Here is a 114,892-nt window from a genome sequence, read left to right as displayed (position 1 = left end):
GTGAAACGGCGATGTCTCTAGGTATGCTCTTGTACACGCACAAGCCTGCAAGTCCCCCGGTGTTCTATGTGGTGTTTTGTGGCCTTCCTGTAAGATGCAAATTCCCTTGAACTTGCTCTGCGGTAAAGACTCTGCATAAAGCTGTGCTAACCTTGCCAGACAAGCCTTACTGAAAGAATTTGGCTTGGCTCGAAAATGACCGAAGCATAAAAGACAGTGCAATAGAAAATACATTGCCAAAATAAATCTTATTTTTGAAAGCATCAGCCACATGATGACGGCCTTGATTAAAGAAAAGATGAATTGCTTCCAACTGGTGCCACACATGCTGACGGGTTCTCTCCCATGGTGGCGTAGAATTGCTGTCACGCTTAGTTATAGCCATTTCCAGCACAAAGCTGCTCATTGCGACTACAGACGGAAGCAAAAGTTTCTATTGTTTTCTGCATAACTACTTTAGGACTGGGAACCCTATACAGCATGCTTTGCATTGCAATAAAAAAAAAATATGTAAACAGGTACCTTAATCAGTTGTCGGCACCCTTAATGTCCGCACAGTTCTTGCACGGCTCATGTACAGTTATTCACTTAATCGCACAAGAGGAAACACAAGAATTAATGCGATCTAGTATGTTGTCCATGTGTTACTCTTTCTTAGCTCAAGTCTACATCGTTTTCTCCATGCAGTAGCTTCCTATTCCTTCACAATCTTTGTTCTCTTGAAATGACATGTAGAATGGTGTTTCCGACTATTGTCATCTTTCCCTTCTAATGTTTACCTCAGAATTTTATGTTGCATATTACTGTGAGCTGAGCGAGAAATTGTGCCTCTTTGAAGTAGCTTCATGTGTGTAGCATTTCATTTTCAATCGTTTTACCTTTAATTTCCTTTTCTCACTAAGACTTATCACTAATACTTTTGATTAGCTAAGAAATGCTGCCAACTTCTTGGGCGACAAGCACCAAGACCTTCTAATACGATCAGCATATTTAAGACACTTTTAAGATACTCAGTAGCCGTGTTCCGCAGGAGATGTGCCACAGGGTACGTCCCGCTCTTCAATGAACCTCTGACGCCAAAACTTTGTATCTGCTCCTCTATCAAAAAAAAAAAAAAAAGATACTAAAATTTCTGTGGTGCTGCGCAGAATCGAACACGTCACATATATTATAGAGACACTCTTGTCTGAACAAATGTTCAGACATGTGCCGCTACAGGATGCACAAAGGAGCCCAGCTGCGTTACATGCCTCATACATGACACATTTCGGCAGAGGAAATAGGCCGTGTTGCTATACTGCTTCAATTCTAATCGCGTCAATGTCAACAACACTTTTAATATGCACTTCAATATGTAGAATACTTCACACAGACAAAGAAAGACACAGAAGCCTGAAATGATGGAGGTGGTACTTCAAATAAATCCTGCCATTGCATCACAAGGACACACAAGATAAAAACAAGCAAAGGTAGACATTGGTGACATGCAGGGCAACACCTACATGAACATAGAAGTGTGACAAACAGTTTCGGTGCAAGAGTGACCCGAAACACTTCACAAAGACGATATGGGAATAGGAACTGTGGCCTGACAAATAAAGTCAGTTTCAAGCTCATTGAAATAAATTTTTACAGTTTATCTGTGGTACATATTAGAACAAACCTCTGGTATCTCCGAGTGATTGCTCTAATCCCCACAAGTCAAAGCCAGCAGATCTTTTCTCAATCCCAAATCTGAGCTGAAGGAGGCACATGCGAAACATTCCTGTCATGCTCACATTGATAATGGAGCTGCACGAGGACCCTAATCTTTGCTGCTCAGTTTATTCACACCATGCCCTACCTTTTCGTCACTGAGGAGATACCTGTACTTTAAACTGAAAGAAGTTTCTACCATTTAGAACTTCTTGCCAGCAATTTTGTACCATGTTCAGCTTTCACAATGTGCTTTCATCATTGCTACCTGTCACAGATACATTAGAAGCATTCAATGAACTCAGAAATATTGTTTATACTTTTTTTAAGATGGATAAAATATGTTATGAAAACACTGCAAAGACAAATGCACGATAGCACTTGCCATCAGCAGTCAATTTGAAACCATGGCATCACATCTAGCTAGGCCTGTGTGTATTTGTCAATGCTGTCGCCACAGCCACAGGCATTAAAAACAATTAAATTCTGCTGTCTGAAGAGCCAATACCAGAACCTGATTATGAGGCATGCCATAGTCAGGGACTCAATTAATTTTGACCACCTGGGGCCCTTTGACGTGCGCATAAATTTAAGAGCAAGAGTGTTCTCGCATTTTGCCTCTATCGATGTGTGGCCATAGTAGCCGGGATCAAACCCATGACCGCAAGCTCAGTAGCGCAACGCCACAGTCCCTGGGCTACCCTAGCAGGTAATCAACATTAACACCACTAATTCACTTCTAAAGTGCAAAGTCAGCCTGGGTCACATCTGCAGGAATTAGTTGAAGGTGTGCGTGAAAACTGAAAGCTTGACCACATCAACTTCAGCTCAGATTCAAACAGCTGCTTGTTTGCGTGAAACCTCACCACTTTACATTGCCACTGGCACACTAAGCCTGATGGGAAACATTTACGTGACTACCAAACTAGCCGAGGGCTATGGGTCCACTCAGCGAGTGCAAACTGTGTTACGAAATGAATAAATAAAAGTCAATCAAGCAATACTTGCTCTCAACCACTTGGATATAAAAGCTAACAGCGCTAAAAGTTGGGCACAGCTACATGTAAAGAACTAGCATTACATAAGTGGAGCCCTCCATCTTGAAAAAAAATTTGACTGCCCTAAAATGGCCAGTTGAAGTTGAGAATATATAAGCCTAGTGGACATTCCTGCTGCTAGAAATATTTAAACACATTCCATTATAACTGTTGGTTCTAATACATGCGAGTTGCAATAAAAGGAATATGCAGTAGACTTCCATTATTTCGATCCAACTGAAAGTCCTGGTTGGCGCCCACACAGTTCTATGAGCCCAAATCTCCGTTATTTTGATCTCAAAATTGGCCTTCGTCTAATAATATCGTCAATGGCGATAAATTCGTCTCCTTGCGCCACATGCCGTGTTGCGAGTGAAAGCGTGCGAGAGTGAGCGGCAATCACAGGTCAATCTGGCGCACACGAAGGAAGAAAGAGGGCAAACACGCAGTCTTCCGTCGCGCGAAAGGCCATGAGAGGATAAGAGGGGACTTGGTGTACTGGAATACAGCACTGTGTCGTCCAGCGGTGAAAACGTGCCTTTTTGCGATGACAGCCGGAGGTGCTGGAGCACGTCTGTCTACTGCAGCGCCATCTGTCGCTGCAGCCTGGAGTCACTGATGGCAAGAGGAAAAATAATGGTGCAACACAGGGCCTCCAGGATTATCAGTTATGGTTGTTGCGGAGGTCATGCATGTACGTACGGAGCTTGCCGATTGCTTGCTGTGGTTTTTCCTACCGCATTAGCACATCCTTTATGTGCATGGCAAGTGCTGGGTTTGTAAATGTCTGTGTGTGTGCGTGCACTGAGGTTCCTGCATAACGATCAGAACTCCAGACTGCTTCAGATTGGGCACATTGAGAACATCGGCTGCATTCTTTTCCTTCGGTGCCCTTTTACAGAGCTAAATATCCAAACGTTGGCAGCTGCATTCGTCAAAAAGCAATATTTGTTTTTCTTCAGTGAAACCTGGCGACCGCTTTTCTGGCTGATGTAACATGAAAGGAATCCTGTGCAACCCACCAGGCACAGTGAGTTACACTGTGCCTGGTGGTTGCTTTGTGTTTCCTTCTGGGCTTATCGTGTGTTTCGAGATACTAGAAGCCTATGGACGATAGCAAATGGACGAGCAGACGAGCGTTTATTTGTCTTCTGCAACCGAAATGCTGACCAGACAATCTGGAACACTGAATGATCTGCGGTTGGAAACATGCAAGCTTAGGTGGTGTTACTGATGTATCCTAACAGTTTGTATTATGTATTTTTCGCAAACCATAATAATTTCAATTGTGTTTAGAAAGGGTTCTAGTTTATAAATGCAGAAAGTTTTGCACATGTTTAAATTTCGCACTTTACCCACTTGCAGCACCTGTCTGGTGGCATCAATGCAGAAGCATCCTCGGTTATCCCATTGTTTAGCTGTGCGGACAACACACTGCCCCATTCCAGTACACCATAGAGGGGAGAGGGTGGTGGGTGCATTGTGCTCCGGCAGCAACTGCGTATTTCATGGCCGGGTGCAAGGGGAACTGACAATCGAGGCTCAATCTCGCGCGCCATACATGAGGGAAAGCGGGAGGAGCGGCGGCGGTTTCGACTCTGCCAACAAGGGCATACTTTGCATGGTCGCGCACGCCATATCTTGAAAGGGATCTGCAGACAGCTCATACCTTTGTGCACATTGTTATCTTGCCACTCTTGCGTTGAAGCATACGAAGGTTACTTTGCTTACTCCTGCTGTCATGCTTGCTCACACCAGCATTTTGACAGCGAGAGGCTGCACTCATAGCGTGTGATGTGCTCAGGTTTGCTTGTGTGCGCTGACGCCATCAATGTTAATTCAGTCAGTACGCCAATGTTTCGAAGCTTATACAGCCGATAAAGCTAGTACCCTTACTTCATACAGCTGTCTGCTTAATTGCTATCGCAATCAATGCTTCACTTTTCGGGTGAAATCGCAACCTTTCTTTGATGTTTGTTAAATTTGATCCACCGGTCAGTTGACCAGTTGAATCGACCCCATCATGATCGAATTCATGAAAGTTGACTGTATATAGCATAGGAAATGTTTTAGGTAAACACAGCAGAACCCAACACAAACTTCTTTCTTGTGTAATCTTGCCAAAAACTGCTTGCAAGAGACGGGAGAGTGTATAAACAAAACAACAATAAGATAGGCTCACCTTACGGGAACCATGCACTGCAACATATAACTAGGAAATTATTATGAAATGGACAGTGGCTACAGGGTTCTACTATATCTGTCACAAAACGTCTGATCATTGTTAGGGTCGCTACTTAGACATAATTAGTACACAGGAACAACAAGAATGCCCCAAGTAAATGAAGCATTCAAAAAGTAGTTTCATCTGAGGTGTGCGCATCGAAATTTAGCAACACTACAGGTGTTCTTGAAAAGAGGTTCAACTAGCTTGATTTCGAATTCCAACAGGGGACGCTGCCAACCATTGGCAGTGTCTTCTAGTGGACACATCAACCGTAAGGGGGGGGGGGGGGGGGGCATGTTTTTTCCCCTGCACTTTTATTCTAACAACTTCAGAGCAACGTTTTGCACTCACCATTGTTTTGTTCTCGCTCTCAAATGTTTGAGATTTCATGGCTACCAGTGTTCGATAAAATACTTGGACTGGTTGTCTGCCTGGTTAGAAAAAATTTAACCTCGCCACAGCAGAATCAAGCTGCCGCAGACAGATATACCAGATTCGCTGCCTGTTGGGAACAAAGTGCAGTGAAACCAGGCAAACAATGATGCCGTGTGTCCTACCAAATGATGTGAAAAAAAAAAAGAAACTGCACTCGTGTTGCAAAATTTAAGTGAAAGCAAAGCAGCAGAAAGCATAAACTTTTCTTGTGAATTTGTTGGAATAGAAATATCGGTAACTGCATGCATATTGATACCATGGCAGTACAGTGATGACAAAAGGACAAAGCTTATTTCTCCGGCGCTTTGTGTACGTAAATATGAATGATGTATGACACACCAAGAAGTAAATAGTACTGTGCTAGAGAAAATTTCTTTGGGTGCCGTATTTACCAGATTCTAATGCACCCCCGAATCTCGCAGTTGGGGACGTGCACCTAACTTTTGCAGGTGTAACATGACAAAATAAAAGTGCACCTAAATGTAACGCAGGCCTGGCTGTTAAAAAGGTGATCTAAGATGCCCGCCACGTATGCAATAAAGGAAAGACGTGCTAAATAGGCTTTCACTGAATAAACTATTTTTTTAATGAACTTTCATAACAAAAGCGGCACACTGTCGTTGCCATTTCTGCTTCATTGGCAACGAATAGCAAGCACACGTTAGCAGTATTCTCTATTGATCACTACGAGATTCTACGTTACTCTGCACCAGATTTGTCGAACCACATAGCTGACAGCATTCCTAGCAATGTGTGCACATAGCAAACAGACAGACACACACACGCAGAAAAAAATGTTGACGGGCTCCCTGCAATAACCACAAGAGAAATCACCCCTCCCCCATATCGGTGGTTCTCAAAGAAAGCATTCGCCTACATTCCCTACAGCACAGAAGACAGACTATGCAAGAGCATCAAGCATGAAATTAGGAGGCTTATCTGCTGAGGCAACAAGTAACAATGCGCTATGCATTTTCAATGTGAATCGCTGTCAGGCCTTGCTTTTAACGCTGATGCACATAACCACAGATGGTGTTAGTACAGTCGCAGCGATCAAAGCAGCGCTTGGTCTTTTGGAGCAGCTTTCGGAGCAGCGAAAATAACAGTTTGGAGGAGAAATTATGCTTTTGGAGGAGTAACCTACTGCTCAGGTGCAAAGAGGAAGCTCTGTATAAGTGTTTCCTGAAACATCGCATTTAACATGTATTATACTAAGATGCAAGTATTTTTTTCTTTAACTTGCTGTTCCATTTCATTGTTATTATAAAAGAAAATGAACATAAGTGCAAACTTAATCCTAATTCATAGTTCTGTATTTCAATAACAGCCCCCCACTAAGCGACTGCGAGAAAGGTACATCTAGCAGCTGTGCCCTCACAATCGTGCATCAACATAATTACATAATTATTATTGTCATTATTATTGGACACTGCAGGCGAATTTCCGCTGTTGTCGTCATGCCAGCATCGCCATGAGGTTCCGTATAACGTCCAAGTGCAATAAGATGGCGGCTGCACGCTGTATATGCTGTAGCTGTGATGGAAGGCGCACGAGGGTGAGTCGCGAAGGATGGTTGCTGATGCACGTTTACTCACATGCACCAAATATTCTGAATTCAGAGCAGATACGTGTCAGCGCAGGCCTGGCACAATACCTGCAATAAACTACCATTTAGTGCAACATGCAGCAGGACTTCCTTCACGGCGCAGTTTGGCATAATTGGCACACCCCTTCCATCACTGGTTGGAATTGCACTTGTCTAGAGTGGTCGAGTGGCTGGCTACAAGGTTCAAGCTACAAGGTTCCACTTGTGTGTCTTGTAGCGCATAGACCTAGCATGCGGCTGAACCATGCATGGTCTCATTGTAGCATCGACCTGTGCCCCTTTTTGTGTGAAAAAGAGTGGAGCCAAATCAGCCGACTGACCAATCTAGACAAGTGTGATTCACACTGAACATTTTTTTCACTACATGCCATGGTGCATAAGGCTCTTTCCTTTCGTTCTCTCATTTCTGGATATCATCAATGGCCAATGTGTTGCAAACACTACGAGGCTACAACATGCTAAAGGACTTAGAAATGGCATATAAAGAAATCTGAACTCTGCAACTCATCTCAAAACAAATCATCTGATCAGCTCTGGTATGCACTATATTCTCACTTCAGGAAAAACATGGGTCTAGGTAAAAACATCAGATGCAAAGCCATGACCCTCCATTTCATTATCTGCTCTTCTAGAACAGTTTTATTCTAGAAAAAGCTATGCAAGACAAGCCCCAGTCATTGTTTACCATTGAAAAAATTAATTTGTACAGTTTATTAGGCAGAGAACTGCCTTACATAGATCCAAATCTCATACACATGAGCCACTAAATGTGAAAGCAGAAGCTGGCATCTGCCTGAAAGTAGCATGGAACTACAAATAAAACCTATGAGGGCTCCTCAGAAAAAAAGGAGTCACTTGAAGTATGATTAGTCCTGCTTTCGAGATGAACTCCAGAACCACCGCCTTTCCCTAGGCAGGAGATTTACCAACAGGGCTAAGCAGGAGGCTAGTGGACTGTAGGGGGCAAGAGCTACATTGCTGACACTTCTTTCTAGCTTTGTGCTGATATTACTTTAAGGAAAATTCGCCAGTATTGTAATTTCATTGAAATAGCTAGCTGTTCAATGCTGCTGTGCTTCAGGTCTTGCAAGTTATGTTTAGCTTATACTTAACGAATTTATTCGAATCTAGGCCGATAGTTTCTTTCAAATAATCATACACCAAACTCTAGGGTCAACTTAGATCTGATAATTTTAAAAAAATGCGCCAGTTTGTAATTGAAAATGATAAATTTGGTCCATAGCTAGCGTCGCCTAGAAAAGTCAGTATCACAGCCGCTATTAGCCATGCCATTAGCCAAATGAAGTACATGAGCGGCACCGCTATTTTGACGTCTGTCATATTGGCGTGCAGCGTGACCCATAGCGTGACTTTATCATAATGGCATCAAACAGGCGATGCCGCTTTCAAACAAAAAGTTGTGCTAGCCGTAGAGGCATTGTCAAATGTTCAAGCCGGGCGGGCCTTTGGCATCGATGAGAAAAACATCTGTCGTTTGAGGGGTAACCGGGAGGGAGGGAGGGATCCGTGTGCCCCAGCAATGAGATGATAGCGATGAAGAAAATAAGCGCGCGATAACAGAGAGGAGCTGTTCACCGAGATCATGCCGCATTACGATGCATGCGAGCAGTGCCACATGATCTGCGCATGCACCAGCACGCTGATGCCTACAAGCTCGATAACAGAGCGAGCTTGGCATGTTCATATTAAATAAGTACCGTTTTCATCTTGTGAATGCTGTCCTCACATTTTTGTTCGGCCTATATTCAAGGTAAGCTTTCTATTTTTTCGGGCTTCAGACATTTGGGGGTCGGCTTAGAACCAGGGCCGGCCTAGATTAGACTAAATATGGTAGTTTTCTTTGCCACTGCGCCTGTCAACATTCGATGCACTCCTAAATAAATTATGCCACTAGCTGCTTTTCAAGTGAAGCTTGTATTGCCTCGCAAATTTCAGTGGCATTATGGTTATGCTTAGTAACTCAGCGGACCAATTGCAAAGTATGCTCACTGACCTGGAGAGGCAAAGCAGAAGGGCGCATCTAAATATTAATCTGCAGAAAACTAAAGTAATGTTTAACAGACTCGGAAGAGAACAGCAGTTTACGATAGGTAGCGAGGCACTGGAAGTGGTAAGAGAATACATCTACTTAGGGCAGGTAGTGACCGCGGATCCGGATCATGAGACTGAAATAATCAGAAGAATAAGAATGGGCTGGGGTGCATTTGGCAGGCATTCTCAGATCATGAACAGCAGGTTTCCATTATTCCTCAAGAGAAAAGTGTATAACAGCTGTGTCTTACCAGTATTCACGTACGGGGCAGAAACCTGAAGGCTTACGAAAAGGGTTCTACTTAAATTGAGGACGACGCAATGAGCTGTGGAAAGAAAAATGATTGGTGTAACCTTAAGGGATAAGACAAGAGCGAATTGGGTGAGGGAACAAACATGAGTTCATGACGTCTTAGTTGAAATCCAGAAAAAGAAATGGGCATGGGTAGGACATGTAATCACGAGGGAAAATAACTGATGGTCATTAAGGGTTACGGACTGGATTCCAAGGGAAGGGAAGCATAGCAGGGGGCGGCATAAAGTTAGGTGGGCGGATGAGATTAAGAAGTTTGCAGGGACAACATGGCCACAATTAGTACATGACCGGGGTAGTTGGAGAAGTATGGGGGAGGCCTTTGCCCTGCAGTGGGCGCAACCAGGCTGATGATGATGACGATGATGATGATGTGGCTATGCAAAAAAGAAAAAAAAGAACAGTTGCTCCTAGAGCAGAGAAGCTGCGGGAAAGGGTGGTTTGACGAGCTGACAGCTTCACCGGAACGTGAATCACGCCATGCGCGCAACTCATCAAAACACCCTCGTCAGAGCTGTTTTGCTTCCGCTGGGGAGGAAAATGGTAAGAAAGGGTTTCGCATGCACTGCATCGGCTTTGTTTCCATTCCGTTCAGTTCGGTCTCGGAAAATAGATGGGACGGCCATACGTTGCGTGTTCCCCCAAGGAACACGCAGGCTTCTACGAGCAGCGACGAGAACTCGCTCGTGAAAGGGCTCGCCGTTGGTGTGCCTTCCCAGCCATTAGTGCCGCCCAAGCCTAGGCAATCTGATAGCAACAATAAAAAGATCCCAAACTGAGGGAGCGGGAGGCCGAAGCAATCTGGCACTGTTACCTGTGGGTTACTTAACCATAATGAAGGTCAGCTCCACGCAGGACAAGCTTCGCTTACTCCTATTTTCCGGTAGAGGAAGGGTTGGTTATTTTCTCATTCGAATTTGCTTTCTTTGATAGACCCATAATTTGGAAAATTTTACGCCTCCTTTCCACGTAAGAAAAAAACCGATTGGCGACTGTACTTATTTCATTCAACAATGCAAATCTGTCTGTTTCCCTCACTCAACCTTTGTTTCCCCAAGAATAAAAAAGTTTACTTTTTTTCGTGAGGCATGCGAACCTCAATGGTGTACAAGACAAGACAGAAGGAAAACCATCGGCATTTTGTATAGCTTGAAGTGTTCTGTCTGTTCCACTATGATCCATGTACACACCATGGTGCAATATGCACACAGCAAGAACATCGGTGTTTGTTTGCACCATGCTCATAGCAAAAGGCAGAACACTGCCCTGGCTCCAATGCAGAGCAGACTGAGTTGATTGTGAGGGTGTGTCCACTTGGCTCATTTTCGCATGCAAATTCACTGTGTCTATCACATCTCTGCAGACAACCTTTCACATGAGGGCCATTTGTGCACCATTGATACTGAGACAGCACAGTGACAGCTGCGCCAGTGCTAAGGGCATGGATACCCCCCCCCCCCCCCACCCAACCCCGAGTGTAGAGAGAGAAATAAAAAGCCTTTGAAACCATAAATAGCAATGGCAGCAGTCTTGAGCTGATAACATGATGCTTTTGGTTTATCGTCAAAGCATCACCACATGCTACCAAATAGGGAGCATATCTGTATGCACCCTGTCAGGAAGTGCAATATGCTCCCTATTTGGAAGCATACCGTAATGGTAGAAGTGTGGCAGGCACAGAGTCATGGCAGTGCCATGAATTCGTACTTAAACAGCTTTGACTGATTAAAAGTTAAGACATTCTACACTGTTCCCACTGCATGCATACACTAAGGGTGCGAATCTTCAGAGGGTTCGCTAAATGCCAAAATACACCATTGAATTATGTTTCGATACCGCTGACACGCTCAGCTCTGGTTCAATCATGAAATGTCTGCCAGGTGCAAGAGGTTCCCCATCTTATTGCCTTTAATTCTTTAAGAAATTGCACTTTGTGCACACCGGTGTAACGCTTACATCACTGGTCGGAAAAGCCCTGGCCAACAGATTCATTGCCAATGACAGCGATGTTCAGACAAAGATCAAAATTGGAATAAACAATAGTTAGCTGGAGGTCTAATAGAAGTGCACTGCATTGAAGAGCAAAATTATGCCACTGAATATCCCACATAAAAGTTACGAAGCAGTGTGCTTGTGCTCGTCTGCAACCGCGAACACATCCACTGTAACTAGGGTAGCATCCTCAATTTAATATCCAGAAAATCAGCTTGCTTCATGTTTTTATTTACTCCTTAACGTTGCTAGGCAAGTATTTAGAGGTTTGCCTGCCTTTTTGGTGGTGCCTTTATTTCAAGCTTGCAATACAGATGTTAGTTTTGGAAAACTGTCCAACAGCTGAGATGTACTTAAAACACAGCTCACTCAGCAGATTATTGGTCTTCATAATATGCTGTAACAGAATGAATATGGCAACTGCATGCCCAGTGCACACACAAAAACTTGCAAAAGTGCTAAACAAAGATGAGATCAGAAGCCCAAGACCAAAATATATTTATCAATCAACTATTATGCAGAGCTCATTGAAAGCAATGGACATTGCTCAACACAAAATTAAAAACTATGTTAAGTCTAATTTTGTAAACTAAATAAATGAAAAGAACATTTTAAATTAAGGGGAGACGCTCCTCGAAGCAACTTTTCTTTATTAGTTGTATTAGAGGTTTCAAAATTCAGTCAAGTATAGAGTTTTCTATGCAAATTTCAAATATGGCACTACTTCTTGTGTAGCTGTTATAGCTTTAGAGTTATGTGATGCACAATGCCAAAATATAGTCACCTTTGTGGGCACTTCATTATGTAATAAATTTTCACAAGAAGCATCGTGCTGTAGCTTGTTTAGCTCTTTGTAGATTGCAAAGTGCCGATATCTAGCCCAACAGTGTGTACAATTACTGAAACTATGCAAAAATATTTGAACATTTCAACTAATTTTTTTTCTCCATTCTCTGAAATGTAACCATGTACTTTTGCAACTTACTGCTTCGAGATATTGCAATTTCAAGTACATATTAGCACTGTGCATACCTTCAAAAGTATGTATGCCACATTTCATTACTATAAAGCAATTGTAAGTGTACAAGGTTATTTTCATGCGATTGTGAAAAAAATTAGTTGAAGTGTCCTACTTCATTTTTCGTAGTTCCAGTAGTTGTACATGCTGTTTGAATAGATGTTGGCAGTTTGTGGTCTACAAAGAGCTAAATGAGCTACAGCACAAAGCGTTTTGCAAAAATTTATTACAAAATACAGTGCCCACAAAATCACTATTTTGCCATTGTGAAGGATTTACATTGTACGACTGACATTCTGTAGAACTGTAGCAGCTACGTAGAAATTAATTACATATTTGAAATCTGCTTGAAATGCTCTATAAGTTGGTGGATTTTCAAATCTGTAGTACGTTTATTAAAGAAATGTTTTTTTCGAGGAGCATGTCCCCTTAACCACTAATGTGGAGCATCTCCCCCTAACCACTAATGTCAGCTAATCACGCGGGAGACAAAGCCACTAAATGCAATGCAGACTTACAGCAAGTTTCCGCATGCACTTTTGCATAATTTATGCAGGCTGATTGCTGCTACATACAAAGCAAAGTACACTAAAATATTCCCCACATGCGCAAGTCTTTCCATATGATACCTGTGTCAAAAGCCCTGCACTGTAGCTATGCCAGCTTTGCTACACTGCCCACTAAATCGGCTTCACATATTATTCTGGAGTAATTTGTAGTACCTTACATTCGCACGAATAGAAACTATCACATCAAAAAAATCAGTTCATTACGATCAACAACTAAACACTGTATAAAGTGCAGCACAATACGGCAAGCATTCACTGACAAGTTGCAGACACCAATAAGTGCCATGGCTTTCCAAGCATTTGGTATTCACCAGCACAAACATCAGCCAATGTCCCAACAAAGACATTCTCAGCTCATCATGATATGCACTGGTCTCTAAACAAGGCTAAATAAATTCATTCTACTCACCCCTCACTGTCACACTGATATGTACTGCTACAAATGAGACTAAACAAAAATATGTACTCTTGTATTCATTCTAGCAGCAGGAATCTTGTTATGCAACAAGCTTATCCAAACTGTTCCCCTCACATCCTCACTCAAAGCAACTATGTTTTGACATCGCTGAGTTTGAGGTACTGTACTATGGCACGCCAGCAATCAACGTTGAGTGCATCTAGCTGCGTACTCCCATCAACAGCTTCACAAACAACTGCTGCCTGCACGACGCCTGCATAGACCATGTAATTCTCCTGCATGTAGCACCTGGCCCTCGTAATGCTTTGCAACACGTGGGGCTCGCACTTTCCAGACAGCATCACCAGATGCTCCAGGAGCGACGCTGTGCCACACAGCTCGTCAAAAGCAGCGGCGCAGCTGTGCTCGTTGGTCAGTACCCCTGGCCCTCCTCCGCCGTCCATGCTCATTACAAACCGTGCCGCCTTGTTGAGCAGGCCCAGGTTGCGTTCCAAGGCGTCGTCCAAGGCTGCATTCGCCCGCACCACATCATCCCACGCAGTGCATCTGTGCAACAAACGTAGCAGCAGTGAATGATGACTTCACTTGATTCACTTGATGACTTCACAAGATTCACAGTGTCAACAAAGCTACTGGCCCACTGGAGAGCAAGGACTTTAGCAATGTTTTTTAACAACAGTGTATAGCTGGGTGTACCATGAACAAGACAACTAGGACAACAGAAGGAAGCGAGAGACAACTTTTGTCATCCTTGTCTTCTCGTTTTCACTACATCCAGCTTCAGCTTCATACCCGCTAGTCCACTGGAACAAGCTGGTAACAGTACCAGCCAGTTAGCAGCTAGTAACTCAAGCACTGGTTGCTTTGCTACAGCTCTTGTGGACAAATATGTGGGGTGCTGGAGTTCTTGCAGGCTGTGCAAGAACCTCCATGTTGCCTCAAAACCTGATGCATTGTCGCCTCCAGAATAGAAAAAAAAAGGAAGAAAAAAAGGGAAAGAGGAAAGAGGAAAAAAATCCTCTCCCCCATTTTTCTCCTTGTGTGATGTCTCAGGTTTTCCAAACCCATGCGCTGCAGAGTCTGCTTTGTGCACCTTTTCGTCTGCTAGTTTACTGCTCCAGCTGCCATGAAAGATACACGGAAATCTAAGCATCAACCGATTCCAGAAAATGAATTCGTGGTTCTGAGGCATTCTTAACATAACACGGCAACTGATTATGTTTGTTACTCTGAAAAGTTCAGTATTGCGAAGTCCATGGTAATGAAATAATTTTACACTTAAACTAGAGGAAGACAGCAGGGATCTCTGAAAAGTTTGTTAAAGCGGTGTTTGTCGTAACGAGGTTTCACTGCATATTGATGTGGGGCAGGGTTCCCCCAGAAATTATTGAAACCGAGGTGGAGGGGGCTAAACATGCAACTAAGGCCATTTTTTATTTCCAATACAACCATGGATTGCAAGTTCACCAATTTTACATTTTGGATGCATTAATGATGCCATGTAAGCAAGTGGTGTATCCTACTGCGATCGCCAAACTTTGCCAAGACAATTAATGCACAGCTTGTCACTGTCAAAATGCGCATGAAATATGTGCCGGCGATCCAAATCCGTGTCAGCCAGTAGGAGCACTTCCTGTGTCCACGTGGCAGTAGTAACAAATCGCAACACTAGTTTTATTCACTTTCGTTCACTTTTTTCGTTTTTATTTCTGGATGGCGAAATATGACGCTGTGGCTGTCTGATGCTCAGATCTCTCCTCTTTACGATGTTTCCGAAATAGCAGTGTTGCGTCAACGGAAAGTTGTGGTAGTCGCGTAGTGCGATGGCACCTCCCGACGCCCGATTTTCTGCCCAATTTTTGTCAACAGCGCACCAGAAAAGGGGTATTTTCTCAACTTCTACGTCACTTTTCTTTCCAATATTTCCTCACGTGATAAAGGAACACCCAAGGATCACGAAAAGGAAAATAATAGAGAGTTTTGACCCGTCAACTCAAGCTTGTGAAGCGGACTCAGGGAACTGGGGTTAATCTCACGAACCTACTCGAATCAGTTCAAAATAAAGCTACACGGTTCATCTTAACTTCATACTCTCGATATCAAAGTGTGTCCGCCTTAAAGAAATTACTTAATCTCCCTTCACTTGACATGCGCAGGAAATTATCACGGTTGACCTTCTTCCATAGCCTTTACCACAGCAACATTGCATTCGCTCGAGCCCATATTCTTCCCGCTCCCCACATCTCTACTCGCACAGACCATGTTCATAAAGTAAAACCTATATTTGCCAGGACTAACGCTTATCAAAATTCGCCTCTAGTTTTATCTATCGCCGAATGGAACTCGCTACCTGCAAACATTGTCTCGCTTGTGGAATCATCATTTCATGCAGCACTGCTAATCTTTTTAGAGTGTGTCATCCTGTCCGAACCCACATTTCCTTGAATATTTACTTAAACAGTGTTTTCAAGTGCTTGGCATTGTAGAAAATTCATTCCGTTTCATCTGATATGTATGTGTGTAGGCTGTTTACCTAAATCATTATTCGATTGTATCCTTAAACTCGTGTTCTGATGGGTACTGGTTGTTTGCATCGCATTTTAGGTTCTTATGTGTGTTTCACACTACTAAACATTGTATAAACTTCGTTACCCTTTTCTTTCTTTCTTTCTTTCTTTTTTTGTTGTTTGCTTCTGCTACATGTTTTTTATGGTTCCTAATGCCTTCATATATTTACATTGTACAGATTTCACTCATGCTTGAACTTTTCCGTCCCCCCCCCCCCTATGTAATGCCCTAACGGGCCCTTAGGGTACTCAAATAAATAAATAAATAAATAAAACAGAGTGGTGGGCGGTAAACCTGAGCTGTGGGCAGCATTTCCGCTGCTGCCCACCATAGACAGAACCCTGCTGTTGAGGCAAGAGATGACAATAAGGCAAGAAGATGAAGCCGCACAAAGTGAAACATGAAGCAACAGAAGGAAGACATAAGGTGATAACTTAAATCAACCAATTCACTAATTAGTCAAACACTCGGGCAACACAGTTCACTCGGACTTCAGCATACGTAACCATATGCAAGCGACAGCCTCGCTTCACCTATACAAGTGAAGCAACACACGAAATCCCAATTACAGCTAATGCCGGGTCAAGAATGCATAGGTGAATGCGCTGTAACAGGAGTACATGCGTTCTGGCCTATTGTCACTGCTCAGCTGAGTACACGAAGCGTGCGGTGGATTAACTTGGCTTCGTTACTTTTGCAGGCAAATGCACTATGCATCTCTGGAGCACTAATGCTCCACACGTGGGCCACACATGCACATCACTACTGTGACAGCACGACTGCACAAACAGCGACAGCACGAGTGCACCTTGAGCATCTGTACATAACTTGCGCAATAACACATGTGAAAAATAGAAATGCTGAACTTTATACTGTAGTTCAACACATGTTACAGTAGTTGCTCCGTACTTGTTACCTCAGATACACAAGTCTCGCCAAACTTTCGTAGAATATCAGCTTAGTGAAGTACATAAAGCCAAATTTTTAGCATATTGCATAACAGATGAAGACTGCCATTTAAATTCCATTTTTTGCAATTCTTCCCATTCCTTATCAAGTATTCAAGACAGCCTTAGAGATTGTATGACCATCAGTCACTAGCTTAAGAATTTTAGAACCATTAGTTCATTTTCATGAATGTTGAGCACAAGCTGAAGCTTTTCCACAATTCAAAATGATTGCACAATTTCTGCAATTAGTTGTTAAATACTACTAGCTCAACAAGTGTTGTCAGTAAGTTGTCTACAATGTTCACCACCATGGTCTGATAGATCGAAATAGTCCTGCGAAATATTACTGCATATGCCTTGTCTGCAGGTGTGATCAGACACCCAAGTTAAGGGCTCCATATTCTGGAACAGAAGTAATGTTTGGTATTTTGCAAACAGTGACAAACAGCAATCGTATTCACGCATAGCATTTGTACACATGTGTTCCATCGTTAGATACACTCAACCAACCAGGCAAGTTATTCTCGTCAATGCCAGCCATGCGCAAGGGGGCTCGCACTGCTGCAATCTGCACCGGAAGCTCTCGGATAACTACACCAGGAGAACAATGGGAATGGGAGACACACTGGTGGGCAGGAGATGTGAGGCAAGACGACTAGCGTCGCCTTGCATATGTCCTGTGCTTAGCAGGTTCTCTTGGGTGCTTAGATCCTACAGTAGACCCAGGTGAAAACAAATCAACAGAATGAAAAGAAAAGACTGGCCACAAATGTCAACCTTGACAAGATGCCAAAACTACCATACATTACAAGAATGCCAATATAATCTCCTGAATATACACCAAGCGCAAGGTGTCGCAAACAGCAGCTATCACTGAGATTATCGAGCTCTGTTGTGTAGCAGTACCCTCTTCTAGACAGTTATGCTGCTATTTAAGTACTACACCACTGCAGGCAAAACATGAGCATGGCTAACTAAAGCAAATTTGGCAACCAGACACTATCACTGTGGTGTCATATCACACTCAATTTATTGCTCCTAAGAGGCACTTTGCCATTTGGATTTCATCTGTCTGGGATAGAACAGCTGCCTACAACCTTTCAGAATGCAAATATGTAATGCAGTTACTGTGACAATGACACTGTACATTAAGAATGCCTTTGTCCTGATTAAATTCCTGACCATAAGTTCCAACATTGTCCCTGACAAACAAATACTTTCTCACAATAAGAAATTGATAATACTTCAAAGTGTCTTGCAAGTGATTAGATGACCACAGAAGTGGGCATAAACACAGATAGCTACACAGCTAGCCAGGCTTCGCTGGAAAAGAGCTTCAGTGACCAGTTTCTAAACACTAGCACTTCTTTATGTCGTGGCAATGGCAACTCACCTGAGGGTCAGCTTTGACAGGAACGTGTTCTTTGTAACCATAGCATAAAGTGCACCAAAGGCAGCTTCTGGAATGGCATCACAGCTCTTGATACGAAGCTCGACCAAACTCCTTTTGCACTGGGATACGAAGAGGGATAGCAACTGCGCAGCTTTGTAGTCCAGCCGAGGAACAGTCAGCGATAACTTCCTGGATAGGTTGGAAGGTTAAATTTCACTGTAATGAGCTAAATGAACTTTGTGCAGTTGACTCCCCCAATAACCTGAGAAGACACATGCACAGCTTCAACAGGGAAGCAAGTGACACGCACACACACGCACACACACAAGCCTGCGATGGCTAACTATATCTTTTAACATGGTAGTAGTTACAGCAGCAGTGCAGTCGAATGTCAATACAACGAATGCGCAATATAAAAATATATTGAATACAATAATGTAAATCTTAAACGTTCTTTTGACAGTCTCTGCATATTATGAATATATGCTTACAATAATATCACATGTAATGAATATCTTTTTGTGTAAGAAACAACTTCGTTGCAATGAGGTCTGACTGAAGTGTAGCAGTAGTAGTATAGGAACGAGGAAAAGATCCATGTTTACATAGCACGTATTGCCGGGTGATTCCACGAGAGATCAAACATGCATGTCCCCTTCATATTTTTCTTTTGTCCCTTCTTTAATGTCATAATAATATTTTAACTGCACAGAACTTAAAACTTTATTCATGAAAAGTGCTTTCAACAAGCCAAACAAATATTTGAAGATGGCAGCGCAAGCGTCTTCCCATTGCTTACCACAATATTTTCCTATTTCAAGCCCAAATTAAATGCAAACCAGAAACGTTGTGTCGAATACTCACAGTAAACTACCTACACGCATTTTTATGCTGTCCACAAACTAAAAAGGTAGAAAAATTCCAAACATGCCAGAAATCAGAAAAATTTTGCAACTCCGATGCGCCTTTGGCACGTTTTCTATTTCCACAAACTTGAAAGTGTCAAACAAAGAATGTTCTCTTTGCAACATTTATGCAAAATATTATCTTCCTACATGAAACACGACAAGAAAAAGTAGTTATTAAACGAGCTTTTTTTTAATGTGTTTTCAAAAAATAAAAAACATCGGTTCCAATTTCTGAAAAAAATTTTGGATTGAAGTTCACTTGTGTGACGCAAAACTTAAGCACAATAATATGTTCCCGCATTTGCTTTATTCACAAAATATAATAGGCCAAAGTGACCCAAGTTGAGCGTGCAGGTTTTAGTGCCCTATGACTTGTTCCGGTTTGTCAACCCTTTGAGGGTCAATGACGTAAATTTACGGCACCGCGAACAAGTCCCAAATGGTCTATGCCCTATATTTACGGCGCCATCTGTACATTTAAAAAGCGCATCAATTTCCTAATTTTTTTCTTTCCTGGCATGTGCTGCCACTATGTGGGAATACAGGGAATCTTTTTCTCCTGCCTCCCTCTCTTGGTTTTCGTTGCATGGTTTGTTTTAGAGCTAGTTTGCTCCAGCGTGTCTATATACTACCGCTCGTGCATTGGTGCCTGCACGGGTGGGCGGTGGTTTTGGCTTCTTGCACTTGCAAAACTGATGGCTATCTTGTTACTAATCGCTCAAAGGGCAGCCGCCTGTTTTTCGCTCGTTTAGTGTTCACAGGGGCAAGCATAGGAAGGATGCCACCGTGTATGTGCTTCCTTTTTTCTTTTTTTTTTGGGGGGGGGAGGGGGGGAGACTCTCGATATCTAATTGCCTCTGGTTGGAGATAAGATGAAGATCAGCGGAAGTTTGTCACACGTTTTGCTTTTTTGACGGGCACACAACCACGCAGTTTTCTTGAGTGCGCTCACCTACGCAATTCAATTATGCTATGGACGTAAATATTAGTGTAAGAGCAGGAACATTTGAGACCTGCGAAATAGTCTGGTGTGTGCATATTCTAAGCCTTGAACTATAATAATGTATCAAACTTTTTATTCTCCCTATTGTTATTCATGAACAAAGAGTACATATATACCAACGCAAAATATTTTTTTCTCTTCACAGTCACCCTAGAAAAGTTACGGTAAATTTTTTTTCAAATAGGTTCCTCAGAAGAATTGGAATCTGCAACAAAAAAAAAATCGACCCTGGGCAGTCGCATATGGCGAAAAAATAGACAGAGAAAGAGTTAAAGGGACATGAAAGGCAAATACTAAGTCGACGTGGACTGTTTAAATACCATCCTAGGAACCTCGCAACACTTGTGCAGTGTCAAGAAAAAGCTTGGTTCATGAGAAAATTGCATCTGAAGGGTCTGAATGCCTTTTTCTAAAATTCATATCTCTTGCAACCCAACCGGGGAAGTTATGACGTTGCATACGCATCACCGTCGTTTGTTGCCTGCCATTGGCGAGTAAAACGGCGCCACACAGACGGCGGTACAGAGACAAGACAGAGCAGTGGATTCGCCGCTACAGCTGCCTTTTGGTCAAGTGGCATGGACCATTCGGACTTCCCACAACATTAGATGGAAGTTGAATTCTCTGCTACTTCCAGATTGTGCGAGTTTCGCGAGCCAGCAAAACCAGCACAGCACTACGTGATCAGGAAAGTACCGAAACGCAAAAACGTGGGCGGCACAGTGTCGAGAGCAAATGAAACCATTTGACTGCCCACGTCGTTGTCAATGGCAATTTCAATGAATTCTCTTTTTCTGAAGATGAAATAGAAATGGACAAGTAGCATTTTCTTTCATCTCATAATACAACACAAGGATGTTTTTTGCAGCAAGTAGTTGAGCACTAGTGACAGAATTCAACTGAGGAGTGCTTTAGTCATCGGGCAAGTGCTTGAATGTCCTGAGGAAGTCTCCAATCATGTCCTGCATTTACTTAAATTTTTCGGTTATTAACGCTCTGTTTGCGATAATACTGACGCCTTAGAGATTCTCGAGCACTAATGTATCACTTAAGCTTGACTTAGTATTTGCCTTTAGCGTCCCTTTAACATTTACTCTCTTTCAAAAAAAAGAAAAGAAAATGGTTACCACAACTGAAGGAAAGTTTACTTGGGTTTCTTATTGCGGCAAGTACAGAGAATGTGTTTTCTGCTCTGTTTTCTGGGATGCAAGATAGAACAAACTTGACACTACTTGTGGTGCTCAAATAAATTTATTGCACGTCTTTTGCAGGTAGTATTTAAATGGTTTTAATCATTGTCAGCTGGCTAGCAGCAGTTCTTACAATGGACAGTGCATATGCGCTTGACTGATCGCAGACACACATCCACACATGCCATGACTGAATTCCTGGCATGCGCGGCACTGGCTTTCCCTCCACTGACTTCTGCAGACAATGCTCCTCGATGGCTGCACCAGGTGCATGAAGCAGGGCTACATTCTTGATGTTGCCGCTAAGTTGGGAGACCATCTCACGTGCCGACTGAATGGAGGTGGCGCCTCCAGACCTCAGGTTGTGCAGGGAAGCTTGGTGCTTAATGAGTCCACTCACACTGTCAAAGGTATTCTTCCCATGCCCGGTAGCAAAAAACGTCCACCTAGCAGATGTATACTTGGAGTCGCACAACTCGTAGATTTGGTACCTATTTTAAAAATGGCTCGCTGCACCATCGCTGACGTGTGTTACATGACAGTAGATGGATTCTTTTTCATCTAACACCTCATGCACTCTACCTAGGACATAGCAGGTATGCACTGCGTCGTGATGCATGTCGTTGCTTATTACAGCAAAGCTGTGTGTTACTTTCCTTGTCACAGTGACACAGGTGAAAATGGAGACTTGTTTCTTATGCCAATGGTACGATCGTGTTTCATCTGAGAGAAGGACAGTCCAGTTTTCCACAAAATCAAAATGCAGAACAATGCTTCCCTGCTGCTCGCACTTTTTTGCTTCATGAATAGCCACAGCTTGAGTGCAGCGCATGTATTAGTGAGGAATCCATTTGATCAGCCATTTGCCAGGCTCTTTCACAAAAAGGGTTGGAGACGACGTGTTCTTGATCAAGTCGCTGCTTTCCCAAACAGTAAGTGTTACCTAGTCCTCATCGACCAATCCCCGACTGGCCAAAGTGAGGCTTTCATTCCATGGGCAACGCTCGAATTCACCTAACACACAATCTGCATTTGGGGAACCACAAAGGCACAATGTTTTCATGCCTTCCAATTAGATTTCCATGCCGGCTACATTCTAAAGCGTGGAGACACAAAGGTTGGCATTAGAGCAATAAATGCAAACACAAACCTCTTGCTGTGGTGTGAGCAGCACACATTTTTGACGCAGGCTGTAAAAGTGACAGGGCGATGGCACTTTCGGGGTGAGCTGTTTTGAACATCTGCAACGTCTCACAGATAGAACGTGTCATAAACCGCTTTGAGACATACTCTCTCTGGCCGTTCGTGATGACTGAAAACCTCCTCCTTGTTCGGGCTCTGACGAGAGCACCCAAGTTCGTCACAGTAGTTGAGCGCAGCTTGTACATTCGATGGGCTTAACCTTGACCTTATGTATGAATCAAAATCTGACCACATTCCGTGCTTCTTGCGTCAATTTCGGGCTTTTCTGAGCATGTAGATTGCGGTAGCTGAGTCTGCCTCTTAAATGCATTTGTTTTCAACTTCTGGTGGCACTATGGCAATGAGACGGAGGCACTCTCGATAGGACCTTGAAGCCTTGTACACTTGCTTCAAGCTATTTAACCAGCCATCGCATGCAGGACATTCTGTCATGGATGGTTAAGGTGTACTGACACTTCCGTATATAGCGTTAAAGTTGAACGTCTCTTCGTCACCACGACACTGTCAATCTTAGCCCACTTCCTCTTTCCGCGAGATCATCTGCTGCATTTGTGAATGGAAGACGGTGGCTTCAGTGGTGAAACATCAGAAGAAAGGTGGACCTATCTGTTCAAGTCGTCAATCGCTTGTTCCTGAAGGAATGCCTCATCTGCTTCATTGTGGGTGTCACCAAATGAAGACTGGATTTCCTTGAGGCGCATAAAGCAGTGCTGGCAGACCTCGTCGGTGTCAGAAATATCCTCAGCCTCTGGCAGTAGCTTTCGCAGGGAGGCAAGACCCAAACCTTTACACAATGACAAATTTTTTTCTTGACAATTTTCTTTTTTCGCATGCGTAAATAATCGGCAATGAATATACTCAGATTGAGCTTTGAACCGCGTGCATCGTGTGTAGTGAACAGCTAGACCAAGTTGAAACGTTTATCCTGAACAGCACTGCACTCTTTCTGTTGCTTTTTCTGTGCTGCTGTCATGACTGAGCCTCCAGAATGTCTCACAATTTTATGTTCTAGAACAAGGCCATCTAAAGCTTCTCACTGAGAAAATGTGTAGGCCACGTTCATTATCAAAGGACATTGCAGATCTGGTGCCACCAGTGACCTCTGCTGGTCGCGGTGTGGGAAAGTGCGTCAGCAAGGTGGTGACAAAATATCATAAATTAGGCAACTTCAGCAGCCTTTCGTTCAGTCATGCCACACTGCACTTTTTCGGACAGCTGAAACGCAGAGGTGAATGTCGAGGTAAAACAGGAAGACATCTGTGAACGACGCAGAAAACACATGATAACAGGACATTAAATGAACGCTTTGGGAAAGACTCCGACAAGTTTTTTAGAAAGGCCCAGTGAGAGTTGCAGGTGGAGGTGCCGAAGAAGGTTTCAGTATCCATTGTACCTGGGGGATGGGGAGCAGGCAGTGAAGTAGCACCTCCATGATCGCACACCTGCTGATTATGGAAGTGCTCTGTCGCTACAGATTAGCCTGCCTTGACACCTCTCGCAGATGAATTACTGTGTGCACCAGACAGATTTTGGCAAAGTAAGCCACAACTTGCACTCGCGGTGTCTCGCATGGTGTTGACAAGTGAATAACAGAGGTGCAATTGCGATGCACACAGACGTTGTGGGCTGCGAACTCAGTATGCACTAGCACTGTAGGGGGCAGCAGCCCCCCCCCCCCCCCCCCACTTCCCACCCCATGCACATGCTAGACACAAATAAAATCTGGCAATGCATTTTTGTTGAAAACATGGTGCTAGAGTGAAGTTCTGAAGCAGCAACCAAATTAAAACTAGCTTTGCATGCAATGCAAACAAACAACCAGCTAAGGTACTGAAGCCAGCCCGCTCAACATGCGCCACTTTGGCCATTTTGTGAATAAAGCAAATGAAGAAACATTACTGCACCTACATTTTGCCCGACATAAGCGGGCTTCATCAAAAAATTTTTCAGCAATTGGAACCAGTTTTCTTTTGATAGAGTTTGTTTATTTAACTACTCTTTTCTGCTTCACTTGTGTTTCACTTAGGAAGACAATATTTTGCATAAATGATGGAAAGAGAACATTCTATATTTGGCACTTCTTTCAAGATTCTGTGTGAAATAGAAACGCACCAAGACAAATTAGAGTTGCGAAATTTTTCTGATTTCGGCCATGTATGAAATTTTTTTACGTTCTATTAGTTTGTGAACAGCATAAAAGAATGCATGGAAGTTGTTTACTGCGAAGCATATTAAAATGAGCAGAGAAGTTTTTTGAAACCATTTTAGTTTGCATTTCACTCGCTCATGAAATCTGAAAGTATTGTGGTAAGCAATAGGAGGATGCTCACGCTGCCATCTTCAAATATTTTTCTGACTTGCTGGGAACGCTTTTGGGGAATAAAATTTTTTTATTCCACGCAGTTTGAATATTCTTATATTCATTATAAAATGCCTGACAAAACAAAAATATCAGGCGGACATGCATGTTTGATCTCCCGTGGAATCACCTTACTGATGCTACGTGATGTGTGCCTGGTACCACGAGTTGGAACGTCAGCTACCAGACGACAGCACAAAAAGAAGTTACAGCAGAAGCTGAACCTTCAAAATCAAAATAACATTTTGGGGTCTTACATGACAAAACCACTATCTAATTATGAGGCATGCCATAGTGGAGGACTGCGAACAGTCTTTGACCAGCTGGGATTCTTTAATGTACACCTAAATCTAAGTACACGAGTGTTTCTGCATTTTGCCTCCATGGAAATGCGGCCACCGTAGCTGGGATCAAACTCAAGACCTAAAAAGCTCAGCAGCACAATCACATAGCAACTAAGGTACAGCGGGGGTAAAAAAAAAAAAACTTTGAAGCTGAGAAAAAAAAGCACACAAGCAGACACCCTCATACAAGAAGCATAGGAGAAGTAGAATAATGAGTGAAAGGTAAAATCTAGCATTGGAGAAGCTCATTTTTGAACTTGATGTTGATGGAATGGACGGCAACCTTGGCATGATGTGTTAAGGTTAATCTGAGCAGCAAACGAAACCCAAGACGATCCATCAAAGGATCTGCCTTATTGCAATTTACCAAATCCAGCAGGTGGTCAGCAGCGATAGTTGGGACACATCGCCAGATGCAGTGTACCTAGGTCACATGCGCAGTAATTGACAAAAACATCCCGGCTAGTGAGCGATTCCCTTAACTTAATTACTGCAAATATCAGCTTTCAGGAATTTTCTTCGGGCAGTTTTTTTTTTTTTTTCCTTGTAAACCTTTATGACTGCTGCACTTGGTATTTTCAAAGAGCACTGGTGTGCTTCTTTAGTTTCTGCCTTTTCGGCTTATTCGGTCAATGAGAAGGCACTAAGAGGGGCAGTCCATATTTCAGCCCAAAGGAAGCATCCTTTTTCATAACAGCATATTGCACTTATTGATAAAGCCAGTGCAATGTCACTTTTTTTCTTCTATTTTTATAAAACTTTTTTATCCACACTGTGGCCACACTCCATAACGTCAGAAAACTTCTGGTTGCACATTTTCAGCCACTAAATTTGCCAAGAAATAGAGAAGTACTTTGTTCCACAGGTACATATTCTTGATGTGTTAAGCATCACCAATCGTGTGTCAAGCTCATGCAGAAGTTCCTGAGCATTTCAAACTTACATTACATGTATTAAAAAAAGCATAGCAATATTGCTGTCAGCTGGACAGTCCTATATATTTGCAGGCTATTAAAAAAAAACCATTACCCAGAAAATTTAGTGCCCTCTTGCACATTAATAGAGTCTACTCATCTCCGGCCTCACAGCCACCACACTGAAGCCCTTTCCTTCCCACTGTGCAACATTCAGCATAGCCAAAGGAATCTTTTCAGCCAGGTATGGATACTTTCAGCCCATTTCCTCATAACAGTCGAATACAGTAGAAGACCAACGTGCAGACCAACGTGGTTAGAGCCCTAAGCTTGAAAATGTATAAGCAATGGTTCAATTCCTCCCTCCAGAGTGCAGGTTTTCTTAAGCTGTATGAGAATCTTTCAAAATTCTTGCTAACAAACAAACACATTCAGTTCCTTCCCTAGGCTCTCATAACTGCTGTTCACAATAAAATTGTGTTGTTTCTCAGGTCTGCCACAGAAAAATAGAATCAAAGAAAACAAATACATAAGACAGAGCACTGTGCAGGTCATGAAGCCGAAGCATTTGTAACACCAAACACATCAGGAATGGATAAATCATAAGCCTATTTGATTCAGTGAGTGAAGCAAACGTAGACCCATTCCTTTGGTCGCTGCAGATTGACTGAAAACCACACTCATTATAGCTACCTTTTTTAATGTTCAGTCTAAAAATCTGTATGCTTATAAAATTTTTCTCATGTACAGTGCTCACGGAATGAAACACGACAGGGAGCATTTAGTAGAACCCTGCATATGTGCAAAGTACTCAAGACTACCATGTCATGTCGCTAGGAATCTGGTCTTCAAAGGTGACGCAGACTCCAATCTAAGTGTACGTGCCAAAATTGCGTCAGTGTGTAACGAACTGCAGCCGGTGGAAATGAAATTATGCGCATTGGTTAGGCCTAAATTGACGTGTTTCATTCCGTGAGCACTGTACTTCTATGTCTACAGGAATGTTACACTTGTATATGGTATTGCAGCACCACCAAGGTGAATTATATAAAAAATAAAATTTTCTCTTTCTACAACTGTTCTGCAAGCTATTGTAACATATTGGGAGTTCAGGTCTTTTTTTGTGATTAGATCTTTGCATCCCCTTTCAACGAAACCAAATGTGGTAGAGGTGATGGCAATACTGCTACATGCGGCCTTAGCCTGGCAGACATAGCTGGCGATTGCACAGTTTCAGAAGATGCATGTATTCTTCTGAAACTCTGCAATCGCCAGCTATGTTTGGGAAATGCTTGAGCAATAAAATGCAAGTCCTAATAGACAGTTATAGTGTACCAAACTATAGCGTACGCTACACGCTATAGTATAATGCACACTAAGCAGCACACGTTTGTTTCAGTTTTATTTGTCCTACAAGATCTTCAGATTTCAGAGGCCATATGCTGCCATCGCGGCTATCTCCTGGCTTCACCGATAGGTGGCGTTGACATCTCGAATGTTTCTTTTGTTGGGCTTCGACTCGTTCGAAAACAGAAGCGATCTTAAAAACTCCACAAGGTTAACCGTAATAATCTGCCGTCGAAGAGGCCTGAGAATAAGGGAAAGCCGTTTGCACAGTCCTTTGCTATGAACGAAGTGAATTTTACAAAAGCAACACTAAATTCAATACGAATGTGGCAGCCGGGACCACCATGTTTTACGTAAACTACGCAAAGACGCTAATGCTAAATCTGAGAAATAGCGTGTGTACGGTATACACTATGGGTCGTTTAGCGTTCTGCACATACACAGTGACGACCCAAACTAGTATAGCATACGCAATGATATACTGTATGCTAAACTAAAACTAAATTCAGGCACATCCACAAACTTAAGAAAATCAAGTTTCTTGAAGCTAACAGGCTGTCTACCAAGTTGACATTTCCAAATTCTCAGAGGTTCCCAGGTTTTTCCCGAGTGCCTTTACGAAATTCCCCGAGTGACGCAGAAGGCTGTTTTACGTCAAGAAGGGATGACATCATGCCGCCCGATGCTTTCTCTCCAGTAAACATGCTAAAAAATAAAATAAGAAAAAATGACTTAATTCAGTTTGAATAGTAAGGAGTAGCATATATTGTCACGTGGTGGTGACGTTAAGAACACAGTAGCGATACTGTGAAAGGCAAAAACTAACTTTTATTGGGCGAACCTGTGCCCACAAGAACAGGCTACACTTATAGCACAACGATAGCGGCGAACAAGGTCGGCGATCGTCGGAAATCTGATCAGTGGGTCAAGCGCGTCGGCTTTTATAGAGCAGTCGTCAAATGTTCCAGACTAATCGTTTGGACCCGCGTGCCTTCCACAAAGTTCTACACCATTCGCGTTACGCGATGAAATCAGATAACACAAGGTTCGGCGACAACAGACAGCCGGGTAGAAGCATCGATAACTTTCCAGAAACGTCGGATACATGCAGGCGCGTCCCTCGCTGTGCGATTACAGTTGTTAAGCGGCGAAACGTGGTCGCCCAATAAAGATAAGTACACGTGTCAATACCCCCCTCTTAAAAAGCTTCGACCCGATGCTGCAAACAAACGAAGGTAATAAACAAAAGCACTCGTAGCAAAGAAAAGAACAAAAATGACGAAGTTCGTCAGCGTCCGTAAAAGGGTTTAAGGCGCACCACGTGGACCAATTCAGATCGTGCGCGGCGCCGCTGTGAATGCGAAATGCCGTCTGGCACGACCTCATAGTCCAGAGCGCCAATACGTCGGATGACCTTGTAGGGTCCGAAATAGCGTCGGAGTAGTTTCTCACCGAGTCCTCGTCGGCGTATCGGGGTCCAGACCCAAACACGGTCGCCAGGCTGGTACTCGACGAAGCGTCGTCGGAGGTTGTAGTGTCTGCTGTCGGTCCTCTGCTGGCTCTTGATTCGCAGGCGGGCGAGCTGTCGGGCTTCTTCGGCGCGCTGGAGATAGCTAGCGACGTCAACATTCTCTTCGTCAGTTACGTGCGGCAGCATGGCGTCAAGCGTCGTCGTCGGGTTCCTGCCGTAAACCAGCTTAAACGGCGTGATCTGTGTTGTTTCTTGCACCGCCGTGTTGTACGCAAAGGTTACGTACGGCAGGACCGCGTCCCACGTCTTGTGTTCGACGTCGACGTACATTGCTAGCATGTCGGCGAGGGTCTTGTTCAGGCGCTCCGTGAGACCATTCGTCTGCGGATGGTAGGCAGTTGTCCTCCTGTGGCTTGTCTGACTGTACTGCAGAATGGATTGGGTGAGCTCTGCTGTAAAAGCCGTTCCTCTGTCGGTGATGAGGACTTCTGGGGCACCATGTCGCAGCAGGATGTTCTCGACGAAAAATTTCGCCACTTCGGCTGCGCTGCCTTTTGGTAGAGCTTTAGTTTCAGCAAAACGGGTGAGATAGTCCGTCACCACGACGATCCACTTATTCCCGGATGTTGATATCGGAAACGGCCCCAACAAATCCATCCCAATCTGCTGGAATGGTCGGCGAGGAGGTTCGATCGGCTGTAGTAATCCTGCTGGCCTTGTCGGTGGTGTCTTGCGTCGTTGACAGTCCGGCATGTCTTGACGTAACGGGCGACGTCCGCGGTCAGACGCGGCCAATAATACCTTTCCTGTATTCTCGACAGCGTCCGGGAGAATCCGAGGTGCCCAGCGGTTGGATCGTCGCGAGAGGTACTGGGATCGATACCCAGCACCTCCACCAGATGTCACGTGGTGGTGACATTAAGAACACAGTAGCGATACTGTGAAAGGCAAAAACTATCTTTTATTGGGCGAACCTGTGCCCACAAGAACAGGCTACACTTATAGCACAACGATAGCGGCGAACAAGGTCGGCGATCGTCGGAAATCTGATCAGTGGGTCAAGCGCGTCGGCTTTTATAGAGCAGTCGTCGAATGTTCCAGACTAATCGTTTGGACCCGCGTGCCTTCCACAAAGTTCTACACCATTCGCGTTACGCGATGAAATCAGATAACACAAGGTTCGGCGACAACAGACAGCCGGGTAGAAGCATCGATAACTTTCCAGAAACGTCGGATACATGCAGGCGCGTCCCTCGCTGTGCGATTACAGTTGTTAAGCGGCGAAACGTGGTCGCCCGATAAAGATAAGTACACGTGTCAATATGTTATTAAAAAAAAATCGGAAGGGAGGGTTAGAAAAGTGCACAGCGAATAAAGTATTTTTGAAAAAAAAAAGGAAAAGGTAAAACTCATTGCAATTTCAGTCGAACATTCTCAAATACAAATAAAAAGAAGATGCATAAGAAAAAAAATATTTTCAAATATTCCCTTGAGTCACGAATTATTACCGACTGTAGATACCTGTGTGAAACAGACGGTGCTTGAGACTCCACTGAAAGCAAATCAAAGTGGTAGAATGACTAAGCATTTTATGATGAGTCATCATAATTAGAGTAACTAAATATTTAAAGTAATAGTTCTGCGGAAACTCGTAAGATGGAGGGAAGTAAGCTATCCGTGTGGTTAACTCAGATGGTAGAGCGGCTGCCCCGGAAAGGCGGTGGTCCCAGGTTCGAGTCCCGGACCAGGACGAATCTTCCTTCAACTGTGAAGCTTTTCTTTTGAGGAACCCATATAGGTTTCCTTTGTAGCATTTGCTACGATTGGGTGGATGTCTCATTTTCCTTTAATTAAAAATTTAAATATTGTAAAGTCAGCCATGCTACATTTTTTCATAAAAAGGATTATATCCCCTGCTCAAATTACATGCACAAGTTCTTCATTGGCCTCAAGCATTTCAAGAAAACAAATATTTCAAGGTTGCTACCAACATGTTCCACATCAAACATCATATAAAGCACTGTAGTGCCTTCACCAAAGCGGTAGTCTAACAATACAGATCACTGAGGAGTAAAATGGAATTTAGGTTATCAGAACGTTCACTTTACACTAAGTTTAATGTTCGTGCTTTATTCCTTACCACTGCACAGAAATGGCAAAAATAGGTCGCCTCCACAAATGTGGACGCCGTGACTGAAGGGGATACAAGCTATTTCTACCAACTGATAGCAAGCTCCTTGGTATGAGGCCTGAACTTTGTCACAAGTGAGGTTCTTTCTCAACAGCTAGTGTGTCAACTTCAACTGTCCTGACTTATTCTCAGCCCGTGCACAATGCCTCAGTGAGGGACGCCTGCAGCTTGGCTTCAGCCAACACTTGTTTTTTGAGCCCAAGCCCTACAAAGAAGCGGCGGCACGCTTCCTTTCCCGTGCATTCCTCGATGCGTAGGTGCTTTCTGTTCTCATCCTCCTTCCACCGCGCGTTTCCCCACGGACCATTTGAAGCATCCTCTTGGTCAATTGTACAGTCTACGTGCGATTTTTCGGACTTGCTAAGGGCCGCAATAACGTCAGAAAAATCTGGCAGTTTGAAAAAATGAATGCATGTCTTTTACTGCTCTTAAGGGCTGAAACCGCCACAGGCACATCTGAAAAGACCTGCCTGTACACTTATTAGGCATATCAGTTCTCGTACTGTGACAGGAGATGGCGGGTGGACTTGTGTATAATTAAGGAATACACACTGTCCCGTGACAAATGCCCCTTCCCACACTTAAGCTTCACCGTAATAATTTTGTGTATGCTTCGCCGCGTAACATTGCCGTATCAAGCTGAAGCTGACTTTTGGGAACCAGCATTATGCAATGCACCATGCTTTCCGAGCTTCAAAGCCAATGGCAAGGACCACAAAGTCGGTGTAGGTGCCTTTGCCGACAGTGGCGAATTCTTTAAATAAAGAACGCGGCGCCGAACAGCAAGAACCTTAACAGCGAATGTGGACAAGCCTAGGCTTAGCGTTTGCCGCGGTGGTGGCTACAGCTGCCAGCGGATCTGTATGCGAGAGCACCGGTTTGAGGCAGTGTGGTAATGAAAACAGCAGCAGTGGTGGCTTTGATTAATGCCGTTTCGGCCCTGTAGTCACGGCAAAAAGACCAGAAAATCGGACGGCGAATGGTTCTTGCATCTGAAATTTCAGACGTTCTTATACATTGACTCTATGGGGTACGTGGTGGTACCCTGAGCCAAACTTCCTGATTTTCCCCCCGAGTATTTTTAGAATATTCAAAATCCCTGAAAATTCCTAGTTTTCCCAATTGGTACACACCCTGTGCAGCTAACTTCTATTTCCAAACTTCTGCTCGAGATGGTACCTTTGTGCCAGAAGGTGAGACATTTCAACATTCCATTGTGTTCGTTCACAAGTACACTTTTCTCCAAGCGACTTAACTAAAAATGCTGTTCGGTTGCCAAGTTTCACAAGTTCAACCATTACCCACCACGGTGGCTTAGCAGCCATGATGTTGCACTGCTAAGCACAAGGTCACAGGATCAAATCCCTGTCGCGGCAGCTGCATTCTGTTGGGGGCAAAATGCGAAAACGCTCGTGTCCTGTGCATTGGGGGCACATTAATGATTCCCTGGTGGCTAGAATTAATCTGAAGTCCTCCACCACGGCGTGCGTCATAACCAAATCGTGGTTTTGGCATATGAAACCCCAGAATTCAATTCGAAACAAGTTCAATGATCGTGTCTGAAACTTTAGAGACAAAAACTTTTTTTACAGTGTAATCTTAGGAGAACAGGTGTGACGTACCTTAGGCGTGGATTGTTTTCTAGAGCAGTGAAGATTTCAGCCAGTGGAATCGCCTCCTCAAAGTCGTTGAAGGACCTGTGCAGGTCCAGGTGGAAAGTGTGGAAATGTGCACAAGTTGTGAGAGCAGTGCACAAGGAGCTGAGGAGAGATTCCGATGCAACACCGCTGTCTGCGCTGCCGCCGCCCATATAGTCGATGTGGAGGCAGCGCAGTGAATTGTTCAGGGACAGCGAGGCATACATGGAGCACAGCACATCACCTACGATACCCCAGTGGCATATCTTCAGCTTGGAAGCACACGAAAGGCCCTCAGCCAGGGCCGGAGACACGAACGATGGAAGAGGCACAGATAGAGGAAAGTAGACGCGACCGGGGCACCGTTGCTTCAGCATCTCGAATGTAGGGCCCCCTTCTCTGTAAACAAAAAGGAAGTATACACACTTTTATGCCAGCACACTAGCTTTCCAAAACTGGCTAACCTTTTACCTCCTGTTGACGACTATAGTCGTCATGAAATTTCGTACCAATGCAACCAATGACGACAGCAGTCGTCATAAACAATAATTTGTCGCACAGTGACCCTACGACAACTAGACTCGTCCTATTGCATCTAGTGTTTCCCAAGACTAGATGGCCACACTTATCTATGTGCCATTTGTGTCTCGCCATTCATTATATTGCTGCCTCTAACACTCCTGCATAAAACACAGCCGACTACTCAAAACGAGCCAGTGAAAGTGTGTGTAAGAGAAAGTATTTTTAAGACTCCTCATCAGACAACAGCTCTGACGAATTTTACACGGACACAGAAAGTGATATGTTCTCACCTGAGGAGTCTGAATAGTGCGGAGTTGGCTGCTGTGCCATGGCTTGCTTCTAAGTCTACCATGTAAAGACGGCCTACTAACTGCTTTAGGAGCTGCTGAAAAGTAGCCACTATTCATATGCACGTTTTTGCAATGTTTGGGTTATTTTTTCTTCGTATTCTCTTTTTTTCATAGTGTATCGAGCCCTGCAAAATGCTTTCTTGCAACACACAAGGCCTATAAAGAAACTCCATGGAATTAAAAGAACAAATGGTGCCATTTTATTAAGAAAGAGAAAACTACAAATTGAGCGGAAGGAAATTGCGGTACATTTGGTAGTTTTTCATTTTTTTTTTTTAGTAGGGAAAGGGTTAATAAATTCTACTAGAACTACTGTGTCGCATAAAAAAATGGGCCACATCAACAAGAGTAAAGAAAGCCATGCAATACATGAGCTACCTTGCAGAATCACAAACCTGTCCATGCAATGGTCCTTGCCCGTGGCACCTATGCCACTAACTCAGCTTGGGCTAGCCACGAGGCACTCACTGTAGCCTCAGAAAGAATTTTCCGAAAGAGGCATTTCAGTTACTACACTTCTAGTTTCAGGCCTTCGTGGCTCTCTTTGAATGAATTTCCAAGGTTATTTGCAGTGGACAGTTCTAGATTGGAACCAGAATGACATCTTGCATGTTCCACTGCATCTGCAGTTGCACTAATAACTATGGGTATAAGATGAGCCATACCTTGTCTACTACACTATTGTGGGCATTTTCACAAATCTAGATCCTACCTATGAGGGATGTTCATAATGAAAGCTCTAGATGACTGACCACCTGAAATGTTCTAAACTGCACTAAAATCACAGTCATTCTTGCACAAAACCTCCATCGGAATGACACAGCTGCAGCCAGAAAATTAACTCACAACTAATTTTCAGCCACAAAATACCAGTTATTCAGCCACTGATGAAAAAAAAAAAAATGCCTTTAGAGTTCAAACCAAGAAAGAACAGGTACATTACATGGTGCTGCTGCATCTTTTTTCAACAGCTATGAGTATTTAGTCTTCCACAAAGTGTGTATTGGTATACTTAATGCCACATGCTATTCTTATATGGAAAACACTCATTGATTCTTCATCCGACTTGTTCAGTGTTATGCCACTCGTTCTCTCAGCTCCCTGGACTTTACGCTTGCCACTGTTCATTAACCAAAATAAAAGCAAAGTTACACCAAAAGTGCAAATGTTGCTTCTACTGCAAGCACTAAAGGAAAAGTAAGAGAATAAAAACTGAGCGCATTAATCCATGTGAAAGGTGAACCCGATCTTTGCACCAGTTAGAGCCTATGTCAGGGTGACCGATAATCTTGGATCAGCGAACTAATAGCCCTCTCAAAACAAGCTTGAATGAGCAGTGCTGCTGGTCAAAAAAAGAAATAAGACCACTACAGTACAAGATAAATATGCAACACAAAAGTTCCCATAATATTGCCACTCATTTGAGTAACATCATAAGCGGCTGATTATACCATGCGTCTCACGTAACTTGCACCAAAATTTAAAAATACGAGTGCCATGTAGCTGTACAGAACCAAGGTAACATTGCCTGCTGTCCTTTGGAGCAAATTGCTATATATTTCACTTAATTACGTAATTAATTATCAAACTGCCTAAATATTATATTCAAAGAAAAAATGATTAGATTGTAGAACATCCTAGAAAACTATAAGTGGCAGGCAGAAAATGGACAACTGACTGTTCTAAACAACTGTAGTTTTAAGAATTTATACGGTATGCACTTTCTGTTAAGCAAATGTGCCCCTAGCAGCAGATAGTTTCCAAGTCAGCTTAGGTGGAGGCTTCACGGCTGGCTGCAGCACTCAAGGTCTCTGGCCATACCACAGTTCATGCCAATACACTTGTGTGCTGAAGGGCCCCTCAACAGGTTTGGGCAATGAAAACAGGCAAGCATAGTATGTTGATAATGTGGAGACTATTGTCTCTGCAAAGTATTACATCAATGTATGCAGTAAAAGCCACTGAAAGTTCAAATGAAAGTCCATGTGCCCTTTCCAAAGGACCCACTCTACCCGCCCGCAGTGATGACATCACAACCAGTTTCCTCCACATCACATACTACCTGCAGTACAACTCAACACTTATAGAACCAAGGTCAATTGCCAAAGTGAGCAATGTTACATGGCGCCGCCACCGTCGGCAACATTTGTGGTGCAGCTGTCACAGCAGGCTCCACGCACGTCTACGCCTTGCTAGTCAGCCGACATGGAATATTGCCACATGCAGGCTTGGCAGTCCGTAAAAAGTTGTCGCGCTCTTTGTACACCAATGCAGTAAATGTCAACGTGTTGTACCTGGCTGCATGAGTGATTATAGGGCATCGGCTCCACGTGACCTGGATGTTCATGCAGCGCGGAATAGCGCAATTTCCCTCCTTGAAAAAAAACTGTCAGACAAATTGGGCACATGTAATGTATGTTGCAATTATGTGTAATGTGTAGACAAGATAAACTGCAATTTACATACATCTTTGAGTACATAAAATTAATACAAGTGTGAAAATTAAGTCCCATAACTTTATTAGAATAACATTAGTATAACGTTAACGTTACTAGAATGACGTTTTTTGTAGAATTATGCAGCCATTCTTTTTATTGTGTTGGACTGAAAAATAAACATGTAGGTTGAGAACAAGGTATTGTGCTTGTCTTTGTATTAAAAATAGCAGAATATTCCAAGTCAACTGGTTTCTTTAGGTCCTAAATACATGTGACATTAACACACATTTGAAAAATTACATTCCTTGCAGAAGTAAAAGTAGACGGCCATTATCTTTCTGTTAAGGAATGTTGGAATATAATTATTGGGAATAATGAGAGCCAGCAGTGCCTGCAGAATCTTTATAGAATGAAATAAATACTAATGGTTCTACATGCCAAAACCACATGATTAAATAGCAGGCTGTAGAGGGGCACCCCTTATTAATTTCGACCAGCTGGGGTACTAATGTGCACCTAATTTAAGTACACTAGTGTTTGAGCATTTTACTTTCTTCAAGATGTGGCTGCCGTGGCCAGGATTGAACCACAATCTCAAGCACAGCATCTCTACCCCACAGCCACTTTGCCACCACAGCAATTAGAAGTGTTGTTGATGATTCTTACCTTCAGCTGAGATCTAGAAGTGGTTCATGATGCCATGAGATTAAGCTCTACAGTTAAAGCATTAACTAATAGCACCACGCCTAAATACCAAAATTTTCCTCTTTTGCCACTGGTCATCCTCATGTATCGCAAGCACTATGAAAAATCATTTCAGTGATGATGCCTTGCCCCCATATCCAGTTCTTGCAGCTAAATTGCTATACAGTTTATGTAGTGACGGCAGCTTAAAATGCCAATACCATAACAATACGGGCAAAATATGAACAACCTTGCATTTCTTGAACACGTACTTGCGATTGCACTGATGCTACCATGACGTCAAGGGAATAAGCTGTAAACTACGAGCACTAATAGTTCCATGCAGAAACTTTAAAAATTTTCTCTTTTGCTATTTCTTGCGCACACTGTGGAAAGCCATCATTTCAGTGCTCAGGCCTTGCTACATTCAGCCCTTGCTCCTAAATCGCTAAATATTATTCAAATTTATCTTGTGACAGTAGCTCAAAGAGAAGCCCCTGTAGCATTACAGTTCATGAAGTAAGCAATCCCGCATTTTCCTGAATATCTGCTTGCAACAGCGCTGGAGCTGCAAGTATTGCTCATGCTGTGTCGTCTACTAGCGGGAGCCCATTGTAGCACCAGCGCATTCTGACCGGAAGTGGTCCGCGTGCTGTATGAGAAGGTAGACGGGGTTGGGGAGTTTCGAAAGTGACCTTGATTCTATAAATGTTAGTACAACTAGCCAGCAGCAGCAGCAGCACAAAACTTGGAGATCACCACGAATGGAACATGTAAGAAACATTTCTGGAAATGCACTGTGCAGCAACAAAAGAAGGGAGCGTAAAAATAAAGAGGAGATCATGGGTCATGACCTACGACTCATTTTCACATCATGTAGGTTGGGGGCCACAGTGATGTAAATGTCACACGACCCCATAGCTTCAATGTGGGAGAAGGCAAAGGCAGAATGCCCGTTACAAGTGTTGGTAGAGGCAGCCCCTGCTGTGTGGAAAGCAGCTCACAACTTGGCACCAGTGTGTTAACGTTTGCCTTGCTTCTGCATTTTTCCAAGCCCTTTCCGTACATTCTTTGTCTACAGTGCTCCTTGAACACACATTAAAGTGTCCTGTGTATAAAAAAAATTACTGATAGCACGAGGAGCCTTTTAGTAGGGCTGAAAAGGGTAAATATTTGAACATGTTGGTATGCTGTACTGCTATATTAAAAGAACAGCAAACAAAAATACAAGAACGTGAGCTAACATTGCATCCTTCCCCACTCCTGCACTTGTATTCTTTACACACGTAGCTGGCATAGATGCCCAATTACGAATTATGTGACAGTGTCAAGAGACATAGCAGTACCTTTGTTTTTTGGCAGGTTGGGCATAGTTGCTGATGACCAGAAACCTTTCTTAAATACCTCTGAGCACGTGCGTACCGGAGTATGAAGAGCAGGTCAATTACAAAATCCACTCACTCTACCACATGGCAACAATGCTTCCCATATAACACTTCGTTCATCCTAAGCTTTTTTGCATATCTTTTCAACAATAATGTTGGAACAGAGGGACAATGTCAGAATGCTGCTGACAGAAGACCTAGGATAATTTATGTATTTAACCCATTAAGGCCCGAGAAAAGTCTACCAGTTACATTTTGTTGATTTTGTTGTGTCAGACGATCTTTTCGCACTGCAAATACATTGTGCAAGTTTTGCGAGTGGCGCTTTATTCTTTGAAATGCTATGATAGTGTACTTCATAAAGTGTGCTGGGCCTTTATGGGAGCAAAACCTGATGTAGGTCACAAAATGTACACACTATATCTTGGAGTTTCCAAAAACAAAAAGGCTTGCAGCGAAGAGTCAAACGAAATTTTACGTAAGCCCACATAAACTTCTGGTAGCAAAATTTGCATTTTAGTGGGAAATATTGTTGGTTATGGAGGTGTATTTACTTATCAAGTGTGTAACACGACTTCATCAAGTAACATGGGAGGCCTTTGCTGTTGCTTTCAGTTGCGCACGCGACGCAAATATTATTGACACAGATGTAGACCCGATAATTGGCGATAAATACAGGTATTCAAAACTAAAGCATTCAGCATTTGGTTCAGCGGTAACTGAAACATTCAACAGACTGGTGACATCTCCTCCAATGACAGCCTGTTCTTGCATTACAATCCTGTTGATGAACGATTGCTAGGTGTCATTTTCGTTATAATTTTCTGTCATTTCAAGAGATGGGATCTACGTCTGGTTCACCAATCTGAGTTGCCCTAATATTATTGCATAACTCATGTCGACTGGCATAGGAATATACATAGTCTTGTTTTCTGTTCCCCCCCACTAATTTTCCAATTTATAATAAAGGATGCAAGAATCGTCGTTCTTTTTAAAGATTCTTCATATGATATCTAAATAGTTTCTATTTATCTAAATTTACTCTAACACTTCTCACTATTTTATTCACTGAGAAGACAATATCATTGTCATCTTTGTCGGCTGCAAGAAAGGAACAAGGAGGAATAATAACAATGTTGGTGTAATTCTAAATACATTTCTTTCCTGCAACAATCTCTGAAGTTCCTGTAGCCAGCAAAATATATTTTGACAAAATACAGGTAAAAAACACCATCATGCATGCTTCGAGATCAGGCACACCCCTTTAGCATACACATAGGCCCAGCGTACTTTACAAATACACCTGGATTCATTTTCTTGTGATGGTATAAATATGTATGGTATATGGAATGTGATGCATTTATTGTTTACACCCTTTTATAAAACTTACCCAAAAACTTTAGTTTTGCGAAGTACTTAATATGCTTAAAAAAAAGTGAAGAAGCTGCATGTAAAGCAGCACCTGCTATGTTCAGCACTTTTCCAAGTTTAGCAATGAATAGATCAAACGTCATGCAGCTGACAAAAAACTACAATGCGGTCATCTGCCCAGAACCCTTCTTAGAAAAATGTTAGTTCATTGGAGTTTAATGGAGCAAATGCAACTAAGGCCATGCTGCGCCAGTCACTGGACAGTACAAAATCCAATGTTAAGGCAGCAAAAGCTGCGGTAATTTAAAATTGATGTAAATAACCAGTTTCATCTAAAAACTCAAACAAGTCAACGAATGGCACAAGTGGCTTATCTCCCAATATCAAGGAAGGGTGTAAAGGTATATGCAAGTAATACAAATTGTTTATAAATGTTTCCGCCTTTGTGTTTCAGCATATGGACATCACATAATATTGTGGTTTACTGTAAGCAATTCATGGCATTTCTCACAAGTTGGTGTGTTTTCTTTTCGCAGTAGAAAATTATGTGTTAGATGCATGTGTCCAACTCGAAGCAGACATAAAATCACCTCACAGAACTTCTTAGCAAAATGGCATACCAAGGAACACTGTTTTGTCTGTAATTATTTACAAATAAATATGGTACTGTACTTTTAAAAGTATGCTGGGTGCTAATGGGTTAAAAATGGCACACTCCTGCTTTGATAAGCAGCCTGTTAATATGTGATGTACACGCCAATCTTCGAGATTGTTGGTAATGGCACGAGACAAGTATGCGGGGCAAATGCAGTCTAATAGATAAAGCATTGGGCTGTTGTACTGGGATACTGAGGGTTGATCTGATCATCAAATTCGTATTACAATTTTATTAAAGAAGCCTAAAATGATGCAAGACAGGAACCTACCTACCTACTGCAAAGTGCCTGGAATGAGGCCACTAATGTTTCATTAAAAAAAGTTCACAAGGTGACTTCTAGGAACATTCAGTGTTTTACATCCTGATTTGAAACACATTGTCATCTAGACATCATATACGGGGACAAAATGGCAAACTTCTGAGGCAATCACGAGTCACCACACAAAGGAGAGCTGTTCAAAGTGTTAGGAGAAATGAATTGGGCTCATACTTGAAATTGCACTGTATTCATTGTGTTCACTGGTTGTAATACTCTTGTACAAACAACTGCGGCACATTATCTATGCACCCGACTTTGTTTGCAGGGTCCAGATGGGACGAGGTGCACTTAGGTACAAAGGCAAATGAAGATAAGCCATTGTTGAAGCCTATCCTGTAGTGAAATGCACCCTGCAGGCTCTTTAAATGCAGTTTAAACTTTGAGAAACTATAAAAAAACAGCACTGCTGTAGAGCGATATGTTAAGAGCTCAGATTCAGATTTGCACACCTTGGCATGAATGACCCATATATACCATAGGGAAGGCAAGACAATATGCATCAAAAGTGGGTGCAACTTCTCATCCAGTAGCATGCAAATTCTTTTATTCTGAACTGTCACTGAAGTGTTTTCGCTTGACCTTCACCACTAAGGACGGAGCAGACAAGAACAGCAGTTTTCATGGCCACGTCTAGTTATGCCATATTCAACCATAAGGTGCTAACAGACAATGAAGCCAAAGAAAGCACTAGGGAAATTAAATGTATTTAATTAGAGTGTATAAACGAGCAAAAGAGGAATTAAAGCAGATAAAAATACAACTTCCTGCCAGTGGGAGCTGAATTCACATCTTTCACTTTAAGTATGCATTTGGCTCTCTGCTTTTCCAGTTTCTTGGTTATCCGTGTACATGTACTAGATCTAGCCCTATGTTTGACACGTAGCTGAAGGGATGTTGTACATGCCACCATGGCTACAGGCGACACTGGTTAAGATTTCCAGGGCTAGACCTAGTATATGTACACACATACCTAAGGAAGTCGATGATGGGATAAGTGTAGCCATAGCTCAATTGGTAGAACATCACAGTCTAGTCTAAGGTCTAGTCATCCTATGAGGAATCGGGCAGCTGTTCTTTTGCAGTCGCATATGTCCACAAGCACATGCAATGCCAGATTCCCTCCGCATATGTAGTGATCCTTGCTTGAGCTGAGCTGCATCATATGCTCCTACTATTCACCCAAGTCAACGGAGCAGATGTGATGGAGTGGTTAAATGCATCTGACTCTGAAATGCGAGGTAGCAAGTTCAAATTGTGCAGTAGAGAGATCTGTTCTTTTTTTTTTTCAGCCCAATGTATTACCGTATGATCGCCCAGTTATGGTCATATAAATGGCTATTCTCAATAGTTCAGATATAAATTATTTGCGATTATTGATGCCAAATTTACTTGCAAGCAGAGATAAAGGTCCAGACAAGTTCCCAAATACTTCAAGTTTTTTTAGGCTTCTAATAGCGTGGCATTAGGACAGTTAAAGGTGGCTAACAAGAAGTGTACATCCAAACAACGTTTAAAAGGATACGTCCTTTAGACGTTTCACTTATACTTTAAAGAAGTATGTTAGACGTTCATTAGCTCTTTATGTGTTTCGTGGGTTGCCACCCCTATGCACACAAAGCTAAAGCCTATGCTAACATCTTGAAGCCTGTAGATAAGCTGCAGTAGCTCCTTCTCGCAATGAGAATTTAGTGCACTTTGAACAAATATACATATTATGCAGATCCTTGGATCCACAGATCATCCACACACACCAGGCTACAGTGCAGCAAATTCCAGTGTCAGGCTAGGCAAGGTTGAAATAATGAGTATAAAAATTAAGTATTTTCACACCTGAAGCAAGGTCATGGCAGTATAAAGTAACTCTTAAAGTTCTCATTTACACACACAAAAACAAATCCGTAAATTACAATGGGCATGTCTATGAAAAAAGCATGCCAAGGTTCCTGCAATAGAAGCATAGCAAATTACATCTATGGACTATAAACAAAGGTTATGTGCAAACACCACTTTTCTCCATTAGTGACAAGTGCATGACCTCTGTAATGATGGGCCTCAGGGAAGAGTGCAATGAAGCCCTTTAACTGTGACTCAAGGGTTTCATTCTTCCTACCTAGATGTCTGACCCGACCCAATGAGACCTAGCATACTCACTCTATGGTACGGGTGGAAGTGAAGACCTCGGGCAGCACGAGACTCCTCAGGGTTGTGTTGGCGGCCACAGTCGAGCACAACTTGGTGACCACGTCACCTTCAAGAGTACAGTCTGGCAAGCTGAGTTGCTCCAGTGTGCAGTTGGCAGACAGTGCTTTGGCAATTTGCGCTGCCCCTTCAGAATCAACAGTACAGCTTTCTAGTGACAACGTGACGAGTGAGTGATGCCTCTTTAAAAAGTGTGCTAGTGCCCTTCCCATTAAGGCTTTGATCGAGGTCGATACCAATGTCAGGTCCTTAAAGCACAGAATGCCCTCCAGCGCAGCAAACAGGTCTTTTAGACAGTTCACACAAGCCCTGCGTCTGTCCAGGGATCCGAGGTGCTTGCAGGTCATGCCAGCTTTGCCGAGTCCCACCAGCGTAAGTTTCTGAATAGCCCTGTTGCTCCTGAACAGCTCTGCCAAAGCGTCACAGGCTGAGGAGTCCATGCTATCTTGAAGGCTCAAGTCTCTGAGCCGCGCGCACGCGACAAGTGCAAGAAGCAGGGTGCCGGCGGCTTCTGGGGACAGCTGGTTTCCCACGAGGGTGACACTGTTCAGGGTTGACGAATTTCCGCGCAAAACTTCGGCCACTTTGGGAGCGATGGAGTCACTGATGTGAACGTTCGAGAGGTCCAAGTCTCTGAGACATTGGGGCGGGCCAAACGCTTCGAGGAACCCGCTCTCGGGCTCGAGTCTGTAGCGCGGTCGCAACACCACACGGTGCAGGTTGGGGGCTGGCCCAACGATGAAAGAAGCCACGAAGGAGAGCCGTTCCACATGCATACGGTCATGCACGCGGACCTCGTGGATGCAGAAGTGTTGTCTGGGCAGCCATGCCATGAGGAAAGCACCGTCATTTTCGTTACCGCTGCCGCCACGGTACCTTGCGCCGAAACCGTCTCGGTCGTCGTAGGAACGCAGGCATAGCTTGCCCGGCTCGAACTCTGTCAATACAAGCCTCGCCGGCCGCAGAGCCTGGTTCCATGAGGCTATGTGTTCGATGAGCCAGCATTCCGCGAACGCGTCTGCTGAGCAGGCGCGCTCTGTGCTGAGGCCACGTAGCAAACGTTCAAGACTCCAGCGCCAAGGGTAACGGCCCTGGTCACCCGATCCCATTCTTTGCTGTAGAGACCGTAACGCGCCGTCCATGCCGGTACCTAAAGCGCAGTTTGTAGCCTATGAAGTCCGTCAGTGCCACAGTCTCAATGGGATGCAGGTAAATGACAGGCTTCGTTCAATCTCCCGAGTAGCACTGAAGCTGCTGAAGCTGCCAGGCACCCAAGGAAAGCAGCCAGTCAAACAGCATGGCGTTACCCAGCATAACTGTCTAGCATCGCGCACGCATTTTCGACGTTATAGGTGCGCGTGCGCAAATCCTACTGATACCCCGATATCTGATCAACCGACGGAGTATCTCGGGGGCACGGCGCACTATGTTGTTACCAATCAAACAAAGTTTAACGCGGGACTGCGGCGGGTTCGAACATGAGACTCACCACCGCCAGTGCCGCCAGCGCGTTGCAGCTTCATCTTGGCTCGTCTGGCGGTCTGGCTGGCAGTGGCTTAATTGCTTATTTTTTTATCTGTGTCATTCCGGTTTCGGTAAAATTTTTGTACACGCTACATAGTGACGATGACGTTTCTTATTGCTTCTTGTTGGCATTCAAACACGTAGGAAGTGTTTTTTCCCGCATTCTTTATTATGCTTTCAGCGCCAACAGTACAACGAAGCATAATCTTCAGCTTATGTTATACTCTTATATTCTAAACATGACTGCCATCATGAGGTGCTTTGGCTCATATAATCGTTTTTGGCGCTTGCAGCACATCGCAGCACAGTCTGAGATTTCCAAGGGAGCCGTCGGGGGCGATCCGATTTGGAAACAAGAAAACAATATTGACGGTATTTGAAGTATGCCAAAAGCATAGCCTTCAAGATTGCGGCATGCCATGCTCGGAGGCCGTACAAATTTACCAGATTTTCTTTTTTTTCCTCCCTTAATTTGAAGGAAAACAACCTCAATATGGAATTACATATAAGCATGTAGGTCTGTTTCATGCAGAAACTGCAACACCAAAGCTACAGAAATCTGTCGTTGCTGTCAGTTGGACAGCGCTTAATAAAAGTACAATTTCTGAATGCCACTAGCGGACCTGTTTTACAGCGTTGACCAAACTATGGAACAACATAGAATCCCTCCAACATATATCCGCCCTCACTATCTTTTATATTTATTTTCTTTCGAAGCTACATGTCCTACCTTGCGAGAGGGGGTGAAATGGGGAGATTACCTATTCAAACGCCTGCATCTACGTAAGTTAGACTAGGAGAGTCCGTGAATAGTATAGTTGAAGTGGTAACATGTGAAAACAAGAAAGAAAGAAAGAAAGAAAGAAAGTGGTTCGCTCTTGCCTGAAGGGCAAAAGCGAACCATACGTTTGTGACGGTGTTGTTCGCTCAGGCAAGAGCGAACAACAGAAATCTCCCTGACAAATCTCCCCCAGCGAGTAGGCACAGTACGAACGCGCGAAGAAGGACATTGGCAGGTGACACTTTCTGATATCCTCGTGTCACTTAATAGGGCGTGGCAGAACTGAAGATACATGTGAAGATACCGATAACGTTCACGGGCATCACACCTGTATCTGTACCAAACGCAGACATATAATCGATGTCAGTATTTGTGTCAACATATGATTTTTTAGATAGTATCCTGTATCTCAAGAGACCTGATAAAGCTGCATGGTAAGCCAACAAGAACATGTGGGTTTAACGGGGGAAAAGCGTTGATTATCCTTTGTCGTATCACAATTAAACTGGCTTCACGCTGTCAACGCTTGCCTGCCCTTTTGCCAGTCACGAGCGGCCGTTTAGGAAGACCTCCTACATTATTGCTGTCTTATCTATCTGGCCGGCCACAATTTTCATAATTAGTCACCGCATTACGAGCGTATAAAAGTCAAGTGTTCTATACTTGTATGCTATGAAAGAACCTAGAATTAATATATTTTCGTTTACATTAAACCTATCAGAAGACTGCGCGCCTCAATGCTCGCCGCGAAACTGCGTCGGGTCGCTGGGGCCGGTCGCACACGATGAAACATATTCGAGTAATCATTCTATTAATTCATCTGATTTGTATATATGATAGCCTATTATCACCCAGGAAGTAAGGGAGGGGCGGACGAGTCAACAAAACCGTAGCAGGCAAATGGACAGAAGCGATGACAGAAGGGGGGATTGCAGGCGCTACCACTTCCTGCGTTGGGAAGGGAATTATTGTCCGCGAGTAAGGCTTCTCGTGACGTGAAAATGAAAACAAATGTGAATAGTGTAAGAAATGTACTCGTATGTGTCCCTGTATGGCGTCAGCCACACGCTGTTAGATACGGACCATTAATCAGCATCGGTCAAGTTCTTCGAGCGCAATCCCTTGCCGACGCATTCCAATTATGGTACGCCGTTGCGCGTCGACCGATCTACGGGACCCGCCAGACAGGCTGGCTATCCCGCCCTCGGTTGTCGCGCGTGGAGCTTTTGTCTCCGCCCTCCCCCCGTGTGACGCTTCCGGAAAGCGTGCATGGAGGTCGACAGGTATCGAGGTAGTTGACCTTAGTGTCGAGAAAAGTTGTAGCACAGGAAGGTCGTTCAAGGACGACCAGGCGAGGAGGCAACGCAGGATGGATGCGGCCATCGGAGGGTAGAGTTCAGAGAGGGTCCACATTGGCCGAGCGTGACGCCACTTGCACGGGCCCTACGATTGGATGAAAATGACGACGCCTGTGCGGGCTCGCCTTACGGACGAAAATGACACCATCTGCACGGGCTCGACGATTGGCTGAAAGGGACGTGACCCCGATGGACTGAAGGAATTACAAGCCAGAGGGCCATCGGAAAGGGAGAGACGTGCCACAGGCCGTAGCGTACCGTTCGCTGCCGGCCGTCGATGACTTTTCACTGAAATTTTACTTGTTTCTAAGTCCTGTACATGATGTAAATAAACCTTCCGTTCTCAAAGTCCATCTCAAGGTCGGCCAACTCCCGCACTTAATGGCGCAAGATCAAATAACGTCCAGCTGAAGTCTGCTCGAACTGTGCCTTGTCCTTGCCGCTATCCACAAGATTCGCAAGAGGACTTAAAGTGCATACAGAAGCCAGGAGACCAAGCGATCACTTTCGCGGAAACAGCTTGGGACGCCCTGAAGCGATTAGCTGGCACCCAGAGACTCGGGACCACACTCAGGGACTGCAAGATCCGTGGCAGCAGGCTCCACAGGAACCATAATTTGTAAGTGTGGGTGGACTGGGTGCTGGTTTACGCGGGCAGCATCGATAACAAGGGGGCGCACGTGCTGGAGAGGGAGAATGAGGCAATAGATAGCTCCTGAATTCCCGGCCATCGATACATCTCCATCCCACACCGAACGGCCCAGATGCGGCCGAAAGCGTCAGCGAGGCCAAACAGAAGAGGAGGAGTGCTATGGCGGTGCAGACTCCGACGAATGACCATGTACCAGCTTCCGAAAAACCTACCACGCGGCGCTCAAGCGCTAGTGCATAAGGCGCGCACTCTGGCTATGCTCTGACAGCACATATATTGTTGCGACTGGGGTCCGAAGACGTGGAATGTACTTTGCTCCTGGAGGAGTAAAGGAACGTGGGGCTGGACTCGATATTTAGCACGTTTTAAAAACACGTTTATATTTACGTATTTACAGGGAAATTCAAAGTACTACAAAAAAGTGCATGATGAAGTTGTAGCAGCCCATCACTGCAGGCGTCCGTCACTCCTTTCATGTCCTGCGTGATAATTGTTGGGTCAATTCCCCCAATCCGGCGTCAGGAGACCGATGTCATCAGGCTCCACCAATCCGGAAGTCTGTTGCCTTTTCCCTCCGTGAGGTGCTTTGTCGGAAATGCACGCTCATCACTGGGCACAAACAAGGGAAGTGGGTTCGATCGTACACTGGCTCCGCTTGTCCATTGACTTGAACTATTTGCTCAAACCTCTCCTGACTGAGGTGCTCCCGTGCTGGCTATAAGTGATCCGTATTGAGAACTATTTTGACAAGGCCGTCGGCCCGTTCCCCATAATTGAGCTAGCCGTGACCGGACGTTGTCGTGGGGTGAACGGTCGATCACAATAGTGAGCTCTCAACCGCGAGCATTCCTGATTGGATGGACAAACGTACAGCCAAGCTACGCCTCTCTGAAGGCCCCTCGCGAGGCTAAATATAGCTCCGGTTGGGTCATGCGTGGCGCTACACCAGCGACATCTGCGCATGAGACACATGCAAGATCGAGTAATGGCTTCTATCCTATACACAGTGATACCAAAGTAATCTTTGAGTACTGTTGTCGAGCATACAGACGAGGACGCAAGAAGGTACATAAAAGACCCAGACACGGGGCTATGAAATAAACACATGACGCCGTGTCTGTGTCTTTCATGCGCCCTCTTACGTCCTGCTCATATATATGAGCTACAGTAGTACTCAGAGGTGCGATACCAACGAGCCTGTATTGCAACACTAATTGATACCACAGTAAAGCGCATGGCATCTACTGACGCAATAGAAAGCTTACATGCTACAGCTAGCGGAAGTCCTGCGGTATAACTTCGCACGCATGCTCGCTCACAATTCGTAATGAGTCCGCCTGGGTCAAATGTGTTGGGCGCGAATAGGCATCCCTCTGTCTTACTGCCCGGGTCTCTTCTCTCAATTTCTGCACCCTACGTGTAGAACGGGTGGGTGGGGGAGGCATAACCGAACAAGCGGGAAATTTCTGTAAAAAGGCTGCGCACTTACAGGCCTCATAACTACTGATGAGCGCAAGCGTCATAGATTTCATCTACTATGGCCGAGTCTGCTCTCTCGAACACCACCACTCTCGTTCGGATCGACAAGCGTACTGCCGAGCTGTACCTCTCTGAATGCCGAGAGAGAAGCTAAATTTAGCTCCGATTGTGTCATGCGTGGCCCGATAATGTCACCATCTGTGCACGCGTCACATGTATGATCGAGAAATGGTTCCTTTCCTCTCACAACGACACCAAAGCAAGGCATGTGTTTAGTATGGTTGCAAAGATATAGGCGATAATACCATAACGTTTTTTAGTTACATGGTGTTTTAGCAAGCGACAACCTCTGACCGATTTTAAAGGCGTTTCACGTAGAAACCGATAAACTTGACAACGAAAGAACACCAGACAAGCACAATTTAGAACATTTCTCAATTCTTGTTAAATACCGGCATCTTCAGTATCTACTTACAGGTGACTACCTCGTCCACGGTAATCATAAACAACACGGTATTTTACACACACACACACATTCAATACTTCTGAACACCCGGAAGCGTTTCTGCATAGCGAGGTTGAAGTGCATTTAAATATAACATCTTTTAGTTGTTAAAGATGATTCGGCTTAACGAGAGCATGCTTCACCTACAACACAAAATTGGAGCCCAAAAAATGACATGAGTGACGTTTGCACCCTGCGCGAGTCCACGATGATTTGGAGATCTTGAAGGGGCAAAGCAATAAGGCTAAGACAAAAAAGCAGAAAAGACGCAGGACAGCGCTGAACTCGCAACTAACTTCATTAGAAAGCATACACACATTTGAGTACCACTACTTATACCCACATGCTCTCCCATCGACGGCGTCATTATCAGTGCACAGTAAAACAGCAAAACCCTGTAATCTAATGTTATACGGTGAAGCTGTGTAAAAACGCAAATTCACTATCATCTAAAGTTAACGAAGGCATGTTTACACGACGCGTTCCTTTATTTTTTCATGATATGGTAGACCTCAATAATTTGCGTCGTAGTTTGGCTGCTATGCGCAGAAATAATTGTGGTATCTTCAGAGATTGGAGCACACCCACGTTCAGTGAAACGCCGCGCGACATGAGAGTAGGCATTACCCACTATGCGAGCGCATATGCTGTGACAATGTAATGTGCAGGCAGGGACCAGTTTAGCCCATATAGACGGGACCACTGGGAAAAGGAAGCTCGTGAACAACTGCCCTTCTACAAAACACAAGCAGGGACGCGTGCTTAGTAGTGCAGCCTTGCTTAGTAAAAGTGGAAACAGCCTGTGCCAACTTCCTATCAATCTTACCACAAATATTGATTTGGAGCGGGCACCATGTTTTTTCTATACAGTCGAATATCCAGAAGGTGCGATAGCAGATGGTCAGAGAAGTGTGGGACCGCACGAGAGGATGTCACCACGAATTGATATGTTTTAAAGATATTTTGTTCGCAAAAACTTAATATGTATTTTGAAATCTGGTCCTATGTTCTTGACTTTAGCCACGCAGCTATGTTTGTTGACACTATTTGACGAGCCAGGCAACAAAATTTTCAAGTCTAATTAAGATACTTGTACACATCTCGCATAGCAAACGCTCCATGAAAAAGTAAACTACTCTTCTTGCATATGTGTTGGTGAAATGAAGTTTCAAATGTATGGGCATTGTATTCACCAGGCATGGGCTTTACCAGGAACATACGTGCCCGTACTTTACCATCCGAGTGTTCGCGCAGTGATTCTTTCATGGGTTAATGCTAAAGTTTTCACCGCACATAAGCAGATTTTTCCGCAACCAAGACTGAGAAAAAGGTTCTTCAAAAAAATACAGCAGATGTTAGAAAGATTAACGGCAACAACGCAATGCAGCGGTAACAGGCCACAAAGCGTGTTTGTTCGTGTGCGATAAAACAGTACCTAACATTATTTGTAAGTTATTGACACTTCTAAAATATGTTTTCGTCAGGCTAGGCACGTAAACGCAAGTAGTAAACAGTTAAAAGAAAAGTGCTTAATTTGCTGAAATTCGAGGAGTGGAATGGATCGGCTCATCCACTCCCGATCGAAGTGGGTATGGCCCAACTTTCACCATTTAGATGAATGAAAATGAGGAGGATTACACGGATGTCCACTTTCCGGAATGAAGTGGGAATAGAGTACTCCACAACTCCGCTGGCCAGTGGTGGAGATCAGCAAGGGAAAGGGAAGGGATGGGGCGTGATCATCACAGACATAAATTACAATGTAGTAAGCCACAGTTAGCTCAGACAATGGGCAGATTCAAGTAAAGGGGCGAAGCAAGCGCCCACCCACCCCAGAAGTGCCCAACCTTTCCCCTAAAGGGAAGAGAAACCACTATAATCTTCCAGTGAAGTGCGGAATATTTTTTTAATTAGCCATGAATGAGACTACATGTAAAACTACACGACAACTGCTTTCGTATAGGGAAAAAGAGCAGCTTACCACGATAATATGATTTCGCTGCTGGTAGGCCAGGTATCCCGCGTCTCACGAATTTCCCTACGACATGATGAGTACCTCGATATGTCCCATGAAAGTGCTGGCGCAAAAAAAAATAGCTAGAGCCGGGCCTGGACGCGTTCGTGAAAAAACTACCCTATGTTGTATCCGCTGACCACGCCGATAGACGACAAAGAAGACACAAAACGAAATCAGCTGCCCCATACACAAGTTTCAGCTGTCGTGTGTTGAAATGATTTGCTCGTATCCCCAGTTTCCGGGCCGGCTGGTGAGCACGTGACGCCCACCCACCTCAACTGCTTTCCCGAAACCCTAACCAGCAGCGACTTGCAGAGTACTCGCATGGTCAGGCTGTCCCAGCTGCAGCGGAGGCACAGGAGCGCTGATGCTCCGCGGGGCCCGTGTCGAACGGAGCCGCTTCCGCGGTGGAACAGCGGTGTCGGGCGACATCGAGGAACACGCGTGTTAAGTGCTGCGGCGGTGGTGGGCGCTTTCGTGTGTAGCACACACTTAACAAGAAGTACAGAAATCCCCGGATAAGGGAGGATATAGGGGATAAAACCGCAAAAAAAAAAATGGACCACTGTTTCGTTGACTGTTTAGACTCTTGCTGCACGCTGCTCTTCGGTGCAGACTTGGGTGGTGGTGTCGTATACGGACGGTGTCCCCAGGCCTTGTGTTGCGGCGTACTGGTCAAGAATCTGGAGGTTTATTTTTCCTTAATTTTCTTAGTGTTTTTCTCTTATTGTCGGTTAGATCTCATTGTGAATTCCCAATGTCTATTTCTCCTCCCGGCAAGAGGTACTTCATGTGGACGGCTTCCCTTCGCAGTAGTGATATTCCCATAGAGGATTTATTGCGCAGTGGCATTCACAGCATTCTAGTTGCCCTAGTGCCGACCAATGGGAGATTCATCCACCTGAAGAATGCAAAGGTAATTCAAGAGCTTCGGAAAGCAACCCCGCAGTTCCAGTTCCTGATGTCTGACAATTTGGCGGAGGGGGCATTCTTCGCTATTCGCCGGACCAGATCTTTGTCTCCGACGTTCCAAAGTGTGAAATATTCGCGAATCACCCGGTGATTTCTTTTATTCCTGCTCGTCTAACTTGCGCCAAGGGGCTAGTTCATGTATTCGACGCGAGTCTATGTGCTTCCGAGGTCCTGCAGAAGTTTTCCACAACAGGTGGAAAAACGTCTGCATCTACCGATATTCACGAGTTTCTGAGAATCAAAGAGTCCCTACAGAGTCGGTCATCGTCACCTTTGCAGTCACAACTAGGCCATCAGAGATCAAGGCGTGGTCCTTAATAGTACAAAGAGTTGAAGCACTTTCTCCCCGCCCGTTGCAATGCATTCAGTATTGGCCATATGGCCATAGCATTAAGGGATGTTGATCAGACCTTTAGTGCCGCATTTGCGGAGAAGGCCAAGATGCAAATACGTGTCCCTCTCGAACGATGCTGTTTCTGTGAAGGTTCCCAACCTGCGGACTGCACGAAAGGCCCCGCAAGAGACCGAGAGCTTCAAATTATACAAATTATAGAAAGAAAACGATGTTCGGGTCGTGGAGCTAGGGCTATTGTATTAGAGAAATCATGTGGGTACGCTGAAGCTGCTGCTTGCCAGTTAAAAGCTATGGATGCATCTCTTGGTGATGCATCCGATTTCTCGTGCTAGTAATGTCCGCCTCTTCGAATAATCCAGCTGAACGACAAGAATTATACCATCTGCCATAGGCGATTTTTTAAAAATTACATAACACTTAAAAAGGATCGCCCTGTATAAAACATAGCAGTCGTGTTTGAATCAGGATGAAATGGTGGCTTAAAGGAATACAAATGTCGCTAAATGTCACTAAAAATGCAATCATTGTTTTCTTCTTAACTTTTCCAATCAGAATAACACTGACGTATGGTCAGGAGGTAATTCCACAGGTACAATCATTAAAATATTCGGGAATGATTTATACAGGAAAGGTAAATCAGTGGACACACATATAATACGTCGCATCTAACGGAACACGTGCTGTTGGTTTATTACGAAGAGTCAGCAGCAACCATTTCGGAAAGTGCGGGGAAACTCTGCTGATGGTTTATTGTAAGCATGTCCGTCCCATTTTAGAGTTTGGCTGCGCGTTATTTTCTGGAGGTCCTACTTGTAAATTATACCCTCTCGTTCTCAGAACGTGAGTCGTTACGTCTATGTCTTGACCTAGCTTCCAAAATTTCTAGCGAATAATATTCTTTATCGTAAACTCACATGCCTTCTCTTCAAACTCGATTTCGAATATTGAGAGTCCACGCATTACCGAACATCTGTGCTTCTCCTCAGAGACGCTCCTACTGTGTGTTTATATGAGAGCCGACTGCATTCTTTGAGAATCAATGGTCTCGACTGCAGTATCCCTAAGTGTAATTTTTGTGCAAAAGCTTTTAGAATCATCACATTAATTAATCCATGATGTGGTTTCCCTAAATTTACCTACTACGACAGTAACCGTTGAATTAGATGATTTTGTAAAAACGCTAAGCTTCTGCCTATTAGCTACCTAGAAGGTTTGTTAGATGACCATCTCGAGAACCTCCACATAAATGCAGCAACAGCCACAGATGCTTCTGTCGATGAAGAGTAGGCACGAGTAGGTATTTTTTCGCAATCATTAAATTTATTTTTATTTACTTATTTATATATGTACTGCAGCCCAATCGGACTATCGCAGGAGTGGGTTTGTCCATTGCATACACCATCAAAGCATTTTTCTGCACAAATCAACTTCAACACCGCAGAATTCATGATTGTTTCAAAATCAAAGATACAACAGGTAATAGTAAACACAGCACAAATCAGTTTAACTGATACAAAAATTACTATAAAGTCAACGACCTAAAAAAATTAGATTATGGAGTTTTACGTGCCAAAACCACTTTCTGATTATGAGGGACGCCGTAATGGAGGACTCCGGAAATTTTGACCACCTGGGGTTCTTGAACGTGCACCTAAATCCAAGTACCCGGGTGTTTTCGCCTCCATCGAAATGCGGCCGCCATGGCCGGTATTCGATCCCGCGACCTCGTGCTCAGCAGCCCAACACCATAGCCATTGAGCAACCACGGCGGGTAGTCAACGACCTAGTTTCACCTGGTAGTAAGTTACATTTTTCAATTGTACGAGGAAAGACGCTGTGCTTAAATAGTGTAATCGGCGGTTGAAATGGTACAAGGGTAAGTTTGTGGATATTCCTAGCAGGTTTCAGTTTAGCAGAGGACAAATAGTTATTCGTTAATAAGCAGCGTGGGGTGTTATAAGTGAGATTATGCAACAATTTAAGGCATTCGCGATCGCGCCGCACGGACAGAGGTTGTAGACCTAGTGTAACAAGGTGAGATGAGCGTGAGAAGTTCCAGTCATAACGGCGGTAAATGAAACGGATTGCTTTCTTCTTAACTGATCCGAAGGTGCTAATGTTATATACTCTGTAAGGATTCCAGATGGGGCAGCCATCTTCGAGAATGGGTTGGATGAGCGATTTTGTTTCACGCTGAGTTTTTGGCAATGTGCAATTTAGACAGCCTATATTTTTGGTGCTTTGTTGCATGTGTATTCAATATGCCTTGACCACGACATGTTAGTGTGAAGATGAGGCCATGGTAACTATGTTTGGGCACCCGTTCAAGGAAAGAGCCATTAAACGAATAATTAAATAAAAAAATAGAAGTGCGCACTGAAAGATAAATTTACTGTTTTTGTAAAGCGTATATTAATTTACCATTTCTCGCACCACATGCAAAATTGTGTAAAAAAATCATTAAGTGAAATGTGGTCAACATTCGTGTTGATTACGTTATGCAGCCCACAGACGTCAGCATAACGGTGGATTTTTGGGGACACAAGATTCGACAAATCATTTATACACAATAAGAACAAAAAAGGGCCAAGCACTGAATCCTGGGGAACACCGGACAACACACTGAGGAAAAACGAAACATGCTGAGAACGATTATATAAAAAGCTTGCGATCCATTCAACTAAGGAAGAGTTATTAAGTATAGCGCGAAGTTTACGGAGAAGTTTTAAATCTGTAACCGTGTCGCATGGCTTGGAAAAATCGATCAAAATGGCATCAATTTGACTTCCAGTGTGGAGAGTGTGTGAAATGTCATGCGAGAATACTACGAGCTCAGTTATTGTACCAAATCCGCGAAGTAAACCACGCTGGGCATCATTCACAATGTTATTCTTGAAAGAAAACTCATGTAATATTTTATTCCTAAATTACAATACTCTATTTAAGTGATCTTCCCTTTTTACCTACTGCCGCCCGATTAATGGTTGATATCCCGTAGTGGATCGAGCAAAACACAAAGCCACCAAACCAAACCAAAACGAACCAAACCAAATCAGGGCTATATTATGTTAAATGGTTGTAAAAAGTGCAGAAATAAACTGAATAATGAATTAAATGCTGCAAAAACGAATGATTTTATTGAGCGCCTTACGATTATTTGAAAGCGACCGTGGTAAAGTCCGGCGCGAACTTTCTATTAAAGGAAAAGAGAATAACAGCCTGACTGAAATCATTGTGCCTGATGGAAAATTGTCTGGTAGGCCGCGCTTTAAATTAGTAATTCTTTTATATGAGTAGACCATCAAGTGAAGTACCTGGTACTGATCTCGTGTTTGATAACCTCGTTACTTCTTTGTCAAAGTCTATACCTTCCTCTCGCCTAGCTTTCTCAATAAACAACCATGTTATTTAACAACTTAAAGGATTATGCGCCTCCGGGCCATGAAGACATAAGGCTTTTTTATGCGTCAAATGTGTCGCGCCTTCTTTGTGCTATGTTCTTTCTGACATTTCTAACCTGATGCTTACAACTGGAGTGATTCCGGACGAACGAGAAACAGCTAAAGTATGTCAAATATATAAAGGGGGCATGATCGAAACGAAATGGCAAATTGCCGACCTCTTTCCCTATTGCCAATATTTTCTAAAGTGCTTGAAGGAGTCACTAATTGTAGGCTTGAAACCTCTTCCCTTTTTTTTTTTCTTTACTGGATGCTACCTCACATCTGCTGCAAATCTGGACTTCTTTGCTAAGAAGTCCATATAGAAAGCGCTACCGGCCTGCTATTAAGGTTAAGATTATTTAAAATACTGAGCACAAATAACACACTCCTTGCTTATTCTTAGATTTTGGTAACGCGTTCATCTGCGTACTGCGTGATATCCTTTCATAAAAGGTAAATTACTGACACACACACACACACACACGCACACACACACACACACACACACACGCACGCACGCACAAACACACACACACACACACGCACACGCACGCACACGCACGCACGCACACGCACGCACGTTGAATCATAATAATGCGAAAGTAACTAAAACAGTTCAGTGCAAAAAGTATTACAAAACTGAAATGCAATTCAGCGACAAAATGGGTAAAAACAATGCCGTATGGGTATAGTTTTACATTGCTATGGTATGGTAGAGCATTCAGGAATTCCGACAATGGCAATTACAGAGTTGTACCAGGTAATAAATGCCAATGATTGAATGGTGCATGAAAAAAAGGAAACAACTGTACTTAAATATGTCGGCATGTGTGAAGAAAGGTGCAATGTTTATGGCATGGTGGCTTCGAGTAAAAGATTCGTCGGCGTAAGTTAGGAGGCTGTTATTGGAGAGGTAGCACAATGAAATTATGAAAAGATACAATCGCTTTAGTGACTCATTCTACCGTCGATCTGAAAGTCTTTGTAGGGTAGATACGCGACTAGCTGATGAGAGTAAGAAACGTCATATATACGATAAATGAAGCGTATAGCGTGTTTCTTTATTTCCTCGATCGCATCGCATTGTTTATGCGGACTCGAGACACAAGTTGCGTTGCGCTTGAGCTATATGTTGCGTGAGCAACATATATCATGGTCATCGGAACATCCTCGCCACGTTAATCAAAAAGCAATAAGGATTGTTGTTTAGAAAGTGTCATTTGTGCAGTTTTTTAAAGTTAATGTCCATTTGCCTAATGGTGCACCATTTGTCGGTGCCCCATTTGCCAAGTGATTGATGCACTAGTGCTTTTAGAGGGACAAATACCGGTCATGGTCGAGAGGTTGTGGTTGTTGGAAAATACGTACCCTTGAAGAGCAGCCGACTAATACAGTTTCGCAAATGGTCTACTTGTTACATGGGTGCATTGCCTTGTGTGGGAACTATCCGACAAAACAGCCAGCTGCACCCAGCAGCCAAGCTCATCAAAGTCCGGGAGGATTACAGGCGTAGTAATATTGTACAAGCAAAGCGCTAGACTGCGGTAGATATACAGTAAAACCGAATCCGCATGCATGCTAGGGGCGCTATAGACCGTTTTTTTATGGGCGCCACCATATTGCTACGCAGTGGCGCCATCTGTGGGCAGTAGGCAGTTTCTGGCGTTTCTTTTCGTGCTCGTGCGGTCCATTTAGTATGGCGTGCGTCTTATACGTGGTAAACGGTTCTGTGAGACGTGCTCAAGGGGTGGAAGTCGGTATGGCCAAAGTTTCTGCTGGCGTTGAGGCGGACGGAGCATGTAGCGCGATGTGTACGTGCGCGAATGTTTGAGCCTACAATCAGCATCGCAGATCAATTCGGCATTTCGCAGTGTTCCATTCACTAATGTGACCATATTGCAGCATTATCCTCTAGTTCTAAGCTGCGGTTTAGGAGCAATGAAACATACGCGACGATCGTAACAGCGTGGGTACCGTTCTGCTGCGATAGGAGCTGTGCTGTTATACTTTGACACACGTTCAAATTGTTAGCTGCAGGTTACATTGCGTTACTACTTGGTTCGGTGGATGAGGTTTCCACACATGAATAAAATAGTTTTGGTTAGTAAAAAGAGCATACATTAGAGTGTGAACTATACGTGTCTAGCAAAGCGACCATTTACGAACTGCGCGAGCGTCCTAAGCAGTGGTAGGTTCTCGATTACAGATATCCTTGTTCTATATAGCGCATGGCCCAAGCATGCGAAATCAACATCTATAGATCTATAAACGTTGTGCGGCATGTCTATGCGAGCTCTTATTGCGGCGTTAGCCCGTTTTCTCTTTCTTTTTTGCGAAAGAGGATGATAACCGATTTTTTTTTTCTGTTGTGTTCGTTTTGTTCTTTACTAAGCACTCACATGTATTACAGAAATCTTGTCCTCAAACATAGTCATCGCATTCTTTTTATGCGATCCCTCTCATATATTATAGCTTTACAGGACAAAAAGGCAATGCTGATATGTATCGTGCTGGTTCACCAACCGCAGTGATCGCTGACTTGAGCAGCGCCATCGGTCTCATGCAGGCTAGCGTAGACATATAATGATTTCAGACCTACTGGACTTGAAATGCGTGAGAACGATGCCGGTGCATCACAAATATTTGATAGCGCCTGCCGCTTAGATATTTCGTAGTTGCCTTAGGTTGGCCGTCCACGAGCATGCGCTCTTATGTTTCATGTTTTTATTCCCCACGCCAAGCAATCAGATAGTGAGCAGATTTACCATTTCATGCTGGTAATACAGAGACACCGGTTCTCTTGGTTGAATTAAAACCGATATACGCTGAATGGTTCACAACACATACACACACCACGGCTGATAATGCGGATAATGTACGTCACATGTTTGCGCCCCCAAGAGATATTTCCGCGCACTGTAGTTACCGATGTATAGAAAGGCTTCCCTGACGATCTTATATGAACGGACATGGCGTAAATTTCACAGAGTACGATCTAAAACATCTCGAAATCGTTCCGCAGCGCCGCGCTGGATCGCCCAAGCCAGAGAGGAGGAAAGGATCGCCGCGCGCCCTTTCCTCCTCGCCCGATGAAAAGGACTACAACGTAAAGCTCTTCCGCACTTTTCTATTCCGATTCTTTAATAAGCCATCCAGGACTGGCAAACATTTTGGGGCCATCCCCCACTTTCCCTGTCTGTCGAGCGACGTCACGAAAATCGCGAAAACGCCCCATCTGATATGATATGTGGACACTAATTATGCATGATTAGACCGAGCGAAACGAAAACAATTATTTCTGATTCGCCGCCTCTTTCGCAATTAGCCATCTGCTGTTGGTCAAACGTTTTCGGCCTGGGCCCACTTCGTCTGTCTGTCACGCGACGTCATTAAACCGCGAAAATCTCATCACGCCAAAGTGACGTGCACGCGTTCAAGACGCATTGATATGCCGAACAAAACTGAATATTTCTTAATAGCTGGAGACTGCACCGTTCCGAAAGGAATAGAAGGTGGCTGCTCGCCATTCGCTCTGGCAGTGGCTACTCGGAGCTGCCGGACAGCATAGATTTATTTGCGTATAATAAAAATTTTTGAGTGGCAATATTACGTCATCGAACCCTTTCCGCACGCATACGAGATTACTCTGCCAACTTTTCTCTGCTGAGGATCCGTTCTGGCGGCATCTTTACCTTCCGTAGCACGCCGCCGCGATTTTCGACTAGCCATCGCGAGCTAAGTAACGGGAAGTAGACCAATTGCAGACGCCGGTACCACCCTCCTCATCCAGTTATATAATTTCATGGTGCTGACTCGACCCAATCGAAACCCTCCATACTTGAGCATGCTCCTCGCCTCTTGTCAGCCAATTAGATAAGAAAAACTGCTCAATGTAGGCAATGCTACTGGCTTTGAAAGCGAAAAAAAGTGACCTCCTATAAACGAGGAGCGCGTTTGATTGGGCTTTTCGAATGGGTTACCGCCAGACCTTTTCGTTGGTGGTTACATAAATTTGACGTCAGGAGACTGCAATAAAAACAGATTGCATAGTCTTACATTAGAGGGCCCTAGGTCAGTATTTCCCGCCTCCCGGCTTCCAAAGAGAATGCCATTAGAAATAATCATTACCGGGTGGTTTATAGTGTCTGTAAATGGAGCAGAAACCACTGAGCATGCCCCGATGCATTCAACGATAAATATGGAATCGATTGGCTTAACCGAGGCGCTATTTTTTTAAGGACAGACAGATGAACGATTCGCGTTGCAAAGGAAGCCTAATATGCAAAGAAAGGAACTTTCTACTATGAACAATACAGCTTAATTTACAAAGATATATGAAGATTTCAATGTAATAGAGGATATTTAAAGAACTAATTGGCTGGTATATGCCACCGCCCCGTTTGGAATATCATGCTCATATCGCCACCACAACACAACCACAGTCAATCTGCTCCATCACGCAGTGAAGCTTAAATCTAACTTATTGCTACAATGAAGTCAGACGATCAGGAGGTGAGATTATCGCGCTATACGGCATCGCATTAGCCTATGGAAACATCTCTATGGAAAGCCTGACATCCATGCTCCTTAGCGATTTCTTTAAACCGTGTTACAAAGGCGATGCAAACCACAACGAGATGGCGTCATAGGGACCCCCTTTCCGCATTACGGCCGCGTTCGCATAATTACGGCATGTATAAACGTATAAGGAGCATGTATTTGTTTAGTCTGATTAGGGAGCTTGACGGTAATTATTGTACCGCTGCGCTGGTGTAGTGTGGGAGCAATAACTTGAAGCTGTAGCTACACGGCATTTCACCCCCTTCTCCCAGAATATGTACATGTTTCGAACAATACACTTCAACTTGGGTGTATGCATGCTCGACTTGCTTCCTTCCATGCGGCCTACTAAACCTGCATGAAGCTTCATGTCGAATTAAGCCTTCTTTAAGACGCAATTAATGCAGTGTTATATTTATAGACAAGGTTGTCGTTGTGACCACAACTGTAGCTCTGTCGGTTTTACAGAGCCTCATGTTCACACATTGACTTCAGTCACCTTGGATTCTCCCTATGGCCCGTGGAGATGGCCAACGGAGTAACATGTCGCTGGACTTTCCATTCTCCAAACGGCCTCCAGGAGCGACCTGCGCTCTTCTTCGCAGAGAAGTGTCTCGGTCTCCAGAGTTGAAACGGCGTTCTCCGGTTTCTCCGGTGGAGTACACCGGGCTAACAAGCCGAGCGGAAAGGCCGTTAGGCGCTGCAGAACCAAGGAAAACAACGCCGAGGTTATTCTCTTCCGGCATCCGCCGGTTGTTTCCTCCCGGAAACAGGGGACCTGCAGCGCCGGGCGACGACGTTGGAGCCGGTGTTGCGGCGCTACCTGCCTTAACGCCGAAGTGCGTGGGTGGGTGGTCCCGCATCGGCGAAAGCGTCGGCTCGGTCGAGTTGTCCCACGCGCGTTCGTCGACCAATTCTCTCGACCGAAGGCGACCTCCCGCGCTGACCATGATGGCGGTGCAGCAGGACAGAACGGCCAGCCCGAATACCAACCCGGTCACCTTGCGGAAGAACGACTGGTCGGAGCTGATGCCCAGCCACTGAGGAGTCACCGCCTCGTCGTCCAGGAGCAGGTCCGGGCAGTCTCCTCCTCTCCCGCCGCGGGGAGGCGGCGCGTGGGCTTGGTCGTAGCCCCACATGTGGAGAAGCAGCGAGGTCGTGGGCGAGGACGACCCCGAGTGCGGGGCGCCCGATGACTCGACGGGGGTCTTGGTGTACCACACTCGAAGCGGAAGCGCAGGGTAGGCTGAACCCAGAGCCGGGGCCGACAGACTGCTGCGTAGGAGTGCGGCTACCTCGCGTTGGCCGTACATGGTGGGAGTCTTTGGCCTCAGTAGTGACGGTGGTAAGGAAAAGACGGCCTCGTCTTCTTATTTCTTGTTCTTGTTTGCCATCGATGGATCATACCCACTAAGGTGATTTCCTCCTTTCACGTTCTTAGTCGTCATCTTCGTCACCTTCTTTTGCTCCGACGGCACGTGCGCGCAGTGCCCAGTGGGTCATGTAAGGTGAAGACTATTTAACGCTCTCCTTGTCACTGTGAGGAGTAGGAGGGTAGATACACGCTCTCCAGGCCAACCTCTCGTCATTTCTCGTAATGAGAACCTCCTCCTCCCTCTCTCATAGCGCTCATGTTAGCTAGGAGTGCGCGAATATTCAAAATATCGCGCAATCTTTACTAATCGATTCGAGAACCCACTATTCGAAATTGTCGAATATTCGTTTCTGCTAAAATATAAGGGATAACAGCGCTTGAGTTCAAGGCGCTCAAGACAGTCATTCCATGCTAAGTGTCCCAGACGTGTTGCTCGACCATCGCTGATTTTTCTTTAAAAAATCATGGATATTTACTACTTTACTGAGCGTGATTTTCCAAGATATTCCTGAAAAAAAATCTTTTGGCGAAGCCGGTGGACGCAATGCACTGCAATGCTTGCACTCACTGACATGAAAAGACAATTCACAAAGCCGTGTGTTATGTTCAATGTGTGATTCACTGAACCACACCCGTTAGACATACATACATACATGCATACATACATACATACTGCTGAGAGATTTATTAGATTGTAACGAAGAGTAGCCTACCCCGCACCTCCACCACTTGCTGAGAGATTTATTAGCAACAGGCGCGAACGGGTAGCCGTCACAAGCGTTCGGAGAAAGACAGCAACCACGAGCTCATGCCGGTAGCGATGGTGCTGTGGCGCAGGCAGGCTACTCTTCTTCGTTACAATACATACATACATACATACATACATACATACATACATACATACATACATACATACATACATACATACATACATACATACATACATACATACATACATACATACATACATAACATAAGAAGCCAACAATGACACGAAACAGAGCATAGGGGAAATTACTTGTAATTCTTTATTGAATTGAAGAAATTATAAATAAAAGAAAATGAAAGTGGAGAGAAAACAACTGGCCGCTGGTGGGATACGAACCCACTGCGCCATTATACCATGGAATTTCTAGGGTATTTGTGTTTATCTAGTAGAACTAACCTTGGGTGTGTTAGTCAGCGCCACCACTTGCGGCATTGGCGGCGGATGTGGAACATCCTTTCTGCCGCAGGCGTCACGAACACTAGAACTGCTTGGGTGAAGACAACTGGCCAAGAAACCCACGCATGCTACCTGAAGTCATCAAAGCTGCTAGATTCGAGACTTTCGCTATTTAATGAACGAGAGGAAAGGAAACCGATGGGCCCAATTTTTATTTGCCATATCTTAAGAAGCCGGCAAACAATGACACCAAAGACAGCACGACAGCATTTGGGGAAATTATTTGTAGTTTTTAATTGAATTAAAGAAATGATAACTAAATGGAAATGAAAGTGGATGAAAAAACAACTGGCTGCAGGTGGGATACAATGACAATGAAGGGCTTATACCCACTTAAGCAATGGCTCATACCCCCGTAGACGCGGCCTCCCCATTACGACGACAGAAGAGAAGTGAAATTCTACGCTGGAATGATGAGTGGCAAGGGAACCAGCTGTGGGAAGAAGACGACGACGACGAACGCGGGAGCAGTCTCAGGAGCGCGTTTGTTCCAACGAGTTAGCTGCGGAAGCAGAGGACGATGCTCGAGCCATTGCTGATGATGATAGTTTTCTGTTAACAGGTGCGGATAGACGAATTTTCGTTTAGCCTAGCTATACAAGGCTTCGCTTTAAAAACAGCCGTCAAACCACATGACTGATGACGAAACGCGCGCACTTTCGCGTTGATCAACGTACGTTCCCGCCAGTCCTTGGCCGGTGGTCGTTGTCGGTAAATACTTTTAACGCAGGCATCTCAAAACCGGAAACGAAGCAGTGGTTCACCCAGTTCGTGGAGGAGCTTGGCCTCAGTTACTTCAACGATTCGATTCAACCAACTACCCTGCACGGGCCATGCACCGATTTAACTTTGGCCAGAAACATTTCTCAAATAACAACGGAAAGCAAGTGCGTGTATCATAGCGACCCCAAAGCAGTTATAGCAGTAATTTCAATGTATTAAATGAAATCAAGGATTTGTAAACTGCATTGAAACGTATGTTTGTGTCATATATCACTTTGAAGGGCAATGTGTGTGATGGGCGCGCTTCATGGGATCAGTGTTTGATAAGTTGCCCAGCACTAGGCGCATCATATCAGCAGCTTCGCTGATATGATAGGAGGATAGGAGTGGATTAGCGGGAATTATTTAACGAATTTTAAGGTTCACAGGTTGGCAATTTCGTACCTACTAGAGTCGTCACGCGATCCTCCGATGAACGTACACAATATTAGCTCTACAACACCCCCCCCCCCCAAGTAAGGAAGGTAAATAAAATAAAATAAAGCAGAAATAAAAATAACTATACATATTCTTCATTTGTTTCCGCTGATCAATCTGAATTAAGAATCGGCAATACGTATTAAACGACGAACCTAAAAGGGAAACAGCAGGCCAGTAGGCATAGTGCCATTATTTTTCTGTGAGCCACGAGTAGGCCTCGCGCTCAAGAAAAAAAATAAATAAAGACGCTGCGTACAGGACGGGTATTAGAGCATTTAATCGCCTTCGAGCACGCGAGTGTATTGGAATTGAAAATGCCCGAGGCAAATATAGAGGCGAACACACGGAATGGTAATTCACCCCTGATTGGAAAGGTTTCGAAGAGCCGAGACTCGTTCGAGTACGTCGTGACGAACGAACCGCGGTTCGACAGCGACGCCAGCCCACGGGGCGTCGTCCGTCTCCGTAATCGCGGTCGTGCCGCGATCGTGGCGCTCCGAATCGTTGGCGTTAACTGTTGCCGACGCCGCCGGCCTCACCGAATGTTCGTCGTCTCCCGCGCTCGCGGTTGTGACCAGAAACGCGTCCGCGCGCAGCGGTCGGGTGGCGACCCGGGGCAGCTGGGTGGTGTTCTGGCCACTCAACGGCGATTGCGCGGCGCCGCCGCCGGCTTGGGCCACGTCGGGCCAGTCTTTCTGTTGGCTCGACTTGTACAGATAGGCGACCAGGAGGACGCCTATGCCGACGAACAGCCCGATGCAGCTGCACAAGAACCACGGCGTCGGCGAGCGGCTCAGGCTACTCTGCTCCATCAGCGTGCTCTCCGAAAGGAAGGCCGTTCCGGACGAGCTGCCCACCGCCTGGCCCACAGTGGCTGGTGCGGCGCCGACGCCGCCGCCATGTTGCGGGCGCCATGTTGCGGACGTCCCCGGCTGAAGAGGCCGGTCGAAAGGAGACGCGAGCTGATGTGGTCGCTCCATTGTCAGAACTAGCGATGCTGCGGCTGATGATGATAGTAATGTGCCTTTAAAAACGCATGGCAACGTGCCCACGATGGCGGTGAAGCCAAGAATCGGGTGGTTGTCGTAGTGAGCCCCATTTCCTTCTTCAGGAAAACCTGAGATGCTGGAATTGTTTCAGCGATGTTATTGACGGTTCGATGGAATATCTACGTATTGAAAATTTTTGGTACCTAATCACCTTAGTGTACGCAGATAGTGGGAGCGAGTGAATAACATTTATTTGAGAGACCAATATTTTGGTGCCCGGAAGTGGGCGGCCACCCTATTCAAAGTATCCGTGGTAGCCGTGCTGTTAGTAGCCGTGCTGAAGTAGCCGTGCTGATAGCTATAGCCCTGTTCGCCAGGCGTATAGCTGGTCCTCAGGACTTGGGCTTGTCAACTGAGCTTTTCGCTGGTCTTCTGTTGGAGCTCGAATGGGTGTCGTCTGTGTGTTCTTGTTGTATTACTAGACAGGGTGCCCGGCGTACAGTAAAATTTGAGAGTCCCTTGCGTAGGTTTAGGGATACATCGCGTGTTGAAGAGCGCGCCGGCGTCGGTGTCATACGACGGCTTATTGTCTGCAAAGCTTGCTGTGTGGTGCTGGGTATTCCCTCCTCTTCTTCTTATAATGTTCCAGAATGTCAGAATATTTGCTTTGTACCCTTTTGTCTGGTTCTGGCGGTAGACGACGACCTGGTGAGAGAGTAGAAATTATTCGTTCATTGAAAGGATGCTCGCGTTAACGATTTGGTGGCCTCATCTTATTCCATCTATTTCTTCGGGACATCAAAAGTGGCGCGTATATCTGCGACGAGTGTGGATATATATGCATGCATTAAGCAATGAAAAAAAAATGGTTCCATGGTATAGAGAGGGTGTTTTTCTATGTGAACGTAATAGGAAGGTTGCTAAGCCTGTACCGATTGCTTTGTATCCAAGGTATGTTTACAGAACTGCGACATTGATGCCTTGAATTGCCTCGTGCATTGCCCGTTGTGCGCTTCGAAAGAACGCACCCGTACAAGTGAAACGCTGCAGGCGCGGATAATAACGCTCGCGTAGATTTTACGTGTAACGTCTAACTGGACGTAGCTGGGGGGCCTTGTAGGACAGAGAAATATTGAGAAGAATGCCTTCCAGCTTCCCGTCCGGGTCGTCGACACTGGCGAAAAAGAACTCACATAATAACCACTGCTTAGCGGCTATGAAAAGGTCTATTTTTTTTTCTCGAGACAATCCAACAGCCATCAAAATACTTGCCGGACAAAAAAGATATTGTGCAGATCCAACGCATACAGGATGGAATGTAAGTGAAGCGAAGCTTTTGCTTAAGCGGTTAAAGAAATGCTATAAATTTGCCGATTCCATTCCTGCGTCTTTGGCGTAAAGAAAACTGGCGCGCGCATGCGCGTTCGCGTACCCGTTGCTACGCAACGGGATAAATCTTATATTGGCTTGATTCCCGATTTATTATAGATGTACCGGCCGCTATCTTGGCCAATACCCCGTTGTGGGTACGGGCCATAATAAGGAAATCATGATCGTAATCAAAACGTGCACGCGCTTCTCGACCGAATCCCCCGTTGTGGGTAACGTGCCATAGTATCGTAATCACAAGTACCATCAACACGCGGCTATAATCTCGAAGAGCTATAGCTGGCGTTGGCACGAAACGTGCCACTCGCTTCTTGGACAATCTCCCGTACCGTGTACGTGCTGTATAGTATGGAAATCATCATCATAATCACCACGTGGAGGCCATCTGACAAAGGTAGTTAGTGCTGGCGATTGTAGAGGTGTGATCCTTCTCGCAGTTAATCTAGCACGTCTTGCGTCACATCTCCCTTTTCTTTTTGTCACGACAAACTTTGCTCAAGAACTACCATTATGGGGCTTCCTAAAGGAACTTGTCGACACTGTTTCATTCTTAAAAGCCAGATTCACCCTTGAATATTTGTGTACCATTAATCGCACGTCGCTAAATGCAGCACTTATAGATAATCTTTTCCCTGAACCTGTGTACCGAAAGCCGTATCTGTCTCTATTTGGGTAAGATGTTCTTTGCCGTGTCCGTAGAATGTGCATTACGCCAGCAGCGAAAACATTTTTCTTTAAGCTGCACACCTCCACCCTGCCAGTTAAAACGTGGCTTCAGGAAAAAGGACTGTTCGTACCCTGGAATACAAATTGTAGACTTTGCAATCAACCGGAGACAATATAACATTGCTTTATACTTTGTCGTGACGCATTTAATTTTTGGGACACTTTACAAAGAACTGTCAAAAAAGACTTTCCTCTCACATATTATGGTATCCGGTTCCTTCCTTTCAAAAAGACAACCAGTAATACACCATACGATTTGCTTATGTCATTAGGAATTTATTCATTATGGAGAAGTCGAATGGTCGACAGACATGCCGAGCCACCTCGCTCGACAAGATCTATCTTCCGAGAAGAGACTGCTCAAGTGCGTAGTGTGGTTGCTACCTTTGATCCCGTGCCTGAATAGCGTCTGGACACTTGTGTTTGTTTGCCAGAATTTTGAACTTTCATTGGACTGCATACCATGTGTGCATTTGTTTCTCATGTATGTTGAGATGTAATATAACAACGTTGGTTTGACATTGCTGATAATTCCATGCAATAAAAAAATCGATCGTGGCCTAACTGCAACAATGTTATAGAGTGTGGAGAAATAGGCATTTACAGTCTCATGCCGGAATGCCGTGTCCAGGTAAGCCGATCTATAGTGAGCTGTATAACGGAGGGGGAAAAAGCATAAATACTAGATTTTTCTACGATTTTTTTTTTTTCCGTGCGAGAGCATTAGTATTCATTTGAGAAGCTAACTGCCAGAAAACGCTCTGCGAGGTACCCTTCACGCACGAATTTCTGCAGATATGGACATGAAGCAACATTTGTCGAAATGACTAAATTTGGAAACAAAGTGCATACGAAGCGCTACCTGTTAAAGTTTGGTTAAGTAGAAAAAAACAAACAGTTTTGTATCTTCAATTAACCGTCGTCTCTGTGATGCACCGCAAACTATAGAAGGCGGCTTTATTAACTGCATGGACGCCATATTATCTTCAGACGTTCTCCAAAACACTTTTAAAAAGGATCTTGATGTAAAACCTCATACAATACGATATCCTACGCCCACTAAATGTGAAGATATTGCCTGGTATATTAGATATTGAAGATGTGCGATTTAACCGACAGTAATGGGTCCGCATGTTAGATCGGAATGCGCAAAGAATTGTACCTTCGGAGTCACATTTCATTCAGATGATTTCACAGCTGAAAGACTTTTGCGATCAAAGCGATTTCCAACCGGACTGGTAGCCATTGTTGATGCAGTGTATCCTTTTGACTCATGTTTTGAGAACTGTTTACAGTAATAATTGTACTGTAAAGTGTTTATGTTGTGCTTGTAGACGCCTCTATGGCTATGTTGGCCGCTAGGTATATAACTTATGTACGTATGTTTTATATTTCTCAAAAATATTACGAAAAAGAAAAGCGATTGTGACCTAATAGTTAGAGCATCGGGCTACCACGCCAAGGGTTCGAATCCCGCCGACAGATGCTCTTCCTCTATTTTTTTCTAAAGTGAGATGGAATATATTCGGCGAACAAGAACTCGGCCAGTGAGCGACCCAACGTCCAACAGACGGACAGACCGACACAGGCGAAGCCATGGAATGGTAGACAATGAAAGCTTCGCCTTGAAAAATGGGCTCCCATCCACGCTGTAAAGGTGGCTGGCCAGAGAACATGGAGGAATGAGATAGCATCGCGCAACACGATTGAATCCAAACCTGTCGGCCCAACACGTGGTCGCACGTCAAAGTGCGCGGTGAGTTTTAGTATCCCCGCTCTGCAGGCAGAGGGACGGAAGGGCAGCTGAACAAGCGCGTACTGAATAAAAACTAGTGGCATAGCTACTGGGAACCAAATTTCTCTGCAAATCTCGATTCTTGCTGCGTGATCTCGACGCAAGAGGTCACATGTTGGGCCACCCCTGAGCAAATGTATGTGGCGCGGAGCATTCGCTTGCTAAGGCTGGCTGCGTGACGTAATGCCCCCTCCCATGTTCTTCCTTCCTCCATGACAGCGAAGCTGGGGTATCACCACAGAACACCTATATGTATTACCTAATACGATAGACCAATGTGACGTAGCCTTGAATTGGGTCCTACCGAGCCTTAGCCCGACGCCATTGTGCATGTTAACGTCGCTGTTCCTTTCGTCACTCACCGTATTCGCGCTGCTTTTCAGGCGTACTAACTGTGCGTGGCTTGCTTTGGGCAGCAACCGCTGCGCCCTACCTAGCCTGACCATGACGCTGTTGTGCATATTGACGTTGCTATTCCCGTCGCCGCTCATTCTGTTCACGTTTCTCTTCGGGAGCCCTAACTATGCGTGGTCTTTCCATAGCGCTATCAGGACACAAGTGAAATCAGTTGCTAGGCAGGTTCTTTAGCATTTGAAGGTGTAGTTACGTCACTCCCAGCTTCGTATGCTACAGTTTCTGTTCCCGGCAACTGCGGCGAACGCTATGCGCGAAGACGAACTTTCTGGTTCTTTTTTTTCCCTGCATGGCCAGCGCCGCGGATGCGTGGAGGCGGGCGCCATCTGCTGGGGCTGCAAAGAACTCAGCGGCGCGCGTGGTGCTCGCCTCCCGCTGTGATTGGTTGAATTTTCGCCCACGAACACAACAAAAGCATTGGGGGGGAGGGGGGGGGCGTACAGGTATACGGCTTCGCTGTAAAAAAAACTCACATCTACGTAATGCTTCGCATTACCGAGATGCCAGTTGGAGTTCAGTCTGTTTATTCTCTAACAAACCGAAAATGCTTTGAAAAATTTACTTTGGTTTTAATGCGAAAGGATCAAGTGGCTCATTAGGTGGAAATTCCGGCATTGGCGGTCTGACCGTACGATGGCAGAAAAAGACCACGAGCCCTCGACGGTGGGTGTCGAACCCACGACTTTTGGTGTTAATTGAGCCGAATATAATTAGTGCGCAGTTAATTAAGATATAATTAATTAAGACACTTGAACATTCGACCTTTGGTCAGAGCCGAACCCACGACCCTTGGTGTTAATTAAGGCGAAATTAATGAACGCACATGTAAATAAAATTGAATTAATTAAGGCACTTGAGCCCAGGACCTTTGGTGCTAAGGCGAAGTTAATTAAAGCACGGTAAATTAAGATAAAGTTCATTAAAAGGCACTAGAGCCCCCGAACTTTGGTAGGAGTCGAACCCACGACCTTGCGTTGAGGCGTAATGTCAAAGCATCGCGCGGTGGTCGCAATGCTTTCGCATTCATCCACGTAGTGATAACTAAGTGCCCCTTGAATTTTTATGAATCAAATATTCGTTCTGCCACGAACAGTTAATGCTTTTGCGGCGTGTTGCAAATTGATGCGGAGTGCAGCACGTGATGTCTGTCGTTGTGGCATCAAATAGGTTCACGGAAAAGTGGCACATACATCTAGCGGCACATACCCACTGAACTCTGGGCGGGCACAAACCTAGTGCTTTTCGGGATCAGCCCACATATTTAGACTGCACTGTTCTCGGGATCGGCCAAAATTTTTAGACTGCGCAATCTTCGGTATCGGCCCACCTCTTTGAACCACTATCTTCGTGATCGGCCTGCATTTTTCGACTGCACGTCTTCGGGCTGCGTAATCCGGAGAGGAAAGGATGGTGTGTCGCGCCGACAGCCGTTAGTCGTCCGGAGGAACTGCAACATGCTCGGCTACTGCGCGGCGTACACTCCCGCGTTGCTTCGAAGCCATACACTGAATGCCGGGTCAGTGTCCAGTTTGAGCAGAGAGAGTAATAAGTGTGTGGCAGCTGCTGCTCTTTCCCAGTCACCAGAAAGACACACCGGTTCGCTGCGATAGCTTCGAGGTGAGATGGACAACGCATGAAGCAGCGGAACTTGTGCAGACTTTATTTAGCAGCCTGGTTGTGCCAGGCGGGAAGTTGACGTCAGAGAGCTTAATTGAAGAGCGGCACGTATCCACGAGAACGACCCACACTAATATGACTGGATGCGTACTGAACGAGAAGAAAGAGGGTTAACCAAGGGGATAACACTCCCAGGTTTACTTCTAGTAGCAACGCATAAGTACTCCGGAAAGTGGATGGGAAAACGGCGCCGCGGTAATGCGAAGACGTGGGATCGTTCTCCACCTGCGGCAAGCTGTTTTTTCATCCACTTTCAATTCCATTAATTAATGATTTCCTTACTTCAATTTTAAGTACAAGTAATTTCCTCTGTGTTGTCCTTGGTGTCTTTGTTGGTTTTTTATCATACGTGCCCAGTGGTCCATGCCCAGTTGCGCATACACACGGGAGCGGCGCATGTTGACCAGTGACCCAAGTTGGCGTCAAATAAGTTCACTGACGAGCCGCACATTCATAGTGATACATACCCGGTGGTCCCAGAAGTACATACCCAATGCCCTTCATGAGTGGCTGATATTGTTAGACCGCACTATATTCGGTATCGGCCCGCATGTTTAGAATTCACTATATCGACACACAGAAACGGTCAGGTTGTCTCCAAATGGTCGTTACGTGGCCGTTACAGAAAACTAGGTTGAACTCGCCAAAAAACATTCGCATTAAAAAACAAAAACAAAACAACGGTGATATACCGAGATACCGCGACACAACACAAATGCTGGCGTGAGACGGAGAAGAATGCTTCTCATTAAATATGTTATCCTGAGAAATTGCGCCAATTGACGCATACGCATAAGAGCGCAATAGATAGTCAACCGGCGGCGAGAAAGAAAGACTTTAGTGAGCAAAATAAAATAAATGAATTGTGGGATGGCTTCCTAGTCTGGTGGTCCATCGGTGGTCCTGGCACAGGCTGATCGGTCGATTAAGGTGGCCCGGTCGACGAGGCGTGCGCTGGACAACACACTCCCCTACTGCCCTCGGGAATGTTTGGGGATGGGTGCTGGTCGGGGTTCTGATTACACCGGCATAGGATGTGGTAGAGTGCTCCTGATTTACCGCAGAGTCTACACTCCGGGGAGTATTGCGTAGCGAGGAATAACTTTAATCGTACAGGGTGAGGAAACGCGTTCGCTTGAAGTCTTCCTAAAAGGGTGTTTTCCTGTCGTCTGGGCAAATCGGGCTGGGTAAGTGGGAAGGTTCTCTCATAATATTGCGTCTATAATATCGCGTGTTTCCAGGTAACGCACAAACGGGTTTGGGATAGTGCCCCCCCCCTCGACTGGTGAGAGCGCGGGCCAGGGAAACAGGCGGAAAGGCTGGTGGCAGCGCAGCCGCGAAGTCGGATTCTCTGTGCGAAGGAATGATATCAACGCACGTGATCACATTTCATCGAAGCAGCATGAGTTGCACAGGCGAGGGAGCGCGCGACTCCGCACCTTTCTGGCAGGATACGGACACGCTTCGCCATCTATCGGCACGGAGCCTTTCGGAGGTGAGAGAAAATAGTCGGATACCTGCAACATGGGCGATTCAGACGAATAATGCTTCGCATTTAAGAAAGAAAGAAAGACAGAAACATTACCGCTTAGTTTGTCACAAAACCAGCTTACCGCCACTATTTGCCATGGTGAGCGCGTGCGCGAGATACGGAAAATCTGCAGAAAAGAGAAGAAAATGTGTGCAAGCACGAAACGGGAGAAAAGCAAGCCGGAGGCGACGTTGCCCCATCGGTACAGACAACGGCACATGCGCAGTGTGTGCGACGTGGTGGGAAGTTAAAGTCACGGAGGAAATTAAAAACTTATTTCCTTTATAGGGAAAGCAATGATCTTCCATTTCTCCTTCGCCACCGTCCACTACGAGAGCTACGTCGGAGCCGAACGTCACGTCTGGCGCTTTCTCTCTTCTTCTTTTTTTTTTTGTTGCTCGAAGACACCCTATATTTCCGGTTGTCTCCGCTGCGCTTTTCTTGTCTGCCCGCAGACTTCGCCTTGCTGCTGCGAAGTTGGCGCTGTGGCGCGATGGACCCTGCGCTGCGCTCCCGTCTCGAAAGGCTCGCAAGGGTGGTGGACCCGTACGGCGACACGCCACGTCGATTTACCACCGCGGGAGATGACGCCCCCGCGTCGCCGCCCTCGCCGGACCGTGGCGATGACATACGTTGGTAAGGTTACGTGACGAGCGCTTCTGATCTACTAATTGCGTTGGGATGCGCTGCGCGTAGTTCGGTTGTTGGCAGTCATTAAACTCAACTCCAGTTATCGTACTTGATTTCGTTTTTCTTTTTTTAATTTACGGGCTGTGAGTACGTTTCTAACAGTTACAAAAGGATGAAAATGCAGATAAAAGGTATCGGCTTCTCCGCCATTAACGGAAGCTACCGGAAGCTCTGCCGTAGTAGTAGTGGCAGCAGTGTATGTGCGTAACGGCGGGATGGGTAATTTGTTCATCCGTGTGAATGCAGGTGTGCCTGTTGGCTGTGCGTGGCGAGTTCAAGTGCGGAGGAAAACGTTTGCTGCCGAGATGTGGCCGAAGTCGTTGCCAAAGGCACCGACGACTGCATCACCCGTCACTCGTATTTCCCCAGCATCTGCCTCAATCCCGGCGTCCTCGAGGCGGCGTTCTACGCGTTCCAGGAGCTCGGCGTGCGAGTGCAGGGAGAGCTGCACGAGTAAGCGAGATACGTGTTTACTTTTTCTTTTTTTTTGAAGCAACGGGTTTAACGTTGATTACTTCTTTTTGCAGAAAGTACCGCGTCGTTGCCTATCGCCTCTTCACAAAGTGGATATGGAAACGACTGGGCAGGTGGGATCAAGTCGTGCTGCCTGCATGTGTCGTGGAACGCATCCGACAAGAGTTTCCGTCGGCCGCGTACGTCGGGTTCTTGCACCCTCGTCTGGAAGACTGAAGCTTCGCCATAACGACAGCTTCGTCGTTGATATTTTCAATACCGCCACGTGCACGGCCAACTTGTTTTATGCCTTTCCCCTGCGCGCAGTGCAGCATTGAGAGGTTAAATTTGCCTCGGGCAGCCACTGAAGATGATTACGATTTGCCAATCCAGTCAATGTCCAATCACACAACGTTATCAATCCATTCCAATCATGGAAACTATTCAGCTACTATTAAACCTTTTTTTTTTTTGCAGAGTTTGGTGGGAGAACACCCCCTGGATGGGAAGGTACAACTTTGAGTGACTAACGTAAACTTTCGACGAGGTGAGGGGCTCTCTGAAATTATTGACGCGAAATTGTTAAGGAAACATTTTATGGGACCTCCTGGTAATCGGGGGCTGCAGCCCCATTAGTCCATAGGTTAATCCGGCCCTGCCTGCGCGCCCTTATCGCAGTTTGCAAAATTATATCGTACACTAAATATGAATTTGTTTTGAATAAAGGTATGCTAAACTTTATTTGTGGACCTCGTAAAATATAAGGAATTGCTTTCCGGACTACTAAAGTTGCACTCCAGACTGTGCTGGCCCTTACAATGTTCACTTTTCTACTTGATCTGAACAGCAAATGATTCTACTTGATCTGAACAGCAACAGTGTTGAAGGTCATATGCATGACCTTCAACACATTTATGGTCTGGGAGGATCCACAATGCCTCACTCGCCAGGTTCATTACTTGTATGACAACACATTAAATGTATAGCACGCAAGACCTTGAAACCAGGTTAAGCACTTTGCTGCCCCGAATGACAGTATGAGTAGCGTTTGCAGGCCCAATAAGTGCACTGGTGTGACACACTCGTATTTTGCTGAAATCCCCTACCAGTGGCCCCAGTTTCTCGACGACTTTCATTACACCACTGCTACCGCGAAAAGAAGCCGCTAGCAGTAGTCCTTAGCAGTCTGAGGTGCAGCTGTCGGCAGCTATACGGACACGACGTCATGTTCACGCCAGCGCGGATCTGTCTTGTGTACGGTGTTGTGTTCGCAGTACACTCGCGGGCCAGCGCCGAGGTGTGTAGTATTACGTTGGGTACATATTCTCACGGCAGGAAGGTAGGCGTACAAAAACGCAGACACAGGAAGAACGAACAGGAGAACAGCGACGTCGACTCTCAAGTCGCACGGCGACGGAAAAGAAAGAAGGCGCAAAACCCACCTGCGCATGCTCTGCTATGGGTGGCTCTATGGAGGGCAGTCCCAACCCGTCAATCATGGACGCGTGTGGGCACTCGCGAAAGACAACGGTTTAGACCAGGGGTCCCCAAACTTGTTGGCCAGAGGGCTGGATTGGCAACCAGTGGCGGCGTGGAGGGCCGGACGATAAAGAATTAAATAAATATTGCGAGAACTGAAATTTGGACGAGTTTGTATGTCTTCCTTTTACTGTTAAATCAATCATAAATATATATTAGTTAAGATAAATTAGTAAATGAAGTAATTGTGTAGGGCGTTGTCCCCCCAAATATTCCACATAATCGACGTCATTTATACCAGCATTTAAAAAAAATATTTAATGGCACCTTATATTCTGGCACAACACCCACCAGAGGAGCAAAATAACTATATTTCGGGATCAGAATTTCCCTTTTAGCGCGATGTCTCAGTGGGTATATCGAGCTGAAATAATATTAAACGTTCGTGGTAGCAAACGAGCTTGTTCCTATTTCCCGGTAGCACGCATTTTTTTGGGTGTTCGCAGTCATTTTGCCTGCACCAAGCAGATATATACAGGACGTTGAGGAGACTTGGGAAGTCTGAACACACCATACAAAGGACACTTTCTCTTGCTACCATGTCGTCGCCAAAACTTCGGTGTTTCTACAAATCAGTGTTGAATTTTGCGTATATAGTGTTTACGTTTCAGTAGTGGGCGCTGAAGTTTGGGCTAGTTGGTGTATAGTGTCAACAAAAAAATTTCGCAATGCACAGGACTGAGCGTGTACGAGTTCTTTCGTATTGTTCTGCATGTGACGCTGGTTTATCCTTTAAAGTGTTTACGTTTAAAAGTTGATAGAGAACACGACTCGTGCAAGTCAGAGTATAAGCTTATTTTAGTAAAATGAGACATAGAAGTGCTACACGACTGCGCGTTTGAGAAACCACCCATTTTTCTCCCGTTCTGTTCTCTGTGATCGCATCATGCAGCCTTAATTGATATATCTTGTGGTATACTATTTATGAGCAATAATCATTGTCATACTGGATAGCTTTCTCTTTAAACAGACTAGATACTTCAAGACATATCTTGAGGGGCTCATGAGCATTTTCGGAAGACATGCTAAGCTAAATTTCTTGTGCGTTTGAATCGATTAACGTGGCTGAAAAATTAACCGCGACTGAGCGGCTAATAATTTAGTCGATAGTTAATTCACCAAATCAAGCATTAAAACGTAAGCCTTTTAAGACGTAAGGCGAGTCGTTCCAGCGAAAGTAATAATGTCGGATTCTGTGGGGATGTGTTTGTTCTCAGATAAGCGAGAGCAACGAAATACAGACACGGCTTTGGCCACAGAAAATATTTATAAAATGTCTGAAGTGGTAACGCTAGAGTCGATCTCACGAACTTGTCCTTTAAGCAAAGTGTTAAGGAATGAAGTAGCTTACCGGATGTGAGGCAAATTCTGTACATTTGAGGTCAGTGACACAGTTCTGGCCTGCCGAAAAGCAGCGGACGTCCCCGCGACCAAACTGGAGTGCTTCGATGATCAACTGGTAGTGAGGTGTCGCCTTCTGAACCTCTTCCTGTACGAATTTGGGGTGTTTTCATTCGAAATTATTTTCCATTGGTCGGTACCAGGGTCGCAGGAACGTTGGCCAGCCCGTTGCGCAAGAAAAGTTCAACTGGAAAATCATCGGGTGCAAGAGGAGCCGAGGAGGCAGCGTTTGCCTGGCCGAGTGAAGAAACAGATATCAGTCTGGTGTGCCTCGGTCAGTCACCGCCCGATATCCAGCCGTATTTCCGTGAGGGTACACCAAGAGGGGTCTCTCCACTCGAGCGGTACAGTTCGACGACGAGAAATCTGAGCGTTCCGACGGCGAAGACGTCTCTAAGGAAGTTTCCGCGTTATCCAATGGTGTAAATGCCCACACACTTTGAACTTCGTCTACACAATACCCATTACCTACTCCTCGTTTTAAACAAACATAAACACGGTTCATTTTTGAGTTCGCCGAGTACGCTGGAGAAACCTACGCTACAAACCTCGTATAAAGGATCACAAAAGAGAAGTAAAGAAGGATTCAGTGATTATTTGTAACGCTCTTGATTAAAAAAATGTCATAAGTTCGCGACACGCTGCATTTAAGATGCCCCCCCCCCCCCCTCCCGCATTTACTAAATTATGAGTGTTTTGTTACGCAGAGTTACTTCGGGACATTGGGAAAAGTAGGTGATGACTGCAGCATGGCAGTGTACAGCGCTTTCTTAATTTCTTTTGCAATAGCTGTGCTTAATACACGCATATTTTTGTTACACACTGACTTTCCCCAGTAGTCGGGCCATTTTTGCTAAATTTGACTTTGGTAGTGTATGTAGTTATGCCAGAGCGGCGTGCCAAATTTTGTGCCGCTCATTATTTGCAACGCCCTTAACTCAGATACACAATATGGACATCGCCTGTGGGAAATCTACAACAGGCCAGTTATTTGCGCTAACTGTAAACTTTGTGTAAGGAAGAGTTTCCTCCAGATTCTGAAAAAAAAAGCGCAAAAGGGCTATAACACTTTCAACCACTTGAAAAACGACCGCTTTACAAAAGCTTTATTTTATCCTCATATATTTAGTTTCCCGCACGAATTCTCGGTGTCGTTGCCCCTACGCTTGCTTAATTTGGTCGTGGCGGCATTTGTATTTAAGCCAAGGCAGCAGGATAAATTTTGCGCCGCATGTAAGACACATTCATAAAGCTCCGTAGCACTGACATACGTAATATTCTGCAAAACCACAATTAACTCCCACACTTCCAACTTTGTATAAATATTACGCATGACGTACTCTTTAAGTTCAACAAATATAAACAAGGTGAGTAATTTTGTTCACAAGGGTACGTAAGAGAAAACAACTCGGAACCTTGTATGACGCATGAAAAATAACGAAAAAGACTAGGCTTAAGTAATCGTTTGCAAGGCTTTTAATTAAGCCAGGAGCGTGAAAGTTTCACGACGCATTACACTTATCATTCTAATTACATTCACTGAACTTGCAGTTCGTGACTTGTGCAGTTATTTCGATGTACATAGCAGGCAAATTCTCGTTTTCAAACGCTTGGGCTCTCATTGGTCTACCCTCCCCACACGTTCTGCCAACGTTCGTATGCAGCATAAGTGCCGCAACTTTTATACCTAGATAATTGAGCATCATGCGCTATTTCATTAACTTTTCTGTGTGCTCAGAGATACCTATGAGCCGGCTGTAGGTACATCTACTTGTACATTATAATACACATTCCCTCCAATCGCTTCCCAAGTTAGCTCGAAAGCGTTTGAGTAAAATATTCGTCCAGGAGGTGATATCGGATGCATGCGCAACTGTATGGGAGTGGCTCAAGCACATTCTTCCCGTCAGCTTTCGTGAAGACCGTTCTGTCGTCGCCGACGACGAGAAGCACCGGTGAGCTGAGTCTCGAATACCGCGAATGGACATAATAATTCAGAATGTTGCGTATGTCCACTTACCTCAGGATATTACACCTTCATCTCACTGTTTGAGCAAGGAAAAGTGATATTATTGCGATTATCTTTCGTAGGATACTTCGCACACTTTCCGGTATCTGTGTATCTAACCGTTTTCCTTTCATGCCAGCCTGGGTCACTAGGTATGTGTGAACTCGGGTCACCGCTCTTCAAGGAATCTCTTTGACACCAACTTGCGCCACCACTGGATATGTGCCACTGAGCATGCGCCGATGGGCCTAATAACGATCTTCGCATAAAAAACATAACGTAACGCCTTTGGTGGGAGTAATGTCCTGCAGTTCACGACGCTGGTTAGTGTTGAGCGACTTGTTGATCATAGCTAGAATGGACTCCGTAGCAGGGCACCAATGTACTAATTGACATTCATTCGCAGAATCAGGGGCCCCTATGAGAATGGCGAGTGACATCAATTAGTCTTTGCGGTATGCGGCAATTGGTTCAGACCTTGTGGCAGTATTGCACGTTGACTGTAACAGTTCTTGCTGTCCGTAAGCTAGAGCGCCTGTGAGCAACTGACCAAGTGCAATAAGGTATAGGCACATTCCTCTTGATGCAGCTCCCCATGCCTCTTGATGCAGCTCAGATGAACGGGTTCTATGCGTTAGCGTCAAACTTTCCGTCGATGGCAGGGAAACACACGACTGAAACCCACTTAGCAGATAACGGAGGCACAACTGTATCCCCGGACACACAAAGCACACTTTCGGAAAAAAGGCGTGCATTTCATAAACGCAGCGACCTTATCCCAACGGCTGCGCGGATTATTTTCCGGAGATGGTGACTGGTGGCGACGCCGCGGAGACGGCGACCCGCTTACTTGAGGAACGGGTGGTGGTGCTGTCAAGCAACGATCGGATGCTCGAGAATAGGGACGGCTTGCGCAAACATTTAATAAAGAAAATAACAACAAATTTGAGAACGCGGTCTAGTGCGGAGTAGCACTTGTCTATGGCTCATTTAAAAACGCGTTCCTAAATTCATTATTATTTGCTTTACTAAATGTTCCTGCAAGCCCCCCAGTTGCGCCGCGTCTCCGTCTGCTGATGAGGAATGCTTCCCGAATGTGCGTACGATGACGAGTACGTTTTGTGGGGATGCGCGACTCTCACGCGTCCCCTGATATCTTATGTTCCCGCATAGCTCCCGTCCCCTGCAATGAGGCTTCGCCGCGTGGCTTGGGGCCCGCGGCGGTCGGTGTGGTTGGAGCGCAGTACGAGAGATGGCGCGAGTGTAGCGCTGCTAACGCCGCCTCACGGCGGGGTTACTTGGGTGCGGGTAAGACAAGGGGCTTCCTCTTAGGTTGCGAGTCGGCGAGCGCCGCGGACGGCCCGCGCGTGCGCCGATCCATGGTTCTGCGAGACCGTTCGCGTGACCGTACGCGCGAACGACCAGGCGTTGGGAACCAGCATGGGGCGAACATATTCGCTCGTTATCCGGTCGCGATGAGTCGGACTTCTAAATTTGTCGCGCGCCCATCGGCATGTTTTGTGGATAGCAACTCGGCTAACAGGCATTGATCTATGAAAGGTGCAATAAATGCCCTTGTGATTGTTTGCACTACTGTGTTGTCGTTCCTTTGTCCCAAGAGCACACGGGTGAGAACCCCATAGTTTCTACAAGTGGAACGCGGGTAGCGCCCAGACGTCGTCGATGGGTCGAACCTCGGTGGTTGGCGGCGACTGCAGTGCCGGGCAATGTGGCCCAAGTCGCCGCAGCTATAGCACACAGGTAAACGACGATCGACGAACCGCTGCTCGAAGCGCTCAGCCGTGAGAGTTCGCGTAGCAAAGTAAAGTGGCTGAGCCTGCCGCGCAGGAGGAACTGCATGGCGGCCTGTGTGCAAGCCTGCCGGGGCGAGGGCGTAAATATGCCCACACGTGGCTATGTGTATGGCAAATAAAGAAAACATGAAAAAGGTGTGACGAGCACGAGCAGCCGCCACGGGTGCTTCTCGCTCATTTGCTGCCAGATGACGAAGGAGTGAGACGTCCGGTTCCGGGCGTAATACCTGTCGTTTTTTTTTTTTTTTTTTGATACATGGGGCTCCGCTGTGAATGATGCCCGTGGTACCGAGACACCGGAGGTGCTCACGGGGCTGCTGGCGCCGTGTAATGCGGGGAACAGGCAGCAGGTTGTTGCACGACGTTGCACGCTAGTACTTCGTGTGGCAACAGTTCTTCGCGCACTGTCTGCCGTGTATCGTAGACGAAAGGTCGTTTTCACACACATACACACGCACACTAACACACCGGTGGCTAATGGTAACCGATTTGTAAAGCGATTATGTACCTCGGCTGTCTGCAGGTCTGGGGAGGTTACATACCGGTACTATGCCATGATACTATTTGAATATACGAAGAACTGAGACGCGCTTACCGGCTCTATTGTGTGGTTCGAAAGTGCCGTGCTAGATATATAGTATAAGGCGTTCCGCTGAGGTTTTGGTTGTCTGCAGAGCGGCCAATCAAGTTGAGATGGCGGACAATTGTTTTTCTTCACCCAATGAAGCAAATCAGAGCTAATTGCATTTCGATGAGCGAAACGAGGAAAACTAAAGAAAACTAAAGTAATGTTTAACAGTCTCGGAAGAGAACAGCAGTTTACGATAGGTAGCGAGGCACTGGAAGTCGTAAGGGAATACATCTACTTAGGACAGGTAGTGACTGCGGATCTGTATCCTGAGACTGAAATAATAAGAAGAATACGAATGGGCTGGGGAGCGTTTGGCAGGCATTCCCAGATCATGAACAGCAGGTTGCCATTATCCCTGAAGAGAAAAGTGTATAACAGCTGTGTCTTACCAGTACTCACGTACGGGGCAGAAACCTGGAGGCTTACGAAAAGGGTTCTACTTAAATTGAGGACGACGCAACGAGCTGTGTAAAGAAGAATGATAGGTATAACGTTAAGGGATAAGAAAAGAGCAGCTTGGGTAAGGGAACAAACGCGAGTTAATGACATCCTAGTTGAAATCAAGAAAAAGAAATGGGCATGGAGGACATGTAATGAGGAGGGAAGATAACCGATGGTCATTAAGGGTTACGGACTGGATTCCAAGGGAAGGGAAGTGTAGCAGGGGGCGGCAGAAAGTTAGGTTGGCGGATGAGATTAAGAAGTTTTCAGGGACAACATGGCCACATTTAGTACATGACCGGGGTAGTTGGAGAAGTATGGAAGAGGCCTTTGCCCTACAGTGGGCGTAACCAGGCTGATGATGATGATGAGCGAAACGAGAACGTTGGACTGGTGCCGTAGTGGGAATGCGCCAGCATTAACTGGTGTTTATCTAGATTCGGGAGCAGAGTGGGCTGAGTAAAAGCTGCGACGTAGGCCAAACTACTAAAATCTTCTCTTGGGACTATAACAGCGTTTATTTCACAACTAGATGCGTGCACGTGGCCGCGTTGTTTAATTACGTAAAACACATCGCACCGGCGTAAAGAAATTAAGGTCCTCTAAAAATAGCGATGTAGTGACACTGAAAAAAAAAAAATACTTCAAGCTTTTTCATTAATATGCTTGTCCTGCTTATTAAAGTTCTCCGTAATAAAAAAGAATAATAGGAAAACAAATCTGCAATTCCTTAGAGACAAATCGGCTGCAGCTTCTGTCGAGGGCACCCAAACGCTTCGAGAAAGTCACCGATGCCATAAAGGAACTCGGCCACCTCGGACCGTACGCGCTTAGTGTCCTGCCCGGGTTCACGGCAATAGAAGTAAATGACCGCCAGGTGGTAGAATATCTGGCTGAAGGAAGTGCTCCACTGACCCCAGATGATGTTGTTCTTGTGCCAGTCGGAAACGCCGAGAGCGCGAACGCACGACACCAGCGCTCGCCACGGCCACTTGAGGCTTCGCTGGAAAGCGCCCGCCCGATTCTCGCGGCGGTTGCAGCGAAGTCTGCTCACGACTTTCTCCGCTCCGCCCGTCCAGTTTGCCTCAAAAAGCGAGGACCAGATGTTGTCCGCCATCACCAAGCCGATCAGTGCCATAGGTAGCAGGGCCACGGACGGCTTCAGTTTGATGGCCGTGTACAGTCCAAGCGGAATGCTCACGTACCCTGACATCTGTGCGGGATACGACATCGCGATCGATTCCGCCGCACTCTGCGGGATTCCGGACGGAGTCCTGTACCGCGAGGGAGTGAGTCGGTACTCGCGTACGTAGAGGAGGTTGGCAAAGTGATTGTCGCCGAGCCTTGGTATCTCGAGCTCCAGGGGGTAAACGTGGTACGGCAGCAGCGGTTTAATTCTTCGCAGCTCCTGCTTGGCGTGCAAGGCGTCCTCGGGTTCTAGAATTTCTCGGACCTCTTCGTATATACTTTGCACCAGGGAGTCGAATGTGCTGACGATGACTTGGTTGTGCTCCGTCTTCGCGGAGAACGAGAGAAGAACACTGAGGGCCCAGAGAGGAAGTAGCTGCGACGCCGTTTCTTCGCAATATTCGTGAAATCGTCGTGCTGGCGTGTTCTCAAACTCAAGTATTAGCTCAACTGCCGCCCGTGCTAAAACGAAGGCAAGCGCAACGGGTTGCGAATTCCGGTCTGTCAAGACTGTGAAGCGATGTCGCAGGACGTCGACGGGCGAGTGGTTGACCGAACCGCCTAACTTTCTTCCGGTGAACTCCTCAATGACGCCCGCCCACAGCCTTGATGACACACCTGGGATAAGGCGATTTAAAATGGTGCTGCTGGATTCGATGTAGTCACCTGTGTTGCTAACTACGCTACAGAGAATCGTTGACAAATGGATGAAATCGGAGAAGGTGACGTTCACTCCCATCGTTGATATCACTTCCTCGAGGACGTCACTATACAGAGTTTTGGTTTTCTCCGAAAAGGAGTACAGCGCACATGATTCGTGGGGATCGGCGACCAAGAAGAAAGTGGATGGGTGGTCGAGGCCGTACGCTCGATTGGCGTTACGCGAAATAGTGGTATACTGAAGCACTGCGCCACCCGGCCGACCAAGGTGTACCGAAGGGTCAGTATGAACGCCGTACACAAGATTAAGCTTCACCATCAGCACGAACATACGTAGCGGCGTCACTGAGTCTGGTTCCACGTAGAGCATCTCGAAAACTGCCCGAGCAGCACTCTTTACGGCACCTCCGGAGTCCCAGCGAACTGTGAGACAGGCCTTGTGGTAGTTCAACAAGGCACGGCCCGCGTCGCTCTGCGACAGGCCAGGAATTATTCTGTCCGCTAGCGGACGCTCGAAGTCTTCCTTCAAGGACGGGCGGTAGTTGTAGCAGGCGTACTGATAGAAGTCTGCGCATGGATTGAGGGTCATGTTTGCCATGGTCCAGATCATCTGCAGCAGGGTTCTCATGACTCCCACCTTGTCATGGTCTTTGCGGACGGCGCCCATGCAGGAGGCGCTTGAATAGCAAAGTGCGAGGCTCACTCCCAAGCCGGCGACTGCCGCAGCGAACGCAGCGCTGAACAAAAGCGCGGCGCCCCACTTGTCGTCGGTCAGCCTGCTCGGTGTGCCGAGCGATTGGACGGCTGTCCTCTCCGACGATCGCCGCCAACTGCTACGGATGCTCGATGAACGACCGCTCCGAGGTGCAAAGTGCCGCAGTCCGAGCCAAGGAGAGCGCGGCATCCTTGAGCGAAAGAAAGCGTTCTGTTCGCTTGGACTGTAAAGCTGGCGAAGCGATCTGAAAACGCAGCTGGTTACTTCTTTTTCAATCTTCTCCCTCTTCTTCTTCGGATGATGATAATGATAATATATTTTAGCACCGGCCCACTCTTAGCCAATCCGCTTGAGTGGGCAGATGCCACTACGTACCCACAACAGGGAATGGCCAAGAAAAACGGGGGCAGCAGAGCGAGAAATTAAACGGGAAAATCATCATAGTATATAGAGAATTGGAACGTTGCACAAATATTTATTTAAAATAAATAGGTAGATAAATAAATAAATAAGAAATTAAATAAATAATTTAGTAAATAAATAAATAAATAAATAAATAAATAACCACAGCAGTGAGTTTACCATAGAAAAAAAAAGCAAATTCGCAGAGAACATCTGACAGCTTTGTTTTTCCCGCTAGCCTTTAGGCGTTCGCTTTTAGGTGTTCGCTAGCAGCTTTAAACCTCGCAAAATAGGCATCTATGCATCGTATATTTTTGCACCCTCGTTAATTGTAGTGAAACTGTCACTTCAGACGTTATGGTAAATATTAAATCGTTTGTATCTATGTACAATTATTTCGCAACCTGACTGCTTGTGGAAACAAAAAATGGGAAAGAAAGTAAACGAACACTGATCAGCAGATGATCATACCCTTTGAAAGACAATTTAATAAGACCTCGAGAATGTTAGCCTGGTAAGACACCTTGCATGCTACCTGAAATGTTCAGGGAGAAGGATGAAAAAAAAACTAAGAGAAGAATATTACTAAATGAACAGAAGGAAGCGCACATTTATAAATGGCACTATCTCCGAGATCGGCCCACGAAAGGGGCTAGAAACATACCCGATACGGAAGAGTGGAGGCAACTCGCCAAGAAAGACAGTCTTAAAAAAGACATTCATGTAGAAAAATTTGGCAGCGACAACTCCATTTGGGGTGGAGCGATACGTAAAGCGAAGCATTACGGAGTTGTAGATGTTGCGTACTCAAACGCGTTCGTGTACCCTGAAGCGCCACGCCCGCCCTGCGTTCTTTTGTGCTCCCTTGGGGTTGTTTTGTAAGCCGGGCGGTCGGCGTCCCCTAATTTTGCGCACGAAAAATCTACAACTCTATATTGTTGCTTGGTAGTAGAAGGGCACTCTTGCGCTACTAAGCATGCGGTCGCGGGGGTGAAATCTCCGGCCACGGCGGCCGCATTTCGATTGTGGCGAAAGGCAGTAACGCGCGTGTGCCGTGCATTGGGTGCATGTTAAAGAATCCCAGCTGGTCAAAATCAATCCGGAGTCCCCCATTACGTTGGGGCGACTCCACATTCCAGCACCCGCTCAAACAAGGTGAGCACATTTTGCGCCTAGTATAGCACCAATTAAGGAAACCGACATGCTCAGACTAAGTGATGCGCTAATAACAGATATCATGCCTTACGCCTAAATCGATCGCACAAAAACTGGAAGGGATGACGCATGAAACCGAAAAAATCGCCAAGAGAGTGGGTCAGTGAGTAACAAATTTATTGATCGAAGGGGTGAGGTGGTAAGGGAGGCTAAGCTACATAGGCTGCCAGACTGTGCTTCGCGGTGACGTCTTCAGCTCGTGCCAGGACCCGTGTCTAGGGACGGTAGCGGGGCTGCGCCACCCGTTGTCACAGGCCACAACAGCGCCTTTTCTCGTGAAGTTCTAGGTGCACTGCATCTTTATCAATCAATCAATCAATCAATCAATCAATCAATCAATCAATCAATCAATCAATCAATCAATCAATCAATCAATCAATCAATCAATCAATCAATCAATCAATCAATCAATCAATCAATCAATCAATCAAATTAGCTTTTATTTCTCCACTAAATATATGGGGTTGACGGAAAAAAAGCCGCTAACTGCAGCTTGACAAGGCTCCGATCTGTTTCCTGTGAGCTGCTCACTGTAATCCGTAAACTCAAAAACACTGGCCCTGGATTAGATAATTTATACGCGCGCGGTCTTAAATTAGTGGCTCATCTTGTCTGAGACAAACTAACCTACATCGTAAACTTAATTTTCAAAAAAGAAAATGGCGCAGACGCTAAAGACTGCTTATGTGTGGGAATACGAAAGCATTATACTGTTTGTAGACCTTGGAACGTGATGAAAGCGCTCATTTTAAACGCTCATAACGTGGCGCCACGAGCTCCCCCTTGGCTGCGCCGTCACGTGCGCAATGACGCACGCACTATGGCCGTACCTTTAGTACGTCAGCCAGACGGCTTCGACGTGACGCGTGCAATGACTCACGCACTAGGCACATCTTTAGTCAAATTCTTTGCCTCAGTATATCGCGAAATGAAAGCACGCATAGAGCTGAGCTAACAATTCGCATTAGGGAGTATCGTATAATCGTCGGTGAACTTTTTTGACGCGTTTTTACTCTTTGGACCGTCCGCCAGTTTTGGTACCATTCTTTAGTCACGCTGACTACGACGGATTTTCGCATAACATGGGGCACATAATTCTTTCGTATTAATACGCTGTTTTTCCTAGCTTTCTAAAGAAAGCAAAAGTAATTCCTGGTTTTAAGAAGGGCACTGACAGGCAACTCATACCGCCATATTTCTGTTATTTAAATCTTCAGTAATATCACAGAACTTCTTGGTGTGCGTCTAAAATGTTATCTAAATAAGTTTAACATATTAAACAACTCTGAATTCAGATTCAGTTCTGGACGCTCAGCAAGCCAGGCTATTCTTTAAGAGATCTTATTAAAAATACAGTTGATTCTGGAAATATTGTTGGTGCTATATCTTTGGATTTTGGTAAAGGTTTTGGTGCTGTGAACCGTAATATCCTCCATTAACAAACTTGAAGTGTATGGTGTCACTGGTTCTCCAATAAAATTTTAAAATGGTTTTTACTGAACAGGCAACAAATCTTCAGCTGTGGGGGCTGTTTTCCTGGAACAAAAACATTTAACAAACGCGTCCCTCAGGACTCTATTTTAGGTCCGCTACTTTTCGTAATCTATGTTAATGACCTGCTAAATTAACTAATGAATACTCACGTGGTTTTACATGTTGACGCTACTGGTTCATCATTTGATACTTGTATTGCTTATTTAACTCTGAATCTAAATACTGCTTTAAGGCAAGTTGTTCGCTAGTGTTCCGCTAGTCAATCGGTCCTTAGCCCATCTAAGGCTAAGTTTATTGTTTTTCGATCGCCGCAGAAACACATACCTAACACTATATCTGTAATTCTCGAATTACATCGTATCACTATCACTGAATCTGTAGCATTTATTCCTCCACAAAGAGATACAAACCTTAACTGTCATAGCCATATACACACTTAAAATGTGAGACTGCATTAGGCATCAGAGAACTCATAAAAGCCCGGCCATTGTTTTCTCAACATACCCTTTCTTCATTGCATTTTGCTTTTATTCATAGCCACATCAATTATGGGATTGTTGCTTGGGGAAACACGTACAAATCTTACCTTTTACCTACTCAGCACATTCAAAATCAAGCCTTCACCATCATCACTAGGACTTCCAACTACTTGAGTGTAAACTCCTTACGCTGTGACAACATGGTTTCTACAGCGAAGCTGTGTACATCTACCCCAAATGCATTTGTTATGTCTGTGAAAAAAAAAAAAAAACTCAACCAATCACAATGGGAAGCTCGCGCCGCTGGGTTCCTTGCAGCACCAACAGATGACGGAAGTGTTTTAGGAAAGCCACCAAGGAAGCGGTTAAGAAATGTGGAGAGGCTCTCTGTCAGGGTGTTGTTCGATACTATCGGGCGCCCTGGGATATCAGCAGCGTATAAGTCAGTGAGTGGAATTTTATGAATTCTTGAAAGGAGCTCGAAGCGCCTTGCAGTTTGTTGTTGCTTGGTTTGAGAAATTTGAATTCTGACGGTGTTCATCCACCAAAAGTGGTTTCAGCTAGTTGGTAAATGTCAGTGTGTACGGTAATGTCAAATCGTTGTCTAGCTTACGGTAATGTTCAGGGCTGTTTGGCTCTCTGGGAGCCTCGTGCTAGTACTTATTATATTTCCACCTTTAACTCCTTCCTTAATGACAATGTAGTTCCGGCAACCAAGATTTGAAATGCTACGAATCTCTGAGGAAGTTATGTTTTTAGGTCGCTTAGCTGCCTCGCATTGTATTATAACTTCTTTAGTGACTGTTTTAAGATATGGGTCGAGTTATAAGGCTTGTTCTGGTTCAGGAGTCCAAGTGGATTGGGCTCCTGGTGATGTCGTCTCGGTGTCTGGTGTGTTGTTATCTGCGAAAGAATGTCTCATACGCATTCGTCGGGAAAATTTCGAAAGGTGCTTGTGAAGCTCGAATTCACTTATTGTGTTGTTCGTGGGACAGGAGCTTAGGCGCCTGCTAAGTACGCCTATTTCTTCCGTACTTTATGTTTTTAACATGTGTACAACATTAGGCTGGTTTAATTTTGTGGAGAGACTTCAGCCACGTCTGGCATTTGTTGCTTCGCGCTCCTTGTTGGCGTGAGGTGGCTGTTTGCATGGAAGGTTGTATGGAAGGACAAGAAGGGAAACACACACCAGGGCTAGTGTGTGTTCCCGTTCTTGTCCTTCGTCTTTTCGCGGTTTCCTTGTCGAGTATGCATCGACTAGCCCAAGCCGCCACGGTGCTGTATTGTGTGTATTACGTCGTTCATAGACTCGATAGTTTCCGTGGCGCTCTGCGTGTTGAAGTTGTTTGTGCCTACATTAATAATGGTGTGTAGTGTCCACTGGCGTATTAAACTAGTGGGAGAATATCTTATGTTTACGCCCCATGCAGATGTCTTATGTACGGCGCGTATGGGCCTGTTGGGAAGTGTTTCTTCAGATAACTTTATTGGTAATTTCCCCTTTTCTTGTCAAAGATTAAAGTAGCTGCGGCGTGCTCAAGAATTTAAGAGTTCAGGCTCCCACAATCAGGTATAAAGTTAGTACAAAGTTTTATTTGGGCAACATAAATACAAGGTTTGCCCGCAAGGTAAGGCAAAAGGAGGGCGTAAACCTCCTGACTAAGGCCTTTACCTCGCTGGAGCAGCAGCAGTAGCTGTCAACTGATAACAAAGTACAACTAATAAGACAAAACTTCGAAACTATTTACAGCAAAATTTTAAACACAATGAAAAGTATCAACCGTTTGCCAAATAGCGAGTAACTAAATAAATACAGCACAGGAAAAATAAGAACATTCTGTTATTAACGAAAGTTATACATTCAGAATAGAACTTTAATAACATTACTATTGATATTAAACAAAGAAACTTTATTAACATTCGTTAAACACACTGTGATCAGAAAATATTATGTTTTGTATTGCATGTTTAAATTTGTGAATTGTTCTAGAATTTAAAGCTTCGTCAACAATGTTAGGGTACATATTACATAAAGAAATGGTTTCATATTCGATCGTTTGCGTGCCATATTTTGTCCTTGGTTTCTTTATTACTATTGATGTGTGACGTAGGTTGTATCCTGTGTCTCTACTCAGGTAAAGAGTTGAAAATAGTTCCCTGTTGCTGGAGATCTCCTTAAATAGCCGTATGCAGATCTTTGTTTTCTAAGAGTCTCTAATATTAGTAATGTTGTAGCGCATCATTAGTATAGAAGATCCTATGTATTGTTTCGAGAAGTTCAGCAACCGGACAGCTCGCCGTTGCAAAACTGCCAATTTTTCTATATCTGTTTTATTACCGTTTCCCCATACTAAGAGGCAGTAGCTAAGATGCGAGTGCACAAACGAAAAGTACAATTGTATGAGAAGCCTGATAGGCACAAAGCATCGGATCCGTTGTAGCAAGCCAACAGATCGTGCAACCTTAGTGCGTACCTTATTTATGTGCTCTGTCCAGCTTAGGTTTTTGTGAAATGTGACACCCAGAAACGAATGGCTTGAGACATGTTCAAGTTGCGATCCAGAATAAAAAAGCTTTACGTCGTAATCTGTTTGCTTATTCTTGGAATAAAAAACTGTAAATTTCGTTTTTTTTTTGCATTTAAGTCAAGCTTATTTAAATAGAGCCACTCGCTAAGTTCTTGTAACCAATGGGTTGCGGTAACTTCTAGTTCGTGAATGTCTGCTACGGAAAAAAAGACATTGGTGTCATCAGCGTACAGTATGATTTCCTCTGTCAATGGAATGTTAGTTAGGTCATTTATGTAAATAATAAATAATAATGGCCCTAAAATGGAGCCTTGTGGTACCCCATATTTAATCATGCTCTTTTCAGAACTGTACTCTTTCAAGGAAGTGTACTGAAATCTAGATTCAAGGTAGCTATGCATAAGTTCTAATGCTATGCCTCTAATGCCATAAACTTGGAGTTTCTCTAGTAATATATTATGTTTTATGCTATCAAAAGCCTTGCGAAAGTCTAGGAATATACCAATGGTAAAGTTTTTTTTCTTCGATGTTATTTATAATTGTATCTCGGACTCTTAATAATGCCATTTCGGTCGATTTATTCTTCTGAAAACCATATTGCTTATCCGAGATAACGCCTTTATCCAGAAAAAAACTATTTAGACGCTTATATATGATACGTTCAGCCACTTTGGAAAATACCGGCAATACCGAAATTGGTCTATAATTATTCAAGTCATTGTGTTTTCCACCCTTAAAGATTACAGCGACACGAGCTATTTTCATTGTTCTAGGAAAAATTCCACTTGATAATATACTGTTGCAAATGTGTACCATGGGGCCACAGATTATGTGAGCAACTGCTTTAATAGGCTGGGCTTTAATGTCATCCTCGCCAGCAGCTGATTTGCTACTCAAGGAATTAAGAACAGAAAAAATCTCAGTTTCAGACGTAGGCGTAAGAAATATAGTCTCGTTGACGCGATGTTTTATATGAGTTAGAATATTACGTTCAGTGCAAAAAGCAGATGTAGAAGTTGAAGCACCGGCATTAACAAAATGATTATTAAATAAATTAGCTGCATCGTTACCATAGTACGTGTCCCCATTTACAACAATTTCGTGTGGCACATTCGGTGAAGATGACCCTATTAGTTCGCGGTATATGTTCCACGTTTTATGACCATGACTCATAGAGGCTTCAAATCTATGCGCGTAATACTGCAATTTAGCTTTCTTGAGATCACTGCTCAGCTTGTTTCTAACTTGTTTAAACTCTTTAAGCATGTCAGGGTCGCGAGTCTTTAAGAAGTTATTGAATAATTTGTCTTTGTGTTGTATGCGCTTGCATAGTTGTTGATTTACCCATTCCTTTCTAGCTTTTTTATGCTTGACGACAGGCACGGAGGGAAATGCTACATTGTATACTTGTTTCACTTTGGATACAAATGCATCATAAGATGCTGTAGGATTTTCTTCAGCATAAACATCAGACCAATTTACACTGGAAAGTAAAGTTTGAAATATCCCTGTAGTGCGATTATTTATGACCCGCTTGAAGTAATGTTTGTTATCTGTGCGCACACGAAACAGCAATGCGACAAAAAACGGCAGATGATCACTTATGCCCGAACTGAGCACTCCAGAACATGTCTCATCTTTTGCGATAGAAGTAAAACATAAATCAATCAATCTTCTTGAGTTCAAAGTTATCCGCGTAGGAAGTTCAATAAGGTTTTCACAGCCATTTGCTAGCATAGTTTCAATAAGTTGGATCCTGTCATTATTTTTTGAAAATAAGTCAACGTTGAAGTCACCAACGATTACCGATTGTAATTTCTTCGTGCTAGCAAGTTCAAGTACCGAATCCATATAATGAAGCAGTTTCGTTAGAACACCTTGAGGTGGGCGGTAGACAGCAACAATCATAATATTTCGAGAAACTACTGCGACACATTCAAAATCATCAGTCACACATGTAAATTCAGCCAAGATTTCGCAACAATGAAATTCACGAATATAAAGAGATACACCACCACCTCGTTTTCTTGAACGATAAATTGAAACGTGCTTGTAGCCCGGGAAATGTATGACGTCATACTCGCTCGCATACCAAGTTTCCGAAAAAGCTAAGAAATCAAAACAGCAGTTCAGCTGAGATAGGTATGTCTCAATATCAACCTGTTTGTTTCTTAAGGTTATGCTTAAGTTATGCTTTGTCCGCGCAACCTTGAGCGATCGGAAAGCGCGTTTCCCCCTTTTGGCCGGCGGAGAAGGGAGGCTTCGTTCCGGCCGCGAAGCTCTCCACATCTCTGTAAGGTGCCTTGTGGATGTCTCGTGCTGAAGATGCCCTCTCGGTGAGCAACTGACCACGGCGGCGGTCAGATCTGTGACGCTGCAGAGGGTGCTAAGAATACCTGGCTCCGGACAGGCCGCCATTGGAATCTGAACCTGGCAACGTTTAACGTTAGAACGCTATCTAGTGAGGCGAGTCTAGCAGTGTTATTGGAGGAATTAGAGGGTAGTAAATGGGATATAATAGGGCTCAGTGAGGTTAGGAGGACAAAAGAAGCATATACAGTGCTAAAAAGCGGGCATGTACTGTGTTACCGGGGCTTAGCGGAGAGACGAGAACTAGGAGTCGGATTCCTGATTAATAAGGAAATAGCTGGTAACATACAGGAATTCTATAGCATTAACGAGAGGGTGGCATGTCTTGTTGTGAAACTTAATAAGAGGTACAAAATGAAGGTTGTACAGGTCTACGCTCCTACATCTAGTCATGATGACCAGGAAGTCGAAAGCTTTTATGAAGACGTAGAATCGGCGATGAGTAAAGTCAAAACAAAATACACTATACTGATGGGCGACTTCAATGCCAGGGTAGGCAAGAAGCAGGCTGGAGACAAGTCAGTGGGGGAATATGGCATAGGCTCTAGGAATAGCAGAGGAGAATTATTAGTAGAGTTTGCAGAACAGAATAATATGCGGATAATGAATACCTTTTTCCGCAAGCGGGTTAGCCGAAAGTGGACGTGGAGGAGCCCGAATGGTGAGACTAGAAATGAAATCGACTTCATACTCTGCGCGAACCCTGGCATCATTCAAGATGTAGACGTGCTCGGCAAGGTACGCTGCAGTGACCACAGGATGGTAAGAACTCGAATTAGCCTAGACTTTAGGAGGGAACGAAAGAAACTGGTACACAAGAAGCCAATCAATGAGTTAGCGGTAAGAGGGAAACTAGAGGAATTCCGGATCAAACTACAGAACAGGTATTAGGCTTTAACTCAGGAAGAGGACCTTTGTGTTGAAGCAATGAACGACAACCTCATGGGCATCATTAAGGAGTGCGCAATAGAAGTTGGTGGTAACGCCGTTAGACAGGAAACCAGTAAGCTATCGCAGGAGACGAAAGATCTGATCAAGAAGCGCCAATGTATGAAAGCCTCTAATCCTACAGCTAGAATAGAACTGGCAGAACTTTCTAAGTTAATCAACAAGCGTAAGACAGCGGACATCAGGAACTATAATATGGATAGAATTGAACAGGCTCTCAGGAACGGAGGAAGCCTAAAAACAGTGAAGAAGAAACTTGGAATAGGCAAGAATCAGATGTGTGCGTTAAGAGACAAAGCCGGCAATATCGTTACTAATATGGATGAGATAGTTCAAGTGGCTGAGGAGTTCTATAGAGATTTATACAGTACCAGTGGCACCCACGACGATAGTGGAAGAGAGAATAGCCTAGAGGAATTCGAAATCCCACAGGTAACGCCAGAAGAAGTAAAGAAAGCCTTAGGAGCTATGCAAAGGGGGAAGGCAGCTGGGGAGGATCAGGTAACAGCAGATTTGTTGAAGGATGGTGGTCAGATTGTTCTAGAGAAACTGGCCACCCTGTATACGGAATGCCTCATAACCTCGAGCGTACCGGAATCTTGGAAGAACGCTAACATAATCCTAATCCATAAGAAAGGGGACGCCAAAGACTTGAAAAATTATAGACCGATCAGCTTACCGTCCGTTGCCTACAAAGTATTTACTAAGGTAATCGCAAATAGAATCAGGAACACCTTAGACTTCTGTCAACCAAAGGACCAGGCAGGATTCCGTAAAGGCTACTCAACAATAGACCATATTCACACTATCAATCAAGTGATAGAGAAATGTGCAGAATATAACCAACCCTTATATATAGCTTTCATTGATTACGAGAAAGCGTTTGATTCAGTCGAAACCTCAGCAGTCATGGAGGCATTACGGAATCAGGGTGTAGAGGAGCCATATGTAAAAATACTGGAAGATATCTATAGCGGCTCCACAGCCACCGTAGTCCTGCACAAAGAAAGCAACAAAATCCCTATAAAGAAAGGCGTCAGACAGGGAGATACGATATCTCCAATGCTATTCACAGCATGTTTACAGGAGGTATTCAGAGGCCTGGAGTGGGAAGAATTGGGGATAAAAGTTGATGGAGAATACCTTAGCAACTTGCGATTCGCTGATGATATTGCCTTGCTTAGTAACTCAGGAGACCAATTGCAATGCATGCTCACTGACCTGGAGAGGCAAAGCAGAAGGGTGGGTCTGAAAATTAATCTGCAGAAAACTAAAGTATTGTTTAACAGTCTCGGAAGAGAACAGCAGTTTACGATAGGTAGCGAAACACTGGAAGTGGTAAGGGAATACATCTACTTAGGGCAGGTAGTGACCACGGATCCGGATCATGAGACTGAAATAACCAGAAGAATAAGAATGGGTTGGGGTGCGTTTGGCAGGCATTCTCAAATCATGAACAGTAGGTTGCCACTATCCCTCAAAAGGAAAGTGTACAACAGCTGTGTGTTACCAGTACTCACATATGGGGCAGAAACCTGGAGGCTTACGAAAAGGGTTCTGCTGAAATTGAGGACGACGCAACGAGCTATGGAAAGAAGAATGATGGGTGTAACGCTAAGGGATAAGAAAAGAGCAGATTGGGTGAGGCAACAAACGCGGGTAAACGACATCTTAGTTGAAATCAAGAAAAAGAAATGGGCATGGGCCGGACATGTAATGAGGAGGGAAGATAACCGATGGTCACTAAGAGCTACGGACTGGATTCCAAGGGAAGGGAAGCGTAGCAGGGGGCGGCAGAAAGTTAGGTGGGCAGATGACATTAAGACGTTTGCAGGGACAACATGGCCACAATTAGTACATGACCGGGGTAGTTGGAGAAGTATGGGAGAGGCCTTTGCCCTGCAGTGGGCGTAACTAGGCTGATGATGATGATGATGATGATGATGATGATGATGAAACAGTTGAAGCCCGTTTTCATGGAAGCAAGTATTTTTCATTACTAAACTGTTGAAGGACGTAACACTGTGATAAGGTTCCATGTTTGTGGTAGTTTGTGGTCTTTGATCCTTATACGATTTTGCTTAGATCGCTTTCTATGGCGAGCCTTATCGCTCGAGCATTCGGCTGCTTGCGTACAAAGATAGTTCCTTGTGAACTGCAAACGAATTGATAGTTCAATTCTCTTGCCTTGTTTTTTGCAAGCCAAAGCAACCGCTTGTTTGTTGCAGTCAAGTTATCAAAAAATTTAATGCCCTGCGTTTCGTTCCTGAGGATTTTTTTCTTTTCGAACCATGTAGTCTTCAGTGTTCTGCTAGCAAAACGAACGAGAACGACAGGGTCCCTGTTTTCTTTTGCGCGTATAGACGGTGCATTCCGTCAATATCTTTTTCAGATAGTGGCGGGAGGTCAAGCTGTGTAGCAATCTTATTTATTTCAGTTAACAGATTCTCGCCATCTTGTTGAGGCAAGCCATGAATTTCCATGTTCTGTTTTCGGCTGTACTGCTCTAGAGCATTTATTTCTTCCTTTAACTTTGAGAGCATTGTTGTGTCTTGCGACTGCTCAACGGTCTCCATTCGATGGCGCAATTCACTGATACCATGTTCCTGCCGCTTTAGAGCATCTTTCAAGTTATCGTAAGTATCAGACAAATGTTGTACTGACCTTTCTATGCTCTGCACAGTGTCTTGTAAGCCTATCAACTTATCTAATTTTGCTTCTAGGGATTGCACGTGCGACAGTTTTTTGTTTATTTCAGCAAGATCAGTTTGAAGGCTCGTAGATTGGTCCGCTGTGTCGGTGTTCACTACAGCAACTTTACATGTAGGGCATCTAAGTGACTTCTTCGTGGCATCCTTCATCATCCTAAAGGACCTAACAGTGATGCCGCTATATCTCCCGACGTGAAAGTGACCAGTGCAATCGACGCATTGTATGACGACATCATCATGACTAAACACGGAGTGACAGAACGAACATGCCTCTGCAGTCATTATTACTCGAGGGCAAAACTATACATGTGACAATAGTCGAAACAGCACTCAAAGCAGCAGCAGCAGCGGAAGTGGCAGAAAAAAAAATGAATACAATACAATATTTCAAACAAGTTCCAGTAACCTCCCAAATTTCAGTTGTGATTTTAGACGCGATTCCGTCAACCACGCCAACCGCCACTGCTGCCGCCCAAAGAAGGCACACCGGGACCCTCATCAGGAAGTACAAAGAATTAGTACATTAAAAGCAGCATAACAAGCAATAATGAAAATAACAAAGGAAGCAATCCAAAGGGCAATAATTACCATGGATTGTAATCTTGTAGGTAAAAACATAATCAACAAAAGTTCTAATATGACAGTACAATTAATACGCATAATACATTATAAGACCCAACACAAATAAATAGGCAAATAAATAAATAGATAAATAACAAATAAATAAATAACTAAATATATAAATGCGACAGGCTGATGAAGGAGACGTTTAGGACTAGTCCGAAAAATATTAAATTACAGGGTTCTACGTGCCAAAATCACGATCTGATTATGAGGCATGCTGTAGTGGGGGAATAATTCGGACCACCTGAGGTTCTTTAGCGTGAACCTAAATCTATGTGCAAGGGTTAATAAAGGGAAAATCAGACATCCACCCGTTCGCAGCAGTTGCTACAAAGGAACCCATACGGGTTCCTCGAAAGAAAAGCCTCGCAGTTGACGAAGAATTCGTCCTGGTGCTAGACTCGAACACGGGACCACCGCCTTTTCGGGGCAGCCGCTCTACTATCTGAGCTAACCAGGCAGCAAGCAGATGGCAGGGCGAAGTCGAACTTGTCCACAACTCGAAGCTAACCGCCGCGCGTATAGAAGATGAGCGGCCGCCTAGTCGACTGTGAATAAGCAGTTTTGCTGTAATTGATAGGCGTTTAGAGGCTCACACGCGCTTCCATAAAGCGAGTGCAGAATCTCCAAAAAGTGGCTACGGTACCCCCATTGCCCCGTGTTCAGATTGAGGTCGTTAGAATCTGCTAGCGAAAACTACCGTTATTTTTGCGCCCAGCAATATACGTGCCAAGAAACTGTAACTGTTGTTGCACCTCAGGGCGGTCCCTCCGTTAGCAACCAGTTTGTTGCATTTGTAGGCGATCCCACTGCAAGTGACCTGTCTCTCGAAGCTCCGCCGACATTACTTATTGGGTAGCGTGGCGCTGTCGGCGAGCTGCAGGCATCCGGTAGACCATGGCGACCGAGCAAGGGCGAGACGATTTGCTAGTGCGAAACTTGCACTGTTTTTTCAAAGGTAGTTGAAAGAAAATAAGAAGAGGATGAAGTATCACGTATGAAGTATAAAGTACATTTCGGAGCCCCTTAAATAGGCTCTCTACAATCGTGTGGGCGGGATCTTGCTTTCGTCGATGACACGTGACAGGCACAGAGAGAAGGCCCCTCCTCTTGCAATACCAGGCACGGGAAGGAGAAGTCGATCCTCTTTTCGACGAATTCGGTGAGTGCGTCGGGTGAGTGCGTGTCTCTTCGTCTAATCCGGGGAGAGCGTCGGGTGAGTGCGTCGGGTGAGTGCGTCTCTCTTCGACGAATCCGGGGGAAGCGTCGGGTGAGTGACCTCTCCGGTAGCGTGGGGATGACGCATCAACCACGGGCCCCGACCATGAGAGGGGCAGGGGATGACGTAGCACCCACGGGCCCCTTGGCGTCCGGCCATACCTAACACTGTGTTCTTTAGCCGTCTCACAGCCTGTGAAATTCACAGCATGATTAGCTACTTAATACAGCTATGGCTAATGTCGCTTACCTTGTCGCATCTGAGCTAAAGTGTTCGACCAGCTTGAACGGAAAATTTTCGAACATTGGCAATTGCCGAATAAGCTGTTTAAGTGATGTGGCTAATTTAATCTGAGCTTATGGCCTGAAAGTCTAGGCTATGTGAAATCGAAATAAATGGCTACTCAATCAGCTAAGACACGCCATTCATCGTTTTGTACTTAATCATATTTGCAGCAATCGAAGAGACGCCTCTGTTAACGTCAGAAGCAGTAAGTAATCAAAATGGCCTAGCGCAGCTCAGCTAAGATTGCAGATATACAACAAAGATGATCTTCTTTCTCACTTCCATAGTGCTTTGTTTTGTTTATGTCAAGTCATCCGACACATTCTTTATATTTGCGGCGAGCTACCTATCTGCAACATTAAATAATTTTTAAGGACACCAAACATCGCCACACATCCGTAAGCGTTTCGCCGCGATTTGCTGTAGATTTACGTATTTGAGACATTTTTCACCTTTGTTAAAATATATGTGCAAGCCCTACTGCCGAGACACCTAGAGCTCCTTGCGTTTTGGGGAAACCTGTTGCAAAGGAGTAATTTCACTCATCTGCGAGCCAAATGCGACGGCAAACTTACATTTAGAGTATATGGAGCGCATTTAATACTCTTAACGTAAGGCGTAAGCGGTCGTTGCCACGCTCGTTGAGAGTTATAACTATGTGACTTGTACAACCTGTGCTGCCGCCCTCTAATTTCGGGTTCCATCTGCTGAAATCGGAGGCAACATAAAAATTTTTGACGCTAAAACGTCGCATTCCCGGAAGTGCTTTGATTTTCTGCCAGTCATCTGTAACAGAAGCCGCGACGCCATAGGAGCTTCTAAATCCACTAAGATCGAATTTATCTGCCTTATTTGTTGATTTAGGTGCTCCAGTGTTTCGATCTCACACTTGCACCCGTTTCGTTTTTTCTACTTCATCTACGTCAACTCTGGTCTATCGTTTTCGGTGAGCAACAATAACCGACCACTTCCGTGACCGTGCAAAAACGAAGGTGACAACAGCAATAGTTGATACTTCTACTCATCATCAGCCTTGTTACGCCCACTGCAGGGCAAAGGCGTCTCCAATACTTCTCCAACTACCCCAGTCATGTACTAATTGTGGCCATGTCGTCCCTGCAAACTTCTTAATCTCATCCGCCCACCTAACTTTCTGCCGCCCACTGCTACGCTTCCCTTCCCTTGGAATCCAGTCCGTAACCCTTAATGATCATCGGCTATCTTCCCTAGTCATTACATGTGCTGCCCATTTCTTTTTCTTGATTTCGAGTAGTTGTATTCATATAGGAGGTTGTGGCCAAGTACTGCACCAGGGTAGCCAACCCTGCTCTGGTGAGGGAGTGCGTTAGCGGTCACCGGTGTCAGGCCGCACTCCAGGCCTGTTTATGCAATTTTATCAGCACGCAGATTTCTTTTTATCCGGTGGAAAATTGCGCGGCACCGGGATTCGAACCATGGTCCTTTTGCACAAGAGGCGGGTGCCTGCGCCACCGCTGCATGCTCTACTACTACTACTACTACTACTACTACTACTACTACTACTACTACTACTACTACTACTACTACTACTACTATTCTACTACTACTACTATAATTATAATTATAATTATAATTATTTATTTTTAGTATTATTATTACAGCGAAGCCGCTAGCCTCTCACTGGTCGGCATTTTTCGTGTCCGTCCAAGAGCAGAAATTATCGTCATCAGCAATGACTCATCCCCCTCGTAATGCAGAGGCTAGAAGCACTCAGCAAAGTGAAGCGAACAGTGCATCAATTCTTTGGAATCACGCATTCAACGCACAGGGCAGCGTACATTTAAATAAAGAACAAGCTCAAAGCAAGCATCTATCATCAGCAGCAATGGCTCATACACCCGTAAGCAAGCAAAAATGCAATGGCTCATACCCCCGTAAGGCAGAGGCTACATACGCTCAGCAAAGTGAAGAGAAAAATGTGCACATTTATTTATTTATTTATTTACAATACCCCTAAAGGCCCTCGAAGGAAGGTATTACATAGGGGGGGGGGGGGGGGGGGGGGCTACAAGAAAAGCAAGTGTACATTCAGGTACAGCATACATAAAAAGAAAAACATTTACAAGACGTTTTTTTGTTTTCGTTCAACAAGTCAGTGTAGTCAACAAAGGAACCAAAAAAAAAAAAAAAAAAACGTTACATAAAAACGTCAGGAGCAAGCAGCAAATCACAAAGCATAAAAATTATCAGGGAAACACACTTAATAAGGAAACACAACATTTTAGCAGCTTCTCACAGTAGTGCAAATTGTTTCCTTAAATTTGACTATGTCAGTTTCCATGGCTATGTATGAGGGTAAATCGTTCCAATCGATGATAGTGCGTGGTACGAAGGATTGAGCGAAAGTTAATGACCGACACAAAATGCGTTTCACTTTGTTAGGGTGATCGCGGCGAGGAAAGATAATCGGCGGTGACTGAAAGAAATCACCACGAAGTGAGGAATGGTGGAAAATTTTATGAAATAGTGATAAGCGGGAATGTTTTCGACGAAGGCTCAAGGATTGCAAACCGGCACGATTTTTAAAGATGTAACGCTGGTGAATGTAGAATAATCTGAAAAAATAAATCGAGCAGCACGGTTCTGCAGGGCTTCAAGGTTAGAGGCTAGATATACCTGATGGGGATCCCAAATTGCCGCAGCATATTCAATTTTCGAGCGAATGATTGTGGTATACGCCTGTTTTCGTACGAGTGGTGGCGCTTGTTTGAGGGTTCGTTTAAGTATTCCAAGAGTACGGTTAGCAGCTGCCAGGGTTAAATTTATATGGTGATGCCACGTTAGGTCAGACTGGAAATGAAGGCCAAGATATTTGTAGGAAGTGGAAGACTCAATCGTGCTGTTATTAATGAAGTAAGTGTTATCAATTCGAGACTTTCGGCCGTTAAATGTCATGAACTTGGTTTTGAGATATTAAGCGACATTAGCCATTTGGAGCACCATAAGGCAATTGCATCAAGGTCAGATTGCAAGCATTGGCGATCGATATCAGAAGAAATTGTGCGGTAAATTACGACATCATCGGCAAAGAGACGAACCTGGGACGTTACGCAAGAAGGAAGATCGTTAATATATATTAAGAAAAGTAAAGGACCTAGCACGCTGCCCTGGGGGACACCGGAAGTAACGTGGGCAAAAGAAGAATTGTAGTTGTTAGCGGAAGTGTACTGGTGCCTGGAGGAAAGAAAATCATTAACCCATGCGAGGACGTTAGGGTGTATGTTTAGGCATGCAAGTTTGAGAAGTAATCTGTGGTGCGGAACGCAATCAGAAGCTTTGGAGAAATCAAGGAAAACTGCATCTACTTGTAAACCCGCGTCAATGGATGAGTGTAAGTCATGAACAAACCCTGCAAGTTGTGTTTCACAAGAGTAGCCCTTGCGGAAACCGTGTTGATACTGGTATATTATGTTGTGGCTTTCTAAGTATTTGGCAGTTTGGGAGTGAATGACGTGTTCCATGACCTTGCATATGGTACTTGTTAGCGAAATAGGTCTGTAGTTGCATGGTGAAGAACGGTCGCCTGACTTGAAAAAGGGTGCTACCTTGGCTATTCGCCAATCATCGGGGATAGTGCCTGTCGCGAGAGATTGTGAAAAAAGGGTCGTCAGAATACTACAGATGCGATGGCGTGTATTTTTCAGTATAGTGTTATTGATACCATTATGATCACATGTAGAAGAAATTTTCAGTTTACTTAAAAGGGAAAATATGCCCGCTTCGGTTACACCAATTTCTGGCATGTCAATGTCAGATATACAATCCTTCATAGGTGCGGTAGTAATGTCCTCGCAGGTAAAAACAGTCGTGAATGTCTCATTTAGAAGTTCTGCGCATTGTGATTCCGGAAGTGAAATGTTGTTGCTATCATGAAGAGTGATACCAGGATGTTGTTTGGGATTCACGATGCGCCAGAATCTTCGAGGGTTATTTTTAAGCATAGATGTTAGGTTATGGCAAAAGAAATGACGGCGTGTGGTTTTAAGTAATGTTTGGTATTCTTTATCGCAGGCTTTGTAACGCAGCCAAGAAACCGACGTAACGTTTTTATCGGCCTGTCTGTAGAGTCGCTTTTTTTTATTGTTTAAACGCCGAAGCTGCTGCGTGAACCAGGGAGTAGTACGGTTGCTTTTTATTGTAATGGTAGGTATGAATTTTTCTATTAGTTCTTTGAGGGAGTTTTTAAACAGAAGCCAATTTTCTTCAACCGTGAATGATAGGTGCCTGTCAATAAAGTGCTCTGAAAAATTCAATAATTCGGAATTCATATTAGCAAAGTTGGCTCTGTTGTAGCATCTGATTTTTTTGTTGGTGGCTTGTCGTGTGTTAAACGGGCGTGTGAGGTTGCCGGTGATAATGGCGTGGTCAGAAAGGCCATCTAAGTGGGTGATATCAGAGCAAAGGTCAGGATTGTTTGTAAGGATGAAGTCGAGAATATTTGCAGAGGTTGCCGAGTGCCGCGTAGGTTGATCTATTACTTGTGTTAGCGAGCGGTCAAGGCAAGTGGTAAGAAATTCGTTCGCTTCGGTATCTTTGCACATAACTGTGAGCGTTGACCAGTCTATTGAAGGAAAGTTGAAGTCGCCGAAGATAATTAATACCGAGCTGGGAAATCGGATTACCACATCATCCAAAACTCTGCGAAATTCGCTCGCAAACGTGCACGTCATATCAGGAGGGCGATAAAATACACCGATAACAAAGGACGTCGGGCCACACTTGAGGGAAACTAACACGCATTCAAGAAAGGAATTAACAGCAACGGGAACGGCCACTACATCATGTTTTATGGCAATAAGAACACCGCCTCCCTTTCGATGAAGCCTGTCAGTACGAAAAAAAATTATATTCTGTACCGCTGACCAAGATACAGTTGTCAGGAACAGTATCATTCAGCCAGGTTTCGGTAAGAGCGATTTTCATTGAAATCAATAACGACATTCATTGAAATCAATAACGTAACACACAGAACAGCATACATTTCAATAAAGAACAAGCTCAAACAAGCATCTGAACCATAAATAAAGCATTGCATACACGGCCCAGCAGTCGTAGTGGTGGTTTTGCAACAGCTTCACTGGATGTCCACTTTCGCAGGACCGGTATGGCGAGCCAATTTTTTTATTATTGTAAAGGAAGAAGAACAACAATGAAAACTTTAGGTCAGATCCAACGCAGTGTTTGAGTATGTGATGCGAATGTTCCTTTGTTTTTATAGAAAAGTTGTTATTTGGTAAATATGGGGCATGGCTGTCGATTTGATGCAGATTGACGGTGGAATCGACATTCTGTAGCTTCCTTATCGTGATGTTTTTTTTTTACCATAAACCGAATCTCTAAACTCAAATTTCCTAGGCGAATCGGAGGGTACTCTGGGCAAGGCCTTACGTGTACTGAAGGATAGTGTCCCTGTATAATCGCAGGCCTCTTTCTTTCCTCGCGCCACCCACTCCGCCGCTGGCAGAGCGTCATCACGTCATTGACAAGCGACATAAATAGTTCTACTCGATACGCAAAAGCCAAACCATGCGGAAACAACACCGGCTTAACACTTGCTTCAGCTTTTATGCTATCGGCGTCGGCAGAGGCGCGTTCCTACCGTAGTATATCGGTAGTGCATGCTTACTAAGCACGTTCGACGTCTTCGGCCGCAACGGTCTCACGCTATCGTGTGCACTCGAGAAGTACTTACATACGCACCCTCGTCACCGCGCGATATCATATCTGCAGCCTCTCTGAGCACGACGAGATGTCGCGCACAGGGGCTGCACGAATTGAACTGAAAGTGCTGAAAGCGCGGAAGCTGTTTGCTCCGTGCCGTGCGTACGGACCGTTATAGGCTATCCCTTTCATGTCCACCGCGCCTCTACCCGCCATATTAATCTTTGGAGTAAACTTTCTCTGCAGTAGCGTTCACAATGCAACTTTAAAACCCGGTTTAACTACGTCATAGTGCGCAGCCATCGCTTTAAAATCGACCGTCCTTTAACTATTCAGCGCAAACCACCGCACCGCGGCGGGAGCCACCATTGAGCCACCGGGAGCCACCAGTGTTTGTTCTCCGTCACCAGTATTTTCTGGTAATCCTCGGTTTCTTCCGGGGAACACTGCTCCCTGCTCAACGGGAATGGAAGTGGAACCACCCGCACTCCCACCTGATGGAGCAGCGCCCGCGTCGGCAGCCTCAAGGAAGCGGAACAGCCTCTCGAGCGACAGCGAGGCTACCCTGATAGACTCGACTGAGAGCGAGGACAGCTCCGACGACGACTACGTGACTGTCCTGAGTCAGAAAGCACAGCGGTGGATGCTTAGGGCCTCTATGGACACATCTACTATGAGGACTCCGCAGAGTTCGCCGAAGTACACCATCCTTTTCTTACCTGTGCTACCCTCCGACAACATGAGGTTCCTCAACAGGCAAGTTGCATCGGTTAAACTCGAGAGACTGTTGCCAAATAGCATTGAGGACGTCCAATTCAACCCTCGGAAGAATGTTGTCGAGCTAAACGTCGCCCAAGCGTCGGCGTTAGATTCTCTGCGAGCTGTCACTCTCCTCGGTGGCATGAACGTCCGTACCATCATCCCGATGGGAAAAGAGGCTACAACAGGCGTCATATATGACATTGACGCGGCCGTCTCAGGCGAGAATTTACCACTTTTGATAAAGCCTGCCAATCATGGGACCCACATACTGCAGGTGGCCCGTCTCGGAAATTCCAGATGCGTGAAAATTGTCTTTAAAGGTGACTACCTTCCATCGCATGTGAAGGTAGGTCATTTCCGACATGCTGTCCGGCCCTTTGTTCCCAAGCCGCTTCAATGCAGAAACTGCCAGAAATTCGGTCACGTGTACGCCGTCTGTGGAAAATCTGCTATGTGTTCCCGCTGTGCAGCACAACACTCTGCAGTGTCCGAACTGTCAAGGGCTCCACGATGCCTCATCAAAGGAATGTCCTAGAGTTAAGCGAGAACTCTCCATCTTGAAGAAAATGGTGAGGGACCGGTCGACTCATCGTGAAGCAGCCCGCTGACGTCAGGCGACATCGTACTCGTCGCAGACGCTGATCAAGGAATTCTGCTCTCCGCACAAAGAATACGCGTGCCGCAAAGCCTCTTGCTGTTGAATATGCTCCAACCCCAATGCAGAATGTGTCCAAACCGCATATAGATAACGAAGCAGCTGAGAAGAATGCCGTGGATGAAGAATGGCCACCACTGCCAAGGATAAGCCCTGTGGAAAAACTCCAACGAGGAGAGGCATCACAATGCTCCACCCCTCACCCAGATGAGCTGACAGAGCATGACCGCCGAATTGTAACAATGCTCAAGTCTTTGATAAATGCGATTCGCACGCTTGTGGGCAACTCGAATACGCCCACAGCTCGAAGCGCAGTGCAAGCGTTGGATGCCCTGAGCCCAGTGCTTTCAAATCTTGCGTAAACACAATGGCTCTTCCACTGCCTTCACTCCGTGATGAAGTGCGTAGCGCGACTATTTTCCAGTGGAATGCCAGAAGACTTAAATCACGGATTTAAGCCACTGTCTGTCATATGGAGGACGGTGCGCGGCCTTGGATCGTCTCCACAGCAACGACACCCATTCTCAGCCCTAGCCCCCCATCAAGGCCGCTCGCAGGTTGATATAGCCGAAGATTTCTGTGTGAAAATTGTGGGCAGTGTGGTCACCATCGATAGCAAAATTCTGGGTGAGGTTCCTGCGACACGCTTCCCAGAAATGAATGTGTCCTTCTCACTTGAGGAATTGGGCGCTGCTCTGGCCACATGCAGGCGTTCATCGTCGCCAGGACCAGACTGCATCACCTACGCTGCTTTATGCCACCTAGGTGAAGATGGCCGAAGTAGACTTCTGGAATGTTATAACCAGTCATGGAATGATGGCGTCGTTCCTGAGCGGTGGAAGCCCAGCCGCTTGATACCACTCCTGAAGCCTGGAAAGTCGCCACTTTACCTAGCGTCCTACCGACCCATTGCGCTGTCCAGCTGTGTTGGGAAGGTCATGGAAAGAATGATTCTCACCAGCCTAGAGTGGTATCTTGAGCGCCAAAACGTATACCCTGAGGCCATGGCTGGGTTTAGAAGAGGGTGTTCCTCTATTGACAACGTCATCGACCTCGTCACGTCTGTACAACAAGAAAAACACCACAAGCGTATATCGGTTGCACTATTCATCGATGTGAAAAGCGCCTATGACAATGTAACGCATGAAGCCATCCTTGATGCCCTGGAAAATAATGGAATTGGTGGACGCATGTTTCGGTGGATTCGGAACTATCTATTCAAAAGATCCTTCTTTGTGCACAGTGCAGACGGCCGAACCGCTGGCCATTACACTTGCCGTGGCGTCCCTCAGGGTGGGGTTCTTAGCCCCACTTTGTTCAACCTTGCAATCCTTGGACTTGCCGACGTTCTACCACATATGTCGTCAGCATATATAGAAAGGTTTACTATGTATGCTGACGACATATGCATATGGGCCTCGGCAGTTACACGTCTTCACGTGCGTGCACGGCTCCGAAAGGCAGTGACCCTAACATAATCGTACCTGCATGCTCAAGGCCTCAGCATTTCGACCAAGAAGTGCGGCTTAGTTGCTTTTACTCATAAGCCCATGACCTGGTACCCCCTTTCTATTGACCACAAACCAATTTCCTACGCAAAAACTCACCGATTCCTAGGCGTTATTATCGACAGACACTTTTCATGGAGCCCCCACATCTCATACTTGAAGAAGAGGCTTACTTCTATCTCCTATATACTAAGGTTTCTTGCCGGTAAAACGTGGGGCACATCCATGGCACCTATGCTCCAACTATACAGGACGCTCTTCCTAAGATACTTGCGATATAGCACACCAGTGCTGTCCAATGCTAACAAAACTAACATCTATGTCCTACAATGCATTCAAGGCCAAGCCCTTCGAACATGTCTGGGCTACCTCGAAATGCTTCAACCGTGGCGATAATTGCCACCGCGAGAAACCACCCAATAATGACCTATATAGCTATCGACGCACTCCGGGTGCATGTTCGCCATATATCCAGACTCCCTGACCGCTATCTCGCTCGCTTGCCTGAGAAAAGACCCAAGGCAGCGTTCCCCAGATCAATTGCGGCTAACCGGCACTCTTTGTCTTTGAGGCACTCACCCGCAACAACAACGCCATCCCCTATGTGGTGCTTGAAAAAGCCTCCTGTGTACCTTGCTGTTCCAGGAATAGTGAAGAAAGCTAGCCTGACCACCGCGGCTCTCAAGCAGATCACATTGGAACTTTTACATTGTTCATACGCTAACCAAATCCATGTTTACACGGATGGTTCCGTCTTGGAAAATTCTACGGACGCCATTGATCTACCATCTCAATCGGTCGTCATCAAGTTTAAGACTTCACACGTAACGACATCTACAGGTTCCGAACTGGCCGCTCTTCGCGCTGCTGTCGAATACATTGAAAAAGAACCGCCCAACAAATGGGCAATATATTGTGATTCGAAAGCAGCCCTCCAGAGCTTGCGAAGTTTACGACGTAGCAATTATGAACAGCTGGTGTCACAAATCAACGAAACCTGCCATTGCGCTTCTGAACGAGGACATGATATCATATTTCAGTGGCTGCCGGGATATTGGGGCGTCGTTGGTAATCACCTCGCCGATGACGCTGCCCGACGTGCCCAGGCTGGCGCACCGACACTCCTTATACCTTTGTCGAGAGTCGACGCCACCAAAGAGCTTCGCAGTCTCGCTCGTACCATCACGTTAAGTTAGTGGCATACACCACAGAACTTCAAGTGTCGTTTATACAGCCTCGACCCATCACTGAAACTTAAATTACCAGCGAACCTTTCACGACGTGACACAACACTGCTGTGTCGGCTGCGGGTAGGAGTAGCATTCACCAACTCCTACAGCTATCGTATTGGAATGGCAGATTCACCCATGTGCGCTGAGTGCAAGTGTGAAGAGACCATCAGTCATCTTCTGTGCCACTGTTCTCGCTTCCATAATCAACGTGAGACTCTCCAGTGTGCCTTGAATAGACTGAACGACAGGCCATTTACGGAAGCGAAGATCTTGGGAGCCTGGCCTCACAGTTCGTTAGCCCAGAAAGCAGTTCGAGCGCTTTTTCACTACCTGAAGGCAACACTTGAGTGCCCGACTATAGACATCCTACACCTCAGTTTTCTCTCTCTCTCTTTCACTCCCCGTTCCCCTCCCCACGTGTAGGGTAGCAAATTGGACTCAGTGTGGTTAAAGGGACACTAAAGCGAAAGAATAAATCAGTTTAGACTAATGAAGCATTGTTTGAGAACCCTGCAGGCAGTCATTTAAAAAAATAGTTTGATTTTTAGATGAGGAAATGAAGGTCCAAGTATCAGTATCTGAATTTCGCGCCGAAATCCCAGCGCCGGTACGTCAGCGTGACGTCAGGGATTCCAAAGTATGTTTTCGTATTTGGGCCGCGTTGGCTGAATAAAGGTTCCCGAAACTTGCCATGTTTAATATTTGGTTCATTTAGAACACAATGTAGTGAATCTGTACCGCTCTATATATTATGTAGGCCCTAGAAGATGCCATCAAAATCCAAGACGTCACAGCCCCCAGGTGCGGGAACATAAGTAGGCGTCGCCACCCATATTTCGTTCTTGCGCTTTTTCTGGCTTACCAAACGTCCTATGGTTGTAAGAGTGGTGTTATTGGTGTTGTAGAACGGTAATTTACTGATGCAGAAGAAACTATTTTTCACTTTAGTGTCCCTTTAACCTCCCTGCCTTTCCTTCTTCCCTTCTCTCTCTCTCTCTCTTCCTGCCCATATTAATCCACACGCCAGTGCGAGTGAGTTTAATCCAAGCAGAACGTCCTTCATGTACCTTCGAATACCGACGCAAGCGAACATTTGTGAAAATGTTAGGTGCTCACTCGAGAACACTGAAGAGAGCATAATCATTAGTGATTACCAGTATTTCGACCGTGTCTGCTAGATATTTATAAAAATAAGTTTAATGAAACTGATTCATAGAAATGACGATGAATAAATGAACACTACCACTGTCATACTAAACAATGTGATTCGCGATCACTAGTGACTCGACCCCACCATCTCTCAATTATAATATTTGAATTGCAATCTCATAATTTTTCATTTGATATCCATGACGCTAAGCTGCATAAAAATTCGAGCGCATTGAACGAAACGTATCACTAGTGATCACTAATGACTGTACATCATCAGTTAACAATGGTAAATAAAATACACATGCAATAACTTCTTTATTGATACTAATGACGACTTGCACGTAACAAGCTAGGTTACCACTGTTACACTAAACAAAGCGATTTGTGATGACTGGTGACTTAGTCCCACCATCTCCTAGTTAATGTAATTGAATCATCGGTTGTATAATTCTTTATTTGATGTCCATTACGCCCACACAGTATAAAATGCGAGATATAAATGGCGACGTAATTTAATAAAGGCTACCACTATCTTACTAAACAAAGTGATTCGTGATCTCTGGTAACTCAGTCCTGTCACTCCTAGTTATCATAAATGAGTCACTGTTTGAACGACTTTTCATTTTATATCCATGACGCAATGCTGTGTGAAAACTAGGCGTTATCACTTAGCAAAGGTATATTAAAATGCTGATTTAATTACAGTGCGAATGACACCAATGACGACGTGTGCGAATCAAAACTATCATTACACCAGTTAAATAAACGATTCATTATAACTATTGGCTTCATCATGCCCGTTTCCAGCCGTTTTCATTGCTGAATCACTGGTTTTATGACATTTTATTTGATATCCATGACATTATTACTGTGTAAAACCGAGAGAACATAGCACAGTGTGTTAGAAACAAGTGATCACTAATAAATATAGTCCTATTAGTTTGCTGTATTGTGTGATTGCTTAGTGAACTGCTTACTAATGCAGTGTAGCTACTGATTGGTTTTCATTAGGTAAACTGAAACATAATGTTTATTTCCCTGAACACCGAACATTTTACCGTGCGCCGAAACTTTAGAAAAGACTGGTAGGCGACCCTAATCTTTGACTTAAGTGTCTCTTGGTGGTACTCGCCCCTCGATGTTGGTGTTCTTTAGGTTAAGGGAGCGAACGTCTTTCCCCTGGCGCGATATGCGGGCGAGGAGCGAAGGAGGTCGAGAAGGAAGCGCAGCGCTCGCCAGCTGGCGGTGCTTAGCCCCCTAGCACGCGGCGCACTGCGCGCACCTTACGCGCCCTCTCCGGTGCTGACGTCAGACCATGTAACGAGCAAGCGAACGAGCAGGCGAGCGTGAGTGAGGAGGGAGTGACGTCACATCCGCTTTGCTAGACAGGTGTTCACTCTATGCCAGGCAACTGTTTTCCATTAATCAGCCGGTTAAATATCATGCCACCTTCTTGTGTGTGACGTCATTAGCGACGTCATTACTTCCGCTTTCTACTTCCGGGTTTCCAGGAATTTCGCCAAAGTCCTGCTCACGTGGCGGTTCTCTAAAGTCTTCGATTCTGTGCTTTGGTGTACGATAATCAGTTATTTCTAATTAATTCTAATTATTCCAGTCACTTCGGTTACTTAATTTGGGGCGCTATCACGTAAAACTATTGCAAACTTTTATATTCCAATTCTGCAATCAGCCCTCCGCAGTCGTTCAAGCAAATACGGGCCACCCCCACTTCGTCTGTCTGTCATGCAACGTCACGAAACCGCGAAAACTGACCGCGTCCAAGTGGCGTGTACGTGTTGAAGTTGTATTATTATATCGAACAAAACTAAATATTTGTCTGAATAGCCCGACACTGGCCTGTTCCGAAAGAAATAGAACATGGCTGCCAGCCAGTCGCTCACGCACTGGATACTCGCACCTGCCGGAAAGCATGGGTTTATTTGCGTATAATAAAACTTTTTGCGCGGCCGTATAACCTTATCGAGCGCTCTTGACACGTTTACGACGTCGTTCTGCCAACTCTTCTTTGCGGAGGATCTGTGTTAGCGGCATTCTTAACATACCATTGAACGCCGCCGCGGTCTCGACCAGCCACCGCAAGCTAAGTAAGGGAAGCACATCAATCGCAGACGCCGGCACCACCTTGTTCATCCGGTTATCTACTTCCAGTGCACTGGCTCGGCCCCATCGAAAACCTGTCCACTTGAGCGTGCTCCTCGTCTCTTGTCAGCCAATTAGATAAGTAAGTTATGCAAAAAAGACGTGAGGCGTGCAGACAGGACACAAGAGTAGAGAAGTGGACAACACGAACGCCGACTATCAACTGAAGGGAGCACTGAGGCGAAAAAAGAAGAAAGAAGACACAAAACTCATCTGCGCAAGCTTAGGAATGGTATCACCACGTGTCAGTCGGGTACACGTGCCAGTCTACGTGAGAGATAACTGCTAAGGCACTTAATCTCTTCCTTGTGTAAAGTAATCGAGGGCTGACTCACGCACGCACTTCCACCATTATAGATATGCTATGCCTCTACCGTAAGACCCGTATCTTCATTCTTATGCCTGTACAATATCGAGCATTCATCTAACTCTGGCGTGCAGTTACAATCTTGGCAATGTAGGGAAAGATTAGAAGGCGATCCACCGGTTAATGACCCTTTATGTTCCATTAGCCTCTGATTGATACACCGCCCCGTTTGCCCTACGTAGAACTGGCCACAACTAAGGGGAATATTATAAACCACACCCATACGACAGTCAGTAAACCTGTTGTTCTTATTGTGCTTCACTGGACAAATATCTGTTCTTTTTTTGCCTTTTACCTGCTCCTTTTTCCTCTGCACGGCAGCGCATATCTTACCTAGCTTAGTGGAAGCAGTAAAAGCAACATTAACATCATATCTACTTGCAACTTTTTTAAGCCTGTGCGACACTGAATGAATGTACAGAATAGCCACTACTCTTTTTCTGCTATTACTGCTTTCAGTAATCACGTCCGTCCCCCTCGAAATTGACTTCTTTAGGCGCTCAGGCACAGTGGCCACTGCTATACTAGGATAACCTGCTTCTAATAGGCGGCTGACCTGCGCATTAAAACTGGCGCTCATTTTGTGCATACAGGATCTCGTGAGAGAAGACTTAAGGCACGACATTGCAATTCCGTTTTTTACTACTCTGGAATGCTTGGATTGAAAGTTTAGCAACGGCTTGGAAGATCTTGGGGAGTGCTGCCAACAAACGTGATCTTATTCGAAGACCAAGGAAATGTCAAGAAACTGAATCACGCGTCGCTGAGGAAATTCCTTGGTAAACTTTAATCCTCCCCCATAAAGTTTAAATTGTTCACTTACTGAGGTATCAGCGGAATCGAATCCTTCCCTATTGCAGAAAATCAGGTAATCATCAACGTAACAAAATCCCTTGACAACGCTATCACCTAAGGCCTTCTCTAAGCAGCTGCCAACCTTACTCAGGTAAATATTGCTAAGAATAGGGGCAACCTTTGAGCCAATACAGATGCCTGATTTCTGCAGAAAAACGCCATCTCTCCACCCAATCAGCGTCGACTTCAGGTACATTGAAATAATTTCTAGAAAAGCTCCCGACGAAACACCTCATTTGTCAATAAAAGCCGACTCTTGCACTTGTTCTTTAATGCACTCATTTACAGAACTTAGCAACCCGTCATGTGGCAAAGAATAATACAGGTCTTCGATATGCATATTAAAGCTGTACAATCACGAGGATTTTCCTCTCTCAAATACTAAACTAGTTCTGTAGGTAACTAGCGACACAAACCTGCCACGTCCCTTTCTCTGACACTATAGCGCGAAAAGGAATTTCTTGCTTATGGGTCTTCGCCGAGAAAACAGTTCTAAGGTGAGGGATTTTGCTTTCTTGACATTAGAGACAACCTTATCAAGATTATGTCTTGACAGGAGGTCAACCGCACGTTACTTAACTGCCGAAGGCTTGAGTTTTACTGGCTGTAAATTCTTTTCTATGGCTGAAATTGCTTTTTTCTGAAAACATGTCATCTGGTATAATTACGAAATAACTTCCTTGTCAGATATTACAGGTCTAAGTTTATGCTCCACAAGGTAATTAACTAACGGTCGGACAGGGTCAGACGTCTTAAAATCAGAATTTGATTGTTTAATGCTAGCAATGCAATCTGAAATACAGCGCGAGCGGTCTTTTTCCGGGACGAACCTGGTTATGCAGCGCGGTATACTTAAAACGTCAACGGGTTTTATGTTAGGCTTAGAACAGTGCTTAGGACCTAAAGCAAGGGCTTTTCAATGTGTAGCACTTACGATGGCGTCTCCCAGATCCAGTACGTTATTTGACGGTGAATTATTAGAAAGGTGTTTCCTCTTACTTTGTTGAAGCTCCGGAAGTTTCATCCTCCACAGGAAGTCCGCGTGTTGCACGGCTCACGTCTCTTTTGCATAATGAATCCTTACCAACTAGCTCAGCTTTCTGTCATTCTAGATAAGAAAAACCGCTCAAATTAGGCAATGTTATTCGTTTTGTAAGAAAACAAAAGTGACCTCATATAAACGAGAGGACGTTTGATTGGGCTGTTCAGACGACGCTGTAGGTCACCGCCCGATGCTTGCGTCGGCTGTTACGTAAATTTAACGTCAGGAGATTCCAGTAAAAACATATGGGAATAGTTTTATGTTATAGGGCCCTTGTACTAAACTTATCCTTCGATATCATATCTATAATGAAACCCATGAATTTTGTACTGTGTTATTTCTTCTATTTTTTTCTTATTTGAATTTCGTCCCCAGTCGTCGCAGGAGGAGAACCGGAAGTGCTACGCCAGAAACGCGAATGTCCACTCGATGATCGTGCCACTGAAAATTCATAAAGCCATTTGGTGCGCTGCGTCTTCCAGAATCTGATAGTGTCATTTTTGCTTATGCGTGAGGGCGCGAATGTGCATAAGAGCTGTACATTCTAGTCCAGGAGTTTTAACATGACCGACGAGACCTTTCCCGTCAATTTAACAACGTGCAAATATTTTGCCCCTGTAGCGCTGCTTCGCCACATAATATATGAACAAAAGCGCCACGGGAAAAAAATTTCTACCAGCGAAATAAAATCAAACTGGGTCTACATATAAAGGGACCCATAGAGTGTGCGCCACTAGAGTGCAATTAGCGGATGAATTTTCGCTGCACTGCAATGAGCATATTTAAAATCACCCCATGCATTTTAAACGGGTCTGCAAAAGTGTCTAAAAAATCCAGCCTGTGTAATTAAACTAGAAGCAATGTATAGCGTGAGACCCTTGTCGGGATTGAGTGCCTAAAGTCCAATT

General features: G+C 44.9%; 2 protein-coding genes across 2 annotated transcripts; one reads left to right on the top strand and one right to left on the bottom strand.

Annotated features, from left to right (window-relative positions):
* Positions 1-11,630: 11,630 nt before the first annotated feature.
* On the bottom strand, positions 11,631-44,299 carry LOC126540551 (uncharacterized). The gene is made up of 4 exons (XM_050187385.3): positions 42,719-44,299; positions 32,826-33,239; positions 18,274-18,462; positions 11,631-13,908 (listed from the first exon to the last, which is right to left on the bottom strand). The coding sequence occupies exons 1-4, from the start codon at positions 43,906-43,908 to the stop codon at positions 13,494-13,496; spliced, it is 2,208 nt and encodes a 735-aa protein (XP_050043342.1). The 5' UTR covers positions 43,909-44,299; the 3' UTR covers positions 11,631-13,493.
* Positions 44,300-72,833: 28,534 nt separating this feature from the next.
* LOC126540091 (P2X purinoceptor 7-like) lies at positions 72,834-75,519 on the top strand. Its single transcript, XM_050186887.3, has 3 exons — positions 72,834-73,372; positions 73,673-73,879; positions 73,954-75,519. Exons 1-3 carry the CDS (start codon positions 73,230-73,232, stop codon positions 74,114-74,116), a joined length of 513 nt encoding a protein of 170 aa, XP_050042844.1. The 5' UTR covers positions 72,834-73,229; the 3' UTR covers positions 74,117-75,519.
* The last annotated feature ends 39,373 nt before the right edge of the window (positions 75,520-114,892 follow it).

This window comes from Dermacentor andersoni, chromosome 2 (assembly GCF_023375885.2).
Source record: "Dermacentor andersoni chromosome 2, qqDerAnde1_hic_scaffold, whole genome shotgun sequence".
NCBI lineage: Eukaryota > Metazoa > Arthropoda > Arachnida > Ixodida > Ixodidae > Dermacentor > Dermacentor andersoni.
This window is presented reverse-complemented; position numbering and strand designations above follow the sequence as displayed.

Bases quoted from the DNA above. Each gene is read 5' to 3' on its own strand.
- LOC126540551 (XM_050187385.3), bottom strand. From the start codon at position 43,908: ATGGACGGCGCGTTACGGTCTCTACAGCAAAGAATGGGATCGGGTGAC. The intron at 18,463-32,825 runs GTACGTCACACC...CAACCTATCCAG, and splicing joins GAAAACAATCCACGCCTAAG to GAAGTTATCGCTGACTGTTC. The intron at 13,909-18,273 runs GTGAGTTGCCAT...TTTGTTGCACAG, and splicing joins CTGTCAAAGCTGACCCTCAG to ATGCACTGCGTGGGATGATG.
- LOC126540091 (XM_050186887.3), top strand. From the start codon at position 73,230: ATGGACCCTGCGCTGCGCTCCCGTCTCGAAAGGCTCGCAAGGGTGGTG. The intron at 73,373-73,672 runs GTAAGGTTACGT...GTGTGAATGCAG, and splicing joins CGTGGCGATGACATACGTTG to GTGTGCCTGTTGGCTGTGCG. The intron at 73,880-73,953 runs GTAAGCGAGATA...TTCTTTTTGCAG, and splicing joins GTGCAGGGAGAGCTGCACGA to AAAGTACCGCGTCGTTGCCT.